Source organism: Lynx rufus, unplaced genomic scaffold (genome assembly GCF_022079265.1).
Source record: "Lynx rufus isolate CCGP_SWC_20201006 ecotype Redwood Valley unplaced genomic scaffold, mLynRuf1.p SCAF_1, whole genome shotgun sequence".
Taxonomy (NCBI): Eukaryota; Metazoa; Chordata; class Mammalia; order Carnivora; family Felidae; genus Lynx; species Lynx rufus.
Genome location: NW_025814823.1, coordinates 197,399,895 through 197,514,536, shown reverse-complemented (window position 1 = coordinate 197,514,536; position 114,642 = coordinate 197,399,895). Strand labels below are relative to the sequence as shown.

At 50.6% G+C, this 114,642-nt stretch overlaps 4 protein-coding genes across 5 annotated transcripts; 3 read left to right on the top strand and 1 right to left on the bottom strand.

Moving 5' to 3' along the window:
- The first annotated feature begins 32,892 nt into the window (after positions 1 to 32,892).
- AFAP1L1 (actin filament associated protein 1 like 1) lies at positions 32,893 to 69,550 on the top strand. The gene is made up of 19 exons (XM_047076901.1): positions 32,893 to 32,902; positions 34,026 to 34,283; positions 35,048 to 35,131; positions 35,921 to 36,018; positions 37,777 to 37,885; positions 41,599 to 41,724; positions 42,394 to 42,605; positions 44,539 to 44,718; positions 46,939 to 47,031; positions 49,393 to 49,486; positions 49,729 to 49,881; positions 51,341 to 51,552; positions 54,193 to 54,338; positions 54,961 to 55,033; positions 56,837 to 56,948; positions 60,299 to 60,475; positions 62,930 to 63,108; positions 65,569 to 65,697; positions 67,727 to 69,550. Exons 1-19 carry the CDS (start codon positions 32,893 to 32,895, stop codon positions 67,748 to 67,750), a joined length of 2,469 nt encoding a protein of 822 aa, XP_046932857.1. The 3' UTR covers positions 67,751 to 69,550.
- Positions 69,551 to 72,212: 2,662 nt separating this feature from the next.
- On the top strand, positions 72,213 to 84,166 carry GRPEL2 (GrpE like 2, mitochondrial). 2 transcript variants are annotated; one of them, XR_006964568.1, is made up of 5 exons: positions 72,213 to 72,299; positions 74,904 to 75,057; positions 76,059 to 76,140; positions 79,932 to 80,365; positions 83,520 to 84,166. XR_006964568.1 is itself a non-coding variant. In XM_047092504.1 (4 exons), exons 1-4 carry the CDS (start codon positions 72,223 to 72,225, stop codon positions 80,294 to 80,296), a joined length of 678 nt encoding a protein of 225 aa, XP_046948460.1. In that variant the 5' UTR covers positions 72,213 to 72,222; the 3' UTR covers positions 80,297 to 83,136. The 2 variants fall into 2 exon arrangements, 1 of the variants encoding a protein (XP_046948460.1); XM_047092504.1 differs by lacking the exon at positions 83,520 to 84,166 and having other exon boundaries at positions 79,932 to 83,136.
- Positions 84,167 to 87,183: 3,017 nt separating this feature from the next.
- On the top strand, positions 87,184 to 98,385 carry PCYOX1L (prenylcysteine oxidase 1 like). The gene is made up of 6 exons (XM_047092490.1): positions 87,184 to 87,271; positions 90,935 to 91,141; positions 92,819 to 92,993; positions 94,584 to 94,795; positions 96,880 to 97,020; positions 97,505 to 98,385. Exons 1-6 carry the CDS (start codon positions 87,184 to 87,186, stop codon positions 98,164 to 98,166), a joined length of 1,485 nt encoding a protein of 494 aa, XP_046948446.1. The 3' UTR covers positions 98,167 to 98,385.
- Positions 98,386 to 102,858: 4,473 nt separating this feature from the next.
- IL17B (interleukin 17B) lies at positions 102,859 to 114,320 on the bottom strand. Its single transcript, XM_047076888.1, has 4 exons — positions 114,305 to 114,320; positions 110,702 to 110,874; positions 104,859 to 105,148; positions 102,859 to 103,090 (listed from the first exon to the last, which is right to left on the bottom strand). Exons 1-4 carry the CDS (start codon positions 114,318 to 114,320, stop codon positions 102,859 to 102,861), a joined length of 711 nt encoding a protein of 236 aa, XP_046932844.1.
- Between the last annotated feature and the right edge of the window lie 322 nt (positions 114,321 to 114,642).

The following is a 114,642-nucleotide window of genomic DNA, read 5'->3' as shown; positions in this document are numbered from 1 at the left end:
GTCCCCCCCAAATTCAGATGTTGAAGCCCTCATCCCCAGTACCTCAGAATGTGTCTGTTTGGGGAAGGAGGGCCTTTAAATGAGGCCATTAAGGTGGGTCCTACTCCAAGTAGACTGGTGTCCTTATACGAAGAGGAGATTGAAACACACAGAGACCCCAGGGATGCAGGGGCCAGAGGAAAGGCCATGTGAAGAGGCAACAGGAGGGTGGCCTCTGAGGAAACCAACTCCGATGGCACCTTGAGCTTGGACTTCAGTGTCCAGAATCGTGAGAAAGTAAATTTCCATCGTTTGAGTCCCCCAGTCTGTGGTATTTTGTGAAGACAGCTTTAGCACACTAATATACCATGTGGAACTGGCTTGTAAAATAGGAATGATGACATTTATTTCACAGGGTGGTAAGGTCAGAATGCCGTACGTCAGGTACAGTAGCTGGCTGCAGGGGAGGTGTGCATTTGACCGCTGGGCATCTCCCTCATTCCTAGATCAGGTGGTTCACCCAGACTACCAGTGCCCCCTCTGGTCCAGTGCTGGAAATGCAGGCAAAGGGCCCTGACGTTCTCAGCCGGAATCTCCATCTATAAAGGCCTGCAGTGCCATGACCTTCTCTGCCACAGACTGGGAGAGACCACCTGTAGATGAAGGTTAAGCAGAGGAAGACCGAGTGTGGAGATGGAGACAAAGTGGTGAATGCACTGTTTGCGTTCCTGGATCTGAGCTGGCCTAAAAGCCAGCCTCACCCCTTCGGCCCCCCAGCCCCGCTCCGAGCGAATAAATTCCTTTTCTGGTTTAGGCTGGTTTGAGTTGCGATTCTGTCACTTGGCCACCAAAGCAGACGTGACCAATACACCGGCTCCTCGAGAAAATGAATATTAACGGCAGCATCTCAAGCCAAGTCTCCAACGCCTTCTTGTGCATAAAGAATTTATTGTCATACAGAAGAAGTGGGATCGCCTATCTCACAGGGTCTTGCCCACCTGGATCAGGAGAAACTGTCCTCAGCGATTTGCCCTTCTGACAAAACAGCAGCACTATTTAATTTTTTTAACCACACATACAAAACGCCACTCCTTAGCAGACCCTTGGGTAACAGGAGCTGAAGTTCTGGAAGGCTCCTACGTTAAGAGTATGAGGCGTTCTTGCAGCGAAGAACCTGCCAGGACTGATCAACATTTGCAGTGGTTTGATTTAGAAAAAACTCCCTGCAGGGGGCAGCCCGGCTGTGTGGCTGCAATTTCGGTATCCCTTAATACTTCCACAAGCACCTGACAGCCTCTTGGGAGGGAACCTGTATTGATTACAATAATAACTCGCACTCCTGACAACGGGTCAGGCACTGAGTTAAGCACCTGACATATCTCATTTAATCCTCTGGGTACTTTTCTTTTAGCCTCATTTTACAGATGAGGAAATTGAGCCCTCGATAAGTCATCCATTGACGATTTCGCAGCTGTACGTAGCAGAGCCTGAACCCGAACTCAGGGATGTGTCACCCTGAAGCCCACGAATTTGGCCATGAACTTGACCGCTGTGCAACAAATACCTCGCTAAACAGCGTGCTGGCTGAACTGGGGGAACCTTCCCCTGTGCCAGGCAAGGCACCAAGCACTCTCCATACACGGTCCCATGTAAGCCTCACAAGCCCCGCGTGAGGGAGCTGTCGTTGGATTTTTAGATGAGCCATGGGGGTTCAGAGAGGCTGAAGATCATGCCTTTGATCTCACTCTTCCCCAGCATGTGCCACAAGTACAAGAGAATGACAGTTATGCGGGCAGGAGTGTGGATCCGGTGATACCAAGTCGGGAGTCGTGGACTCCACTCCTGGCCCTGCCTCTTAGGTCTTGTGTGATTTCAAATAAGGTCGTTTCCCCTCTTTTGGCTACGAAAGAGACCATACTGGCTAATCTCTCAGGTTCCTCTCTGCTCTAAAGTTTTTCTGGTTCCAGGCTTCAGAAATTCCCTTCGGACTGGAACAGCCTGGGGTCAGCCTGCAGCCTAGAGGTGAAGACAGGGCACAGGCAGCCTTTCAGAAGAGAGTCAGCCTATGGGGCAGTGTTAGGGGCTGGGCATCGCCTCGGACCCTCAGGGCGGAGGCACCCAGAGGGACAGACTCTCCAGAAGGCTTCCGGAGGCCATCGTTTCCCTCAAGGTTCCACAAAGGTATCTGTCGGCCAAATTAAGACCATCTCGCAGTGTTTTAAAACACCTGGAATTCACCACCAACATTTTTAAACCAAGAGACTTTCATATTTTTTAAGATTCATTTATTTTTGAGAGAGGAGAGAGACGGGGTTTGAGGGGGGGAGGGGCAGAGAGAGAAGGAGACGCAGAATCTGAAACAGTCTGCAGGCTCCAAGCTGTCCGCACAGAGCCCGACGCGGGGCTCCAACCCGCGAACCGTGGGATCAGGACCAGAGCCGAAGTCAGACGCTCAACCGACCGAGTCGCCCAGGCGCCCCAAATCAAAAGACCCTATACCAAAATCTGGATTTCTGGGTTTTCCTGAAAAGTCTGGAGCGGTGGCCAATCCAGGCCCATGTTCCCGCTGGCCACGCTGGCCCAGGCTGCTGGCTACTGGCCTTTCTGACGGGACAACAGTGCTCTCCTTTGCCACGGACCCCAGCGCTCCCGGGGCTGCTCACACACACCGCTCCCCTGCCTGGCCCTTCAGGAGCTTCAGTCTGTGAGCCTCATTTAAGGAGCCAAGAGTGCTCTCTTCTTGAGAAAGGACCCACAGAGAGGGGACAGGCTTCATGCGGCATCTGGGCATGAAAACAAAAGCTCCTTTTCCCCCAGACACAACCGGGGCACTGGGCTCTGTTGAGCGCTGAAGCTGCCCTGTGGCCTGGCCACAGGTAGGAGCCCCAGGCCCTGGAACCGAAACCTGACGGTGTCATCCGTGAAACTCTTTCTCTTTCTCCCAGCAGCTGCCACCCGGCTCTCCATCTGCTTTCCGGGGCCCAGGGTGGACCAGCAGACATGTGTCATTTCCCTGGGTAGGGGCCATAATGGCGACATTGTGCTGAGTAGAACAAGAGAAGTTTTCATCCAGCCACCAGCCCTGGGCAGACACTCGAGCAAGGGGCTCTGGGGCTCACTCTGCACAAAGAGGCTCGGGCGAGGGGCCCTGAGCCCAGGAGAAGCTCAGTGGACTGGGCCGCACGCCCACGGCCGCATGCAGTGAGGCTGGGAAGCAGAGACGGACGGCTTGCAGAATACCCCACTGCAGTCTCATTTCCCTCTGCAAACACAGGAGTGAACAAGCAGTCCCAGAGGATAAATGGGACCCCCCCCCCCGCCTCCCCAGGACACATGCACTGAAAGAAGTCTCGTGCACCCTCGAGCAATTCTTCACTGACTCACTCCACAGTGCTCACCACCACTTACCGGACGTGGGGCACCGCACTAGGCAGTAGGGATCCAGCAGTAAGACCCAGCACCCACCCTCACAGTGCTTGCAATCTGGGGGGGGGAGGGGGGGCGGGAAGAGGCCAGGAGAGAAGTAACTAGGAGACTATGCATTGATGAACCGACCGAAGAAATGAGATTCCCGCGGCCACAGAGTCCGTTCGAGATCTCAGGTCTGAGCGCCCGATGTGTGGATTTTCTTGCTCTTCCTGGGATCTCCTGAGCTGCTTATCTGTGCTGAGCAAAGGGGCTCAGTGCAGAAGGCACCCCAAATACCATCACAAGGAACTTGGACTCTACACTTGAGGGCAGAGGGGAGCCATCGCTTATTTTTAAGGGGGATAGGAGGGCGATCAAGGAATGTTTACTCTGGTGGCCGTGGTGCAAGCAGGTCTAGAAGCAATGTGACAGGGGAGAAGGCTAGAGTAGGTTTCTTCCACTGGGACAAAGAATCTTCAGCCTCCAAATTCTTCTTTCCCAGGGCTTCCCAGCTCCACCTGATAAGCTAAGAATGAGACTGGGGAGTATCATTTGTTTTCACAAGACCGGGAGAGCACGAGGGAGTTGAAAGCTTTCTTCCTGGTATTGTTCACAGGGATCAAATTTGATATCTTTTTACAGAGCCAGAGCTCGCCACACATAACGCTCGAGACAGCACAGACAAACCCAAGATGGAGCAACAAAAATCCTGTCAGAGGGCCGCACTCACGCAGAGATATGGGAAGGGAAGGGGGAAACGGGGCATTCACAACCTCCATCCCATCCTTCACTGGGCGCTTACCTCCCGACACCCCACCATCGCGCCAAACCAAATGGTTGTGCAGGCGTATCCTGCGTTTTCCCATCTCTGTGGTTCTTCTCTTACTGTTTTCTCTGCCTGTAATGTAATCTCTCCGTTGCAGGTTCATCCAGCACTCTCTCTGTGATCAGCGAGAGACTCTTGCTTTGTCTTGATGAACTGCAAGAACGCTGTGTATCTCTCCTCTGGCACTTTTCACATAATAATTTGCAACGCGTTTATTTGGTACATATTCATCTCCTCTACTAGGTTGCAGATTCCTTGAGAACGGAGCCCAGTCCTACTTAGTGTTAGTTTCCCTACAGGAACTTGCACAGAATGCAACAAATATTCCTCAGTGAACTGATGAAAAGTGGTGATGAAAGACCCCATTAAGTGAAAAGGACAGAAAAAATACATATAGTTACTCCTTGCCCCAAACCCACAAGCAGGGTTTCTCATTCACTTACCCAGACAGCAACCAAGCTGCAGTCAACTGAGTCAACAGTGCCACCCAGTGGGCATTATGAGTAATTATATAAATCATAATCCCTGCACCTTCACGGAGACTTTTTTTTTTTTCAACGTTTATTTATTTTTTTTTTGAGACAGAGAGAGACAGAGCATGAACGGGGGAGGGGCAGAGAGAGAGGGAGACACAGAATCGGGAACAGGCTCCAGGCTCTGAGCCATCAGACCAGAGCCTGACGCGGGGCTCGAACTCACAGACCGCGAGATCGTGACCTGGCTGAAGTCGGACGCTTAACCGACTGCGCCACCCAGGCGCCCCATTCACGGAGACTTCTTAATCCTTAGCCCAACTGTGCCCAGACCGCGTTCTCCCATTTATACATTTTTCCTGGTCCACAGCTCAGTTAATCCCGCTCCATAAACTATTCCACAGATACATGTAAATTCTCCTTAGTCTTTTTAACTTCTCTGTTCCAATTCTCTGATGAACCTCCAAAGTTCTTGAAAGTTTCTGAAATTTCTTTTAAAATTCTACCAAAACCTCCATCGGCCTTTGCAATTGTTATATTTTGTATTTTTTATTCTTTCAAATGAAATATTACACGTTTAAAAGTATTAACGGGCTAGCCTGGGAACCGAACTGCAATTTATAGCCTTGTTTCCAAGTGTTTCGGAGTTCAAACAGTGAACTTTGGGAATTTAATCCACTTGTAAATTGTTGGTTGTCTGCGTTAGGATTTAAAATGTTTTAAATATATTTTATTTATTTTTGACAGACAGAGACAGAGCACAAGTGGGGGAGGGGCAGAGAGAGAAGGAGACACAGAATCAGAAGCAGGCTCCAAGCTGTCAGCACAGAGCTGGACGCGGGGCTCGAACTCACAAACTGTGAGATCATGACCTGAGCCGAAGTCGGACGCTCAACCGACTGAGCCACCCAGGCACCCCTGCTTTAGGATTTAAACTGACCTTTTCAAATTGGAAAAGTAGGCAGGAACAAAGAGGAACTTGGAAAATAACACTGCCTCACATTTTTATAGCTATTTATGGTTTAAAAAGTGGGTTTGTACCATCATTTCGTTTGCTCTCTCAACAGCTCTATGAGGTCAATAAAAGGTCTCCCAAAACACAGATGAGCAAACAAGTCTTGTTCACTTGGTAGAGCAAGACCTCACACACAAGTTTTCAGACTCAAATCCTATCAGTTTTTGTTTTCCAGCACACCACATTTCCTCCGAGTGCTCACGTATACACGCTACAAACAAAAGCCATACAGTTTTTTGAAGACAGCGTTAATTTCAACTTGCCATAAAAGCAATGGAGGAAATAATTCCCAGTCCAGGAAAGTGCAGGATACTCTTTCCCAGCCTGTTCTCGTCTCTCTGCCTTTGTACAAGGTGTTCCCAATGCCAGGATGTTCTAAGTTAAAGGAGTTGCCTAGTCAAAACTGAAAACAGAGACTTGGCCCCTCTTCGGAAGGAGGGGTGTGTAGGAGGAAAACTGGGCTTGGACTTCACTTTATAAAAGGTCTTCACTGTAGACATTTGATATCGTCTGTAAATGAGTTATACCTCTTTCCACAGAGATACACTAAATAGGATGAAAGAAGTTGACATTCTTCATACAACTTTAAACTTAAATCCCATTCCCGGACCACACTGCCCATAGCAGTATTTTCCCTACGTGCTGTAATTATTTTGGAAAGGGCGCACCGACCTTGCACTAAATTTTGTATGCTAAAAGCATTCGTTTCCACAACGTGTATCCCTCCGTGTTGGCATTTCTTCATCTGTTAAGACACAAAGAATCTCAAAAATTGGAAGTATCCCAAGCCTGCCCACCTTTGAATCCTCTCTTGTTTCCCCTTTGCTTCGACGCTCTCCTCTTTGGAGATCTTTATTATTTCACTCTTCTCTCACACCGTTATTGACAGGGCACCAGCGCAGTGCCCTGTCCACTATCTAGAAGGTGCTCAGGAAAGACCTGTCGACTGGAGGAGATAAACCCCCAAGCCAGGAAATGAGTGGCAGCTGCTGGGAGAGGTTTCCATTGCACCGGAGAGGCGGGGGGATGGCGGAGGGGGAGGGGGTGGGAGTGGGGGGCACGTTCTAACAGTCTAAAGATGGCATGGGCTGGGAGGTGCGAGAGCAAGCCCCCATTTCCCCAGCGGAGGGCGAGCAGAGCGGAACACCGCGTGGTCGCGGCTGGGGTGGGACGCGCGGGCACCGGGGCGTGTGAACCCGGCAGCGGGTGCCCCCCCGGGCGCAGCGGGAGGGGCGCGGGGGCGTCGCAAGGCAGGGCGTGGCGCGGGCGTGTGCGGGACCCGGGACACCGGCCGGCCGCCCAGGGGGCGAGGCGTGCTCCGGGTCTATTCCGGGAGCGGCGTGGAGGGGCGGGCGCGCGCGGGCGGGGGCGCCGGGCGGGCATCCTGTCTGGGGGAGGGGACGCGCGGAGGGCGCTCCCGCGGGGCCGGGCTGGAGAGCGCAGCGCTGGCCGCCGCCAGCCCGGCCGGAGCCGCTGCGCCCTGCTCCGCGCGCCCGGGGACGGCCGGCGCCATGGACCGAGCCCGGGGTAAGAGGAGCCGCGGCGCCCGCACTTGCGGCCGCGCGGGGCGGGGAGGGAGAACGGCGATCCGGGAGCCCGCGAGGAAGACGGGGAGGGCGCGGGGTGGGGGCTGACGAGGGGTCGCAGCGGGCGCGCGGCCGTGGGTGGGAGGCCCGAGGCAGGGTGTACAGGTGCCTCCTGCCGCCGGGGCATCCCGGGTGTAGATTAGTCCCTCGCGTCGCGGGGCTGAGTCGCCTCCCGTGTGTTTCATACACTCAGAGTCTTAACTTCATGAAAGAATGCCACCCGCGCCCCCACCCCCCCGGGATTCCTGAGGACAGCGAGCTCCTCGCCCCCCTCCCCCCCCGACCAGGCCCCTCCGGAAGAGTGAAATAGGGTTGGCAGGTTACACTCCCAAACACGGGGCCGCGTGAAGTCCCCACCGTGTGCCCCGCGAGACACCCGGGTGACCTAAGTTTGCAGCTGCCTAGGGCGTGGAGAGAAGGAGGGGCCGGCGTGCGTGTGAGTGTGCGCGTGGGTGTCTCTGACAAGCTGTGTGACCTTAGCCCAATCCCTCTACCTCTCTGGACTAGTGACAAAGTTGGATTGATGATGACGGCGAGGCCCCTTCTTGCTCCCACGCTTTTGCAGGAGTAGAGTGTGTTTGGTAGAAGTTTCAGAGGTTGGTGAGGGCTTGTGTCAGTTGACATAAGTAAGAAAAGAGCAGCACTTGAGGGGGACCCTACTTAAGAAGAGGCCAAAAGGCGCCTGTCTGGAAAGAAGTGGCCTGCTTGGGCATGTGGGCAGGGCCCAGGGCTGGGAATCAGAACACCAGGGTCCTAAATGCTGCCTCTGCCAGTGGGCGAGGTCACAGGTGTGAATGTGCTCGGTAAACTGGCCGGGGCTGTGCCAATTTGAGAAGCGTTGTTATTCTCGTTGCTATTATTATTAATGGAAAATTCCTCTGGCTCCCTGATAATCTCACACCTTTCCTCCATCTGCCGGTTTGCTGTGCTGAAGTCCCCAAGGGGGTCGGGGAGAACAGTGATGAGGGGTGTGGAAGCAGTTAGGGCACCCGAATCAGCGATGAGCGCATGGGCAGGTTTTGTGATAAGCTGCCTGCTCTCCCAGAGAGGGAAAGCCAGGCTCAAGGAATTTCCAGCTTTCTAGGGGATGTGGCTTCCAGTTCAAGATGCTCCGGACAAGCTCTCCACCCACCTGGTCCCAGCACAAAACACTGCATACACCTTCTCTTTTCGGGCTTGGAAGGGCAGGCAGGAAATGGATGGGGCTTCTGTTTGGCTCTTTGGAGACTGAGGTTGTGATTTGTAAAGCAGTTCTCACCTGTTAACTGACTCCTGGACAAGTGTGCAAAGAGCGCCCACACTCACCAGGAAGGAAAAACAGAGAGAAGCACCTCTAATGTCCCTCAGTCCTCGATTCCCACCCCCGCATCATAGATCTAAAGCAAAGAGCACCCCCACCCAGGAAAAGTTGTCAAATATCACCCCGTCTGGTCCCCAGTACAAAAATCCAGATCTAGCCTACCCCGGGTTGTAGGAAATGTCCTGTGTCCTCATCAGACAGACCAAGGGGACGGTAATTCGCTTAGCTTAAAATGCTTAATAACTGACGCCTCCTTTAAGAAGGCTGTCTCCAGAGCCCTCTTCCTAGGGAGCCAGACTTCCTTGGACTCTGGTGGTGCTCAGAATGTTCTAGAGCTCTCTCCCATGCTGCTGGCGTTCCCAGCCCACTTTTCTTCTCCTTCACAGCTCTTGTCTCAATGTGCTGTTAACTCTAAGAGTTAGTGTTTGGACTATATGCTTAGTGTCTACCTTCGCTGCCCAAAGGTAAGCTTCTGGAAGGCTGGGAGTGGATCTGTGTGGTCACTCTGCTGACACAGTGCCTGGCACACAGGAGGAGCTCGCTGAGAGTGGTTCAGTACGTTAACTAGTGATACAAAACGCACTTGGTAGCGTACCCCACACTGATTAACTGTAAGATCGATTTTTTGTTTTGTTTTTTAATTTTTTTTAACGTTTTATTTATTTTTGAGACAGAGAGAGACAGAGCATGAACGGGGGAGGGGCAGAGAGAGAGGGAGACACAGAATCGGAAGCAGGCTCCAGGCTCTGAGCCATCAGCCCAGAGCCTGACGCGGGGCTCGAACTCACGGACCGCGAGATCGTGACCTGAGCTGAAGTTGGACGCTTAACTGACTGAGCCACCCAGGTGCCCCTAAGGTCGATTTTTTTAAAAAGAATACACAAAAGAACAGTTCCTTGTGACTTGCAAAGGCCTTCTCCAACTGTGAGTAAGGTGGTCATGTGGCCGGGGCACAAAAGACCACTAGATCCCAAGTTGTCTACCCTGCTAAGTTATTACGAACATTATATGAATTAAAGCAAACTGTGTATGAACTAGAATGTGAAACCTGTGTGCATTTCCAAATGAAAACATGAGACTTCAAAAATCATTCCTGCAGAACTTTCTTGTTGTGCCCCTGTCCCCAGGTGGGTGTGTGCCCTCACTTCTGTTATCAGGGAAGGTTTAAGAAGCATAGGTCTCATTTCAACCCCACACCTCCCATGCGGGGAGTTGGATGTCATGCCCAAGATACTGGGGAGGAAACTACCCTTCAGTATTGATAACAACAGTAACTGAACTCATCGTCGGAAAGCAGGCTGGGCAGGTGTATTAGTTTGCTAGGGTCGCCATGACAAAATACCATAGACCAGATGGCTTAAACACCAAATGTATTTTCTCACTGTTTGGGAGGTTGGAAGTCCAACATCAAGGTGCCGCTCAGGCCGGTTCCTGTGCGGCCTTTCTCACAGGTTTGTAGATGTCCACCTTCTTGCTGTGTCCTCATGTGGCCTCTTCTCTGTGCACATGTGGAGAGAGAGAGCTCTCTGGTGTCTCTTCCTGTTCTTATAAGGACATCGGCCCTATGAGATTGAAGGCCCAACGCTTATGACCTCATTTAACCTTAAATACCTCCCTAAAGGCCCTGTCTCCGAATACAGTCACACTGGAGGGTTAGGGCTTCAGCCCATGAATTTCAGGGGGGTACAGTCCAGTCCAGAGGAGCAAGATTGGGTCACTGACATTAACTTGCGGTCACTTGCTGCGTGGGGGACGGAGCTGGGTTTGAACCAAAGTCCTGATCTTTTTATTTTTAATTTTTTAAATATTTTATTTATTTTTGAGAGAGAGAGAGAGAGAGTGAGCGCATGAGCAGGGAAGGGGCAGAGAGAGGAAGACACAGAATCCCAAGCAGGCTCCAGGCTCTGAGCCGTCAGCACACAGCCCAATGCAGGGCTCGAACTTGTGAACTACGAGATCATGACCTGAGCCAAAGTCATACGCTTAACTCACTGAGCCACCAGGTGCCCCACTGAACCAAAGTCTTAATCTTAGACTTACTCCTGACTACCTCTGCTGTGGCAGGTGACCTGCCGAAGCCCTAGAGCAAGGCTTGGACGCCATATCTTCCTGCCCCTTCACACCTCAGCTGTGCTGTTCATATCTTCACCAGCAATGACTGCACCAAAGCTCAGCACCAAAGTCAACCAACTCAGGAATGAAAACAAACCTGGGAATTAGGATTTCTCTTCAGACAGGCTGTGTGTCTTCCCATGAGTAAAGCAAGATTTATACGATGCCAGAACAGACCGAAAAACCACTCAGACTATAATGAAATCCCTTTCGGTAGGATTTCCCAATTCATGAGTATCGTACGAAGAGAATAACAGACTAATGGCCGTAAATACCACCTTCTACAAGACAAATTAACTTATCTTCCTATGAGGATTAAAAAATACGGAGACTGATAATACCTATTTCTTGGAGTCATTGTAAATATTAATTGCATGGAAGGTTCTTCAAACAATGCCTCGCATGTGGGACCCACTCAACCAATACTATTGTGATTACTGTCTTTTCTCACCAGACTCCACATAATAAAATCGCTTTATAAAGCTTCACTTGGCCCTCCCCCTAGCTGGTCTGACTCTGATGACAGCTTTTGAGTCCCTGCTCTGTTTTAAGGACTGAGCTAGACAGCTTCGTGTACAACTCCCAGACAGGGTCCGTGTCATAATCTTCTCTGTATTCTGGAGCTCCTTTGTGGAGCGTGTCTCTTGCAAATCCGTCTCTGACCTTCGCTAACCAGACCACTGTCCAACTGACCTCTCTGAGTGGCTGAGAAAATACTGATACGTATGCCAACCTGTCCATTTTCTCTTACTTATCCTATTTACTCATGCCTACTGACTGGTTGTGTCTTCACAGTTTTGCTTCTGCGAACCCTCTAGTCTTCTCAAGCCATCCTCCCCTTAAAGCCTTGGGTCTACATTTTTCCTGATTTTGTAATATGCCTTCTTAATGTCCAAGGTTCTCTCTGATCTGCCCACCTCGTGTGAAGCAACCGATTTCCCCAAGATTACTTTCCTTTCTACTTCACCACTTGGGCTTCTTCAACTAGTTGAATTCAACCCAAGATGGGAGTTTCGTTTGCAGCCTGTATTCCTTGGGAGACCATCTCATCTGCCGGCCAACTCAAGAAATAATCTGAAACTCTGCTTTTCGTTAAATGAGATTGTTGTTGTTCAGGAGACGATAGAGGCACCCATTCTAACTATTGCATGTCTGTTGGACCAGCTTTGAGAGCCATGTGAGGGAAGCCCCATCTTCCCTATCCACAGCTTCCAGGGGCCAAGCAACCTGTAGCTCCTCCTATTGGCTCGTCACACAACCTCCATCACCAAGGCCACGAATTCCCATGCGGACATACCTCTTCCCCAACATCCAAGTTCATTCTTGACTCCTTCTATCCATTACTGCCCTTCTGAAAGAAATACTCAAGCATATTCATATTTTCCATCCAAATATATGTTTGTGGACATCACCCTGGTCAGCCTAGAGACTCAGTAAACCGGAATGGTTCAGAGAATGGATAAATGTGGGTTTGAGTTTTGACTGGAACTTTCTGGCTATATGATCTTGTATGAATTGGATCAATTAATTTCTCTGAACTTCAGTTTTATTTCATTCGCAGCGTCATGGGGAAAGATAATATGGGAAAGCTAGCTCTTAGGAAATCGTCAGTAGTGCTAGCTGTTATATTTATCATATACAACTATTTGGATTTCAGCCACTCTCTGCAACGGCCGTATGTGGCCATGAGATTTGAACTTACTCTCTTCCCCATTGAGGCTTCTTCTGCTGTCCCTGGTCACTGCTTCCACTTTCTTATCCCGCTCAGCCTCCGTGGCTTTTGGCGTCTCCATTTTTGCCGAGGTTTTCTTCTGCCTCTCCCTCAAATATCAGTTTCAAACCCCACTTCTCACGTGGGTGAGAACCCTGCCAAGTAAGTTCCTCCCTCCCCAACCTCTGCCAGAAGCCTATCATTACTCCATTCTGATCTTTGGTTGGGAAAAAACAATCCTGTGTTTGGATACCATCAGGTTCTCATACCTTTCTTACCCTTCTAAAAGAAACACGCAACTGGATAAAAAAGTAAAGCCCCCGCGCACGTTCTCTCTCTCTCTCTCTCTCTCTCTCTCTCCCCCCCCTAAGCATTTTCCTCCTTCCTTTTCTGGCCAGACTTCTCAAGTACACAGTCCGTACGTCAGCCTCCTGCTCCTTCCCCCACACTCCTTCCTGCATTCTCCCTTCCAGTCACACCTTCTGCAGAAAGCCTGTTCTTCGGGGTCACAAATGGTTCCATTTTGTCTCATCCGTCACCTCCCCCAAGCCCCATCTCCTGGATTTCTCTGTACCGCTATGGACCCTCCACTCCTCTAACTGTATTCTGCTACTTGGCGGAGATGGGGAAAGCGTGGATTTGGGGATCAAATAAGTCTAGGTTAAATAACCACTGCCCCATCCCTCCCAGAAGTCTTCCCCTCCTCCCCTCCTGCCCCCCAGTCCCACTGTTATCAGAGCTTCTCCCGCCCCAAGGCAAGTTGCCCAGCTGAGTGTGGTCCCCGCAGTCTGTAAAGCAGGAGGAAGGGCATCCAGACTTGGGAAACTGGACTGTGGTAATATCTGCCCAGTGCCCAGTGCCTGGCCCGTGGTAGGTGCCTACTGATTGTCATTTTCCACCTTCCCCTCTGGATCGCTTGCTTTTTTCTTGTTTCGTGTCTCTTGCCCCTCTCTCCCCACCACCTCAGCCCTCTCCCTACACTCCTTCTGTAGGGAACCAAGCCGCTTTGAGGGGGACTCTCAGTGTCTGTCTTCAGCCATGAGATGGGCTCCATTCCTGCCTTACCTCCCGCCTGTGGCGCATTTCCATTCGGAGGTCAACTCAAACGCCGAGTGACCCAATTCTGAACTCCTCTTATTTGAATCAGATCACCCTTCCTGTTTCTCTTTTTCTGCTAACAACACAGCCACGTGAGGAGCTATTGAAGGAAATGGGGCTGTTTGTGAACGAGACTAAATTTGAAAGGGGGACATGGGATCAGTCCTGTAGAACAGATAATAGACTCTCCAGAAGGCTGTACAAGAGAACTACACAGAGGCTGATTTAGGCTTGATCTAGGAGAAGCATCCAAATGAAAAGAACTATTCAGTACTAGAATTGGAGATGCCCAGGGACATGATGAAGCAGAGGTTGAATGGCCACAGATCAGGGAACCACAGAATGGCTCCTATGGGGACCACCGTAGCATATAGGTTAAGAACAACTGTCACTAAGGGCGCCTGGGTGACTCAGTTGGTTAAGTGTCCGACTTTGGCTCAGTTAGAATGGGTGACTCTATTGTCTCCTGAACATGATCTCACCATTCGTGGGTTCAAGCCCCACATCGGGCTCTGTGCTGACGGCTCAGAGCCTGGAGCCTGCTTCCCATTCTGTGTCTCCCTCTCTCTCTGCCTCTCCCCTGTTCACACTCTGTCTCTGTTTCTCAAAAATAAATGAATGTTAAGACGCACCTGGGTGGCCCAGTCGGTTAAGCATCTGACTTCAGCTCAGGACATGATCTCATGGTTTATGAGCTCGAGCCCCGCATCGGGCTCTGTGGTGACAGCTCAGAGCCTGGAGCCTGCTTCAGATTCTGTTGTCTCCTTCTCTCTCTGCCCCTCCCCCACTTGTGCTCTGTCTCTCTCTATCACAAATAAATAAAATGTAAAAAAAAAAAATTTAACTATAGATTTGAACCTCCACCTGGCTCATCGTGTGCATCCTTTGCAATATGCTCAAATATTACTTCCTCAAGGCAGCCTATCCCAATCCCCCCAAGCCACATCTCCCTTCTGTAGGTGCCCCTGGCACCCTGCACTTCTTTCGCATTCGTTGCTATTCTCACAATTATAATCGGTTGGGGGATTGAATTAGCCGTTAATGTGAGCCCTGTGAGGAGAAGGCCCTCCTTACCTTTGTTCCCACCTCTTTCCCTAGCACCTAGTATAACGCTTGGCATGTAGCATATGCTCAAAAAAACGTCTCTGGAGATGATGAACAAGTGAAAGAAAAAAACACAAAATGCACAGAGTGGAAGTTGGACATGGCCGCCAGCATTCTCCATTTCAGTGACTGTCATTTTCGGGATACAGAAACATAGACTTCATCGTTATCCATTGTTTCCTTTGCTTTCATCCTTCACCCAATAAGACCTTAAATCCTGTTGACTATTATTGAAAAATGTCTCTTGGATGGCTTCTCTCCTCTATCCTATGGGAGCTTCCTCTTTCCGCTCTCACCTTCTCCAGACTGCCCTTAGGACCACTCTCTATTTGCCTGTTTGACTCCAGTTGGACTCACAGTCCTCTCCTCTGGAGCCTCCTGAACATATGCCCCCCAGAGGTCTGATGGGTGGGTCTGGAGTGAGGTTTGGGTGTGTGTGCTTTTTGCAAAGCTCCCAGGTGAGTCTGATGTGCTCACGGTTATCAGCAGTGCACTCCTTTTATCATGACCCTTGACCTTGCTCAAACACCTGCCAGGATTCCCCGTTGCTGTCGGGGGCACTGCCTTTCACGCTTTTCAGCCAAGTGGCACGGCGGGGTCTGGATCTTTGGCCCAAAGTAGTCTTCTGAAATGTCTCGTTTTATCTTTAACAAGCCAAGCAATTTTTCTATCGCAGTCCACAATATATCTGAACACACTGCCCCCTCCCCCCGCCCAAAATCTTGGCACAGCGAACCTCTAAAGATGCCGATGCTTATCTCGGGGCTTCTCCTTCCCTACCGCACCCTGAACCATCCGTCTCTTCTGTGGCTTCTCGCAACTCTGGCAAAAGCCCTGTGAAGTAGACAGCTGAGACATCTCCCCACCGGACAGATGCAAAAACTGAGCTTCGGAGAGATGTCCCTGCTATTACCCCTCCCTGAAAGAGACCAGCTCAGCCTCACCCACCTGTGAAAACATCCCTGCCACATTCTGCCTTCTACCTCCTCTCTGACTTGGGGTTACCCCCACCCTCCTCAGTCTTGGCTTTTAGAAGACTATACTACAATAACTCAAATGCCTCTCCTATGTATATATGAGTCCTGTGGTCCGAGACCGTCTTGTCTTCTCGTTTCCAGTGTCTCACACACAGCAGATGTTCTATAATAACAGCCAACTGAGCACTCACCAGGAGTCAGGCAGTCTCCATTTGTTTCTTTCTTTTTTAAAAAAATTTTTAAAAAAATGTTTATTTATTTTTGAGAGAGAGAGAGTATGAGCAGGGGAGGGGCAGAGAGATTGAGAGGGAGACACAGAATCTGAAGCAGGCTCCAGGCTCTGAGCTGTCAGCACAGAGCCCGATGCGGGGCTCAAACCCTCGAACTGAGAGATCCTGACCTGAGCCATGGTGGGATGTTTAACTGACTGAGCCACCCAGGCCGCCCCGACAGTCTACGTTTTTATGTGAGATCCTTTAATCCTCACACGATCATGACATCCGTGCATTTTAGCCTTCCTGTGCATAAAATATGCCCTTTGTTTTATTGGGGGGGGGGGGAATTCCATCACAAACCGCTGCCTCCAGCTATGAGTGAAGAGCATACAGTGTGTGGCTTTCCTCTTCTAAAATCCCAGCTGGGGCAGGTATATGAATTATAAAACTGTGAATATGCTTTTGTATTAAAAGTTTATGCCAAGATCTAGCTCTGCAGTAGGCCAGTAAGTACATTCCCCGTGAAGGAATGTGGCTCGTGCCAGCGTATGAATGCGTAGATAATTTTTGATGTATTTGTGATGCTTACCTTTTTCGAGCCCCCACCCCCACAAGGGAATTCAGTGGGAATATTTATCGTGACTTTGCCCTCTGTTGCATTTTAAAGTTGTTTCCTGTCATTTACTTGCAGTAGATAACTGAATTTTGTGGTGTATCTATTCCCTTAGTATCCCTGTTTTACAGCTGAAGAAACTGAGGCTAAGAAAGGTCCAATATATTTACACAGCCCCGCCCACCTCCAAACCTGTTGTTTTTTTTTTTTTTTTTTTTTTTCACCAAATGCTGGAGGGTCATCTCCAAGTCAGTTATAGGAAGGACTGGCTAGATAAACCACGAAGACTTACTAGGTAAAGATTTCAAGGCGGAGACAGAGAGGGTGGCGGGAAGCAGGGGAGGGAAAGGGGACACCGTCCGCCAATGAGTGATATGGCCAGGCAGCTGGCATGAGATTTGATTTCGGAGCCTTTACTCTCCTCCCACTGTGGTCCTCAGAGTTCTGGTGTTTAGAATTCGAGAAGCTCTCAGCCCCCCCGGAAAGAACCAAGAGGGCCCAGGCAGGCCTTGTCGTCCATCTAAAATTCCATTTGGGGAATCCCAGCCTCGCCCCAAGTGAGAGTGGAGGTTCAGAGCTGGCCAGGCGTGATTCTTGTCCCTGGTGCAGCTGTCAGGCCGCCAGGCTGCAGCAGGGGCAGAAGGCGGCACCACATTGCGGTCATTCCAGCTGCGGGGAATTTATCGACAGCGTGCCCTGCAGGAGGCAGGCTCAGGGGCTTTTTATAGCCCTCCAAGAACCTGGGGAAAACTGATCTCTTGAGAGAGAGAAGTGGGGCACGTGTCTTTTCCGGGCACCGCGCCCTCAAACGTGTAGCCCCAGATGCCCACAGTTCAAATTAGGCAAAGAGTCGTGGCTAAGTGAGCAGCGTGGATGAGTAGGAGCGCGCCCACTGTCCAGGAGACAGAGATCCCAAGCAAACCCGCCTCCCAGAATCCCCTGCAGGGGCTTCCGTCTCTCCACCTGTCAGGTCGAAGTATTATAATGCGGGGATCTGCCCACCTCCCCTGTGGACCGAACCCAGCCCGCCGCCTCCTTTTGTACATAAAGTTTTATTGGAACACAGACACAGCCATTCCTTATGTATTGTCTATGGCAGCTTTCTCACCACAGGACCAGAGTTGAGTAGTTGTAACAGAGACCATATGTGGCCTGCAAAGTCTAAAATATGAACTCTTTGGTCCTTTATAGAAACAGTTTGCCAACCCTTGGATTAGACTATAGAGTTTGGGAGTATCTCCCTGGAGCACGGTGGTAAGAAGGATTCTAAGGGTGTCCAGACTAAGAAATGAAGCTCTATCCTTTAGACCATACAAGAGTATGTATTTAAGACCAGTGTTGGAAGGGCCCAGAATGCCATTTACTCATGTGTTTCAAACTACTTGTAGTCCCAGAATCCTTTTGCAAACAAGATCTTAAGCAATGTGGCTGATCAGGTTGAGGTAGGAATGAGAACAGAGTTCATTCCATCCCCCGCCCCCGCCAATCCCAAGGAAGCTATGCAGTTCCCGTAACTCCGTGAGGAAAGCACTTGAAAATTACCTATCTAATCCTATGTGTCTTGTTTCACAGCTAGGGAAACCGAGGTTCAAGGGGCAGCATCTTGCCTAAGGGCATACGATGGACCCCCAGGTTGTCTTTCCATGGAGCTACTAACGTGGTTGTGAGGTAGTCACAGAGCACAGACATAATCGCTGCTGGGGAGAAAACATGGCAATTGGCTTTGGGGGCCGCCATTAGTGTGGGGGTGGCCATGACATGCCCTCTCTGACCAGCAGCCCGCAAGGCTAAACAGGGCCATAACGTGGCCAGGATACATTGTTAATACCCACCGTGCTTCACAATGGTTAAGCAAGGCTTGGGAGTTTTTTTCTGAGAACACAAGAGCCAAAAAAACCACAGTGAAATTTGAATGGGATTATATTTTTAAAAAACAACATTTATTGATATGGAAACACATTTTTAAAAAATCAGAACCTATCCTACAGTCGATATATCAATTAGTTACTTTTCTGTTTGTTTCCCGCCCCCCCCCCAAAGCTGTTATTCAACAGATAAAACGTCTTTAAATCAGTGCCCTCTTAGAATGGAGAAATTATGATAATTTATGCTGCAGCTTTCTTTTGAAGATGGAATCAGATTTATTCATTTGTAGAATAAATATTTATTCTTCCTGCCCGTTCTTGTTGAAGGGTTTGCTGAGAGCAGACGCAGCTGATATGAAACCAAGGGGAAGTTTTTTTTTAGCTCCACTTGGATCCAGAAGAAGAATGATCTAGGAGTGTGCCGAGAAGCCAGAGAGACCGATCAGGTTACAGAGGGGGAGCTCAGGGTCCTTGCACCCCAGAGTCTCCTAGCAAAGCAGAGAAAGTAAGACTTGGTCACCAGTGCCCGTGACGTGAGGTCCTATCTGCTCCTTGTCCATCAGAGAATATAGTAAAGGACCAGAGGCCTCGTGGACCACTTTCTAGCCAGGAACCTCAGAAGCATGGAGGGAGGCAATGCCAGAGTGAAAAGAAGAAAGGCGCAGAAGTGTGCTCAGGGTGCAATGGGGTGGGCTTGCCTACAGCCTAGAGGAGCAGGTGGACGTTAAACGGAGCCTCAGTCCTCAGATAGAGTAGGGCTTTTTCCTCCAGGTCCCCAGCGGGGTGTGTCCCAGTCCCCAGTCCCCGAGAGGCTGGTTGCTCAGATTTGTAACTAATAATAGAGGCAGCATAATATGGGAGCTGGGTGAGCCCTGGCTGTGGTGTCAGGTTGCCTGGGCTTTGAATCCTGGCTCTACTCGTCCATTTAATCCCCCGAGTCTCAAGTTTCTTCAACCAAAAATGGAGATAACAATCACCTGTCTCCCCGTAGGGATAATTGGATTCGTGCAAGGAAAGCACTCAGCATATAGGAAGCGTTCAATTAAAAAAAAAAAAAAATTCGAATACTTAAAATACAGGTTTGTAAATGATCGCCTTAATGAATTCGAATGGAATCCAAGTTCCCTCTGTACCGCTTTCCCTCTGGCTCCTGGCTTCTGGCCTGCCCATCCTGGGAAGGGACAGAATGACAGAGGAATTAGGGGTAAGCCACAGGGAGGCATGAAAGCGCGTGAAGGTCTATCATCATCCGTGTCACAAAGGAAACTGGCGTCAGGGCCCCGGGGAGCTATTGACTGGTTGTGAGCAGAAGGGGGATGATGTAAGTGTTGCGGCTGGGGGAAATGAGTAGAGCCAGCAGTGAACTCGTGAGACAGTCAGAAGGGAGAAACTGGAAAGAGGTGACCAGTTAGGACTGGTTTGGGGCTATGCCTAACACCCATCCCCAAGACCTTCTACCGTCATTTTCTTGGAGCCTCGCCCCAGCCCTGGAGGCAGGAATCACCCCAAGGGTCTTCCAGAGCCTGCCCCAGGGTGGCTGGGCTCCCTGTGGACTGGAGTCCTGGGCGCCTGCTCGGTATCCAATCCAGGGCTGGCACTGGGAGGCTTCTGCAGGCAGGGGAAGGGAGGGAGGAGGAGAGGCTGGGCCACAGTCCAGGTGGGCATTGTAGGCCCGACCTTAGCCCCCCATCTAGAATGGGTGGGCTAAGCCCCGGGTGATGTTCGCATCCCGTGATTGCTAACAACACCGGTAGTAATAACCAACCTTTACAGAAGGACTCGGGTGCTGGTATAGTTTCATCCCTCCACATACTACCTCTCTTTGTGCTTACCACCACCTCTGAGGGGAGCACTCTCATCATCTCTGTGTCACAGAGGAGAAGCCTAAGGTGACACCACCTGCCTGGGGTCACTAGGCTAGGGAAGGCAAATCCCAGGTTTGCCCTCAGGTATCTCTCACCCCATTTGCCCAATGCCTCGACTCCCCGACTCCCCACCTCCCCACTGTACTGGCCCTTTCCCTGCCTTCCTGCCACTGGGCTGTCCCGGGGGGCTCAGCCCCTCTTGGAAGGGACGTCGGCCTCTCTTCTTAGTTGAGATTTCCAAAAGTTCTACACAGTGAACCTGATAGTGTTGTCTTGGAGCCCCCACCCACGGGTCCAAGTCTGCCACGCAGTGCCCCCGGTGCCCCAAGGAACAAGTTGGCTCCACTCCCCCACCCCTTGAGTCCTTCTGCTCTTGGAGACAGTTGTCAGAGGCAGGCTTTAAAGCCTTCTCCCTAGTCTTTGGTCCTTCTCTGAATTCTGGGTTGTCACTTCATGTGTACCCAGTGCACCTGCTGCGTACCCGCTGCTGTGCTGGGCACTGGGCAACAGTGACCCCGTCTCTCCCCTCACGGTTCACAGTTTAATGCAGAAGGGTCCTGAACACGTCACCTGCTCTGGAGGGTGTAACAGGATGGCCTCACCTGTCCAGGAAAGCAGGACAGACCCCTTGGAGGAAGGGGCAGCTGCACCAACCCTCAAAAGATGAGTGGGCACCATCTGGAGAGTGGGAGAGATTTTAAAAAACAATAAGTCAACTTGGGATATAGCAGGTGTGGCTGTGAGCCACTGGATGACAATCTACTGGATCTGCACAGCAACCCTGTAAGGGGTGGGTATTATCACGATCGCCATTTCGCAGATGAGGACGCACAGAGAAGTTAAGTAACTTGCCCAAGGTCACACAGTTAGTCTTTGGTAGCAGTTGGAGGAGAACAAGCCAGGCAGAAGAACTGTCGTGAGCAAAGAGCACTGGGGTGGGGCCTCAGATATTGAAAATAGGTAAGAAATAGTAAAAAAAGAACTTTAAAAAAAAAAAAAAACATTGAACAGAACAAAGGTAAATACGTATTGCGTTCCAAATAGTGCAGCCTGAGGCAGCTCCTGGTGATTTTCTGGTTCTTTCCTAGGCGGAGGTTTCTATGGGCTGTCACGTCAGCCTCATCCTTGGCCTTCTGAGTGGGAATGCTGTTCAGTCACATCTCTTGAATCCTGCAGGTTCTCTGTTGTTTGGAAAGAGGGGAAACAAATGGCATAGATGCGATTGATCACAGTCTGCTGATTGACAAAACTTCAGGGCTCTCACTTTTCAAAGACACTGTCAGACTTGAGTCTCACAACAGGCCTGAGAGGTAGGGAAGGGCAGTTGTCATCACTTGAGTTTAATGCTAAGGAAACTGAGGTTCAGAGACATGAGGCCAGTTGTCCAAGGTCACACAGCCGGGAAGTGTGGAGCTGGGGCTTGAACCCTGGGCTTTCGGCTCTACATCCTGAGTTTTCTCCTCTATACCAAAACACGGTGGACAGTGAGAGCCAGAACGATTTCTACCTGGCCCTTGTGACCTCCAGAAAGTTCATTAGCCTCTCTGGGCCTCAGTTTCTTCTCGGTAAAACGGGGATAAGAAGAGCTCCTACCATATAGGGCTGAGGCAAAGATTAGATGAGATAATAGGCACAGAGTGGTGGCCATAGAGAACATTCCCATAACCGAGTATCACACAACACAATGAATGAACGCAACGACAGACAACAATACGGGTCAATCTCGGCAGTATGATAGTAAAGAAAAAGTCACAAAGGATTCCCTATAATGTTATACCCTTTTTAAAAAAAAAATTTTTTTGGGGGGGCGCCTGGGTGGCGCAGTCGGTTAAGCGTCCGACTTCAGCCAGGTCACAATCTCGCGGTCCGTGAGTTCGAGCCCCGCGTCGGGCTCTGGGCTGATGGCTCAGAGCCTGGAGCCTGTTTCCGATTCTGTGTCTCCCTCTCTCTCTGCCCCTCCCCCGTTCATGCTCTGTCTCTCTCTGTCCCAAAAATAAATAAACGTTGAAAAAAAAATTAAAAAAAAAATTTTTTTAACATTTATCTATTTTTGAGAGACAGAGAGAGGCAGAGCGTGAGCAGGGGAGGGGGAGAGAGAGACACACACACAGAATCCGAAGGAGGCTCCAGGCTCCGAGCTGTTTATTAGCACAGAGCCCGACGCGGGGCCCGAACTCACGAACCGCAAGACCATGACCTGAGCCGAAGTCGGACGCTCCACCGACTGAGCCACCCAGGCGCCCCAAATGTTATACCCTTTTAATGAGGTTAAAAACAACCACAGATTTTTTTTTTTTTTTTAATGTGTGGATATACCTGGTTGCAATAGCACTATACAGAAGGGAAAGCGAGAATGTGACAATTACAGCATTCAGGATGGCAGTCAGCCTGGGTAGGGGAGGCAGAAGCAGGAGACGGTAGTTAGATATAAAGATACAGTCGGGACCCCGGCGTTTGCCCTGAGTGGTAGATTTGTGGGTGTTTCCTACATAAGCGAAAGTAACCGATGACATAAGTCAATAACCAAATAAAAGTGCGGCACGTGTGAACCAATGACGACAGTGTCTCCTGAAGCAAGGATTAGGACTAACTCCATTTTTATCCACCTGAAGTTCTATTTATAAAAAGAAGTAGAAGTGTTAGGCACGGCCCCGCTCATGGGATGTATTTCAATAAACGCTCATGGTCATTCTTGGATATCCCTGTTATTATCTGTCTTATCTGCAAACCCCGACCCTGGGGTCCTCAGTGTCCGCCGCGGGCTGTTGGTGAGACGGGTGCTCAAACTCCAACTTCTCCGAAACAGAAAGCCCTGCCCGATGCAGGCCTCAGGCCTGGCACCCGTCCTGTGAATGGACACCAGTAGGGACAGGTCATGAGGTGCTCACTGCAGGTTCCAGCAATGGTAGAGCACCCCTGTTAGAAGGCCAGAACGTATTACAATGCAGCAATTGGAAGCTTAGGTCCTAGAGTTAGGTCTAGGTTTGAATCCTGGTTCTGCTCGCTGTGTGCCTTTAGGCAAATGACCGGGCTTCTCTGAGCCTCACTTGGCTCGAGGGTAAAACAGAGGGTAAACAACGTACCTACCTCACAGAGTCGCATGAGGATTAAGTGAGGTGATCTATGCAAAATGCTTAGCACAACATCTGGAATATCAGTTAAGAGCTTAACAATACTACCTGCTTTTATCTTCGGGTATCCCAGGCCACTCCCAGGCCACTCCCGGGACTGTGTCTGTCCCCCCCAAGCGTCTGGTGAAGGCGGTGGGGCAGATTGCCGTAGGGGGAAACAGCTGCCATCTTGTGTGGGGGGCGAGCATGTGTGTGTCACAGTTTTCCACTTCCTCCTGGAACCATTTCCTTTGTGAGCTAAATAGGGAGGAATCTGCAGACAAAGGAACAATTCTGGGAGAGCCCAGTCCCACAGCCAAGAGCTATATCCTCGGAAGTCAGTGGCTTGGCCCGTCCCCTCCTGTCTGGAAACGGCTTCCCTGGTGGCCCAGGGCTGAGAAACCAGGTGCCCAGAGCAAGGGCTCTGCTGGTAGATGACGAGACCTGAGCAGAGCTGCTGCTGGAAAGGCCATTTGAGATTCAGGGCTTCCTCGAGCCTGTCACCCAGGCCTGACTGACTCTTGGGAAGAGAGTCCCCAGAAAGGCTCCCATGACCCGCTTCCCCACTGACCTGCTACCTCCCTGGCCTCTGGCCTCCCTATCTTCCTGAAATAACAGTTGATCAGAGAAGTGTGCTCCCCAACAATCCCTAATAATAATCCCCACGATTTACAAACCCTCTCCCCACTACCAACACATGGGCAATCCTGAAGCCCTCCTCACTGGAGAGGAAGGGGACACTGAGAGGGGCTAAATGCCTCACCGCAAATTCCACACTGGTAGGCGGGAGGCATAGCCCCAAACCAGTCCTCTCAGACCAAACCCCCCAAATCCTCCCCTCCCTCTTCCCCACCTCCCTCCCTTAGGATTCTGTATTTCTGGCCTCTGGAGTCAAACCTGCACCCTTCTCTTCGGCATGAAGGATATTGGGTTTCCTGCGCCAGCGGTAATGAACACACACAAAAGCCTTCCAAGGTGACCTCCCCCTGCCCTGCCTCGCACAGGGGCTATATTTAACTCCTGGCAAGCGGTCAGCACCGAGGCATTGGCTCTGCAGCTGGCTTTCTCCGCTGCTCCCTTTTCCTTCTTTTCCAGCCCACGTGAACCGCGGTCTTCCCCGAACCCCCGGGGACAACAGGAAGTGTTTGTTTTAGTGACCAACAATGCTGGTCCGACCCGCGCGGACCATCGTGCCCACTGTTTGGCCTTCACTTGGGCTCCGAGAGAAGCGCTTGTGAATTCAGAGGAAGGAAGCGAGACGGCCCCGTGGCCCCCGATGGGGAGATCTGCAGCAGCAGCTCGGAAGAGAAGCCGCAGGGCTGCAGGCCTCGCCTGCAGGTGGGGGCTCCTCTGCGGAGCTGACCCGGAGCTGCCGCGAAGGAGCCCTGGGGCGGGCACCCCTGAAGAGCCCCTCGCTGCTCTTCCCGTCCTGCAACCTGCGACCTGCCCGACGGGCCTAGCCCACCTTGTCATAAGAATTAAAGTGTGTAAATAATACACAGAAGTCTCTTAAAGCAGAGGGGTGCATGGAAGAGTGATGTAAATTGCTACTGTTTATTGAGAACTTACTACGTGCCAGACGCTGGACTAGACGCATTCTCGCCATTCCCACTGATGAAGTACGTGGGCTCATAGGTCACTGGTGATGAACGCGAGGCACGGGGCCGTTGCGCACATGTCCCAGAGGCGCACAGCTAGGCATCGCGGGGGACGGGACTTGAACTCAAGTAGTTAGTTTGGGTTCCTTAATACGTGTTAGTCATTATTATTTCCTAATTTATATGTTGGGGGTTAAAATCCCCCAACTACAAAACGGGCGTCACTAAATCTGTTGGCAGCCATGCTCAGGCGAGGGTTACAAGCTCAACCAAAGAGGGTTTGGAGAGCTTAGCCAAGTAAGAAACTGGACTTCTGCTTCCTTTTGTTCCCCAGGGACTATTGTTACCTAGTTTTTTCTTCTTTTAGGCATCTTTTTACAGTGCTGATCCGCCATGATAGACATGGTTTTTAAATCGTGTTAACTAGCTGCTTGACTACCAACTCTTGTTTATGAGATTTCATTCATCGCTCAAGTACCTTAAGCATGCGCCGTGTCAGGCACCTGCAGAAGCTGGGGCTGTTCCTGCCCTCGTGGAGTTCAGGCTCAAGTGGGGGTCGCTGATGTTAATTGAAGAAATGAGCAGTTAAATGAACATTTCACTATGGTCCACACCACAGGGAGAGTGATGCTATCCTCATGTAAAGTAGGGGGACAGAGGTAGTGGAGAATGGGAAACTTCCCTGAGGCAGTCATGAGGGAGCTGAGAGCTGAAGAGGGAGGGCATTACTGGTTGGCAGGAGAAGGGAGTTCTGACAAGCAGAGGGAACAGCATACGCAGAGGCCCTGGGTTTAGAGGGTGAGGAAAGGAGCAGGAAGGCAGCCTGGAGGGAGGTCTCTCTGGAAGGGCTCACAGGGTTGGAAGGCCACCAGAAAGGTTCCTCTCTGTTCCTTCCCCCCAACCCGAACGCTGAGGTCACACCTGCTAAGTGGACTGCTTTCCTTTCCAGGATGATCTGCCTTTCCGTCCCTACAATGGGTCGTCATACCTCATGAACGCGTTAGCTTGCTAAAGCACGGCATATAGAAAGTCATCTCAAAACACGATCAAAAACTGTGAACGTAGCACCCTGGTTCTTTCTCCAGCTCAGGAGCCTTTATGAGATGGAAATTGGGTTATGTTGCCGTTTGGAAAATAAGAAAGAAAACTTGAAACAAACGGAGCACGTGAGCCCTTTGTAAAAACCCCCGTACTGACAACTTTCCTGTTTTTTCATTTTTAAATCATGTTTGCTGCATGTTCTCTTGACTTTGAAAACAAAGAAGGAGGAGTTATCTTTATCGTAAAGAGGCTTGTCACATAAGGGGGGGGGAGAGAAATTGTATTTCCTCCCACTGCTTTTCATTTACTGAAACGGTAACTTGCAAGCTGTTTCCAAGCATTTTTACAAATTCCAGAGTCTAAAAGGTCCCTAGGAATGAGATCTCACAAGTCAGAACGCCCACTGGGCTGACCATGTAGGTGCTGAAACGGGGTTATTAAACCTGTGGTTTGCAGAAGGTTAATTATTCACTTGTGTCTTGTTATGGAAATTAGACTCTACCTTTGAGATCTCTAAATAAATCCAACCTTCCCTGCGTTAGAACCCATACTGGCTGTGGTAAAGAACTTTTGCTTGAAGGCGTCATTCATGCTGCATCTGGTATGCAGAAAGGAGGCAGTCCTGGGAGCAAGTAACAGTGCTTTTTTGCCTGCTGGCTTATTTTCTGCTCTGTGCCATCTCATTTTGATTTAAATGGGGAGGGTGGGGGAGCAGAGAGAAAATTGATCTTAGTTGGGTATTCACCAGTAACAATAAATACTTAGTGGTCTGATCTTAAATACATTTTAAAATAGATTCCTAATTTTATTTGGCAAACTATTTTGCATCCCAGAGAACAATTATCACCCATCTTGGGTTTCTGAGCCTGTCTGTCCCACTTAGTGAAAGACTGAAGTTTTATAAACAATGATTAAACCATTTCTTCCTGTGTTCTTTTCCTCACTGGAATTCACTGTACCTCCCTAAGGCTCCGCTAAGCCAAACAAGATCAATGAAATGTATTCGTGGTTCTAAATAAACTTTGGACATAAGAGATAATGCTGTCCCAGTGCCCCAGTCTGTCCTCAGAAAGCAGACAGGACCTGGTCCAGGAGGGAACATAGAAGGGGGGGCGGGTTAGGAATTGGTGAACGAGAGCCTTCCTGACTGGAGACAGCAGGGATAGGATTCCCCTGCGGCTGGAAGATGTCCCCCCACCTGGTAAGGGAGAGGGGGTTGTCCTTGGGGGTGTGAGCTCTCTGAGTAAAGGGGCTGCCTACTGCCCCTACCCCCCTACCCCTACTGCCATAGCCACCCTAAGCTCAGTGTCAAGTCCAGCGCCATCAATGGTCAACGTGATGAGGCTCGCAGGGTCCCCCCCGGTGTCCTCTTGTCCCCCGATACCCCCTCCCTTGTCCCCCACACCTGAAACCCCCTGGAGGTCACACACGAATGGTGAGGCACCTGTCCAGTGCACTGAGCCCCATATGCATGGCTTCATTTCATCTTTACAATGACCGTGTGAAGCAGCTACCGTGATTATCTCCACGGTCTGCAGATAAAGAACTGGAAGCTTAGACGGGTTAAGAAATCTCCCCAGAGCCACAGCTGGAAAATGGCCAAGCTGGGAGGGACCAGGCTGGGCACAGCCTGTGTTCCTCGCCACTCTTTGATGACTCAGCCAAGTAGCAGCAAGCTTCGTGTGAGTCTAACGCTAGGGACTTTGATCTTCCATTGGTTGTGTGACCACGGTTAAGTCAAACAACCTCTTGGACGCTCACTTCTCTTTAAATCTTTAAAATGAGAAGACTGCCCTAGCCCATCAAAATGTTCAGCAAATGCTCAGCGGGCAGCCAGTATGATTGAGACACAGCTCCTGTCCTCACGGACCTCTCGTTACACAACTACGGCAGACCTGTCGCCAAATCCTCTCTGACCGGTGCTCTGGAATCTGCGCGGCCTTGGGGAGTATCAGGAAACGGCAACCATGACAATGGTATGGCTGTGATCGAGTGACCGCTGGCTCCAGGCACAGCACCGCAGACAGAGTGCCCCATGAGCATGACTACCGAGTTCGGCCAGCATAGGCGGTGGCCATCCTACCATTGTCACGACCCAGATGAGAAGGCCAGGGCTCAGAGCTCCCTCGCGTGCCACCCCTGTACAGCTGGGAAGTGGTGGCTCAGGAATCTCAGGAATCGCAGTGGAGCACATGTGACCCCGAGGCCCTAATCGCTGTGCTCCTCTAAGCAGGCTTCCTGGCTCCGGCCCTTTATATTCTGTAGGAGCCCTTATTCCCAGCTGGACACTCAGTTATTTCAAAAGTGGTGTCTAACAAGAACGTTTTAGGAAATGAGGAAGGTCTTCCCACGTTCCCTATGTTCACAGACGTGCCTTGTAGTTATGCGTTTTCCGGCCGAGCCTCTTTCAAAGGCTGCATCTTGGGATCACCTGGAGTACTTGTTAAAATGCAACGTGCTGCCGGGGCGCCTGGGTGGCTCAGTTGGATAAGCGTCCGACTTCAGCTCAGGTCATGATCTCACGGTCTGTGGGTTCGAGCCCCCACGTCGGGCTCTGTGCTGACAACTCAGAGCCTGGAACCTGATTCTGTGTGTGTGTGTGTGTATGTGTGTGTGTGTGTGTGTGTGTCTCTCTGTGCTCCTCTCCCACTCATACTCTCTCTCTCTCTCTCTCTCAAAAATAAATAAACACTAAAAAAAAAAAAAAAAAAAATGCAGCTTGCTGGGTCCCAGTAGAGGGCCTACCGAAAGATCAGGAGAGCCGGGCTGGGAATCTGCCTTTCCAACAACCCCCTTGGGAGTCTTATTGTTGCTAAAATGTGAGGCTGCTGTCCTGGCGGTCTGTTTGAGGCCTAGCAGAACCACTGGCCATATGCTTTCTCTCCAAATTAAATTCCGTGATGGTTCCAATCCCTGTGGTTTCGGTTTTCTGGCATTAAAGACGAAGCCGCGACAGAAGGCACATCCGAGTTCACTGCACCTGAAAGCCAGCTGTTTTACGAGGGTTCACAAGGGCTGTTTTACGTGGGTTATGGCACTTAGCTTGCGCCAAAACGTGGCGAGAGAATAGTCGTGTCCCGTGTAATTCCAGAGCTCTGTCCACGAAGGGTGTGTAAGGGAGTGTGAGCAGTCTGGATGGGAGTGTAGGGGGCGTGGGGATCCCAGCAAGGACAGGCTGGGAAGTCAGGTAGGGCCACAGCATGAGAGGGACGGAGGAGGAGGGGGGAAGTTCTGTGCTAAGACGAGATAAGGAGAGAGATGAACGTTCTCGGATACAGGCTATCGACGTGTCTCTGCTCTCGGCACTTTGCACACGCCTTCTCTCGGCGGGGTGGGCAGGGGGGCGGTTCTGTACTGTCTTCGCAGAGCCAAACACTGGCTGAAAGCTCCCCGGTATCCAGGAGGGTGTAAAGGTGTCTCTGGGCTGAGATCCTGGGGTTGAGTCAGGTATATGCTTTGAGGAGCTTGTTTTTCTTCCTGGAGATCTTCACAGTGAGGGCTCTGAAGTTCACCTGCGGGCCCAGTGGAGAGAGTCACTGAGCAAGAATTTCAGCCCCACAGTAAGGGTCTCCACCCAGCCAGTGTGGGGACCCCTGGTCAGGAGGTCTGATGATGTCCTGGCCCAGAGCCCTTTGGCAGGAGGGCTCTGAGGGGCCACTTGCCTCCTTCCTTCCCCAGGCCCGGCCTCCGCTGCCCTGAGCCCATGTTTTCTGCTGGAGGATTCAGGCACAGGTGCACACTTTGAAGTCAGACAGACCTGGGCTCCAGGCCCGGCCTTACCACTTACTGGTTGGGCAGCCTCACTTCTCTGAGCCTCCGCTCCCTCCCTCCGTGGGGCGCAGTTAGCAACGCTACGTCCCTCCTGTGCAGTTTCTGAGGATTAAACGGGAGGGCACGCCCTAACTGCCCTGCACACAGTAACTGCTCGGCCCTCGGGAGACTTCTCACAGGTTCACTGCCCGGAGGCTGAGCTTTTCCCCACTAGCTCATGCTCCCTCCGCCAGCCAGCCGCACTTGAGAAATGCTGTGTGACTCTCCCTGGACCACCCACCACCTGCTGCCTGCTGCTGTGCTCCTCTAAGCAGGCTGCAAAAGCCACCACGGGCACGAGGTGTCTCCTTGCTACCCATCTGCTTCTCCCAGCGTTGTTTGGTTCCCGCCTTCTCCTTTGCTCTGCCTGGACTTTTGTGACCATGCCTCCATTACACAAGAACATTTTTAGAAGTCAGGGTCCCATGTTAGGAATCCCGTTAACAAGCAGGGAAAAACATTCAAAAAGTTGTTAACAAAGCTTGGGTCCTGCAACTCCCGCATTTCAGTGCCGAGAACTCACTCACAACCTGATTGTGCTCGCTTTAGAAACAACTGCAACAAACCTCAAATTGGAAGCCGAAGAGGCTTTCGAAGCAGGAATGCTGCCACAAACAGACACTGGCTGACAGCAGCGAGAAGGAATCTTCTGGGACCTCAGCACAAAATGACAGACCCAAAGGATGGGAGGGAGGAATGGACAAGAGGGGCAGACTTAGCAAATCCGAGGTCATTCATTGAAGGCTGGCAATTCTCAGAAAGGTGTGGTTGGGGGGGGGGGGGGCAATGCCCCAAGATGCTTTCTGGGAGTCCACGCAGTCAAAACTACTTTTATATAGTACTCAGACCCCATATGTCTTTATTTATTTATTTATTTATTTATTTATTTATATGTTTGTTTATTTTTGAGAGAGACAGAGAGAGACAGAGGGCTAGCAGGGGAGGGGCAGATAGAGAGAGAGGGAGACACAGAATCCAAAGCAGTCTCTAAGGCTCTGAGCTGTCAGCACAGAGCCCAATGCGGGGCTCGAACTCATGAACCATGAGCTCATGACCTGAGCCGCAATCAGACATTTAACCAACTGAGCCACCCAGGTGCCCCACTATTATTATTATTATTTTAGAGAGAGAGAGAGTGCGTGTGCTCAGGGGAGGGCCAGAAGGAGGAGAGCGAGCATCTCAAGAAGGCTCCACACCTAGCACAGAGCTGGGTGTGGGCGGGGCTTGATCTCACGACTGTGAGATCATGAGCCGAGGTGAAATCAAGAGTTGGACGCTCAACTGACTGAACCATCCAGGCGCCCTCCCGTATGTGTTTTTTCACTCCCATTCTTTCATGTTTGCAGTGGAGTTTTCCAGAGGTTGTGTCGTATGTGATGACGCGACAGCTCTGAAAGCTAACGGGATGTGTGCCTGTGTATTCTCCTGGTTTAAAACATTCTCAGCCTTAATTTGTAATACAGTCAAGATCGACAGATATAACCCACATAGAACCAAAGTTCTTTGGAGTCCTTGATAATCTTTTCGATTGTGCAAAGGAGTCCCCAGGCCAGAAAGTTGCAGAGCCACTGGTAGAGGGCTAAACAGTCACTGTGCCCCATGGCCTTGGCATTCCCACATGATAGCAGAGCCGTGTCGGGAATTTTCGAATACGAACCATGGCTGCGAGCCACAAGAAAGCTGCCATGGTCCCCTGCGGTGCCTTCCTGGTAACATTTAGCATGGCCTCCCCTGTGTGTAATGACGTGGGTATATGATAAGGTGTGTGTGTGTGTGAGAGAGACAGAGACAGAGACAGAGAGACAGAGACAGAGAGAGACGGAGAGGGAGCATACCCACTGGAACAACGTCTTATTCATTTTCGAATCCCCCGAGTGGCGTGTAATCAGGCTCAGTAAATATTTTAGAACCGAGTTAACTTTCAGTATATCTGATGAAGGTGCCAGAGAGGTCTGTGACTCCGTTTGTAAAGATTTCCTTTGCAACACCTAAAATTTACCTAAAATGATGTTATGGTTTTAAGTGGTTTCCTGCTTCCAGGAGGGAAACCCACCCACCTAGAAGCCTCGCTCAGGCGGCAGTGCAGGGGCTCGGGCCCTGGAGGAAGCAGGGCCTCCAGGTCCCTTGCACTTGGGCTGTGGAGGCGAGCGGCGCCCCCTGCCGTCGTGCGACTCAACAGCTCCAGGAATCACACAAACGTAGAATCAGCCTGGCTTCACCTCTTTCAAGCCGTGCAGCCATCCCACAGCCTTCCTCGGCCTCAGTTCGAGGGCATCCCAGCGTGACCTGCTCACAGATGAGCTGTGCCGTGCTCGCAAAGCCCCTGCCTCAGCGCCCCGCGGCGGAGGGAGCTCAGTGTAGGTGACAGGATCGGCCTTCGGCTCATTTACAACAAATCTGAGGTGACGAGGGAATGCCACAGAGAGACTGCCACGGCCACGCCACGTTTTTCCAACGACTGCCGCTATCTGTATGTAAGATTTCTATTTTTACAAAAAAGGTCCTGATGTGGTCACCTGTGCGTGGAGCCTGGGCACTGAGCAGGCCCCAGACTAGATGCTAAGGAAGCTGAGATTCCTAGCACAGTCTACACCGTCTAGAGCCTCACGGCCTACTGAGGGAGCGGACGCTCCCAGCACAGACCAGCATGGTAAATAAATACTATAATGACAGCAGTCACAGCTGACTTGGGGTGAGCATTTACTCTGCGTGGGGCAAAGCACTTTTCACGCAGGACATGATTAATCGTCACAGCAGCCATTTAAGGCAGGTGCTGTTCTTACCCCCGTGTACAGAGGAGGAAACTGAGTCACAGGCTAAGTAATCTGCAAAGGTCCCACAATGAAGGAATGCTGGAGCCTGAACTTGAACCCGGGAGTCTGGTCCCAGGGCCGGTTCTCTTGTGCACAATGCTACAGCCCCTCTGACACACCCAGCCCCTGTAACTGCAAGCCAGAGTCTGGTTGTTTCCTTAGGGGGCCCAGAGTGGAGAGAAACACGGGGGGCTGGGAGTCCAGAGGCGGTAGCCGAAGGCCTGGCTCTCCTGAGGCGTCTGTGTATTTGCAAGCACGTCACTTCTCTTCTCTGAGCCTTGGTTGCTTCCTCTAAAAAGCACGTGTGATCATGGGACCTATCCCAAAACTTGTTGGCAGGCGTGTATAAAATACTGTAAGGCAGTATAGTGCCATGGTTGAAAGTGAGTGAGGAAACCAGGTCCAGTTGAGGCTCCACCGGCTGTGTGACCCTGGAGGAGTTATTTAACCACTCTGAGCCATAAAATGCTTGATCGTGGAGTCAAATGAGACTATACGTATGACAGGCGTAGCACAGCTCACGATAACTGCTCAACGTGGTTAGCTTTTATTTTTATTTATTTTTTTAATGTTTATTTATTTAGTTTGAGAGGGTGAGCGGGGGAGGGGCAAGGAGAGATCGAGAGAGGGAGAGAGAGAGAAAAGCCTAAGCAGGCTCCGGCTGTCCGCGCAGAGCCTGATGCGGGGCTCGACCCCACGAACTAAAAGATCACGACCCGAGCCGAAATTAAGAGTCGGATGCTTAACCGGCTGAGGCACCCAGGCCTCTCAGCACGGTTAGCTCTTAGTGTTTCTACTACTGTAACGAGGCTGGTCTTTGGTCTCAGGCGCACCAAGTCCCAAGCTACCGTTTGGGACAGGGAGACATCATGACCTCATGGCTGTGGCATGCTCCGGTCTTTAAAGGACTGTGTGCTGTCGAATGTCGCAGCTCTGTGTGCTCTCAAGAAGCAGCGTCAGCAGCAGCTGGGAGCTCCCTGGACATGCAGGGTCTCAGGCCCTGCCCCAGACCTGAGCCAGCCTCCGCGTTTTGACGAGATCCCGGGTCATTCCTAGATACACTCCAGTTTGAAAACCGCTGGTGAACACAGAAGGACTGGTGATAACGGTTTAGGGCCTGGGGTGGGAAGGGTTAATGTTTAGTTTGGCTCCCACCAAGGCACCGGAAACAGAAGGTTCCAGAGATTGAAGTGTATGAACTGATGAGACAGGAAGGCTCCCTTCCTGCCTGTGTGCTGGATGGCCGGGAGCTCCGGCCTGGGACCCGCACTGAGCCTCGAGCTGCAGTGACAAAGGCCCCTCGTGCTGGGGCAAAGACAGGCCCGAGAGCCTCTGCTCAGGGCTCAGCGTTGCCAGGCTGGCCTCGGGAGGGTCAGTCCTCAAGCCAAGGCCATATGGGGTCTGAGGCAGAGTGGGGGCGCCCAGAGGAGCATCAGGGTTCACTGAGGACTCTCCCTCGGGAGGCGACTGGCCAGCGGCTGGGACAGCCGTGGGAGGGCTTCTGAGGTCTCCCTGTGGCGCCCGCCCTGCTCTGTGGCGCCCGCCCTGCTCTCCGGCCCCTGCTTCCCCGGCCTCTAGTGGACGGAGGCGGGGCCCGGATCCTGACCGGGAGCCCTGGCTGTGCTCCCTCCCCAGCGCTGGAGCAGCTGCTCCCCGAGCTCACGGGACTGCTCAGCCTCCTGGACCACGAGGACCTGAGCGACACTGCCCTGGAGAAGAAGATGGCTGTGGCCTCCATCCTGCAGAGCCTGCAGCCCCTCCCAGGTCAGCCTTTGGCACTCTGCCCCCGGCTCCTCAAGAACCTTCAGTAACTCCCCAGGGCCTGCGGCACGAGGAAGGCTAGGGTTCGCCGCGTGGCCCACATCCTCATCCACTCTGTTCCTTCTCCACCCTGGGCGTGTTCTTCGTACGCCTCTGCCCTCGAGCCACTGAAACTCACATACGCAACCCACGCTCCACACACACCACGCAGCACGCACATCGCCCGCCGTGTACTCAGCGGCAGGCGTACTTGTCCGCCCCGCGAGGTGATCACTGCGAAGTCCAGAGCTGAGTCAGCTCCGACGAGCTGTGCCGTGTCCCTCAGTGTTGGAGGGGTCTGAGTGACCGGGGCAGGGGCGGGGGGGGGGGCGGGGGGAGGGGGGGTGTCACCACTGGGTGACTCTCGGAGCCTCACTTCCGGTGACAGAACAGGCCGATGTCATCAGCAGCCCTCACAGCACTGTGGGAGGGGCCACGGCTGGCCCACTGTGCTCGGCCCTGTTTGTCCCCTGGCAGTCCCCAGAGCAGCCCCAGTGCCGGGCCCTGGGCCCCGTTTCACTTGCAGAAGGAGATGCTCAGGTACAATAAAAACAAGAACAAAGTTTGAGAACCCGGGAACTCATGCAGGGTGCGCGCGCACGCGGTCCGTGGTGCCGCGTTCCGGTGGGTTCGAGTCCCAGTAGCAGGAGGGGGAGGCCGGGCCCTCCTCAGAGGCGACAGGTCCCCCTCCATCCTCACTGCCGGCGTACTCACCCCTCTTCTCACAGCCAAAGAAGTCTCCTGCCTGTATGTGAACACAGCGGACCTCCACTCCGGGCCCAGCTTCGTGGAGTCCCTCTTTGAGGAGTTCGGTGAGCAGCCCTCTCCCACCCCTGCACTGGGAGCCGTCCTCCCCCTGCGCGTGTGAATCCCCTGCCTGGCCTCTGGAAGGGCCCTCGGACGCGGTAGGGGCCCGGCTCTGACGTTGCGACGCTGAGTCACTTCGGGCAAGTCGCTTGGCCTCCCTGGGCCCTGCCAGGTATGAAAGCCTAGTCAGAGTCTGTATGGTCGTGGGAATCATCCCCCGGATTGGAGGAGAGGTAGGGATGAACGCGCAGGCCAAAGAAGTTGTGGCGCGTCCCGTGCTCTCTCTCCCCTGCCACTCACGTCCACCGGTACTGGCCGCCTGGCCCCGGGGATGGGCGGTCCCTGCGCCTCCGCAGAAAGCGGAGTGGCACCGTGGGCATGGGAGCAGCCCGGCCGGGCGGCGGGCAGGGCGTGGTGGCCCCTGCTGCTTCCCGAGGGCGGACAGCACTATTCTGCATGGAGAGAGCTGCGGGTCAGGTGGAAGTCTCGGGGACTGAGAGACTGAGGGAAGACACTTTGCCTTCACTGCCCAACTCTTGAAACCCTCCAAAGCACCACACCAGGTAGGGTCTTATTGGACCCTCTTGATAACCCTGGCAGACAGACAAGGCGAGGGATTATTGGGACCGGTTTACAGGTGAGAAGGCCAAACAGGTCTCAGAGTGATGAAGTCACTTGCCCAATGTCACTAACAAAGGAGGGGGTGGAGGCCTCCTGACCCCAAATCCAGCCTTCTTCCCGTTTGACCGTGCTCATCCTTGGCTTCTCTGCCCCAATGGCCTGACCCGCGGTAGACTGTGACCTGAGTGACCTCCGGGACCTGCCAGAGGATGACGGGGAGCCCTGCAAAGGAGCCAGCCCTGAGCCAGCCAAGAGCCCACCTCTGAGACATGTGAGTCACAGCCTGGGTTCCCACATCCTCCAGCCCTCTGTCCCTCTGAAGTGATGAGGGGAGCTTTCCCCCTAACGCCTGGGACCCTCCTGGCTGTGTAGGACTCTGTTCTGAGGGGAGAAATGGGGAGGGGGGTGCTCAGTTGGTTAAACGTCTGACTCTTGATTTTGGCTCAGGTCATGATCTCAGGGTCGTGAGATCAAGCTCTGAGTGGGGCTCTTTGCTGGGTGTGGAGGCTGCTTAGGATTCTCTCCACCCCCCTCTCTCTCAAATGAATAAATAATGAAAGAAAGAAAGAAAGAAAGAAAGAAAGAAAGAAAGAAAGAAGAAGGAAGGAAGGAAGGAAAAGAAAGAAAGAAAGAAAGAAAGAAAGAAAGAAAGAAAGAAAGAAAAAGGAAGGAAGGAAGAGAAAGAAAGAAAGAAAGAAAGAGAAAAAGGAAGGAAGGAAGGAAGGAAGGAAGGAAGGGAAAGAAAGAAAGAGAAAAAGGAAGGAAGGAAGAGAAAGAAAGAAAGAAAGAGAAAAAGGAAGGAAGGAAGGGAAAGAAAGAAAGAAAGAAAGAAAAGAAAAAGAAAAGAAAGAAAGGAAAGAAGGAAAAGGAAGGAAGGAAGGAAGGAAGGAAGGAAGGGAGGGAGGGAGGAAGGGAAAGAAAGAAAGAAAGAAAGAAAGAAAGAAAGAAAGAAAGAAAAAGAAAGAAAAGAAAGAAAAAGAAAAGAAAGAAAGGAAAGAAGGAAAAGGAAGGAAGGAAGGAAGGAAGGGAGGAAGGGAGGGAGAAACAGGCTGTGACAATATTTCACTGGCTCATGATGTGCTTGCTCACTGTGCCCATGCTGAGCAGGGATGATGCAGTGAACTGACCCTTCCCTTTAAGCACATGGGATGCTCCCCACCCCAGCTTCTGATTGCCGTGATAATTAACATGGAGTGTGGGGAATGCTCTGGACCAGGAGTTGGTGGCCCTCTGCCCTCCCCCCCTGCGGCTGTGTGGTCTTGGGCAAATCACCTTTCCTTTCTGAGCCTATCACCTATAAAATAAAGGTTTGGATCATGTCTAGGGTTCCCAGCCTTTGTCCAAGGAATTGAGGGAAGGGGCCCATAATCACATCAAACATTATCTGTCAACTACCTAATTCACTATCATCACCATCCATTGGTACCAATTGCTGACCCCTTATGGTGTCCTTTACACGCTCCCAACAACTGATGGAGGTTGGTGCCATTAATGTCCCCATTTTACAGGTAAAGAAACTGAGGCTTAGAGTAAGTGACATGTCAGTGTCCCACCACTAGTAAGTGATGGAGCCTAATCCCGGTAGAGCAGGGATTCTCTGGCCCCAGAGCCTAAGGCATTATTGCTTCACTAACTCACACGCGTTCCATTTACTTGTCCTGCTGTTCCTCACCTGAATAGAGATGGGGTTCCAGAGTATTGCAGAAGTCACCGTAGCTTTTGATAATTCTGCACGTGCTTAATCAAAAGCACTAACTACGTCTCTGTGGCAGCCCACACAGCTTTTAGATATTACAGAGAAGCCCTGATGCTTCAACAAGTTGGGCAAGGAGGAGAGAACCAAGCAAACTGTCGGCAAACAGCTTCCCACCTCTGCCCTTCTGCCACTGTCACAAGTTATGGCTTCCGTTCAGAAACGGTTCCTAGGGGCTCCGGCCTCCCCCTGCCCCAGCCTCGTCCCGTCCCTCCGCCTGTTCCCTCCGCTCTCCTGGCCGCCTAGGTCTCATCCGCCTCCTTTGTCCCCCTTCAGGCAGCCGACCTGCCTCCACCGCTTCCCAACAGGCCCCCACCTGAGGACTACTATGAAGAGGCCCTTCCCCTGGGACCGGGCAAGTCCCCTGAGTACATCAGCTCCCACAGTAAGTTCTCGTCCCCTACGGGACTGTCCTGCTGTGGGCTGGCATTCCAAGGCCAGCACCGTCCAGCCCCGCCTACGTCCTGAGAACCTGGCCTCTCTAATGGTGGCCTGGGAGGGCGGTCAGTGGGCGTGGCCCCAGGGATCAGGGGCTTAGGTTCCAGTCCCAGTTCTGTGCGGCCTTGGACAACTCCCTTCCCTGCCCTGAAAATAAGAAAGGGGCTGGATCCATGGATATAGGTGTGCCTGGATGGAGGTGCACAAATGACCGCTGCATCCTGGGTCCTAGCACTGAACCTGCTGCTGGCCTAAGTGCTCCTCCTCGGTGGACTGGTGAGACGGTTCGTACTTAGCAGGACCGCATCTTCTAGGTGGGCGAGGTTACAAAGTCAGTGCCTAGGATAAAAAAGCACATGGCTGAAATCAAAAGGTCTCCCATGTAGAGGGTGGTCACCCCAGGGAATTCACAAAACGATGTAGGAAGTTATAGAAGCTTTACTTATATTTAGCTCAACACTTCTTTTAAAAACTTTCCATGTCAATGTTTTAGAGTTATAGTCTTTATAATCTAATAATAGCATAATGCTTGTAAACAGTCTATACATATAAGAGAGAGACATATATGTATATAATTTGCCCATAAATAAATGGAAGTACATTATATGATTACATTTTTACTGATAGGTGGACTCGATAAAATAATTTAGTGGGCACTGGTACAAATTACACTTGAAAAATCTCTTAAATCGGCCACAAAGAGTCTCTGCTGTTGACCGACCTCTTAATGGGTTTCCTCCCGCAGTGAAACAAATGGGTGTTTCTCTGAGGATCAGAGAAGTCACTGGCTTGGATATAGGAACTTCACGTGACACACAAGAGACTCTATCCTGGTCTTTGTGTGCCCCAGCATTCGTAGTTGAACTTGTATGAGATAATGTTTATGCGATGCTATCCTGTCATTCAGTAGCTCAGTGGAATATCTTCCAACCGCCAAAAAATAAATAAAACAGGTCTGTCTGTGCCGATCAGAAATGAATTCCAAGATACAGCCACTGAAAAACATTCAAACACTGCAGAATACTGCATTTAATAGGATTCCATTTGTTCCTTGATGGGGTACACGCATCCCTGCATTCATTTAAATGACTCTCCTGGGATATGCAAGAAACTGTCAACAGCATTCCCCTGTGGGAATTGAATGGAAATCTGGGTGAAGGGAACATACTTTCCCATTCATACTCTTTTGTACTGATTGTGCTTTTTACCCTGGGCATATTTTCTGTATTGTAACAAAATGCACATAACATGAAATGGACCATGTCAACCATTTGACGGGTGTGCAATCAGTGGCATTTAGTACATTCACAGCACTGTGCAGCCAGTTCCCACACCTTTTCATCACTCAAAGAGGAAACGCCATCCCCGTTAAGCAGTCATTCTTGTTCGCCTTCCTCCTGCGCCCCTGGCAACCACCAGTCTGCTTTCCGCCCCTATGGATTTGCCTATTCTGAATATTTCACGTGAATAGCATCATACAATGTGTGTGGCCTTTTGCGTCTGGCTTATTTCCCTTTAGCGTAGTGTTCCCAAGGTTAATCTGCGTCACTGCGTGTACCAGCCCTCATTTGCTCTTTATGGCCAAGTAATATTCCAGTGTAGGGAGAGACCACGTTTTGTTTAGTCTTTCATCAGTTGATGGACGCCTGGGTTCTCTCCACCTCTGGGCTACTGCGGTATATTATTTTCACCACTAATAAACTAGTTAAAGCAGAGTGAGGTGCTGGGGTTGGACCAGGGGATCAGTGGCTGTCTTCAGCCTTGAGATTCTTGGTGTCTGTGGGGCTGCAAGTGGCGGTTTGTACGGGAAGCAGGTGACTTTGTTCTGTTCTCCACTTGAGGACAGGGGAGGAGGGCGGAGACAAAGCGCTGCGGGGCCCTGAATCCCAGGTCAAGCCCCTCAGCTGGGTGAGGCCCCTCCACCTCCCCAGGGAGCTCATGGCTCCCCTCAGATGAGGCAGCAGGGATCCTGGGGCAGGAGGGAAGGGCGGGCCTCAGGAAGGGTCAGGGAGCTTGACCAGGGAGAGGGCGCCAAGCCCATCAGGGAATATCCTTCCTCTGACCCAGTGTCCAGCCCTGCCAGGTGTTCAAGAGCACTGCCCCGGGTGTCCCCTCCCTCTTCCCAATCACACCTCCCCCCACCACCCACCTCACAGGATGTTGCCAGCATCTGAGGCTTCAGAGAGCCTGCTGGGAAGGGCAGGCTGGGGCCATCACTTGGGAGCTAGCACTGGGTATCCCAGTCGCTGGGAATTCGAGTGCTGCTGTTCTCAGGAAACAGATGGATGGTAGGGGCTGGGAGCCCAGAGCAGCACGTTGCAGAACAGTGTGGTTTGACAGCCAGTTGTACTGGGTGAAGAAGGAAGGCTTCCTGGAAGAAGGTATGTGCCCCTATTCCCTGAGCGGGCAACCTCAGTTCTTATCCAGGCTCTGTCACTAGCAAACTGTGTGGAGCCTCAGTTTCCTCATCTGTAAAATGGGGCTGATACCTATGTCCCTGCATTATGGGAATCAAAGGAGGTGAAAATAATAATGACATCTAGCATCCGTCTAGCACATTCTGTGTGCCAGGCACTGTGCTAAGAGCTTATATGCATTTTATCACTCATCCAAGGTGGGCACTGTTCACATCACTTTAGGGTGAAGACCCTGAAATGCAGAGAAACTGTGGGATTTTTCCCCCCAAGGTCACTAAACAAATGGTGGTGACAAATTTGATCTCAAATCTGATCCAACCCAAAGCACGTGCCCTTAACCCGCTGACCTTCAGAGCATGCCCCAGCGACCATCTGGATCAAAATAATCTTAATTGTTGAAAAAAAAATCCGATTTCTTGAACTTCCGTGTAGTTTTTATTTTTCCATGTTTTGTAATGCCCTATTAAATAGGCTTTTAAAAAAAATGCAGATTCCTCAGCTCAGCCCACACCAGTGAATCAGAATCTCTGGGGGTACAGCCCGGGCATCTGCATTTTAAAGAGACCCCGGTAGTTCCGATGCAGAATACAGTTTAAGATAGCCCCCACCCCTGCGCTGTGCTGCCAGCTCAGTGGGAATGTGCTGGGAAAGTTCCATGTAGACAGCTGTTGTGGTCACTGTTGCAAGCAGTACCATTATCTTCTTTAGTCCAGTTCCTCCGTGGTATAGCCACAGAGGTTTAGGAGAATCGCTTTCACCAGAGGGAGCAGGCGTATGCATCAGGAAGGGACTGGAAGGACTGAGGTGACAGAAGACAAGGGGGGCTAAGCCCAGGCAGCTGGAGCACCACTCCTTGCCGTACAGGGATCAGAGCTGTGTCCAAGATACACACACACACACCAATGCTGTGGGATCACTGAGGAGGGGCTGACTATTCTCTGCCCGAGAAGGTCAGAAGAAAGATCTTTGATCTGGGTATTGAAGGATGAGTAGGAGTTCTCTAGCAAAAGCTAAGACAGCACACAGAATAGCATGAACACAGCCTGGAGGTGTGACAGGGCCCAGCAGGGCAGCTCCTGGTCACAGGAGCACAGAGAGCATGTGGGGAGCTAGAGCAGAGAGGAGGCCCCTCACCACGGCCAGGGAGCTGTGGGGAGCTGCACTGTCTCTTCCCCAAGCAGGGCCAGGGTGTCTGGGGTCTTCCCCAGCCACAGCCCCTGCAGTCTGCCTGTCTCTCTCCAAGGTGCTGCTCCCTCTACCAACCCCACAGATGGCTGCAGCCCAGCCCACTCCATCATGGACGGCTACTATGAGGATGCGGACAGCAGCTACCCTGCGACCAGGATGAATGGGGAGCTAAAGAACTCCTGTAAGTATGGGGCAGGTATTCAGAAGGGTTCTGTCCTCAGAGAGCAGGCCTGACCTGATCCTTGGAATACACGTGTGTGCCAGCCCCTCTGGGTCACCACAGAAGCCCCAAGCCCTGGTACTCAGTGACTCCAGGGTTCAGTGGAAGGACCACTGGCATGGGAGTCAGGAGCCCTGGATCTAACCCTCGCCCTGATCCTTGGTGACTGACCTCGAATGAGTCATTTATTCTCTTTGAGCCTCCAGTTGCCTTCTGTATAAATTGGGGGTTTGCGGGTGCTGTGAGAGTCCCTTGAGATTGTGGATGTGAAGCTGTTGGGGTAATGACAGTAGCTGATATTCACTGAGTGCCCGCCGAGTGCCAGGCACTGGGCTGAACGCTCTGCATTCACTGGTGCTCAGAGCCGGATGAGGTAGATACTGTCCTTCATCATGACCATGTTACCGATAAGAAAGCTGGACTCTGAGAAGTGAAGTCACCGAGATCGCAAGGCCAGTGGTAAATCTATACAGCATGGTGCCCATGCAGGGGTTAGCGATCACCACGATCACACCTCACGCCCACCCCCTCCTGGTCCCGGGACCCCAGGGCAAGGACATCTGCACAAGGGTATGGAGGTGCCTCCCAGGCAATGACACAGTAGCGGGTCCTTTCCTGTGGTTCCTGCAGACAACGACTCTGACGCAATGAGCAGCTCCTACGAGTCCTACGACGAGGAGGAGGAGGAAGGGAAAGGGCCACAGCCCACGCACCAGTGGCCCTCGGAGGAGGCCTCCATGCACCTGGTGAGGGACTGCAGGATATGTGCCTTCCTGCTGCGGAAAAAGCGCTTCGGGCAATGGGCCAAGCAGCTGACCGTCATCAAGGAGGACCAGCTCCTGGTGAGTGGCTGCGGATATGTGCCTCTGGGCCTCACGTGGCCTTACTTGTGTGTGTGTGTGTGTGTGTGTGTGTGTGTGCAGGCATGTCTGCCTCAGTTCCTCTGGGCTTGCTTTGTGCACAGAGGCTCTCCCACTAGAGCAGAATGGAAACACACACACACACACACACACACACACACACACACACACATATTCAAAGACCTGATAAAGACGTTGCCAAGTTTTGTTTTGCCAGGAATGAATTTTTTATCACTTAAAATTATTTTATTTTTTTTTAGAGACAGAGGGAAAGTGTACAAGCGGGGGGGGGGGGGAGAGAGAGAGAGAGAGAAAGAGAGAGAAAGAGCATGAGCACAGGAGAGGCAGAGAGAGAAAGAATCCCAAGCAGCCTCCATACTGTCAGCACAGAGCCAGACGTGGGGCTAGAACCTATGAACCGTGAGATCATGACCTGAGCCAAAATCAAGAGTCAGACACTTAACTGACTGAGCCACCCAGGCGCCCCAATCACTTTAAAACAATGTTTGTTGTTTTCATTAGTCAAGTATGTGTGTTCATTTATAAAACTAGAGAAAAACATGATGAAAACCATTTTTCAAAAGCCACCTACAATCCCATTGATCAAGGGCTAACCACTGTTAAGTTTTAATATACATATTTCCACCCTCATTTCCACACATCTGTCTTTTCTAAAACTGAGCCCATGCAGAACTCACAATGGAACTTGCTTTCTTGTTTTTTTTTTTAATTTGCCATCATTTCATAAAAGAAAATGTGCCTTTAATTCCAGAGTAGGAATGCAGACATAATTCAAAAATATTCATAGCTGTTTAACCCCAAGTCTGTTGACAAGCCTTGCCCAACAGATACTCATTTGAAACATGACATTTTTTTCATCCTGGAGCAGTGAGAAGAAGCTCACCCCAGGCCAGAACCAGTCCCAAGGTCATGACCCTTCTTCCCACTCCTTAGGCCATTTTTTTTCTTGACATATTGCATTGGTTAGGATCTCCAACACAATGTAAATGTCGGTGGAAGAGCAGACGCCCTTGTCTCAGTCCAGAGCTCAAAGGGAGAGTTACAAAGTTCACTATTAAGGCTGATATTTGCTGTGACAGGTCTGTAGAAGGTCTTTATTATCACATTAAGGAAGTCCCCCCTCTGTAGGTCTAGTGTGCTCATTTATACTGCAGATGGGTGGGGAATTTTACCAAATGCCTATTCTGTGTCTATTGATAGATGTGGCTTTTCTTTTTTTTCTACTTATATGATGAATTATAGTGTTGGTTTTTAAAGGCTAGTGCACTCTTGCAATCCCAGAATAAATAAAGAATAAATAAAGTCTTGATACAGTATGCTTTTTATATGTGTCAGATTCCATTTGCTAATTTTTTTGTAGGGCTTTTGCAACCAGGTTGAGATGAGCTTATCATTTTTCTTTTTTGGAATGTCATTTTCAGGTCTCAGTATCAAGGTAATGCTGGCTTCATAATAAGAATTGGGAAGTGATAATCATTATTGATAAACTATTGATAAACCAAGCCCAGTCTTCCATCACGCCTAGAATTCTCTCTCCCACATTCCTGCTAGGTAGCCCATTAGGAGCACAGAGCTGGCTTCCTCCCGAGCCGGGCTGTGTCTTCTCTGGTTCTTTAGACTAGAATGGTCTTCCTAGTTTTATGCTAAAATCTGCCTCTTCCTGATGGGTGGTTGTGCCCCTGGGGCCCCGCAGTAGCCCTTGAGATCTGAAGATTGTCCAAAAATGCCCCCTTTCCAGACTACTCTTCTCTGGGATGAATAGCCACAGCCTCTGTCTTCATGCAGTGCCCACAGCTGGGCTTGGTGGGGGAGGTCTCTGTGGGGTAAGTCGAGCTCCCCCAAGTCCTCCTCCGCCCTCCCCTCCAGAAGGGTGACCCCGTCTCTTCCTGCCCAGTGCTACAAAAGCTCCAAGGACCGGCAGCCGCATCTGAGGCTGGCGCTGGATATCTGCAGCGTCATCTACGTGCCCAAGGACAGCCGGCACAAGAGGCATGAGCTGCGCTTCTCCCAGGGGGCTACCGAGGTGCTGGTGCTGGCACTACAGAGCCGGGAGCAAGCCGAGGAGTGGCTCAAGGTACTGTGCCCTCTCTGCCCCACGCCTCCTGCCCCTCCTTCCTCTCTTCCCAGGCCCGGCTCTCAGCACAGTGGGCTCTCATCCCTGGGAGAGCAGGCCTTGCTCAGGGGAGGGGTGGTGATCGGCGACCTGTGCATGGCGAGGGCTTACTCGTGGAAGTGGGCTCAGACATCTCCAGGAGACAGACCCCAGGCTGGAGTCCTGCCTTCCTTCTAGTTACTTGAATCCCCTTTCTGACACCCTTACTGTGGCCTTGTCCAGGCTGCACATGTGTACCTCCTGGAATGGGGAGCTTGATATCTTTTTTTTTTTTAATTTTTTTTTTCAACGTTTATTTATTTTTGGGACAGAGAGAGACAGAGCATGAACGGGGGAGGGGCAGAGAGAGAGGGAGACACAGAATCGGAAACAGGCTCCAGGCTCTGAGCCATCAGCCCAGAGCCCGACGCGGGGCTGGAACTCACGGACCGCGAGATCGTGACCTGGCTGAAGTCGGACGCTTAACCGACTGTGCCACCCAGGCGCCCCAAGGGAGCTTGATATCTTTAAAGAAAGCTAATTTTATCAGTAGATAAAGCTAATCCTTAAAAAAAAAAAACAAAAAACAAAACAAAACAAAACAAAACAAAACAAAAAACAGGAAAACTCCTTCCTGTCTTAGGTGAAATGTGCATGCTTGCAACCTCCACCTGTGGTCCGGCTTCTGCATCTTGCCCCTGACTGCAGAACAATTAGAGTTACCATATGCTGAGCACTTACTTCGTGCCATGTGTTGCGCTAAGAGCTTCACATCCATGACCTCATTTACTGTTTGCAATAGGACTATTATCGTTCCCATTGTACAGATGAGGAAACTGAGACACAGGAATCTGACGTGACTTGCCAAAGGTCACACAACCGAGTGGTTTGAGCCAGGATTAGAAGTTGACAAGGAAATCTCCTCCAAAGGCCATAGGCAAGGTGCCATAGTGATGACAGGGGAGGACTTTGGTGGCGCACGGACTTGAGTTCAAGTCCCAGGCCTAAGTGACACTTACTGGCTATGTGATCTTCTGCAAATGACTTTGCCTATCTGTGCCTCAGTTTGCTCTTCTGTAAAATGGTTCTTGTAAAGATTCTAGAGAGCATTTAATAGGGTGCCCCCTAGGCAGGAAGTACTTAGTAACTGTGGTGGTGGGGTGGTGGTGGGGGTGGTGGTGGGGCCCCTATCCCCAGTCCCTTACCGCCGGCCATGTCCCTGCACCCTGCCCCTCTTTCACTCTGACACCTTTCTGCTTTTTCCTCTGATCTTCCTGCTGAAACAAAGCAACCAAACACCTTCCTCCCTCCCTAGCCTCCCTTCCTTCCTGTGACAACGAGCTCTCCCCTGGGATGTTTAGTGTTGCTCATTATCTTTGTCTCAGGAGGGGAAGGAAGTGAGAGAACCTGCTTTCTCGGGGAGACTCTGCCCTCCAGGGGCCGGGTGGGGCAGCAGAAGGAGCCCTAGACTGGAGATTGAGACTAAAGACTGAGCCTGGACTGGGGACAGTCTTGACATCCTGATGCTGGCAGGTCATTAGTCCAGAAGTTAAGGTCAGGCAACCATGGCTTCATTCTCAGAGCCCCATCATCCTAATCTGTGACATGGGAATCCCACTTGTCCCTGCCCCTCAAGGCTGCTATGGGGATACAGTGGGATAACCCACGTAAAGCCACGGATTGGTGAGCAACCAGTGGTGGCCATTCTGATTTCATGCTCAGGTCATGTGAATGCCATGGAATCTCAGCTCCCACATCTTCAAAATGGAAGAGACGGCCCCGGCCACCCTACAGGCTGATGCGGAGGTTCCGCACGGTCACAGAAGACAGTCCCTCACGCTTGTGCAGGGCGTCCTGGTTCACGTGGCCCTTCACACCCACGATCGCACTGGTCCTCAGGCAACCCAAGGACGTAAGCAGAGGGCCAGTATTCTCCCCATGTTACAGACAGGGAAGGCGAGGCCCAGAGGAGAAAATGGCTTTCGCAAAGCCACACAACTAATTAGCAACGGAGCCAGGTCTAGAAGCCACGCCTCTTGTTTCCCAGCCCTCTGACTTTTCGATTCAAGGGGTAGACACAGGAGAAAGCCGTGTCAAACCCTGATAGGCCCCATACGTGTGGCGGGAGTCCACATCGACCCATTCCTGCTGCCTCCACAGTATCCCTGCCCACCTGCTCACAGCTGTGTGTCCTCTCCACAGGTCATCCGAGAGGTGAGCAGGCCTGCCGGGGGCACAGAGGGGGCAGACATGCCCAGATCCCCAGTCCTCGTGTGCAAGCTGGACCTAGACAAGGTACATCTGTCTCCACGAGGCCTCCTCTGTGCCAGGCAGTGGTGACTCAACAGGGGCTGTGCCCCCGGGGAAATTCACAGGCTGGTGGTGAAGCCAAGCCATAGAGCTGGCACCTCAGCGTATCAATAAACGTCTACTGAATTGATGAACGCACGAATGAACGAATGCCCATGTCCAGGGTGCAGTGTGAGCCAGAGGAGGGAGTAACTAACACCGCCAGGACAGGAGGAAGTCGCGGTTGACCGGAGCCATTTAAAGCAAATTGGGAACTGTCAGAAGAGTGTGGCCCGATGGGACGCAAGCGAGGCTGTCATTTAGCGATTGCTCAGGCAGTCGGAAAGTATGTGCCTAGTGCCTTTGCTTTGCCAGGTGCCGGTGGGTGATGAAGGGACTCAGCCCCAAACCCACACACATGGGGCTCACATGATATAATAAAGGTTAGTATTCACAGAGTATGACCGTGTGGCCGACAGTGTCCCTGATGCTTTACATGAATGGCCTAATTTAATTTCCACAACAACTCTTTGACGAGTCACATTTTCAGAGGAGGAAGCTGAGGCACAGAGAGGTTTGCCCAAAGTCGCAGAGTCAGTAAGAAACAGAGCAAGGATGTATATACCCCCAGACACCTGGCTCTTGATGGTTTCGCCATCCCATCGCTCACGGAGAAGCAGACTGAGCTCTGCTCGGGGAGCAGGCCGGGAGCACCGTGCGGCAGGTGCACAAGAGCCATCCTGACAGAGACACACGCTGCGCTCCCCAGGGCGGGGCAGACGCGAATGCTGGGCTGCGGGAGTGCTGGGAGGGAAGAGTACCAGGTACCCAAGGGCCTGCTCCTGTCTCAGGCGTCGGGGAAGCTTCTCCGAGAGAGCACATTTGTGAGAGTGAACAGCTAGTAAGGAAGGGCGACACTGTATGGGGGCAGAGGTGGGCCAAGGGACAGGGGCTGCTGGGGCACAGTGGAAGCAAAGCTGCAGGGTCAGCATATAGTCCCTAGGAGAGGACAGGTAGGGGGCTCTCATGCCAGGCAGATGCTGGAGAAGTGCAACCCTACCCTCACTTGGCCCTTGCCGTTAGTAGGGCCTGAAGGAAAGCAACATTGACTGCGTAAACGTGTAGACTCATATACGCACCTACAGGTGCGTGCCGTGGTTCGGTCCCGGGCGTGTGCAGAGGAATGTTCCTGGGGCCAAGCGTATAGGGGGAGGGCAGCTCAAATATTTAGGGGGGTGTGTTTGGAGTGGGGACATGGTATCGGTGGCTCTGTCTCTCCATGGAGTCTTGTACGTGAAGTGTCACCGTCATTAAGTCAGTTCCAAAGTGTTCAGAATGTGTTTTGTGTTTGCCTTCTATCTTGATGAAAAACTTAACCACCCGTACACCGTTGCAGAACAAATAGAAACAAATAACTTGTTTCACACTTGTTTCTCTCCCTGTAGGGGAGATCCATTATGCTTTTGACAGATCTGGCCCAATTCTGACCATTGCCATGTTTCCAGCCTTTGGAAATCGGGGGGAGCGCACGGCCTCTCCTATCCCCCCCGCCCCCAAGTTCTGTGTGTATAGCAAAGCATCCCTGAGCCTGGTCTGGGAAGTCGTTGGCAGGAAAGGTGGAGAGGCCTCAGAGCTCTGTAATTCTTTTTAAATGGGTTGGTGCCATTTCAATCCTGTCCCAAGTCTGGCTGGCACAGTTGAGCTTTTTAGAGCAAGAGGGCAGCACTTTGCGGAAGTGTTAGAAGTGATTCGGTCTGTTGTCTGTTGGCCTTGCCATTGCACTTGGGCTGGCTCCCTGGAGAGGGTGTGCCTCAGGTGAGAAAACAGAGCCTTGGGGAGAGGAAAGGATTTTCCCACATTCTCATGACTAACGACCCCTCTCCTGTCACCACTCATATCTCCCGGTCCCTAACTATTCTGAACATGCCAACCCGTCCCTTTCTCTACATCCTGTCATCTTAGCGCCTCCCTTTCCCACGTCTGACCTTGCCCAGGACGACGCTGTCTTATGTGGCTCTTTCCCTTACAGTCTGTCCCCACGATGCCACTGGCGATCACTCCCTAAACCAGTTGCATTACATTAGTATCCCACTTAAATACCTTCCCACTTAAATGCCAAATATGGAAAACCCTGGGAATTTATTACACCTAATTGCCTGGCTCCCCAAACAGGCTGTGAGAGATTCGAAGACACGACCATCCTAAGCCAGCATTGTCTTCCCCATACCTGGCATAGTGTCAGGACGTGAGAGTTGCTGACAAATATTTGTCAGGCAATCATCATGTGCAGAGGTTGGGGGATTGAACCAACAGAGGGGAACCTCTGAGTGTGCCCTCTGACATGGGGCTGTCTGTGTCCCTCCCCAGAGACTGTCTCAAGAGAAGCAGACCTCAGACTCGGACAGCCTGGGCATGGGTGATAACTGTTCCACTCTGGGCCGCCGGGAGGCCTGCGACCATGGTAGGAGCCTCTGAGGGTTCAGGCTGGAGGATGCCAGAGCCGGGAGGGGTCCTGCCTGGGCACACAGCGCGGAGCAGGTCCTGACCACCCTGGAGATCTGGGTAGGGTGACCTGCTCCGTCCGCACCTGCAGCCGCAGCCAGGCCCCGTGTGCGGGCTGAAAGGGCCGCTGGGAAGGCCGGGGTGGGTGGATCTGGGACTTGGGGCTCCCTCCCTTCCCCTAACCCATCTCCATGGCAACAGGCAAAGGGAAGAAGAGCAGTCTGGCAGAGCTGAAGGGTTCAATGAGCAGGGCTGCAGGCCGCAAGATCACCCGCATCATCAGCTTCTCCAAGAAGAAGCCGCTGGCTGATGGCCTACAGACATCCTGCCCCGACCAAGAGGTCCCGTGCTGTGGTGGGTCCTGGGCACCAGGAGGAGGATGTTCAGACCCTGCTGCTGTGGACCCCTGGGCTAAGCCAGAAAACCCTCTGAGCCTCCTCCACCTTGCCCCCAAGGCAGAGGAGAGAATCCTACGTAACCCCCACGGCATCAACATTCCATGCCTTTCCACGACACTCAGCAGAAGGAAAAGCCAACTGACCCCCCTATTTCTGTGTTCCCTGTGACCTTAGCTGCAATCACCACCTGCCTCTGGGCCTCAGTTTCCTACACTGTGATGGAGGGAGAGTATCTTATTTCCTCTTGGCACGTAACATGCTGGGTGTGTAAGTTACGAACCAGTCTTTTTTTTTGAGAGAGAGTGAGAGAGAATGCGAGCAGGGGAGGGGCAGAGAGGGAGACACAGAATCTGAAGCAGGCTCCAGGCTTTGAGCTGCCAGCACAGAGCCGGATATGGGGCTTGAACTCACAAACCGTGAGATCATGACCTGAGCTGAAGTCAGACACAACAGACTGAGCCACCCAGGCGCCCTGACCCAGTCTTATAAGGAAATTTCTTGGATAAAAATCTTGAAGTACTTTTATTATAAGTGCATTCAAATGGCACCTGGGTGGCTCAGTCAGCTGAGCATCCGACTTTAGCTCAGGTCATGAGTTCTGCATTTGCTCTCAGTGCAAAGCCCACTTTGGGTTCTCTGTCCCCCTCCCTCCCTGCCCCTCCCCCTGCTCTCTCTCTCAAAAATAAATAAAACATTTACAAATAAATAAATGCATCCAGTGTGAGTTAGATAGGGTTTGGAAGGGAAGACATATTAGTCTGTTCACGTTAATGCAATGTTCCATGTACTGGAATCCAACAGAAAATTCTGTATTTTGGATATGCAGTAATATTCCATTAAACTTGAAAAAAATATTATAAAAGCACATGGATATAAAGAAATATTTTGTAACCAGTGAATCAGGGCATGTTACTGGGGGAAAATTGATTGAAACCTAAAATGTTAAGAAGGAATTCTTAAACCTGTTGGTCACCAGCCCCTTCTCTTGGCTAGTTTTGTTCCCACATGCTGCCACCAGGTGTCAGCATCACCCATTATTTTCTGTCTCAGTAATAGCTCTGGTATTTTGAGAGGAGGAAAGTTGTGTCTTTTATTCACCCATACAATAGTCCCTGCCCTTTTCACCAAGCTCAGTGTGGTACAAAGGCCGTGTAGCAGTATGGGAACGTGAGTATCAATCCTCATTTCATGTAGGGAAATGAAACTCAGGAGAAGAGGGTACCGGAGGTCACAGGCCCAGAGAAAGTGAGCGGCTCCTGGACCCGTGAGGTTCCTTTTTCCAGCTAGAGAATGAGGATTGTCCAGGCACTTCGTCCACAGGATATAGACCCAGGAACCTGACTCAGAGCCCCCACCTTGGGTTTCCCCAGGACCGGGTTGTCAGGAGGTCATACCCACTGGTCTCCCCCTCCCAGGCTATCTGAACGTGTTGGTGAACCAAGGCTGGAGGGAACGCTGGTGTCGTCTGAAATGCAACACCCTGTACTTCCACAAGGACCACACAGACCTGCGGACCCATGTGAATGCCATTACTCTCCATGGCTGTGAGGTGGCCCCAGGTTTTGGGCCCAGACATCCATTTGCCTTCAGGATTCTGCGCAACCGACAAGAGGTCGCCATCTTGGAGGTGAGAAGAGAGAATCCAGGAGGTTCTTGGTGGTGGCGGCTGAGAGGAGCTCTGGCCTGGGTGTGGGCTTTTGTTGGGGGCGGGGCGGGGGGGGCCTTGCTCCTGACATTACAGGGACTGAGGAAAAAGGAAAAGTAAGCCCAACTGCTGCCAAGTGACCAAGAAGGACTACCAGTTAAAATACAGCACGCCCACTTAAATTGGAATTTCAGATAAACAACAATGGTTTTAATGCAGGTATATCCCATGCAATATTTGGGATATACTTATACTGAAAAAGTATCTGTTGTTTATCTGAAATTCAAATTTGACAGAGCATTCTGCATTTCTATTTGCTATATCTGGCAAATTCTAGTACTAAGGCTTGTTTATTCACCCCTATCTTAAAATCCCAAGCCTAAAAGGCCCCTAGTCTGATTTAACCTGGATCTGATTCTGGAATCCCCTCTAAAACCTTCCCACCAGTGGCCATCCACCTCAGGTAAACCACTGCCCTTCAAGGCAGCCTGCCCCTATCAAGCAGCTATGTATTTTTTATTTTTTTATTTTTTATTTTTATTTTTTTTAATATAGTTTATTGCCAAGTTAGCTAATATACAGTGTATACAGTGTGCTCTTGGCTTCAGGAGTAGATTCCCATGATTCATCGCTTCCTTACAACACCCAGTGCTCATCCTGACAAGCACCCTCCTCAATGTCCATCACCCATTTTCCCCTCCCCCCCTCCCCCACCGCTCCCATCAACCCTCAGTTTGTTCTCTGCATTTAAGAATCTTTTCTCGGGGCACCTGGGTAGCTCAGTCAGTTGAGTGTCCGACTTCGGCTCAGGTCATGATCTCACGGTTCATGAGTTCAAGCCCCGTGTCGGACTTTGCACTGACAACTCAGAGCCTGGAGCCTGTTTCAGATTCTGTCTCCCTCTCACTCTGCCCTGACCCTGCTTGTGCTCTGTCTCTCTGTCTCTAAAATAAATAAACATTTAAAAAAAATTTTTTTAATATTTTTAAAAAGTCTTTTCTCATAAATGTGGAGAACAAACAGAGGGTTACTGGACGGGGTGTGGGGGGGGGATGGGCTAAATGGGTAAGGAACATTAAGGAATCTACTCCTGAAATCATTGTTGCACTATATGCTAACTAATTTGGATGTGAATTAAAAAAAAAATGAAATTAAAAAAAGAGTCTCTTATGGTTTGCCTCCCTCTCTGTTTGTAACTATTTTCTCCCCTTTTCTTCCCCCGTGGTCTTATGGTAAGTGTCTCAAATTCCACATACGAGTGAAAACGTATGATATCTGTCTTTCTCTGACTGACTTATTTCACTTAGCATAATACCTTCCAGTGCCACCCAGGTTGCTGCAAATGGCAGGATTTCATTCATTCTCATTGCCAAGTAGTATTCCATTGTATATAAAAACCACATCTTCTTTATCCATTCATCAGTTGATGGACATTTGAGCTCCTTCCATAATTTGGCTATTGTTGAAAGTGCAAGCAGCTGTATTTTTAGAAAGATGGTCTCCATATTGAGTTGAAATCTTTAAGCTCTGTGAAGACAGGAATCATACCTGCTTCATATACTTTTGTTTTTCCAGGACCCAGCATGATGCCCAGCCCATACTAAGGCCTCTTTTGCTATTTGTTGAACAAATGGCTGAATGAAAATGTGATTTCATCCCACCCACTCACTGTTTTTCCCACCCCCTGGCACTCACCCTCCTCTCTCAGGTCCTGTAGAATGCGTTGAGTCTCTCTCTCTTCTACATATCAGTCCTTTGGCTTTTTAGAATTTAAAATGTTAATGCTGAAGGAAACATTAAAGAACTCCTCCCTCAGAGTACAAACAAGGAAACTGAGGCCTGGGCTGCCAGGTGCTTTATCCAAGGCTCCAAGGGGGTCATTAGCCTCTTGGTCTTATCTTAGAACCAAAACCCAACCTCTGGACCTTGTTTTCTTTGCCCAGTACCCACTGCCTCACCCATTTCTTAAATTTCAAGATATATTGCCTCTGTCACTCAACTTTTACTTTTGAGAGGGTGAGATAGGTCTCTTTTGTCCCTTAAATTATACACAGAGCTTTCTGGCAAGAAGTGTGCCTCCTTTATTCAAGTTTAGCAGTCGTGTGCCAAGTTGATTTCATAATAACGCTCTTTAAATGAGAACTAACAGAGGGGGTTTGGTTACAGCAACTTCTTGGCAATTTTCCTGTATACAGTGCTACAAAAACATTGGCAATTATAAGAAAAAATTTTTTGATTAGGTTATGTGAGAAACAGCCTCCTCTAGCAAAAAGTAAGTATTAAGAAAAAAAAAAACCAGGGAATGCCCAAATGCTGTTTTCACATTGAAATGGCTCTGAAGATAGTGGGGAGTGGGGGGGGGGTGCGGCGGGCAGTGTGTCTTAGAGAGATGGTCAGGGAGGACTTCTCTGAGGAGGTTGCATTAGAGCCAAAACCTGAATAAAGAAAAGGTAAGGAGCCACTCGGGTTTCTGGATGCGTGTTGCAGGCCTGTTCCCCTTGGACCCGGAAGTACTGGGAACACAGCAGGTACTATACAAATATGGGTCCGGCTGAAGTGAGCAGGTAGCCTGAGGCCCTAACGGTACTGAAGTGCAATCAGCCTGTGCCTCCTTTTCCTCAGGCAAACTGCTCAGAGGACATGGGCCGCTGGCTTGGGCTGTTGCTGGCGGAGATGGGCTCCAAAGTCACCCCCGAGGCGCTGCACTATGACTACGTGGACGTGGAGACCTTAACCAGCATCGTCAGCGCAGGGCGCAACTCCTTCCTGTAAGGGCCGGCTCCCCGCAGCCCGCAGCAGCCTCTCAGAGCCTCTGAGCCCAGCCGTGGGCAGTGGGAGGGAAGGGAGGAAGAGCTGAGGAGGACGCCGCTTCCTTGGGAGGTCAGAGGGGGTGTCTTCGCCTTCCAGCAGTCAGGCGTGAGCTGGCTAACGGAGGTGGTCCGGGGTCAGGGGGAGCTGTGGATGGGACGAGCAGAAGAGCAGAGGCCCTTTGGGGTAATGATCTGGGCTCGGCTCTAAGCCACGGAACCATAGGTTCTCACACCCTCGGGCATCAGGCAGGCTCAGGGCTGGTGTATGTAACAGAAGAGCCGGGTTCCAGCCTCAACTCTCGTGAGCAACAGCTTGGGGCGGTTGCTTGCCAGCTTGGACCCTGTTTTCTCGCTTAGAGAATGGAGGTGATGAATTACTTGCCTCTCAGGTGGTTATGAGAATCATGTGGGTCCCTGCCTGCGAGGCCTTAATACAGCAACCGCCCAGTGCTGCCTGCCATGGTTGCTGTTACTAACCTTCCAACATCCATCGCAAGCTGCTGCCAGAATCGAACGAGAGTGGACAGGAAAGCACCGTAAGCTGCAAAGTGCCATCATCATTGCATCCTACCTTTTCTAGGTATGCAAGATCCTGCCAGGATCAGTGGCCTGAACCCCGTGTGTATGATGATGTTCCTTATGAAAAGATACAGGTAGGGTCCCTTGGGAGTGCCTGGGAACGTGGCAAAGGCCACTGATCAGCTCTTCCTCTCTCTCTGTCTCTGTCACTGTGTCTTTTTATCTTTGCCTCACAGATGATTTTCATTTGCCCGGCAGCTGGAAGGGGAGGGAGGACCCTTCTTGCCATAGATCATGGCTCCAGATAAGGACTCCTCGGCCCAGGAGGCTGGGTAGTGCAACAGAAAGCTCCCCAGATCAGGAAGAGGAAAGGACTCTATATAATGCAAAGCACTGTGCCGGTCTGAGCAAGGTGTTGGGCTCTCTAGCTGTTTACTGCTCTCCAGACTGATGGTGCCGACTCAGTGGGGCCTGGAGCGGGGGCACTAACTGGTGGCCACTCCCATAGACCTTCATCTGTGACATCCACAGTCTGGGCTTCAGCTTCCAGAATAGACTCTCCCTGTCTTGCTCACTAAATCAAGGAGAGGCCAGCTCGTTCGTTTACAGCGAGGCCTCTGTAGCCATCACATGAACCACACTGCGTCTGGCAGCATGTCCCGTGTCTTTTCCTTCCACGGGAGAGCCAGACAGCCACATTCTGATCAGACACCGGTGGGCGGGTCAGGCCTCACGGCTAGGGGAGAAAGAGGGGATCCGGCTGCCAAGGAAAGCAGACATATCTGCGCGCCAGGACCCCTGCCCTAGACGGTGCTGGATGACACAGAGCTCTCACCTCTGTGACTCCCTTTTCTAGAAACTTCTCCAGCCATCCTCCTTCCACTTATGGTCTTTCTTCAGTTTCATATGAGCCAGCGGATGCAGCTTGAGATCTTAACTGCAAGAGTTCAGTAGCAAGACAGCTTAGTACCTAGGGGCATGAACTTTGGACTCAGGGCTGAATCCGGGTTACCTTGGGCTTCACTTCTCTGGTCCTCACTTGCTGGCTTCAGATGAATACATAAAAGCTACCTGATTGAATCATTGCAAGAACTAGATGAAATACTGTATGGGCACCATGCCTACACATTGGAAGTTCTTACACCGAGTAAAGAGTACTATTGTTATCAATATCATTATTATATTACATTATTATCGTATTCCATTCATGGTTCCCTGAGCTCTGACAGGGTTCTGAGTGCCCTTAATACTCATCATGCACAAAGGTATAGCCAGTTTATTAACTTATGTTCCTTCCACCATTGGCTGACGTCATCCATGACTTTTTATCTTCCCTGGGAACTCTATATTTAGCCATTTCGGAAAATTTCAGGGACACTTCCAAAGGATGTGAAGAGAGAAATATCTATGATAAATCAAATATGGGGGGCGCCTGGGTGGCTCAGTCGGTTAAACGTCCGACTTCAGCTCAGGTCATGATCTCGCCGTCTGTGAGTTCGAGCCCCGCGTCGGGCTCTGTGCTGACAGCTCAGAGCCTGGAGCCTGTTTCAGATTCTGTGTCTCCCTCTATCTGACCCTCCCCCGTTCATGCTCTGTCTCTCTCTCTGTCTCAAAAATAAATAAACGTTAAAAAAAAAAAAAAGATAAATCAAATATGGTCACCTACAGCCCTCTGAGACTTCCTGATTTCCTCTCAGCAGATATCCCAGTTTAAGGGCGCCTTCTGCTGCCCCCAACAGGAAGGGATGAGGATCAAATGATATATGCTAGTAGAAGTAGTCTATAAACTGTTGAGTGCCGCCCCGGTCTAAAAATGTAAGACCTAGATCTCAGAGGTCCTGCAACGCTCACCCACCACACTTGGACCAGAACACACACCCGCATTGAGGGCCCTGAGCCTACCTGTACTTCAACTCCTTTCTCCACCTCCCATCCAGGACGAGGAGCCCAAGCGTCCCACTGGGGCCCAGGTGAAACGCCATGCCTCCTCCTGCAGTGAGAAGTCCCATCGCGTGGATCCGCAGGTCAAAGTCAAGCGCCATGCCTCCAGTGAGTCCCATGTGGGAGGGAGGAAAGGAAGGAAACAATCCACAGGGTAGGGGGTCTCAAATCGGATTCCTCCGGACGTCAGGCAGGCAAATTAATGAGTGAAGTGAGATATAAGAAAATACCCTACCGTAAGAAAAATGACGGCACAACCCAAGTGCTGAGGGGCAGCTAGCAAGTGGCCTCAGAAGAGAAATGCTAGGGAATGGGGTGGGGGAAGACTGCAGGAAGCCGGAGAACTCAGGCTCCAGCTATAGGGCTGGCCACTACCCAGCCCCAGCCGGTGGCTCCCATACAGCCATGCCATCCCAGGCTTGCAGATTATTCAAGAGACCAGAAATCTAGCCATTATGTGAAATCCACTTATTTCTTAACACTAGCAATTAATTTTCAAAAACGTTAACATTAAATAAGGCCAAATATGTTTTTATGTTCCATTGTCTCTTATATATGTATGCACATATATGCACGTGTAAAATTCATCCTCAGGCTCTGTCTGTTCCAAAGCTAACAATTTATAATTTCTGATCTGGGGTAACAAGTGGAGAAATGAACTCCTCCAAATACCCTTCAGGCAGCTGCCTGGAAGGCACGGCTCACCTCTGTGTCCTAGCCCGGGCTCTGCCTGGCACCCCATAGGAGCTCCATGAATTGCCTGATTGCCACACAGCACAATAAAGGCTAAGTATGGCAGGCTATGGTAAATTCTGTTTGATTTCCAACACTGATCTCTGCTCCTGTGTGATTTATGAGCAGGCCAGCTTCCTGTAGGACAGCACGTTCCAAGAGTCTTTTATTTATTGCTTTATAGTTCTGCCCCCTGCACCTGATCACAGTCAAGTTCTATCCCTTGCTTTTTGAAGATTAATTTTTTAAATACTTTTCTTTAGTAGATCTCCATTTCATGAATATAGACAATCTCTTCTGGGGGTCAGGAGAGCTATATTCCATTCCCCACTTGATCGTTTAATTACTGCGTAACTTTGGAAAAGTCCCTTCCCCTCTCTGGGTCTGAGTTTTCCCACTGAACAATCAGACGGTTGTTGTGTAACATTCCTGACGCTCTACTCTCATTGGCACTGGAAATATGGGCCTTTATGGAATGTCCTTTTTAATTTTTTTTAATGTTTATTTATTTTTGAGAGAGAGAGACAGAGCGCAAGCGGGGGAAGGACACAGAGAGAGGGAGACACAGAATCCAAAGCAGGCTCCAGGCTCTGAGCTGTCAGCACAGAGCCCGACGCGGGGCTCAAACTCACAAACCACGAGATCATAACCTGAGCTGAAACCGGACGCTTAACCGACTGACCCACCAGGCGCCCCTGGACTGCCCATTTTCAAATGGAAAAGTAGGGGCGCCTGGCTGGCTCAGTCAGAGCATGTGACTCTTGATGTCGGAGTCATGAGTTTGAGCCCCACGTTGGGTGTAGAGATTACTTAAATACATAAAACTTAAAAACAAATTTTTAAATAAATGAAAATAAAATGGAAAAGTAAACTGAAATAGGCATGTAAGACTAAAGAAATCACAAAACGTTAAAAAACAACAACAAAGACAACAAAACACAGGTTCTTCAAATCAAATGTTATAGTTAAGTCCAGGTTATCAGGGATATAGAAGGGGAGCTGCTCTGGTTGGAGCTGGGCCACCCACCGGCCCCCGCTTTGCCCCTGCAGCAGCCTGGTAGCCGTCACTGTGAAATCACAGGGCTCCTCAAACTACAGATCTAGTCCGACCATGTGTCTCAGATGAAACAGCTGAAGAACATTAAAGAGAAGGGTCTTGCCCAAGGTCATGCATTAGCTACCGATTACTGGGTGATAAATTACCCAAAATTTACTAGCTCCAAAAGTAAACATGAGTCACGTCACAGTTTCCGTGGGTCAGGAATCCTGGAAGAGCTTCATTAGGCAGTTCTGGCTTGGGGTCTCTTGTGAGGTTGCTCAATCTGTTCAGTGTAAATGACTGTTTTCCTCTGTGTTTGTGTCCTTCCAACTCTGGAGATGTTGAGGTACTATTTGTTTTATAAAATATTGGGAATAACAGATGGTGGTTGGGGACTTTAAGGTCCTTATCTGATACGACACTGACACCATTTTGCTGGTCTACCCATTTATTTTTATTTACCAGTCTATCGAATCCAAAAGTCTGGGAGAAAACTCCCCTGGGATGCCATTGTGTATCTGGCAAGTTGGGGGAAGTATGGGTCCCCTTCTCTGCCCTCCATGCTTTATTTGTGATCAGGGCCATTGTGACAAGAATTGATTTTTGCATGCATCACTGGGGGACCACTGCGATCCCTACAAGAGCTAGAGAGAAAAGACCCCCAATTATTAGTAACCATGGGAATCGCTCCAAACTCCACACCCACCAACTTAAAAGGGCTGTGTGTGACTGTCTGAAGCAAAAAAATAAATAAAAATTCCCCTGAGAGGTTAGACTATGGCATCACTCCAGCTAGAGCAGTAAATGCACGACACGGACCCTGGAGTTCAACCCTTTGGGCTCAAACTGGGCTCTGCCATCATTAACAGTGAGACCTGACATCTCGGTGCCTCAGTTTCCCCAACAACAAAATAAAGCTAATAATAGTAAGTTTTTATGTAGATTAAATGGAAATGCATGTCAATGGCTTAGCATATAGTAAATGCTCGATAAATTTTTGCCATAATTATTTGTTATTGTCCACCATAATGTAGAGCCTCCAACAGACTCCTGGGGCCCCTCGCTCCCCCAACCCATTTTTCAGGAATAAAACGGGCAATGCCTGACTTTAGCCCAACTCCTTGATTTTCTATGGATCTGAGTTATATGTACCTGTCTCCTTGTCTTACATATATCTGAGAATTGACTGTAAAACGCCCTTTTAAAGCTAAAGTGTGTTATACATCACAAAAATTTGTTTCTTATCATCATCTAACATTTACTAGGCACTTCTACCAGATACTGAACTAAGTATTTTTCATGAGCTATCTCATTCAAAACTTAGCACAATGCCAAGAGGCCAATTTGATCAATATCCACATTTACAAATGTGGAAACTAAGGCCCAGGGCATGGCACAAAACACCACTGTTCACTTTTGCCCTAAAGTCACACAACTAGTAAAGGGCAAAAGAGAACACAAACCTCAGTCTGCCTCATTCCAAAGGCCCTGTTACTAGTCTCTGTGCTCTCCTGCCTCCCTTTTGCTCCTATTTCCTTGGAGGATTCACACCAAATTTATCTTTTTAGATCTAAATATTCCCATTTTACAGATGGAGAAGTTGGGGCTGAGAAAGACGCCAAGGTCACCCAGGTACCCTTACCAGAGGTCAGGAATGGGGGCCTTTTCCTGTCTTCTATCTCTGCAGGTGCCAATCAATACAAGTACGGTAAGAACCGAGCTGAGGAAGATGCCCGGAGGTACCTGGTAGAAAAAGAGAGGCTGGAAAAAGAGAAGGAGACAATCCGGACAGAGCTGATGGCACTGAGGCAGGAGAAGAGGGAGCTGAAGGAAGCCATTCGGAACAACCCAGGTACCTACCTGGGTGCGTCCTGGGCATTCAAGGTGGGGGGTGGGGCTGGACCTTGACACCTCCCATGGCAGAGGTCACCTGGTTATCCAGGACAAGTGGGCTTCTCCTCCCATTCTTCCTCCTCCTTATCCTCCTTCCACCTCTTCCTCAACATCATCATCATCATCCTTCCTGATGAAAGTGCCATCAATTTAAGTGCCTACTTAAGGGCCAATTTAAGTGCCATCAGTTTACTGATTTGGGGTAAGGGAATGAAGACGCATCACAAAAATGCGTACACTTAAGGTAGCAAAATTTGGTCTGACTTTAGAAATGTTAACATGTGACAACAGAGTGTGACTTAGAATCAAGGAAATAGGAGATACCGTTTTGAGCCTCACATTAGTTCACTCATTCACGGATGTGCTGAACACCCAGCTGTGTGAGACACTGGCCCTGGTTCTGGGATTGATGGACAGAGACATGTTCCCAGGATCCTCTTCGAAAATCCAGGGCCATAACCCCTGCAGACTCAGGCTGCTCTGGGCTCCCCTGCACCCCACTTTCCGCCGTTTCTTTTGAATTCTCCCTGTAGCTGTAGTTTGGCATAATTTCAGCCTGAGGTTTGCACACACATGCTTGAGAGAACAGAGGGTCTTTGTCCTTTATAAAATATATCCAAGGTCACATAGCCCCATGAGAATCTGATGGGACCTATGGACCCTTTCATAAGGAGGGAACAAAACCCCACAATCCGCAGTGTTACAGACAATTGCAGCAGCCAAGAGCTTATGTGCCCTCAGAGCTCACCCTTAGATTGCCTAAAAATCCATGAACCTAACTGAGAACTTCTGGCTTAAAGGTTAAGACTTCTTCTGTGGAGCCAGGAACCAGAATCTGTGGAAGGAAGCATAGGAAAGCAGTGTGGTCTCAATATACAAAACTTACTTTTTATTTTTTTTAATGTTTATTTATTTTGAGACTGAGACAGAGCTTGAGCGGGGGAGGGGCAGAGAGAGAGAGGCAGACACAGAATCCGAAGCAGGCTCCAGGCTCTGAGCTGTCAGCACAGAGCCCGATGTGGGGCTCGAACTCACGAACCACGAGATCATGACCTGAGCTGAAGTCGGCCACTTAACTGACTGAGCCACCCAGGCGCCCCAATATACAAAACTTTCTAAGAGTCAAAACAAGAGTTTGGAGCAGGCTAACTGTCCTCCTTACTGTGCTCAACTTTTTTTTTTCTGTACCCCATCACTTTGTAATATTAGATTATTTATTCTATTTATTAATTTAATGTATTGTTTATTTTCTCTCATACACACACACACACACACACACACACACACACACACACAAATGTGAACTCCATAAAGGCAAACATTGCCTGTTTTGTTCACTGACATATCCCAAGGGCAAGAACAGTGCCTGGTACATAGTAAGCACTCGCTAAGTGTTTACCGAATAGATGGTTGGATGAATGAATGAATGAATGAATGAATGGAAAGAATTCACCATTACCGGAAAATCCTCCAGGGCAGCCTCCTATTTGTCTCACAGCAAAGAATGAAGGGAGCTAACGTTTAAACCTGGGGCCCACTGCAACTCTTGGCATGAAAAAGATACGAATATAGGGTTGCTAGTTTAGACTGACTAAGCAGCAAAATGGAACCCCCGGTCAATGTAAAGCCCTGTGTTATAATTCAGTTACAGGTAAGAGAAACCAAAGTCAAATTGGCTTAGAAATGAAAAAAAAAAAAAAATCAGCGTGCCTGGCTTGTTCGGTCAATAGAGCATGGGACTCTTGATCTCATGATCATGATTTCAAGCCCCATGTTGGGCATAGAACATACAGAAAAGAAGAAAAGAAAAATGTAATTGGAAAACTGAGCGATCAAGTATAGCAAGGTCCAGATATTTAAATGATGTCACCAGGAAGCATATTTCTCTAATTCTTGCTTCTGCCTTCCTCCATGTTGATTGCATTGTGTGGCCTCATGGTGGCATAATGGCTGCACAGCTCTACCCCTCACCCAATCCTCCCAGCCACCCCAGCAGAGAGGACTTCTCTTCCCGGCGGACCCCACAAAAGTCTCAGGATTCCCTCTGATTAGACGAACTTTGATCTCTAAACCAATCGATGTGACCAGAAAATGGAATTATGATTATGGGCCAGATCTAGGTTATGTGCCAACCCCCTGAACTAAAAGTGAGGTCAGCACCGTCCAAACTATAGGGAATGGGAGGAGAAGGTGGTTTTCCTGTGGAAAATCAGGGTTCTGTATCGAGAAGTTGGGGAAATGGGTACAGGGCAGGTAAAAACCACACAACCCCGCACGGAGCTAGCACCCCAGGCCGGAAGTCCATCTCTTAATGGGGACAAAGGGCTGGGAAAGCCACGGGGCAGACTAGAAGCGGAGGCCCTGCCGAAGCCCCTGATGCTTCAAGCCATGCTCAGCCGTTTCTCACTGATGTCTTTGGACCCAGGAGCGAAGTTGAAGGTCCTGGAGGAGGCCGTGGCCACCCTGGAAGCTGAGTGTCGGGCGAAGGAGGAGCTACGGATTGACCTGGAGCTGCGGCTGGTGGCCGTGAAGGAGCGCTTGCAGCAGTCCCTGGCGGGGGGCCCGGCCCTGGGGCTCTCTGTGAGCGGCAAGACCAAGAGTGGGGTGAGTGTGTGCCCTTCTGTGCCAGGGGCGGCTGCTCCCTAACACCCTCACATGCTATAGATCTTCAGGATCATTCTTTGCGGGTGGGAGTTAGGCTCAATTACAGATGGGAAAATGGAGGCTCAAAGCGGAGGGAAGGTGCCAGAAGACCCGATCCCAGAGAGGAGGTGGCACGGCTAGGGAGGGGGCTCCTGGAGCAAGTTCAGGCCTATCTGCCATTTGACTTTTTATCCTGAGTGTGATCTTAGAAGTAGCCTTTGGGTTATTAATAATTATAGCTATGATACACTGAATAAGAGCAAACTTATGTTGAACAGTAACAGAGGTCAGTATAGCGTTTGAACCTGCGTGACCTCATCATCTTCACAGCAGTCCTGTGACGTAGTGCTATGTGTATTTGTGCCATTGGATGTACAAGGAAACTGAGGTCAGCAATGTCAAATGACTTACTCAAGGTCACTCAGTGAAGTGGGAGACAGGACTCCCAATCCAGGAAGTCTGATGCGGAGCCCTGTATTAGCCACGGTACACGTGCCCTCTCTCCGGGTCCCCAGGGTACGGGGCCGTCCTCAGGGGTTTGCATCCATTATCTCCAGAGCTCCGGGCAACCCTGCAAGGTAGATACTCTGACCCTGAATGAGACTTCCTCAGGGAGAACGTGGCTGCCCTGGGTCTCCATCACTACTGACGTTTAGGGCCAGTAATTCTTTTTATAGGGGACTGCCATATGCATCGTAAGATGTTTAGAAGCATCCCTAGCCTCTGCCCACTAGACGCCAGTAGCTCCACACCCAGTTGACAACCAGAAATGTCTCCAGAAATTGCCAAGTGTCCCCGGGAAGGGCAAAACTGCCCCCATTTAGGAACCGCTGGTCTAAAGTACCAGTGGGCTCATCTGTTATCCTTTCCCATAGCACTTAACCACAATGTGCATATACATATTATATGGATGTGTGTGTGTGTGTGTGTGTGTGTGTGTGTGTGTGTGTCTTGTCTAATGTCTGTCTCCCCCCCACGGGATTGTATTTTTATTAAAAAAAAATTGGACTATGGCTGTTTTGTCCTTATAGCCTTAGCCCTTTAGAGTCTGAAAAACAGTAGGAGGGCCACAAATGTTTGACGAATGAGTAAATGTTACGCCTGGTTTCAGACAAGGAAATTGAGATTCAGAGAGACTTGTCTAAGTCTGAGCTGTCACTGGGAATGGTATTCTCACTGTTGTTGTCTGAAGCCACGCTGTCTGCCCCTGTGCTTCCTCTCCGTGGGACTTTCCAACCTCATTTACAGATGAAGAGCTCAGAGGACAAAGACAAACTCACTGAGGCCCGGTGGGAGAGCTAGAAGTGGTTCACTCATCCCAGCTGCCTCCTCCCACTAGTGTGCCCTGAAATTCACTTCCCAGGGGGCTTTTCCACTACTTTTGAGCCTTTGTTTAAAAAATTTTTTACTTATTGTTTTTTTTGAGAGAGAGAGAGAGAGAGAGAGCAAACAGGGGAGGGGCAGAGGGAGGGAGGGAGGGAGGGAGGGAGGGAGAGAGAGAGAGAGAGAGGAACTTAATCAGGCCGCACACCCAGCACAGAGCCTGACACAGGCCCGACCCCGCAACCATGAGATCATGACCTGAGCCAAAAACAAGAGTTGGACGCTTAACCGACTGAGCCACCCAGTTGCCCCTACTTTTGATCCTTTTGATGGTCTTTGGAGATAAAGAGAAGTCTTCTCTCAATTCCCTGCAGGCTCAGCTGTTAATATGTCACTCTTAAGGAACCATATCGTAGTACGGTACTAAGCAACTATCTGGAAGATTTCAGAGGTGACAGCACTCTAGAAGATGAGAACGAGGGCCACCCGCCTGGGCGGTTCAGTAGGTTGGGCGGCTGACTCTTGATTTCAGCTCAGGTCATGATCTCACAGATTGCAAGATCAAGCCCACACTGGGCTCTGCGCTGAGAGCACAGGACCTGCTTGGGATTCTCTCTCCCTCTCTCTGCCCCTCCCCCACTCTCACACGTGCACCCGCACACACTCTCTCTCAAAATAAACAAACATTAAAACAAACCAACAAAATGAGAAGGAATGCAGGGCAGAGGTTAAGAGAGAGGGCTGTGAGGTCTGAATCCTGGCCCTCCCACTTGCCAGCTATGTGACCTCGGGCAGTGACTCGACCTTGCCATTTCCCTTATCTGTAAAATAGTTTGACCGATACTAGTGTCTACTTCATAGGTTTGGAAAGGCTAAAGGAGCTAATCCACGCAATGCCTGGTACATCGTGAGGGCTCAGTAATTCTAGACGTCATTACCTTTATTCCGAGCGTCTTCCTCCCCTCACCCTGTTTGGTGCTGGCATGTTTGCGCTATTTGCATGTTTGCAAATACTCTATTTGCGTTCTTTAGAGGGCAAGCCAGGTGTGGGTAGCCACCCTAGACCTCACCTATGTAACTACTTCTTGTCACCAACAGGAAACTGCACATAAAGCCCAGAACAGTGCCTCAGAGCAACCTCTCCCTGTCAACTGTATTTCTGAGCTGAGGAAGAGAAGCCCATCCATCGTAACCTCTAACCAAGGAAGGGTGCTACAGAAAGCCAAGGTATAGCAAGCAGTAGCTCAGCTCATTAAAATTCAGACACCGGGCAGCCTTCCGATGGAGCCTCACCGAAAGCCAAAACATCATCTAGTTAGAAAGGCAGAGAAATGCCAGCACATCCACGCAAACTCAGGAAGTTTGCTCCGAGAAGGTCCTCAAATCTCGTTCAGTCCCTATTGACTTGTTCTTAACACACAGTTCTAACAAGCTCAGTTTTCTGGTTTCTGAGCCTCCAGTGGGTTTGGGGACAGGAAAGGCCCTGTTTCATAGGTGAGGAAACCGATGATCAGGAAGTGAAGAGACCTGTCCAAGGTTATGCAGGGCATCATTGCAAGAGCTGGGCGGCAAACCCACCTCTTCCAATTCCAAGTCCAGGGCTCCCTCCATGATCTGGCCCACAGTCTGATCATCTTGGGGCTAGCTGTGTTACAGAACTTTTTGGATTTTAGAAAGGTAATACGGTACACAGACTATGATGAAAAACTCCAACAAATTCTCAGGAGGTCCCCTGTAAGCAAACACGTTAAAAATTTTACAAGGCACATGAATCTTCACCCCCCGTATAATAAATAGATTATAAACAGCCTCATATCAGTTCAGGTCAGGTTTTGCCACCAGTTGAGTTCGTGCCCAAACACTTTAGAAAAATTTTGGTTTCGGGGATTTCTGGATTTCAGAACTGGGCGTAAGAAATTGTGGACTTGAAAATCAAACACCCGAGCATTAGGACATAAGATTAGACAAGTAACCAGCCAGAGGCGAGATCATCTAGACTAGATATCAGCAAACTTTTGCTATAAAGATCAGGATGGTAAATATATGAGAGCCTGTGGACCACAGAGTTTCTTCCAGAATGACTCAGCTCTGCTGTTATAGCAGGAAAGTAGCCACAGACAACATGTAAACAAATGATGGACATGGCCGTGTCCCAGGAAAACTTTATTTATTGACACTGAGGTTTGAATTTCATAAAATTTTCACATGTCAAGAAAAACCGTTATTGTTTTGATTTTTTTTTCCAAACATTTAAAAATGTGAAAACCATTCTTAGTTGATGGGTGCTACAAAAACATGCAGTGGGCCAGACATGGCCTGTGGGCCAGTTCGCTTCCCTTTGACCCTTGTAAGCCATGGAAAGAACTGTGAATTTTGTTTTAACATTCTGAAAGTCATTGGCAAGTTCCGGGCAAAAAATTTTTGGAGACAAATTACGTATTTAAAAGACCGTTCTGGAACAATGGTGAGAACTGATAAGGGGACAAGAGAGACCAGTCAGAAGTAGTCGTCTAGATGAGAGATGAGAAAGGTTTGGTGGGGGTGATTTGAAGTGGATGGCTTTGGAGGTAGAGACGAAGGATTTCCTGGTGAGGATGTGGAGGATGAGGAAAAGAAAGGAATTAAGGTTGATTATTCCTGTCATTGCCCTCGGCAACTGCAGTGTAGATGGTGAACACTGGGGGAAGAGCAGGGTGGGATCGGGGAATCTTCCTAGCAAGAATGTTCGAACCATCCCTGTGAACCCTGGTTCACACCATCACCTCCAGAGCTGGCTGAAAATCCTTTTGCATCATTTAGGGGTAAAAAGCCATTCACTATTGGCCAAGACATCAGTATCCCTCTCAGATGAACCCCTACACAGCTCCAGGGGAAAGAATGGAGCCCTGTGAGCCCCCTGCCCTCACCCTTCCTTACCAAACTGCTTTGGTTTCTCTCTCATCAGCCCCCTCCTCCACACCAAGGTCTGGTGGAACAGCATTAGCGTCAAAAGTTGTCCCCATTCTCCTCTCTACGGGCCTCAGTTTCCTTGTCTGAGAAAGACAAACTTTGTGATATTTGGGCCCCCCTGAAGATGAGCCCCAGTGTGGAGAAATGACTTACCCAAGGCTACAGAGAGAGAGTGAGACTAGGACTGATGGCTCTCTTATCTGGTCCGTGGAGATCTTTATATAATTGGGTGCCGTGGAATGTTTTTATCCTGCAAGTCACATAGAACATTCAGCAAACTGACTCGTCGTGTCTTTCTGTCCTTCAGGAATGGGAAATGAAGAAGACCTAGAGAGAGGGTGAAGATTTCATTCCTAAGGAAATACGAGATTGCATTGGAAACACTTTTTTCACCAGGAGATGCCAAAAGACTCGAAGTAGCCCCCACTCTCCAGGGCACCCAAAACACCAGCGTTTATCGTCTGCATGATTCTAGGGGATATGGGGAGGGAAGAAGTAGAAGGGAAGAGGGACACGGAGAGCGTCCTTATAACTTCACAGAGGGTGGAAAACGGGTGGAGGGAGACAGAAATCCGCACGGTTGCACAGGTTTTGTGAAACGTCTTTGTCCTCTCTTCCGAAGAAGGAACGAAAGCACACGTGAATAAGTCCCATTCTCAGCATCCCATTCCCAGGCCTCGGGGCAAAGGAAGACAGTGCTGAAGCCGGTGGTACAGCACAGAGACAAGACTTGATCAGCTGATCACACTTGGGCCTACTGGATTCATGCTGGGCATTGCCGACAACCACTGGACAACATAAATAGGCCGAACTGTCAATAGAATTTCCCTGCCTACGTAAAGGTGGACGAAAGCTATAGACGACATGCAAATTCTGCAGTCAGCCCTTTTGTGCCTTACAACCAGGCAGATGCAGCTACCAGAACCCCACAGTGGAGTGGTTTTCATATTAGAGATCGGATATGCAGCAGGCAAGGGGAGGTTCAGCAGCTGACTTATTTTGAGCTCTTAGCGAGAGTGATGGGAACATTGGTTTCTAACGTCCCCAGGATGCTGCAGGCATTGTAGGGTGGGGCCATTTGTGGTCAGTCAAGTCCTTTACCTATTTCATGTGACACTCAGGCTCCAGGAGCAATGGTTAGAAATCCAAGTGATGCTCTTTATGTCTTTATCCTTATTTTGCACTTGGAGGCTCTCCCCGGTCTGCCCTTCCTTATCTGTTGATCAAGTAAAATCATCAGGGAGAATCAGAGGACAGTGGCTCACTTCTGCCATAGTGCCTTTTACTTACACTTGATACTTTTACGGGGAAGCAAGGACCTCAAGTCTGGGGCAGTCTCCTTGCTGTGCCACTCGCTACTTTCTCAACACTATAGGCGCTATTGAGGTCTTTACATTTCCTCCCAAAAACAGCTAAGACCAGTTCACTGTTAAGAGCTCCAAGTTTAGCTCAAGGAGAGAGAAGGGAAATCCCAGAACAGCCTTTGGACACTTTGATGGAGTTCTCACACACTTTACCCTACCTAGGGCTTTACAAACGTGTGCCTTATCCAAACTTTACCACCCTTGGAGACAGCCAGGAGCCAGAATAGGGAAAATAACTCTGACCAAAATCATCCAGCTGGCCAGTGGCAAAGCATAAGGCTTAGGGCTTATGAGCCTGGATCTACACAGGGTTGGGTTTGAGCCCTGCCTCTGCCACTGACCAGCTGGTGACTCTGGGAAAGTCACTCACCCTCTCTGATTCTTGTTTTCTTTACCTGTGAAACCCAGTTAATGGTTCTATTTTCCTGCCAAGACTATTGGGGAGATTCAATGAGATAATACATGGGAAGCATTTTGCATACTGTCTGAGAAACAAGAAATCCTCAGTCAATAATGGCTTTCATTATTAGCTAGATAACAAGTGTCTGACTAAAAATCCTGCATTCTTTCTACTGAAGAAATGATGTGTATATGGTTATTACAGCCACCAAAAAGCTAAAAGGCAACTAATCCATAACTGACAGTTTGCATGCAGATTCCACTTAAATATCTTCAACAAGAAAGGAGCTCACATCATCTGGATTGTTAATGTTCTTTTTTTAAATGTGGATCCTGGAATGACACCAAATACTCCAATTACATCCTCAGTGTGTCCTCAGTGTGTTATTTTGGGGTTGAGCATCTCTTCCCACTGATAGATCTTGCGACTCGTTGAGGGGGGGGAACACCACAGAATTAATAATAAGCATTTATCGAGTACTCCATGCATCAGGTACTGTGTCAGCCAAGGCCAGCTTCACGGGCACACAACCGGTGCAGTCACAAAGATTAGTAGAGCCCTGAGTTTGGTTTAAGGCATTGCTGTTGCCCTCCTAATAATTTTTTTTATCTTTATTTTTGAGAGACAGAGACAGAGACAGAGCGTGAGCGGGGGAGGAACAGAGAGGAGGGAGACACAGAATCCAAAGCAGGCTCCAGGCTCTGTGCAATCAGCAGAGAGCCCAATGCGGGTCTCAAACAAATGGACCGTGAGATCATGACCTGAGCTGAAGACCGACGCTTAGCTGACTGAGCCACCCGGGTGCCCCTTTTGCCCTTTAAATTATGTAGCCAGTCCTGGCGCTACCTGATCACTTTTCCAGGCATTATCCCTTTAGTTTGCACTAAAACTCTGTGCGACAGTTTCTGGTATCCCAGTTTTCACAGGTGGGGAAAGTGAAGCACAGAGGGGTTATGTCACTTGCAGGAGTGCAAGGCTGGGAGGTGCTGGAGCCAGCAACCCTTCCTCTGAGTTCCAAGGTTCTATTTCCTTCATGTCTTACCCCCCCCACCCCCCACCCCCCGAACTGCAGCATTCAGAAGCACACTAGCGCTTAATACCTAGATGAATGAATGGATGTACGTATGCAGCGTTGATGTTAAGTCAATCAGCTAAGAGAGTGCAAACAAAATGGCTAAAGCACAGAGGCCAGTCCTTGTGTGTGAAAATGCCTCGTTTGGTTTTTTTCAAGGTATAGGCTCACGGCTCTAGGGTGGAGCTGAAGCTCCATCCTTCCCGACCCTGCCCCAAGTGTGGTCGCTATCAGATTTCTGATGTCCCTGGATCAGTCGGGGACCCTGAGCAGGTGTACCAACCTCTCGGAGCCTCAGTTTTCTCAAATGTAAAGGGGATCATAATCCCTTCTGCACCCATGCTGCTCTTCTCCTGAGACGAAAAGGAGACATAAGGTATTGGTTACAACACATTTGAGTTGGGCCTTGGATAGAATACAAAGATGCAAAAGTCTCCAGCTCTGTCCTCAAGGAACTTGCAGACCAGGAGAGAGAAAATCTGACCCAAATAGCTGCAGTACAAGTAAACCATGTTATGGTGAAGATTTAGAATAATGAGGACACACCTCCCATTCCTTAAATAATGTTGTTGTTGTTGTTGTTTTTACCTTGGGGACTGTGCAGTAACTAGTCTAGCAACTCCAAATGCCCTCAACCCCAATCACCAGTCTATATTGTCAGTTTTCCATACTAAATCTCTCTAAAATTCTTCCACTTCTTCCTATCTCCACTGACACCAACAATTCATTCATTCAACAAACATCTGGTATGAACCTACCATGTACACCTACTGTACTAGACAGATGTCAGAAATCACAGCTGTGGACCACACAGTCACCCTCATGGAGCTCAAACTCTAGTTGGGAGAACAGAAAGAAAAGAAAACAAATGAAATACTAATATGGAAACAAAAACGTGCCCAACACACGTAAAAGAGTAGCTACTTCAGATAGGGTGGTTACAAAGGTCTATTAAGGAGCCCCAGGACAAAATACAGCCCTCCCTTGAATGGACTAGTCCAACAGCTTGTCTCCCTACTTCTCTGCTTAGATCCAGCAATCTGTCATAGGGGAGTCAAGGCCACCCGTTACACATGTAAAGGTTTTGTTACATGTTCCCACTGCAGTCAGAGTAAGACTCAAGTTCACATTCAACAAAAAAATTTTGAACTACACCAGGACACTGTCCCACCGTTCACTGGAAATAGACAAGATAATCTCTGCCCTAACGGAGCTCACATTCTAGCGAAGGGAAATGAGAAAACGCATTTTAAAAACATAATAAAGTCAGAAAACAAGGGAATTGGAAGGGGAGAAAGCAGTAAGAGTGATGCGGGAGTCGGGCTCCAATTTTTTAAATCCCTCGCGTGATCTGTTCCGCTAATTGTGTTGTGTTGCCCCTCTTCCCTCCAATATTTCAGCGCGTTACTCGCAATGTACTCTCCCTATTGACTGGGTCTTTGCAAAAGCTGTTTACCTCTACCTGAACCACCTTCCTCCTCTTTGCACCTACGCATCCTTCAGCTTTCAATTCAACTATTTTTCCCTCTGGGGGCAATTGCCCACACTCGGCCACATCATGTTCCGGGCTTCCGTGACACCACGCCCCTCACCTTTAAACACCAGTCATATTTTGACTTAATGCGTTTGCCTTCGTTTATTGTTTACAACTTTACGTAAGCCCCTTGAGGGTACAGCTGAGATCCCCCGTGTTCCCGGCGGATTTCTCGACGAACACGGAGCCTGAGTCCTACAACAGGAACCCACCCTACGCGCCCCACGCGCGGGGGACCGGAAGTGTCGCGTTCCGTCGGGGACACCGGATGGACACGAGCACGGCGCGCAAAGACAGCCGGAAGTGTGGCGTTCGCGACCCGGACCCTGGGCCGGGAGAGCCCGCGAAGCCTGCCGGGAAGAGTGGCATCTAGCGCATCTCGTCATTTGGAGCAAGTGCGCTTGCGCTGCCTCCGTCAGCCGGGTTCGGGAATATGGCCGCGCGGTCAGTGTGGGCGGTCCGGCGGCTGGTGCAGCGCCTCCTGGCCTCGAGTGCCGCGTCCGAAGGCAGGTAAGCGAAGCAGGCCGCGAGTGGAGGGTTGAGGGTAGTGCGAGACGAGCGAGCTGCAAGGATGGTTGTGGGCTGGAAGGACGCGAGCTGATCCACCAAGCTTCTCGGCTGCTCCGATCGGGCGCTCACGGCCCCATTCTACAGAGAAGGAAACTGAGGCACACAGTCGCGCCTTCTTGCCAGGCCAAAGAAGGTGGGAAGAGCGGAGGTCACGTTCCTCGGAGGTGGGAACTCTTCAGCCCCAAGCGTCGATTGAATTGGGGATGTACCTTTCCCGGCCTTTACTCCCAACCTCCCCAGCCAGAGTGTCCGCTGTTAAATTGGAATTCTCCCCGTTGACTCCCTGTGTGCCTCTGGGCCAGTCCCTTCCCTGTTATCCCGGCTACACTTTACCTGTCGGTAAAAGGAGGGCGTTGGACTTGGCCTCTCCAAACGGCCCTTCCACCTGCTCCCCAGAGTCTATGAAGTTCCATTTGCTGCTGCTTTTCACCATCGGCTGCGGCACCTTTTATCGATCACTTGTCATGCTGATTGTAGAACTGTATGGGTAGTTCTTTTTATTCTCCCATTCAATCGAGAAAACTGAGGTTTAGAAAAGTTGAGTAACTTATCCAAACTCAAACACTCCATAATTGTGGAACCCAGCCCCAGATTCAGGGCTCTAGAATCTGCTCTTTTAATTAGTGAGCAGCGATAATTCTCAGGAACGATTCCGTGTTTAACTGTTTCTTCCTGAGAAAGAATAAAAAAGAGTGAATTGGGGGATGGGTAAGGTTGGACTTCCTGAAGTGTAAATTAAGCCGCGGGGTCTCCGGGAATTTCACATAACTATTTGTCACCTTTTTATCTTAACACACCTGACCTAGCTAGCACCCTGCCCTAGCACCCGGGTGTGAGGTTGAATTCAAGGTTTCCGGCATTTTTTTTTTTTTTAAGTCTTTTTGGCAGTTTGTGATGTAGGTACTGGCCAGAAGAAGAAAGTTTCCTTCTGATAAAATTTCCCCTCCATTTCTGAAGCAGGAGGAATTGAGGGGATCAGCCTCAACTCTCCTCTTCAGACTTGGGCTTTGGCCATATTCTCTCTCTCTCTCTCTCTCTCTCTTTTTTTTTTTTTTTTTTTTTTGGCCATTTTCTCTTTAAACTGGCCCTGGGAGTATTTTGACCTAATTTCAATTGGATAAATGTAGGTTTGTTAGGGGTTTAGGACAAAGGAGGTATTTCACCCTGTGTGATTTGCCCCAGATCTATGGTGATCATATTTTCTGAACCAAAAATGGAGAAACCATATATAATCTGACACCAGATTGTAATAGCAGAGCCCAGTCCTGGCCTGGAAGGAAAGTCTGGAACATAAAAGTCATCTTGCCCATAGCTTTATACTGAATGTTCCCTCTCCCTTTCTTGACGCAAACTCCTTTTCCCCCTTTAAATCTTTGCGTGGATGTCACCCCAGTGACTGCCCTTCATTATATGCCAGTTTATATACGTAAACTGTTTGTTTTAAAGACCTCTGTGCTCATGGGTTGATTTTTATTGATGATTTTACTTCAAGTCAAATTATGAGCATCCAGGAGGTGTAATGGAAACTTCCTTGAAGGAGGAGTCAGAACTGCTACAATCCAAGATTTATAAAGTAGCCCCTGCTCTAAATGTCTTTCTTTGTAAACAACCGTATGTCAGACATTTGAGCTGTACCAAATTCCAGATTACAAACATGATTGAATACAAAGATCTGTTTTATTCACCTGTTTTTAGTGCACCCGCTGGAATGTATAGTGTTTTATAAGTATTTAATTGACGTGATTTTACAGAGAAGTGGGTTCCCAACTCAGAATTTCCCCTAACACAGGTTTTCTTCCATAAAAGCCTTACTTAAGCACTTGTGGTCAAGAAAGCTTTAGAATTCTAGGCCTAACTCCAGTTTGACACAGTCCCTTTACTAGGCTTAATTTTCCCCATTTGTGAAATGAAGGATTGAATCAGAAATGTATGGCTTTGTGTTTTGAATTCCTGCTTCTGATATTGCCCTGCTGGTTCTGGGTATTAGAACTTGGTTTTCTCTTGCTGAGTTTTGTGTCCCCACTTCTGGCTATTTCTGGTGCCTTGTGTTCAGTACCGTGGTTCAGCTGAATACTAGCTGTGTGATCTTAAGCAAGTCATAAGCCTCTCTGAGCCTCAGTTTTCTCATTTATACAGTTGAGGTGATAATACTATTTCTCTCACACTCTGTGAGATGAAAATAAAACCCGACTTAGTAAGCCCTTTATTTATTTATTTTAATGTTTCTTTATTTTTGAGAGAGAGACCGAGTGGCCGGGGGCGGGGGGGGGGGGGGGGAAGGGGCAGAGAGGCAGAGAGAGAGGGAGACACAGAATCCAAAGCAGGCTCCAGGCTCCAAGCTGTCAGCACAGAGCCTGATGCAGGGCTCGAACCCACAAACCATGAGATCATGACCTGAGCCAAAGTCAGATGCTTAACCAACTGAGCCACCCAGGCGCCCCTTAGTTAGCCCTTTATAAGCGATCGCAGAGGGACTGACTGAGGGCACTTTGGCTTTTTGTGATAGCATTTTTTTCATCATGTGCCGCCTCCCTCCCCCTTTAGGGGATGGCTGCATCCTTTCAGCACCGCCACCCAGAGAACTGCTGGAGAGGACTGCAGTTCTGAGGACCCTCCCGATGACCTTGGGCCCTCTCTTGCAGAACGAGACTTAAAGCTTAAAGCTGTGAAACTGGAGAAAGAAGTCCAGGACTTAACAGTGAGTAGATTTTATCTGTTCTTCACATCCTCTCTCTGGTTTAATATCTGCATAAAGTTTTCATGTCAGTTTTTTCAATTAAATTTCCTCTGATTGGCTCTTTACCCCTCACCCCACCTCCACCCTCTTGCTAGGTATGTTAGGCAACATAGTCTATAGTCATTTAAAAACCTGTTGTGTCACAGTACTTAGATACCTAATGTTGTGGTAGCTTCAGAGGAGGTACAGTGCCTGGCGTGTAGTAAAACTCAATAGATACTTGTTGAATGAATGACGTCGCTTATCATTTTACTCTGCCGATCAGACTGCATCTGGTATACTCTCCCGGTACTGGGTTGACAAACACACTTTGAGGGTGATAATTAGAGTAGTTCCAAAGCAAGACCACCCAGAAAAGTGAGGAGGTAGGAAAGCATGTCTTAGGAGAGCAATTAAAGGAATCAAAGATTGTAAGAATGAAAGAGGAAGAGATTAAAGGAGCCAAACATACCGTTGTCCTAGAGTTCAGTTCAATGAATGAAAGAGGGTGGCAGTATTGGCTGAGTGTGAAAAAGGAAGCTTTCTCTCAAGATAATGAGCTTGAAAAGCAAGTGTTCAGAGTAGGAGGCTAAATGACAGTCTGTCAGGGCTGCTATAAAGAGTAGGTTCCTGGGGCGCCTGGTTGCCTCAGTTGGTTGAGTGTCTGACTTATTTTGGCTCGGGTCATGATCTCACGGTTCGTGGGATTGAGCCCCGAGTCAGGCTCTACACTGATAGCACGGAGCCTGCTTAGGATTCTGTCTCTCTGTCTCTCTCTCAAAATAAAGAAATAAACACAAACACAAGAGAGTAGCTTTCTGCCTTGGCCGGGGATTTGGAGTAGTTGATCTAAGATTCCTACAGTTCTTCATTTTTTTAATAAAAATCAGTCACAAGGGTGAAGGTTGTAAAGGTAGCAAAAACACTCTTTTCCACCAGCAAGCATGTTTTCTGATCATTTTCACTTTGCTTTTGGTGTTCAGATGAGATACCAGAGAGCTGTAGCTGATGGTGAAAACATAAGGCGGCGAACCCAGAGATGTGTAGAAGATGCCAAGATATTTGGTGAGAGATTTATTCACGATAAAAATTCAAATGCCTTTTAGTTTAAGGATGCTTACTAGCAGTTTTGCAAACTGAACATAGTAAACAACACAGCTGCGTCCTAAACCAGTCCCTACCCTGCTCTTGCACCCTCTATGCTTTCTGAAATGTTTATTGGGAATGTTGCCATATGAACCATTTGCTACAATAACGCTTGCTTTCGTTTTGACCAAAACCTTTGTTATTTTATTTCTCAAGCACGGACACGTAACATCCCGGGCCTTCTACATTCAATTCTGTTTGACTCGTTAATGAAGAAGTGAATCATTAAGATGTTCAGAGGAGAATCCAAAGAGCAAGATGCATGAGTAATCAGGCATATTAAAATTTTCTTGGTAGAAGCAAAATTACTCTAGATCCAGAGAGCAGTAATCAACTGTATCTCCACCAATTTTCACTACTATGGGCAATAACCATTTGCCTTACCATTAGTATTTACAACTTACTAAGTTATAAAATAGCTCAAAGACGTATGGAAGCAGATTAACTCTGGAAGTTATGCTAGATTACATCTGTTTTTTCATTGATGACTGAAAAAGGTTTTTTGGTCCAATTTAAAGTCTTTCTTGGGGCTCCTGGGTGGCTCAGTCAGTTAAGCATCCGACTTCAGCTCAGGTCATGATCTCAGGTCATGATCTCACTGTTTGTAGGTTCGAGCCTCACATCGGGCTCTGTGCTGACAGCTCAGAGCCTGGAGCCTGCTTCGGATTCTGTGTCTCCTTCTGTCTCTGCCCCTCCCCCACTCCTGCTCTGTCTGTCTCTCAAAAATAAACAAACATTAAAAAAAATTTTTTTTTTTCTTAAGTCAGAGGCACCTGGCTGGCTCAGTCAGTGTAGCATGCAGCTTTTAATTTTGGGGTTGTAAGTTCGAGCCCCACATTGGGTACAGAGATTATTTAAAAATAAAATCTTAAAAATATATCCATATGAAGGCTGCACATTTAAAAAATATAAAAAATAAAGTCTTTCAGAAGTATTTCTCTGAACACACAACATCTTGTTCCAGATATGTTCATGAAAGTGTTAGTAGAGGGCAAATCTGTGATTACTTGACATGCTTACAATTTCATACAGACCATTGTACTTTCACTGCAATAGAATAAAGGTGCTTGAGGGGCCCTTGGGTTCTTTCTAGTACAATCTTCTCTTATAGGTGAGCTGAAAAAAATTGGTGACAGATAGAGGCATGAGTCCATTGTCTCCTGACCGCCAGTCTATTATTCATTCCCCTGTATCACATTACCTCCTGTTCTCTTCATTTATCTGCTGTTTGTGCATAGGATTCGCTTCATTCCTGTCCTGTCCATTCATTCCCCTAGTGCTTTGGCATAGCCTTCTGCTTCTCATTCAGTGCTATGGACATCATGTTTCAAGGCTTTGAGTATTAGCTAAGGACTGACCCCCAGATTGTATCACTGATAATTTCATCCATGTTTCAGTGTCTTATTTCCAACTGTCAGGACAGGGCTTAGCAAACTACAGCCTATAGGCCAAGCCTGCGACCTGTTAGTCAATAAATATAGTTCTGAATTTCATTGTTAAAAATTGGGGGAATTTATTGTCTCTTGTTAAATGATCACCTACATAAGATCCTTGGGTTTTTTCCGTCTTGTCCCACAAAGCCTAAAATATTTATATATGGCCCTTAATAGGAAAAGTTTGCTGACTTTGAGCTACAAGGAATTTCTGTAGCAAATAAACCAACTGTGGTACCTGGGGAAGACTTCTAGCCTGCTTGAGGGGTGCAGGGTAAGTTGTCTTACCAGAAGTCAGGCTGTGATGAGTTTGGAATGGACTTCCATCAGTTTCCTCAAGACTTGATAAGGTTCCTAGGAACAAGCAAATATTTAGCTAAACCATAAAATAGTTTGGTAATCTATTAATTTATGCGCAAAATGTGTCTAGCAATATGCCTGCCACATAAGTCATTTGCCTGGATCATTTCCTCCTAATGGCCAGGAATATTAGAAAAATTGAAGATTGCTCAGGAAGTCTGGAGGTAGAAACACACTAGAAAGCTTTTAGTATGGAACACAGCATGATGACTCCTTCCAGGGATTGCTTTGTCTCAATAACTCACCTTCTCTTAAACAGATCATAAAGATTCTCCCCCACCCGCAAGAAATGATGTAGACACCAACTTCCTTTTGAAGTAACAATAATGAGAATAGAATCGGAGTGTGGACCCCACACTATATAAACAAGAGAACCTAGGCTTCTATTTTCCCAAATGCTTACAACTTGATTGAACAGAAGCCGGGGTTCTTTGTACCATGTTAATGTACAGTCAGCCCAGAAGCTTAGAGCTTTCAAAATTCTATTAGAGTGTATGTCTTCTTTTAATAGTCAGGGCATGCTTTGGATACCCCTGGTTGATCTTTATGAGACATTCTTTTCTCATTGGTGTTCTGGTCTAATCGGCATACTTTTCAAGCCTTCGGCTAATCTCTTCTACCTTTTCAACTGATTTCATTAATAGCCATTAATATTTACGGCTGCCATCCCTGATGGAGGTGAGGGAGGTATCTTGTGGAACTCTGATCACACCAAGTCTGGTTCCCTGGAAATGCCTCCTGGTTTTACCCTTTTCCTCTCCTTCACCTCCTCCTACTCCAGACCGGGTCACACCAGCTGATTCCTTCACGTGGCTCTCCTATTTCTTGTATCTTCTCTTCCTGCCCATCTGTCATGCCCCCAGCACCCCAGATCCATTTTGTATGTTATTATTAGACTAATTTGAATCATTTTATACTTGTTTTGCTCAAGATACTATAGTGAATCTCTGTCACCCAGAAGTTAAAGATAGAATCCTTACCTCTGTCAGTTATTCTTCTAGAATCTAGGCAGTAAGTCTGGGGAATCTCTTCTCTGTCATCTCTTTTATTGCTTCCCTGTGGCTGAGCTTCCTTTTTATCTCTGAGTACAGTTAAACTGGCTATCTGTTATGACACATGGCCTTAAAACTGCCCCTGGATTAAAACCAGAACGGAGTCTTTCACCCTTACCATTGCTTTGCTGTTATGATAGATACCTGTAATGATGACATTCCTTATCATTTCTGTAAGAAAAATCAAGATGCGGCATTGGGAGCGATGAGATTTCTCAACAACTGAATTTAGTTTCAGAACAGTTTTTGTGACTGAAAAGGTTAAGCAAGTTTCATGGCCCATCTCCAGCAAGTATACGTAACTTCGTAGCAGGCAGTTGAAGACTCACCTCACCTACGGAGTATCTTACTTTCCTGCTCCTATTTAGCCGATTCTCAATAACCATTCTTGAATCTCCCTTAGCATGGTCTTATCAAATAATTTTTGTATTATTGCCCCCTGCCCCATGACATACTCATGTCTTATCCCTATTGAGAATGCATGCCTTAGCAAAATTGAGATGTGAGAATTTTCAAAATGTACATAACTCAATATTAAAGGTGAATAGCAACAAAAATACAAGAAGCATTGACCAGGTTTTTAAAAGACAGGTTTCTGATCTTCCCGTGTGTAGTCTTACTTAGGTCTTAGATTCTAACCATCTTCCCCATTTCCTGGTAGGCTTCCCGGTCATATGCCTTCCCAGAGAAACACTGGTTTGTCAGTTGGGTTCAGGTGGTAATTGTTGATCCCTGAGTCCTGTGTGGCAATCTTCCTACTTCTGGGGTGCCCAGTAGGCTAGCCCTTATGTGGGCCTTCCCCATACCCCACCCCCAAAAGCAAAGTGATTTCCTCACAAACAATAAAAGTGTGTGGTTTCTCTAGGAATTCAGAGTTTCTGTAAGGACTTGGTAGAGGTGGCAGACATTTTGGAGAAGACTACAGAGTACATTTCTGAAGAAACAGAGCCTGGGGACCAGAAGCTCACTCTGGAGAAGATCTTCCGAGGGTTATCACTTTTAGAAGCAAAGCTGAAAAGTGTGTTTGCCAAACATGGCCTAGAGAAGATGACACCCATCGGTGACAAATACGACCCTCATGAGCATGAACTCATCTGTCACGTGCCCGCTGGCGTTGGGGTACAGCCCGGCACCGTGGCATTAGTAAGGCAAGATGGCTACAAGCTTCATGGCCGCACCATTAGACTTGCCCAGGTGGAAGTGGCCGTGGAGTCTCAGAGAAGACTATGAAAGGACCGTGAGGAACTGGATGTTCTCCCAGAGTACAGTCACCTGTGTTTCCTTTATTTATTAAACTAGGTTTGTATTGTACATGAGGTACTTCATGTGATCTGTTTTGGATTTAGTCATATTGGCTTTATTTCTAAAATACTCTATGGATTTAAAGTGACCTATGTGGTCTCATCAGAAGTCTTGCCATTGGGCATTTGAACAATGTGACCAGTGATCCTGTGGCCTTTGTCCAAATCTGTTTAAGAAAATTATTTTAAAATTGGTACTCTGATGACTATCAATTGAAAATCTTTTTAAAAGATGGAAACGAGGATATGTTTATGTATTTTCAGCTAAATGTTTAATGGTCTCTGTAACAGGAATTATATAGGATCTGTTATTTCGTGGGAAAAGGAGATGGTAGGGATTGATTCAACGTCTGGGTACTTAGATGCTAAAGCTTTATAGAGTTACATGAATTTAGATCGTTTGGGTTGATTTTTATACACATAGATTTTTTTTTTTAGGACTTCCCCTTGTTATTTTTCCTTTAGCCACCTTTTGTCCTTGTAGTCCCCACCAGGTGGGCCATATTCACACTCATTGTCCCTTTCCAGTTCCCGTTTACAAGGGCTAATTAAGGCCAAGGCAAGACTTGGAAGGCAAGGAGTATCAAGAAATTCAAGATACGAGGTCCCTTTCAAGCAAGTATGACCAAGAGACGTTGTGCTGTCTTTGCTGAGTTACCTTCAGATTTTCAGCCTCCCTGGGTATATAATCATTTCAGGGTAACTGAAGCAGCACCCATAGCCAATGATCCAAGTTGGTCTGTATAAGTAATTTACCTACAGCTTTTCTCTCCACTAGCCCTTAAATCTTCCACTTCATCAAATTTGCTTTATCATCCTTTATTAGATTATGCAGGGAGGTGGTCAGAACAAAAATAGGTTCTTACAATTTCTCATTTCATTTGGTTATACTGATTTTTTTTTTTTTTTTTTTTGGTACTCACAAATCACTACCTCTCTCACACTGATAAACTTTGTTTTCTAGTTTTTGTTTGTCTTATGTCACATGTATTAATATCTAGCTGGAGTTAGTAAGACTGTGTGGTTTTGTTTGTTTGTTTTTTCTAGTCTTACTTATACCTGGTGCTCTGTAACAGATTTGGTCAGTAAGTAAGTGAATGAATGACCTATGAATCAGACTTTAGAAAGGAGGTCACTTAATGGATTTGTAACGTTCGAAGAGGCCTTAATGATGATCTCATCTCACCCTTTCAGCTTCTTAAGAATGAAGACCTCTTTTAAGAACTGGACTCAAAAATGTCTAAAACCTGTAAACTGAATTTCTGTGAGGACTTGAATAAGGAATAACTAGATACTAACTTTAATCATTTAAGCTTCAACAGTTCTGTAATGAACGTGCAAGTGTGTCCCCAGCAAACAAATGTCGTTGGAGGTCCAGATTGCATGGGTTCAGGTTTTTACGTCAGTTACCCATAAAGTAAATCCATTTCTAGAACTTTATGACCCCATTCCGTGGAGTGGTAAAAGTTATCCTCTTAGACATCATAGATGGTTCTAGCACACTCCGCACATATCAATAAAACCATCCCCCAATGGGCCCTGCCATCTCCACCAGAATTAGACACTTAAAAAAAAAAAAAAAAAAAAAAAAAAGCAAGTACATGCTTTTAAGAAGCAAACAAAAGACTGGTGTAAGATTTTTAAAACCAGAACCGCTTTCTGCTTTCCACTAAGTACGTACTATAAACTTAATGAGCATCAGAGTTCACAGTAAGAGCTGGATTTTTTTGCCTTCATTCCTTTGAGATTGACCGATGGTGACAAGAAAAGGAGCCGATGACAATTACCTAGGCTTCCATGAGTTACGAGCTGTCATTTATCAGTGATTTAGAACCACCATAATTTTAGGTATGGCATGTTCCAAGTACTTCAAGAGTTTTCTAATATTCCTTGCAACCTCCCGTTTTAGCAAGTAGATTGAGGAGAATTTTAGATTTTTTTCTTATTCAGTAGTTACGCAGACTTAAAAGTGTAAATTTAGAAGATGGGGCTATAACAGTAAGAATCTCAAAAAGTTGGGCTTTTGGGAGCCAGAGCAGCATAAGAGAGCAGGGGCTCTGTAGGCACTGACTTGAATGTAAATCCCAGCCCAGTCTGTGTCACCTTGGGCCCCAGTCATCTCACCCTCCAGAGCCTGCTTCCTCGTTTGTACAATGATTACAATTCTCTCGCAGTACTGTGAGGATTGGATGAAATGTGTGAACTGTCTACTACAGTAGGCCCTCAAATATTTATTTTTATTACTTTTTATTATATATGTGGTTTTGCCTCTGTTTTTATAGCTGCCCTTAAGTCTAAGGAAAAGGGAAGGCTGGTTAAGTGATGCTTTTCTATAAAAAATTGTAGTTTAATCAATCACAGTGACTTATTTTCCTGCCAGCTTCATTTTTTTCTGTTGTTGTTGTTTTTTTTTTTTAACATAAATCCACACTTTCAGACCGAAGGAGCAAGAAAATTGTGTCAGTGCTCTTATTATTTTCATCTTGACGGGAAAGCGAAAAGACATTGTAGGCCTGCAGTTGTGTAAGGAAGCTTTGGCTCACTTGAAGAGGGGATCTTGCTGTTTTAGTACGTACAGTCTAACAGTCTACAAATCTTTTACAGATTTTCTTCACGGCCATAAAGGAATCAGTTTGATACTGATAGATTAATTGGTGCTCCTTCATGGCAAAGGATTTGATAAGTGAAGAAAGGGTCTTGAACACTAAAGCAAATTAAATAGGGATATTCAGAAGCAACTTCAATAAAACCTGAGTTGATGTAACCGCAGATCATGTGTTTAGTGTGTTTGTCTAAATGTTGACATTATGGCCACCGCATTGATTGTAGACCCATCTTGGTGATGCACCGTTGAGGTTCCTTGAGATCTCACAGCAGCCCAGCTATGTGTATGCAGTGAGATGTAGGCATCACACACCCTGCCTTGGGGTTGAAGTCTTACCTGTTTTCCTGCCTCCTTGCCTTGCTTCATTCTGATTTCTCCGTATTTCTTAGATCTGGACTCCTGCTTCTGCCTTCCTCTCTGTCATTGCCTTATTTTCTTATGCGTGTTTCTTGGTTCTAATTGTATCATCTGCTTCGGCCGCTTCACTTGCTAGGCTTCTGATCCTCCCAACCAGATTACTAACATGTGGCCTCATTCTGACTTTCAGCTTCCACGAGTTCTTGCCAAGCTCTACCTGGCTTTGTCCATACATCTGCTCAGCTGGTTTCCACATACCTGGCCTGATTGAGTGGCCCTTCACTCTTAGAGCTCAGCCATCAACTTAAGAGCAAACTGAAGGGCTTGTGAAGTGGAACGGGCCCTAGCTGAGCTTTCAGCTGATAGCCAACACCGTCTTGCCAGGCCTCTTGGGGAGCCATTTGGAAAGTGGATCCTCCAGCCCCTAGTGGAGCAGCTCCATCTGATACCACATGGAACAGAGATGAGCTGATCGGAGTCCTGCCCAAAATGCAGATTTATGGCCAAAGTAAGTGATTGTTACTTTTAGCCACTAAGTTTTGGGGCAGTTTGTTATGCAGTAATAGGTAATTGATAGAGTCTCCCAGCTTCACTTCCAGCCTCACTAGTTTTGCACCTCGGCCACCAGAATTCTCCCTCCTTGCTTTTACAGCTCTTTTGAACTTGTCCCACAACTTCGGTGTGCTCACCCATTATCAATGGGTTTGTTGTAGGATGGAAAGAACTTCCGAATAGGAGAAAACACAGCTAAAGTTTCTAGAGTTCACAAAGACCTTAAAATTAAAAGCAAAGTCGAGGGGCGCCTGGGTGGCGCAGTCGGTTAAGTGTCCGACTTCAGTCAGGTCACGATCTCGCGGTCCGTGAGTTCGAGCCCCGCGTCGGGCTCTGGGCTGATGGCTCAGAGCCTGGAGCCTGTTTCCGATTCTGTGTCTCCCTCTCTCTCTGCCCCTCCCCTGTTCATGCTCTGTCTCTCTCTGTCCCAAAAATAAATAAACGTTAAAAAAAAAAAAATTAAAAAAAAATAAATAAAAAAAAATAAAAGCAAAGTCGAGTCAAGAAGTTGAATTTTCGCGGTACCTGGGTGGCTCGGTTACGGATCCCACTTAAGCTCAGGTCATGTTCTCATGGCTTGTGGGTTCCAGCCCCATGTCAGGCTCTGTGCTGACAGCTGGGAGCCTGGAGCCTGCTTCGGATTCTGTGTCTCTGGCTCTCTACCCCTCCTCCACTCCTACTCTGTCTCTCAAAAACAAGTAAACAGTAAGAAAAAAAAAAATTTTTAAAGTGTTGAATTTTAGCTCCTCTCTCCTTTTGTCCACCGTCGAAGTGTGTGTGCGATTGACTGTTCTCACCATGTCTTCTCACGAGACTTTCAGTATCAAGTGATTCCTGGCCAAGGAACAACAGCAGAATCGTCCCATTCTCTAGTGGATTTGGATGAAAACTGGTAATAAAATACACAACTCCAAGAGGAGACATTAAAGAACCACACTGGGTCTCTAAAAAAATCCCATGTTAGATGCCATACATATTTATGCTGCATGAACGTCATTTGCTCATATCCTATCACTGTAAACTTCTCTACTACCTGAACAATAGATATGTTTTATTTGGAAAATGATTTTTCTCTGTTCCTATGCTTCTGCACCAATAGATTGGTTCAGTAATAAATATGTGAGAACTTTTTTTGGAAAAAAAAAAGTTGAAATTTAAAGTTATTAAAATTTACCCTACTGTGAGAAATAAGCCCGCTGCCCCAATCAAAGCGGGACACGGAGCCTTGGAGCACAGTGAAGCGAGGCTTTAATGAACATTCCTTTAAGAGCGGGTTTCTGACGAAGAGGCACACTCCTGGCGGTTACAGCAGGCAATTTATCTCCTAGCGTGCAAGTCCCTCCCCTGATTCCTCATTGGCTGAGCACTACAGAGGTTACACAGCCTTACTGGAAATGGCCTATGCCCATGTAAGGCAAAAAGTAGTCTGACTGGAACAAATGTACATTCTTTGAGGTGATGAAAAGATTTCAGTTCTTCTGCACATGCTCATGGCAAAGCCTGTGAAAATAACCCCACAAAAAAGAGGGGAAGAAGAACCAGGAAGTGAAGTGTCTAAGGGTTTGTTGGTTGGGGGGCGAGGCGGGGGGGGGGGGGTCATGCATATTTACGATAGGTTGTAAACCTATTGTTAACTAGACAGCACAGCTTTTATTTGGTATTTCTGAAAATGAATCATCTCACTTCTCACACCTATCAAAAACTACAAGAATCAGATTAAGTCAGCACATAACGAGAACTTAGTCACAAAGTGATTGATGAATGCTGTCTAACAAAAAATTTAAGGGAATATCTTGAGTCACTGGGAATGAACTTAAAAAGTTTGGCATTGGGCAGGGGGGGCACCTGGGGGGCACCTGGGTGGCTCAGTAGGTTAAGCATCCAACTTGGTTTCAGCTCAGGTCATGATCTCACGGTTCCGTGAATTCAAGCACTGCATCGCTGCTTGGGATTCTCTGTCTCCCTCTGCACCTCCCTCGATCACGCTCGCTCTCTCTCTCAGAAATCAATAAACTTAAAAAAAAGTTTTCCTTTCTGAAGTAGCATTGCCAAAAAGATTTTTTTTTAAGATTATAAGAAGCGCATGCTTGTTCATCTACCACTTGACTAGTAATCCAGTTTGGCCTTGTTGAGACTCACAAAGCCGACTTAGAATCCCAGCCATATGCTCTTTTACTATTCTCTGAATCCTTTCAGTTTCTTCTTTTAGCCATAATCTGACTGGATAAATATGGGTTTTCCTTATTTATCATGAAACTCATTCCCAACTTTATTTTCTGCTAGAGGAATCTGCCCTTCACGGTGAAAAGTACTAACCACGCTGCGCTGCTCTTGTTTTCTTAGAGGGTGAAAATGGGAGCTTATCCTTCCTTACTACCTTTCCTCCCCCTGAGAAGAGACTAGATGAAATCTTTCCCCTTTTTTTTTTTTTTAATTTTTTAAAATATTTCTTTTTTGAGAGAGAGACAGAGACAGAGCATTAACAGGGGAGGGGCAGAGAGAGGAGTCACAGAATCTAAAGCAGATTCCAGGCTCTGAGCTGTCCGCACTGGGCCCAACAGGGGTCTTGAACTCAGGAGCCGGGAGATCATGACTTGAGCTGAAGTCGGTCGCTCAACCGAAAGAGCCACCCAGGCAGGCGCCCCCCGCGCCTTTGTTTAAGTAGAAGGCAGAGATGCAAACTGTATGTAGAAACTGCAAATACACGTCGGTAACAGCAGTCTCGAAAGCATCTGGCTCGTTTCCACGCATGCAGCGGGTAGCGCCTGGCCACCATGGCTGCACGCCTGGTCAGCAATTTGCTGCACTTGCAGACACTGCCGAGCGGTATCACGTCCCTGATCTCACGTGATTGTCACAACCACTTAGAAAGGCAGAGCAGGGAAACCGAATGAGACACAGAGAAGGCACGTTAGAGAGCTAGTAACTCGCAGCGGCTGGGCTTGAACCGAGGCGGTCAGAGATTCGGGTCTCCCTCCCGTCGGGGTCCCCCGCAGTGGGGCCCTGGTCCTGATGCTGTTCGGTCGAAGCGCGCACACCTGCGCGTGGGCAGGACGAGCCAGCCAATGAGGAAGCCGCATCGAGGAGGTGGGACGGGGAAGCTGCTAATGACAGAGCCTGCCCGAGAGGGATGCAGCTAATGAGGGCCTCTTGCTGGAGAAAGACGGCCGCTCGCCCAATGAGAGGCTGTGACCGGCGGGCTGAAGGCGGAACAGCCAGTGGGGCGCCGGGGCGGGGCGGCGAGCCCAGCGCCAACCCGCGAGCGACCGAACCCCGGCGTGCAGCCCGGATCGCCGCCCGCCATGGCCCGCGCTGCCCGGCTCCTCGCCGCGCTGGCCGCGCTCCTGGCCGCCGCCGCCACAGGCGGAGATGCCCGGCCCAGCAAAATCGGTGCGGGAAGGACAGGGTGGGGGGCTGCGCGGGGGAGGGCTGCGAGGGAAAAGGGATCGCAGCAGGGAGCTGCCGGGTGGGGGAAGGGGAGGGAAACTGGGCGAGGGAGGGGTCTTCCGGAGAGGAGCTGGCTGGGGAAGAGGCGAGGGACTGAGAGTGAGCGAGGAAGGGGACCGGCAGCGGGCAAGGTGCTGATCCCGGGTGGCGTGGGCATGTGGCGACGCCTGCCTGGGGTTGGAAAAGAGGCTCGGGGCAGGACTGGTCACAGATCTCACCAGAAGGTCCACGGACATTAAGCATCTACGGTGGACCTGGCTCTTTGCCAGGTGCCCCGATGGATGACAGAGAGGACTGGGTGTGGGTGATGTCATTCATGAATGAAGGCTTATTGAGGGCCGTCAGTGTAGCAGGCACAGTGCTCCGTAGCTCCTGTCTGGAGGAGAGACGGTGCAATACAGGGGAGTCGGTGGTAAGGCCGAGAAGGTACCCTGATAGGGAGAGCATTTCCACCCACCCCTTCAGGCCTCTGGGAGGCCTCTGGAGGCTTCCTAGGAGTAACATCTAAGCCAAAACCTCAGGGAGAATAGGAGACCGAGCCCGTGGTAGGTCTAGTGGAGATAGATTTGTTGGACGACAGGGAAGAACTTTTAACAGCAGTCATCTTGGTTTTTATTACAATGTTTCATTTTGAAAAATTTCGAACATGGGCAAAGTTGAAAGAACTGGATATACAGTGATCATCTATGTACTCTCCACCAAGATTCTGCCAGTAGCAAACTGCTACTGTACTTGCATTATTACCTAATTATCACCCACCCGTTAACTTGATGCATTTCAAAATAAATCGCGGACATCGGGGCACCATGCTAAATACTCCATCGTGCATATCACTGGCTCGAGTTCCCTATTTGCAGTTTATTTCTCATCACAGTTGTCACTTTAACTCTACATGACTCCCAAAGATGTTCAAGCTCCCTCACATATAAAATTCCCACGGGCAGAGATGCTAGGCTTCTGGTGGGGGGGGGGCGGGACAGAGCCCTACTCCACGAAGCTGCCCTCTCTGTACCCTTGTTGGCAGGGAAGCATGTCCCACGGGAGCACCACGGACTTACTGGGCTAGGACAGGGCTAAGGCTCCTTTGGATTACAAAACCACAGCTCAGGCCATGAAGAGGTAAGACAGACAAGCCTGCCAGGACTGAGAGTTTAGGGCTTTCCGGGGAGAGAGAAATCCTGAGAGCTAGAGGGGTTAGAGAAGGTGGATTTTGAGCCAGGCTTCGAAAGATGGGGAAGTCAGGCAGGCCGTGTCTGGAGGTGCGGGGCCCTCCCCCATCTCTCAAAAGTGGGCAGCAGAGTTCGCTGAGTCTTTCCAGCTGGCCCTGCCCACCTGGCCCCAGGGGTCACCCAGGGCAGGACGCTGGGCAATGCCAAGATGCCCCGTAGCTTTTTTGACTGTCCTTAGCTGTCTGACAAAAGCTTGACTTCGCCCTTGGTGATTTGGACTCTACACACAAGAATGAGGAAACTTCCTGTGAGGAGGGCTTCACCCTCGGACTGCTGGGGGGTCAAATCTGAATACCTCAGTGTGGCTTTGGACCCTTTAAACGCCTCACCCCCGACCCCCCCTCCCAGTTCCACATGCCCATGTCACTGTGGAGAGTGTTTCTGCTGCCTGGCAAAGCCGACTGTCCAAACGTTATTTCCCCTGTGGAGCGTGGTCCGCATATCCTCAGGCAGAATTCACTGCTTCCTCTTCAGGATTCCCTGGAACCCTGTTGCTTCACTTGGTCACACGTTGGCCTAGCTCATTGTCCATGAGTCTGTCTGCCCACTCCCTGCATGAGCTCAGGAGGACAAAAGCCTTGCTTGATTCGCTTGTGCCCCAGCACATCTTATCATGGACTAGAGAGTGGGCGTCAGGTTGTGGGGGTCGGATGAGCTGGTTCTCGATGGGGTGAGCTCTTCCGCTTCCCTATAGCCCTGTGGGCGGCTTCCAGGCCTCGTGAGAGTAGTTCCTCTGAAAAATGGGTAATTTGGGACTCCGCCGCAAATGGAGGGAAAGGGAGCACACCGCTTTGTAAAGGTTAAGGGCGTTCTTGAAAATGGCTTTGTCAACACTGGAAAGGAGGAAGTGGTTTGTTTTTTTCAAGATGCAGCAAATCCTTAGCTTTACCGCCTGCCAGGATCTGGGGGCATAGTGAGCCGCGCCCGGTCCTTAAACGAGGAGAGTGGAGGATAGTGTGCAAGGGCGAGCCCCGGGGTAGGAACGTGTGCTGCAGGGATATGTGGGAGTGACACCTGACTTGTCTGCGGTGAGCCCGGCAAGCCAAGCTACAATTACAGGCGGGGGCCACAGAAGCAGCGAGGTGAAAGGTGACAGCATTCCTGAGCAGCGCAGGCAAAGGCACAAGTGTGAGACAAGCAAGTCAAGGCAGACAAGAAGGTGGAGTGTTGGGCGGTGGGGCGGGGAGTAAGGCCGTGGAGGCCAGATCATAAAGAACCCTGTAGTTTTGCCTTCTTGACAGGAGCTGGTGGTCCGTCATGGGTCCAACATGGGTCTAGTGAGGACAGATCACACCAGATTTGTCTCACTTTCTTTTTGGACCGAGTTCCACAACTGTCAGATGAGAGGGAACCTGTGTCTCAGATACGTGGTGGGCAAACAGTGTGGGTGGTGTGGGTATCCAGTTCCATAGCCTCACAGCTGCTCTGCTGGCTTTGCACCGTGCTATTCAGCATTAGCATCGAGATTAGGATCTGCCTGGACCGTGGTTCCTAGGATCACCTCAGAGCCCACGTTGCCAGTGAAACGTTTTTATCAGCAACTTGGATGAGAACACTCACGGCATATGAACCAAGTTTAGAAATAGCAGGAAGGCAGGAGGCATAGGAAAGACAGTGGATGATAAGATCCAGAAAGACCCCAGAGCCGAAACTTTGGAGCAAGACTCCAGACCGGTATAGAGCGCCCGGCATGGTAGTGAGCAACCCGTCACAGGGTGTATTCCAGTCTAGGCAAACACAGATGTAAGAGATTTAAGTGCCAGGTGGTAGGTTGCATTAGACCAGTCGTTGGCTGACGTCTTCAGGAAAGGGCCAGAGAATACATAGTTTAGGCCTGCCACCATAGCATGAAAGCAGCCATAGACCCGCTACAGAGAGTGTGGCTGTGTTCTGATAAAACTTTATTTGCAAAAACAGGCGTGGGCCTGGATTTGGCCCATGGGCTGTAGTTTGCCGACCCCTGGGTTGAGTTTCCAAACACTGTTTTAACCTAACAGTACCTGTCAATGACCAAGTTTTCACCAATTCATAGTGAAATAAAAACGGGGACAATATAACGAGTTTGTGTAAGATTAAATGTATTCTCTTTAAATGATCCTCCAGAATTTTGAGATTTCTTTCCTGCTCTTTGTGCTGCCAAGGTGTCCCTTTCATGACAAAAGGAGGGTTACTAGGTGACGGTTTTCAGGTTGTCCTTTGCTCTTTTTTGATAGCTTTACTAAACACTAGCCTGCAGATTTCCTTTTTGAGATGGCATAAGCCGATGAAACGCAAGGGCCTGGGAGTCACCACCCAGGAGGCCGCGAGGGTGGCACCTGTATCCTCACGGCCTTGCTCTCTGTCTCTCCCCTCGTCTGCCTCCCGGGCCTGCTGACAGCCGTGGTGGGGGCCGGGATCGGGGGCTCTGCCGTGGCCCATTTCCTCCAGCAGCACTTCGGCCCCCGGGTGCAGATCGACGTGTTCGAGAAGGGGACCGTGGGCGGCCGCCTGGCCACCATCTCAGTCAACAAGCAGCACTATGAGAGCGGGGCCGCCTCCTTCCACTCCCTGAGCCTGCACATGCAGGACTTCGTCAAGCAGCTGGGTGAGTGCACCGTCCCGGGGCTCCAGCACACAGCGCCCGAGGCTGGCGGCAGCCTTTGGGCCCTTTCCAGATTGCCCCGAAGGTCAAGGCCGGAAGGTCACGTAGCCCAGCCTCCTCATTTTACAGATGGAGCAGCTGAGACCAGGGAGGGCAAGGCACTTGCCTGAGGTTACCCAGTGAGTTAGTTGCAGAGCCCGGATTAGAGCACAGGTTAGACTCCCGGCCAGTTTCCTTCCCTTTCAATTTGCTGCCTCTCAATAGCCATAATCTTATGGCTTCCACATGCTGTGTGCTTGCCAGGTACCCAGCATCCTTCTAGGCGGTGTGTAGGCATTACCTCACCTCCAGTCCTCCCTCCTGCAAGACAGGGGTTGTATCTCCTGAGGAAACGGAGGCTCAGAGGGTGTCTACACCTTGGCTGGGGCCCCGCAGCTAATGAGTAAGAGAGCTGGATTCAACCCCAGCAGCATGTAGCAAAGCCACAAAGACATACACTGTTTGACGCACAAACTCGGCTTCTCAGAAGGGATCCCGCAGGTATACTTGAAGATGTGCTAAGTGGCATGCACACAGGGTTATTCATTACAGTGTTGTTTGTAGTAGCAAAAGGTTGAAAATATCCCATGTGCCCACCCACTGGGGTCTGAGAGTAAATATTAAATAGCCAGCAGACAGTTCAGCAGGCAGATTGAGGAAGTCCTTTATGCCCTAGTATAGAACAATCTACAAGACACAGTACGTCAGGATGGTGCAGGGCAGTGTGTGGAGGGTGGGGGTGGGAGGAGGAAGAACCCCCTAGATATATACACGTATGAGTGTTTGCAGAAAATATCTCTGGAAGGATGCTGAAGGAATGTTGCCCTTGGGATGGGGGAACTTAGTGGCTCAGGGACAGGAGTAGGAGGGAAATGTACAAAAACCTGTGGCTTGGGGCAGGTCTATAACCTCTAAGCCTCGGTTTCTGCATCTTTAACTGGGATGCTGTCACCTGTTCTGCCTCTTCCCAGGCTGAGAAAGGATAAAATGAGATGCTTAAGTCTCAGGGCTCTGTGAGCTGTAGCATGTGGAAGCTTGCAAAGAGCCGTGAGTCCTTCCGGGCGGTCTTGGTGTCCAAGGCCACCGTCCGAGAGCAAGCCCTGCAGCTGTCAGCCCCTGGACATTCCGGGATGACATCTGAATTTCCCTCCCTCATGACTGAGTGGATCCCTGTGGAAAAAAAAAAAAAAAAAAACTGAACTGGCATATTATTTACATTGTCACGTCTTCATTGACTAGCCAGCCCAGTGCATTCATTTACTGTTTTATTTATTTATTTTTTAGTGTTTATTTATTTTTGAGACAGAGAGAGACAGAGCACAAACGGGGGAGGGGCAGAGAGAGAGGGAGACACAGAATCCGAAGCGGGCTCCAGGCTCTGAGCTGTCAGCACTCAGACGGGGGCTCGAACTCACGGACCACGAGATCGTGACCTGAGCCGAAGTCGGATGCTTAACCGACTGAGCCACCCAGGCGCCCCTCGTTCACTGTTTTAAACAAGCAGCAAAGATGAACAAACTGTAGCGTTCATATTCCCGTTTGCATCCTTCAGGAGGACCCTGTGTTTTGCTTCAGGCACCGCTAGATCTCCTTGGGGGCCCCGTGAGAGGGACCTGAGGGGCTCCTCCCTGTCTCCCTCAGGGCTGAGGCACCGGCGAGAGGTGGTGGGCAGGAGCGCCATCTTCAGCGGGGAGCACTTCGTGCTGGAAGAGACGGACTGGTACCTGCTGAACCTCTTCCGCCTCTGGTGGCACTACGGCATCAGCTTCCTGAGGCTGCAGATGTGGGTGGAGGAGGTCATGGAGAAGTTCATGAGGTACGGCGGGGCAGGCCGCAGGCAAGGCCTTCTGGAGGGAGGGAGGAAGAGAGACGGGGAGGGACCCAGCTGGACTGTAAATGGTCAAGAAGGAAAAGGGACTTCCTTGCTCGCGTGTGAGAGCCCCGCACGGTGCGGGGATGGGTCTCTGGTGTTGCCGCACTAGCCTTCCTTCCCTCCGCTGAACTGATGATGAATTAAGAGCCTGGGTTGCAAATACAGCCACCTGCAGGGGGCGCACCGGGGATGTGAATGAGTGCAATAGAGAGGGGGCAGAGAAGAGGAGGGAGCAGGTGCCCTGAGGAGCAAGGCCCCACCCAAGGGGGCAGCCAGCTGTGGCCGCGTGGCAATGCTGACCTCATGCGGCGAGATCTTCCGGTTTTTTGGAAGAAGCTAGAAACCCAGAGTTATGTGTGAAATCTGGTTTTTCAATACATGCAACCAATTCATCTTATAAGTAAGCGAAATGAAGCATGTATAGGCCTCACGCAGCCTGTGGGCCACCCGCTTACAAGCCCTGTTGTCCCCCAGTTTCCCCATCTAGAACAAGCTCCTTTTTTCACCACTTCCCTCCTCCCTGGGTCCCGGTCTCTTCCCCGACCCCTTCAGATAATGAGCACAAGTGGTCCAGTGTCACTCTGTCCACTTCCCACAGTTCACCCACTCACCGGTTGGCACCCCAGCTCTCCGCTGTATGTCCTCCCCGCTTCCTGGCCCAGAGGCGGTCACTCAAGGTGGCCCCCTGGCCTCCTCCACTTTCCCCACCTCCTCAGCTACGCCTTTCATGGCACTTCTTATATTTTCCAGGTGTCCCCCAAAGGTTATGTCCTTACCCCTCTTGTTTCTTCTGTTTCTCACCCCTGTCAATTTTATCCAAACCGACAACGCTGAGTTTTTTCTTTCGCGGGAGAGGAGCTCTGTCTGGACGTCCCATTGACGATCAGAGTCAACACGGTTACAAAGCAGCCCAGGCAGAGGCAGCGTTTCAAGGACCAGTACCCCTGGAAATCTACCAGCAGATGAGTCCCAGCAACCGCTAGTCCCTGAGATCGGGAGAGGGGGAGATGTGGAGGGACGAGACGGGAGCTCGGGAGCTCGGGGCTGCGTGAGAGCCTGTTGGATGGAGCCGGACAGGAGGCCAGTCTGGGCTAGCACAGAGCATGACGACGTTGGCGTAGGACAGGCGCCATCGGGTCCAGTATGGCCCCAGAAGCCAGCGCAGAGCCAAAGCCGCTGCAGACGGGGCAGTGTCTGGTGGGGGCGGGCTGTGGCCCACACTGCCCAGCAGTTGCCCCCCCAAGTGAGAAGTGGGCTGTGCCCTCACAGGGGTGCCAGAGTCGCATTTCACAGAGCCGTGATGTGAAGCCAGGTCTAGTGCGATTCCAGGGTGTCCGCCCCACCCTCTGCACTGTCGCTGTGGCTGGGAAAGGACCGTCAGAGTCAGCAAACGGGCCGAGTAATCAGCCTTCTCTCCCCCCTACACGGAGAGGAGGGGCAGGTCCCTGCTGGGGCTCTCGGGTGCGGTGAGCCAGCAGTGGGCGGTCAGCCAGAAGGCCTTTCGGCACAAGGGCTCCTCTGCGTGTCTTCCAGGATCTATAAGTACCAGGCCCATGGTTACGCCTTCTCAGGCGTGGAGGAGCTGCTCTACTCGCTGGGCGAGTCTGCCTTCGTCAACATGACCCAGCGCTCCGTGGCCGAGTCCCTGCTCCAGGTGGGCGTCACTCAGCGCTTCATCGACGACGTCGTCTCTGCAGTCCTGCGGGCCAGCTACGGCCAGTCCGCGGCGATGCCCGCCTTTGCCGGTGAGCCTCTGGCCCTCGGCCTGCCTCCTGCCCTTCCCCTGGCCCACAGCGCCCGGAAGGGGCTGGGCTCCCCATAATAACCTCACTTTTACCAGGCCTGGTTGCCTAAGCACCTTATTGCCTCAACCCTATTTGATTCTGGCCATCAGTCCTCCAGGCTGGCAGGAGATAGTGTTCGCCCCACTTCTCAGATGGCGAAAGGAAAGCTGAGATCTTAGGTCCAGTGTGTTTCCACCACTGAGTTTCAGGAACTGCCCCACTGGGGCCTTGGAGCCCCCGGGTACTCCTCTGTCAGCGCGTCTCCTCTCCCCAGCTCGTTACTGGGGCCAGGGGGCATGTGCACGACCTGCACAGGCTGGGTCCATCCCTCCTCCTAGGCTGCTGACGTGGAAGGTTCAGGTTCATGGTCCTCTTCTCGACCACTCACGCTTCCACCCGCTGGCTCCCGAGCATGACCTCCAGGACTGCACATTCAGCAGGTGCCTCCACTGGGAGGCCTGGCGGGCACTCAGCGTGGCCAGACCTGAACACCTGACCCTTCCCCTCAAGCCCGCCTCCCCTGCGGTCTTGCCAGCTTAGTTGGTAGTAGCTCCTCTGTGTGGCTCCAGCCAAAACCTTGACTCGTTCTTTCTCTCATATCCACCACATGGTATGTCAAGAAATCTCATCTGCTTTGCCTTCCGCATATATCCAGGGTCTGGCTGCTTCCCACTGCCATTTCCTCCCTGACCTGGATTACTCCAGGTCTCCCCCCAGGCCCCTCTCCCCGCCCTCCTGCCCCCTTCCCCCTGCGGGCTCAGCTGCAGGATCCTTTTAAAACAAAAGACACATCATGTCAGGCCTATGTGTAAAACTCTGCTAAGGGCTCCCGCTTGCCTTCAAGTCAAACCCAGAGCCCTTCCAGTGGCCTTCAAGGCACCGCCTGGCCTGGGCCCCACCACCTACCTGCTCATTCATCCCCGCTCCAACCACTCCGGCCTCCTTTTCATGCCTCCAGCGTTCCAGACACACCCCTATCTTGGGGCTTTTGGGTGGCCCTCCCTCCACCTGGAACATTCTTCTCTGGTAAACTCTTGCTCCCCACCATGTCTTTGTGCAGACGTTCCTTTTCATGGAAGCTACCCTGCCACCCCACTCCTGCCCGCAGCAGGGCAAGTCCCCCTACCCTGTGGCCATCAGCTTCTAGCTGTCTATTTAATCTACTCCTTTCATCTCTTCCCACTTGGAGGTAGGCTTCCCAGGGGCGGGAAGCTCTGTCTCCTTTGTTTACTGGGTATCCCAAACACTTAGAAAAGGGCCTGGACCATTGGAGGCACTCAGCCCATTTTTGTTGGCTAAATGAATGAAAAGGTTTGTATTTAGCAAGTACCTCCCACGGCCGGGCTGCTGTTCCTCTGGCTGTTGGCATGGTTACCTCCCTCCCAGCCTTCAGGTCCTGCCAAGTGTCCCCTCAACGAGGCTGTCCTGCTCCCTCTTCCAGTACTTGTGTGTATCCTTCAAGATACAATTCATATACCACACAATTCGCCCCTTTATTTTTTTTAAGGTTTTATTTTTAAGTAATCGCTATACCCCACGTGGGGCTTGAACTCACAACCCCGAGATCAAGAGTTCAGTCACCGACTGAACCCAGCCGGGTGCCCCCAATCCACCTATTTAAAGTGAACAATTCAGTGGTTTTGAGTGGTGTAGCCATCATCCCAGTCAATTTTGGAATACTCTCCTGGCCTCCAGAGAATCCCATAACCGTGGCCATCACTTCCCCAGTAACCCCCTGCCGTCTAACCCTGGGCAACCACAAATCCACTCTGCGTTTCTATGGATTTGCCCCTTCTGGGCGATCTGTGTAAACAGAATCTTACAATCTGTGGTCTTTTATAGCTGGCTCTTGCCCTGAGCATATTTTGACTTCATAGCATTGTAGAGTTTGTTGTATTTGTGGGTGTGTGTTGTCTCTCATTGTCCGTGTTGGGGAAGTCGGGCCTGAGAGGGAGGGCTCAGCGGGCACGATGGTGCTGGACTCTCCAGCCACACAGCCCAGTGGTTCTGAGAACCCACTGGCCGCTCTCCCCCGCTTTGCCTAGGAGCCATGTCGCTCGCTGGGGCCCAGGGCAGCCTGTGGTCTGTGGAGGGAGGCAACAAGCTGGTTTGTTCCGGTCTGCTGAAGCTCACCAAGGCCAATGTGATCCATGCCACAGTGACCACTGTGACCCTGCAACAGACAGGTGAGTGAGCAGAGCACGGGGTGTGGCCACTCCATTCCTAGACCCGTGCTCACCTCCACCACTCTGCCCCTAAGCCCTGGTCTTTGATCTGCGGGGGAGCGGTTCCAACAAACCCGTGGAAAGCCCCGGCACTGCCGAGTGACGCCAGAGGGCACTGTCGTCCTGAGTCAGATGTCAGAGCCAGAAAGCTGAGACTTGCCTTCATCTAGCCCAGTTCGTTTGACTACGGAGGACTTCGAGCCACAGCCTTGCCCAAGTTCCTCCAGCTAGTCCACAGCAGAGCTAGAGCCAAAGCTCAGGTCTCCTGACTCCCAGTCCAGTGCTCACCCTGCAGCCACACCGGCATGGAAAGCCCAGGACCCACCATCTGGACAGCCCAGGTGCACGGGAGTCTCATCCCCTCAGCACTAGGCCCCAGGGGGAGATCAGTGGGTAGAAACCGAGAAATAAATCGATTTTTGTGCTCTATTCTCTCTCCTTCCAGAAGGGAAACCCTTGTACTATGTAGAGTATGAGAACGAGGTGGGCAATGGCTCTGACTTCTATGACATAGTGGTCATCGCCACCCCCCTGCACCTGGACAACAGCAGCAGCACCATCAGCTTCGAAGGCTTCGACCCGCCCATTGATGCCGTCCAGGGCCCTTTCCAGCCCACCGTCGTCTCCTTGGTCCATGGCTACCTCAACTCTTCCTACTTTGGTTTCCCCGACCCTAAGCTTTTCCCCTTTGCCAGCATCCTCACCACGGATTTCCCCAACTTCTTCTGTGCCCTGGACAACATCTGTCCCGTCAACATCTCGGCCAACTTCCGGCGGAAGCAGCCTCAGGAGGCAGCCGTTTGGCGAGTGCAGTCCCCCAAACCCCTCCTCCGGTCCCAGCTGAAGACCCTCTTCCGCTCCTATTACTCAGTGCAGACGGCCGAGTGGCAGGCCCACCCCCTGTACGGCTCCCACACCGGCCTCCCGCGCTTCGCCCTCCACGACCAGCTCTTCCACCTCAATGCCCTGGAGTGGGCAGCCAGCTCCGTGGAGGTGATGGCCGTGGCTGCCAAGAACGTGGCCCTGCTGGCCTACAACCGCTGGTACCAGGACCTAGACAAGATTGACCAGAAGGATCTGATGCACAAGGTGAAGACTGAGCTGTGAGGGCTCTGGGGAGATCCCGGAAGGTCCATCCCCGCTGACGATAGATCACCCCCGCTAGCGGCCACGGTCGGGCAGGCTGCGCTCCCCCGCCAGGCCTCGCTCCGGCCCCTCGTGTGTCAAGCTGCTTCTCCTTCCGGCGTGGGTCCAGGTGGCCCGCTCTCTGCCTCTCTATCTTAAGGACTCTCACAGTGTTTGCTTCTTTTTAAGGGGGAGAATGAGAGAAGGGAAGGAAATTCCAGCCCGTGTATTCATTTTATTTATTTTTTTTAAGAAGAAATAAAAATCCACCCTCTCCAGCTGCTTCTGATTGGGTTTTCTAACTAGAATACGGGGATCATTGGGAGGAAATACGGGGAAAGAACTATGAACCAGATTTCTTTATTGTTTTTCATCGCCTACTCCCAAAATGTGTGTGAGGCAATACCTACAATGAAATACAGGTACCAGACGGTTACAAATAAAGTAGAAGGGAAGATCAGAAAACATCAGACATGATCAAAGCTTCCTCTGTACTGTGCGCTTGCTAGATGTGAGGTGCTTAGCTGAGAACTTACTAGACACCAGCCAAGCCTCTCAACAACACTGCATGTCGGGAGACATGACTGTGGTAGGACCTAAGGAAGAGATGGTGACCTCAGTGGAGCTCTTGGGATAGCTCTGAGCTTCCTGACATCCAGTGGGAAAAGGGAAATATACCAGGCCATAGGAAGAGAAAAGCTTTTCCTCAGCACCTGGAAGAGTTGGCCATTGTGTCCATTATGCAAGGGTCGAAGAGTGATACAGTGGACCTTTCTTGCAAGAATACCGGTTCCTAGGTGGTGGAGGGTGGTCCAAAAATATCCTTCAAGCAGATGGAGGCCCAAATTGGCTTTGAAGTTGTTTTTGCTGTGCTGAGGTGATGGTTGTGTCAGTGAAGAAGACGGTGCCTTTAAAGTGCACGTAGCGCGTAACTGTCGGTTATAGGAATTATGAAGCTGGCACATCGGTAAGAATGTTCTACCTCTGGTTGAAGTAGTAGAAAACCAATCTTAAAGTGGCTTCAGCAATAAAAAGAGGTTTTATTGGTTATGAGAGTCCGGGCACAGGGCAGGCATCAGCTCTGTGCTGTGCCAGCGCCATTTTTTCTCTCCTGGTCAAGGATGGCTGCCAAGAGCGCCCAGGGGCAGCGGTCTCGCACGACTGTGAACACAGTCGGCTCTGGGCCAGCTGGGCAGTGGGCCCCTGCTGAACCAATTCTCTGTGACCGAGCAAATGCCGCGTGCTAATTGGTTTAAGACTCAGCTGCTAGACCAGTAATAGGGACACAGGGGATGAGACGAAGCTGATTGGCTTAGAAGAGTCAGGTCCCTCCCCTGGAGCAGACTTATCCAGACTACAAGTTAGGAGAAGCAGAAAGGGGGTTAGAGAGAGGCACTCTGTCAACCACGTGCAGGGTGGGGCTGTGCCCTCCCCCTCTTCTCAGGGCCAGTGGAATCAATATGTAATGACATCCTTTCATGGTCTGTGTTTGGAATGAAGATGCCACGGGCTGTCCTATTCTAACTGATGATCATTGGTATTGGACCAAGGACAGTTTCAACCTTGTCCCTGGTAACCATCCCTCCCTTGCATCCCTAAGGAGGTGCGCACAGAAGAGGCAAACGAGGACAATTACATCGGATCCCCAGTCCTCAGCTGGGACTTTGGCTGGTTCTTCAGAAACTTCCTTTATCTGGGTAGACAGGCCTGAACAGCTCAGAACCAAAGCAGGCCAAAGTGCCCATGCTGACAGCTGGCCTGCTTCCCCGAGTCCAAACCTGAGAACTGGATCTCACCACCTCTCCGCCTGCAAGGAAAAGCCAGAGATTCCTGAAGATAGGAGACGGGATCATAAGTTCCAGCAGGAAGCCTTGGCCCCAGGGCCCACCCCAGCCTTCTCAGACCAGGACAGAAGCCCCCAAGGGCCCACAGCCCTCTGGGAGAAGAGAGAGCATTTGCAGAGACAGCCCTATAATTGGCCAAACAGAGCAGGAAGGAGGCCACACTCATACTCAGTGGTCCTGGGGCAGTGTGGTGGACATTTAAAACTCTTTGCAGGGTCTCCATCCCTACAGCGGGTGACCTAAGCAAAACTTGAACACTTGGGGGTATAGGAGGTGGTGGAGGATAGAGCTGGGGGTGGCTAAAGAATGGGAGGGGCGAGAGGAATGCCTTGCTCCCGATGCACCATTTTTTTAAATTTTTTTTAACATTTATTTATTTTTGAGACAGAGACAGAGCATGAACGGGGGAGGGTGAGAGAGAGAGGGGGACACAGAATCCAAAACAGGCTCCAGGCTCTCTGAGTGGTGGGCACACAGCCCGATGTAGGGCTTGAACTCAGGGACTGTGAGATCATGACCCGAGCGAAGGTGGGAGGTTTAACCGACTGAGCCACCCAGGCACCCCCCTACCCCGCTTGACACACCTTTGAAGGAGCAACAGGAGCTGGGGCAAACCTTGGGCTCCCCCTAGAGGCCTCTGTGCATGCGTGCATGCATGCATTCAGCATGCATTCATGCATCCAGCCCTGCACTCCTTTGCACTGGACCCCGTGCTGAGTGCTGGAGATGCAGATAAGGCCCCTATGCTCATGGAGTGGGGGGTTCTCACCAGTGTAAAATATGAGTCACACACAGACTCAAACCAAAGGAGGTTCCTGGGCACAGTGTAGACCCAGCTCTCTCCTTGGACCTCCAAAGGTCCTGAGCTCCCTGCTGCTGCCTTTAAACCAGGGGACTAGAAAGGGCCAGCTGCCAGCCCAGGCTCCCAAGGCCCAGTTCCTAGGCTCCAGAATGGTAACACTGGGAAAGACCCTGAAGATCCGAAATCCCATCTGCTTGTTTCACAGACGAGAATACTGAAGCCCAGAAAGTTAGGAAAAAGCAACATCCATATAAAACTAACCGGCACTTACTGAGGATCTCTGTGTGTCTGATGCTCCAGTAGGAGAACAGCCTGTCCCACCCGGATGAGGAGTCTCCCCGCCCAATCCCTATGCCCCAGGGAACCCGAGTCTCCCACTAGAGCAACCATCCTGCAGCTCAGTTCTTCCCACGCCTGCACCCCAACCACAAGGCCTTGACGCCGTGGGTCCCTCGTGTGCTGCTGAAGTCTTACTAAGGCCTGGAGAGCGGACTGTGGGGCCTCACAGGCGAACAACCCCTGGGGAGGAGGGCCGGCTGCTGGAGGCATCAGCTTGGGCTGGCACATGAAGTCTATTTTCCATGTGTCTGGAACCAGTCCAAAGCTTCCTGGGGTAATTTTAACCAGTATCCGCTCTAGAACAATACCAAAAAAGGTAAGTTGCTTACCACCCCAGACAGGCTCATACCTAATCATTGCCCTTTCATGAATTGGACTCTTAAAACCTTCAGAGCTAAAACTGCTTTAGGCACTGAAGGAAGAGTCGCTAAGCAAAGTGGCCCTCTGTTGGCTGTTGGCCCTCCTGTTGAAATTAACCCTGAAGTGCCAGCTGTTCTTAACCTCACAAAATAGCCTGAGCCCCTCAGCTGTCTTGGGGGGAGGGAGGGTATTTTTAGACCCTGGAACAACTGGTTTAGGACTAGCTGCGGGGGGCTAGGAGGTCAGGGGGAGGATTGAATTGCAAGGAGGTAGTGGGGGGAGCAGGGACTTATCCAAAGGGCAGGAACCAGCAGGGGTTTAACGACAAGGCAGTCCACACTGCCTTTCTGATCAGCAAAGTATCTTGATATAAGCCAGCGGTTCTCCAAGTTCTCCAAGTGTGGCCCCCGGACAAGCAGTTATCACCCGGGAACCACTGCATTGGAAATGCGAGGTCTCAGCTCCCACCTGGAACCCCTGCACGTGGGGCCCCCGCGATCTGTGTTTTAACGAGTATTCCAGGTGATTCTGGCGCTAGCTAAAGTTTGGGAACCGCCGATATCATGAAACCATCTATCCAGATCCCCTTACACATAAGGCTGGAGGAAAGAATGATCGACACGGGTGCTTCCCAACTCTTGAGTGTTTGTTCAAAGCAAGGGATCCCAGCCTGGAAAAATCCATACCCGCGTGAAAGTTTCAGGGGCTGGCTGGCCCAGATTAAAAACCCCCCACTCTCTGGCAACCTGAAGGCTCTTCTGTGGGTCTAGGGCTGACCTGCAGAGAATCTCAGAGCTGAAAGAGCCCTTCTAGGTCACTTACTCTAACCAAAGCAGGATCTGCTCCACAGTATCCATAGAGCTTCAGCATTAGCTGGGCTTTTCCAGAAACCGGAAGCTCCCCGCTTCCCTAAGAGCTTGCTCGCAACCGTCCTTGACTTATCTGGGGGAGAGATGGTGTTTGTTCACTCCTATATAGGTTTATATCAACGAAGCTCCAATAACATGGTTGAAGTAGGCTTACAAACCCAAATTAAAGGAAGTATGTGACTGCCCTAAATGGTAGAGTGAATGCGGTATTTTTAAAATAACCTATGTCAGTGTTGGAGACCGCTGAGCGATGGAATATCCCTTTTTATTGATCTGAAATCTACATCCCAACAGCCTCCCATCCCCCACCCTGGTTTCGGCTTCTGAGCCCCAAAGGAGCGAACCCAAAGTCGCGCTTTACAAAAGACAGCGTTTACTTTTCATTGGCCTGGCTTGGCGCGGGGGCGCAGGGAGGGTGGTCTCCGCGCCCTGCCCCCCCCCCCCCCACGCAGGCTCTGATTCAGAAGATGCAGGTGCAGCCCACCGCAATGGTCTCCATGACCGCACGCTGGCGGCAGGGCCCCGTGCGTGGTGGCAGCGGGCAGAGGCGGCGGCGCACGGGCACCTGGCTGAACACAGGCACGCTCACCATGCTGCGGTCCTCCTGCATGGTGAAGGGGTTCACGCAGCCCAGACACAGGCACCGCGCCTCCGGTAGGTCCGCGGGGATGCGGCTGGGGTCGTGGTTGATGCTGCAAGAAGGCAGGAGAAAGCACTGAGTGGAAGGCAGTGGCGGGAGGGTGGGGGAGGGGAGAGCAAATCAGTCCCCAGGTCCCACACCCCTACCTTTTCTCGCTGGGGCTTTCATTCCCACAGCAAGACTGCGCGGTGGTGGAGGATGGACAGTAATTAACTCCGTGTGCCAGGGGAGAAAACCGAAGATCTCGGGAGGCAAGCCAGCCCCCAGGTTGTCCAGGCTCAAGGTCACCCAGGTCCCTTCTTTCATCCACCAGTTGCCCATCCCAGTACTAGATTCTGCTCTGGGATTGCAAAGAAGCTAAGGCCTTCTCCGTCTACCCGCCCACCCCCACCATGTTCATATCCCTGGGAAACTTCTTCCGTGGGAAACGATAGATGAGCACATTGATGCCTAATCCTCACAAGAAGAGGAAGCCTGGGTTCTATTCTGACTTCGTTTCTATTTGTTCAGCACATATTTTTCAGACACCCACTATGTGAGTCTGTCCTGGACATTAGGTGTTCACTGATGGGCAACACAGACAAGTTCCCTCCCAGACCTGAGAGTACAGGGACTTGTTTTATGACCTTGCCTTCTCTGTGCCTCAGTTTCCTCATCTGCTAATTGGGAGGGAGGGAGTTTGACTGCGGACCTACAGCATCAGCATCACCAAGAGCTGGTTAGAAAAGCAGAATCTCATCCCTGCCCCAGACCTCCTGGATCCAAACCTGCATTTTTTAAGACCTCCCCTCCCCCTCCCCCCACCCCCCCCCCCCCGATTCAAGGGCACAGTAAGTTTTGAAGTCCAGCTTTGAGCAGGATCTTTATGGAGCCCTCCAATTGCCACATTCCAGATACGGTAGGCACTAAGCCACATGTGGCTATTTAAATTGAACTTAATCAGAATTAGTCAACTATCCCTCAGTTAAGATAAATAAATTTAAGACAAATAAAATAATCAAAATTAGCTCCTCAGCTACACTAGTTACTTTCCAAGCGCTCAACAGCTCAGTGCCTACCGTGTTAGACTTTCCATCATCCCAGAAAGCTACACACTTCTAGGATCTCAGGACCCAAGTTGCGCCCCTAAAAAATCTTTGGCCTGACTTGTGAGTGAGGACCCTTCAAGGTTACTTCCAGCATGCAGGCATTTGGCCCCTTGTGCATGCCAGGCTCTGTGCTTAGAAGTAGAGCTTTGACCGAGGTAAGGCACCGACCCTGTAGTCTGAGAACAGCGGGTTTTGGTTCCCGATCACGTGGAGGTGTGTGACATATCACTCTCTGGGCCTCTTCCTGCAGATTTTGACGGAGTGGGGCACGAGAGTCCTTAGATGACTCTGATGCGGGCACTGGGGAGGTGCCAGTCGTGAGAGGCAGATGTAGACACAGAACTCAATACCGCCCTGCAGGCGCTGTGACTGGGAGGGTGTACAAGGCACGCCGAGGCAGAGGAAGTGAGAGCCTTGCAGGCACTCCAGCGGGGATGTGGGGAACACGAATGCCAGGGCTCTGCACAGACAGCTCATTTAATCACAAGCCTATAAAACCGGCGAAGTTTGAACTACCGTCACCCCCACTGACACGCAAGAAACTGAGGCTCGGAGACGCTGAGGCTGCCCAAAGCCACGCAGCGAGTAGGGGGCAGAGCCGAGATTCAAACCCAGGCACTCGGGCCTCCCGATCCGAGGTGTAACTATTACGATGGTGGGGACAGTGGGCACGGTGCCCCCCCCTCCCGCCCCCCACACGCAGCTTGCCCGTGGCTGCCCAGCCCAGCCTACCTGTAGCCCCAGGGCGACAGACTCCTCTTGTTGGACAGCCACAGCTGCAGGTTGACCTCACACTTCCTCCTGGCCGGCTCAGAGCTGTTCCTCAGCTGGGCTACCATCTCCCCGAGGTTCCTCTCGTATTCCTCCATGCGGGCGTACGGCTTCGCCTGTGACACCAGGTCCAGCGGCACCTGGTGAGGCCCAGAAGCCAGCGTTCCAGGCCGCCCTGGCCCCTTCCTCTTGCCTTTGGGGTTCCTGGGCTGGCCCAGCCCCAGGAAGATGGAGACGGTCAGAAGGAACAGCTGGGAAAGAAGGCCACACGTCAAAGATAGGAGAGCCGGGTGTCCCTCTGGGCCAAGACTCCAGGCTCAGGGAAGAGAGAGGGAAGAGGGCCTTTACGGGGACCGCCCCACCTGCCAGGCCACCACAGGTATAGACATGTGGACAGGACTAAGTCCCGCCTGTATCACCTCTTCAGAATCTCCCCACCTTTCCATTTATCCATCTGCACCACCCTCCCTCAACAGCCTCCCACCTGGTCTCCCCACATCTCCCCGGTCTCCTTCAACCCGTTCTCCGCACCATGGCCAAGGACAGCTGCTTGAAATGCCGATCTGATGTTAACCTCCAGCTTGACCGTTCACCCTTAGGTTAAAGACACCCCTACTCTGCCACATGGTCTGACCTCTGCTGAACCCTGCCTCCTCCAATCTTACCCCTGACTTCTTCTCACACCTGCGCTCCAGCCTCTGGCCTTCTCTCGAGCCCTTCCTCCCAAAATGCTCCTTCCTGCCACAGGGACTTTGCACAGGCTGCCACCCGCAGAGTCCTGCCTCCCTCATTCATCTAAATGCCTCTTACCCCTCAACCCCTCATGTCTCAGCCCAGTGTCACGTCCTTCGGGATGCCTCAGTGGACCTTTTGGGGCTCTCAACACCACACGCCCCTCGCATGCCTGCAGACTTAGAGTTCACGTGTGTGGTTCTGTTACGCATCCCTCCCCTACTAAGCACGGACTCCATGTAGGCAGGCATTGCAGCAGCTTCCGTATACTGTCTCCTCCCCTGTGACCGAGTCAGTCAACGGCTGTCACCATCCCTGCCCCTTCTGTAGCTTACAGTCTGGGTGGGGGAACAGACGGTGAACAACAAGCACCTAAATCTCTAGCGACGAATGTGATGATGACGCGGGCTGCCTGTGGCTAGAGATCAGGGCCAACCGCTTAGCGGCAGCCGAGTGGTCCCGCAAGGCCTTTCTGGGGACCCGGCATGTAGGTGAAATTTGAAGGATAAGAGGGAGGCAGATGTGGGCAGAGGGAGTCTAAATATCTCACGGGGGTGGGGGTCGGGGAGGGGTGGCAGCGTGAGAAAAGGTTTGCGTCGGTGAAGAGCTTTGCCGGGGAAACCGCGAGGCTGAAATAGAGTGTGCAGAGGAGGGGGCGTGAGATGAAGTTGGGGACATGGGCAGGTCGTGGCTGAGGATCCCTGTTGGACTCCATGACACCTGTGCCGCCCTCGTCTATGCCCGGCCCTCTCCCTGCCCCCCACCCCATCCACGCCTCACCCGTATCCAACCTCGCCAACCTCCGTCCACTTCTTCCCATGGAACCCAGAGCGTCAGGAAAGTCTCTGGCTCGCTCAGGAGAAGCCCCGGGAGCCTGGCAGGACCCGACTCTCCCGCAAGGCAGGGAGAGAAGGGCCAGGACTGGGGTGGGGCCCAGGGCTCGCCAGAAGGGAAGAATCTTCGTGGGGGCGGGGGGCGGGGGGGGGGGTTCATCTTGTCCCTGCATCTAACCAGGCTCCCACCTGCCCCGAACCACTCACCTCAGCACCTGCACAGCCCAGGCCTGACCGATCCAGGCTACCCAACAAACCTTGACCCTTGAACACAAGTTCCAGCACAGCCCCTCCTGGCAACACCACTGCCTGGCACAAAATCCACCAAAGAGATTCAAGTCGCTAAATTCTTCCCTTTTGGTCCCGGATTCCGGTGCAGGAAAAAAGACCTCCTTCACAATTGGCTTTCTCCTCTGGGCTGCTCACCCTGGTGCCCTTGAACTTGGGCCCTCCACTCAGAGAAACCCAGAACAGGATCCAAGTCCCCCCACCTCCCCTGGGAAACAGAAACACAAGGACTTGCCCAAGGTCACACGGCCTGGCTCTCAGGACCCAGGGACTTCTCTGGAAGAACCCCGATAACGGAGTTTGCCAGGCTCCCCCGCCCCGGACGGCTTGGGCCTGAAAGGGCTTCGCTGTGGACGGGCTGAGCCCAGTTCAGGAGCCCGAGCTGTCGGCCATGGCCGCAGGCTCTGAGACCGGTCTCTGTTTCTTCCTCGCCCTGGGGGAGAGACGGCAGAGGGAGAACTCACCTCTGCAGATTCCAAGCCAAACAGAGGCAGCCATGAATCAATAGGAGAGAAGTAACGAAACACTCAGGCCCTAAAATGGGGTGGGGGTGGGGAAGAGCCACGTACCAGGTTGTGCGGCCAGTCCATCCCGCGAGCCAGGCGGTTGGCCAGCAGCTGCCGCCCGCCTGGAACCCCAGATGCCTCCGCCAAGAGAATGGCAGCAACAGGAAGGAGCGAAGCAATTATAGCTCGTCAGGGGGCTGCTGGGGGGTGGCTGGGTGGGCTCGTCATCAGCTGGGAGCCTCGGGCCCCCAGCTGGCTGGGCCTGGCGGCGAGGGGCGTGGGGGCAGGCCAGGAGCCGGGCCGAGGTGCCCGGGGGCTGTTGACTGAGGGACAATGCCCTGTGTGTCCGGCGGGGCCCTGGCGGGTGGGACCTCCGCCTGTGGCCTGCGGCTAGCCACCCGGCCGGCACCCACAGGGCCGGCTAAGACAATCAGCTTCGTTTGCTTTGGGGATGGCAAGGGGGTGAGGGCGGAGGCGGGACGGGCTGTCCGTTGGTCAGGAGAGCAAATGTTCTCGAGTGTGCCAGCCAGGAGCGGGACGCGGGCCCCGTCTCCCGGGGAAACAGCCTCAGGCCCTCCGGCCTCAGCCAGCCTCAGGTGAGTTCAACGGCCCTGGGTGGGGGAGCCCCACCCGCCTAGTCAGTTCACAGGAAGGGAAACTGAGGCCAGAGCAAGGAAGGGACTTGTCAAGGATTACACAGTGGGTAAGAGACGACAGAGCCGGGATTCATACCTGGTCCCTGTGCAGGCCTCTATCCCCCACCCCATGCTGTTTGTCTTGGGATATTTTCTGCACAATTCTGGCCTGCTGTGAGCATGTTTCTGAATCTGTGCTCCTGCGCCGGCCAAGTCGCAGTTCAGGAGGACTTCGTGGCTGGCTGTTCTGCCCTTCCCGATGCAGCGCCCACCCCCCCCCCCATTCCATGTAGAGGGTCTTCCGTCCAGGGGCCTGCTCCTGTGTAGCTGTCTGTGACTTTGACTCTCGCTCAGCCTCAGTCTCCTTCTCTGTAAAATGGGAGTCATGCCCAGGAATCGACAGTCGCCTGGCCCCTTTCTTTCTGAAATCGTTCTGAGCCTCACTTCCCACCTCTCTAGGATGGGGGGAATCACGGCGGCCGCTACTTGGGGCTGTTAAAAGGAGTAAAGGAAATAAACCGTGTTTAACAGCTGGCACAGTACCTGACATGTAGTAAGTGCTCAATAAACACTTAGCTGTTTATGACGAAAATGATCATTATGAAATAATCATATAGTTGTTATTATAAACATTAGCCGTTCTCATTAGCATTAGAGCCTGCGTGGTTCTCATCGCTCAGCCAACTCTCCTTCCTACCCCCCGGGGCCCTGAGAGAGCTCTGGGCTTCACAGGCTCCGGCCGCAATGTGGTGAGCTCGGGTGACCCCAGGATCCCACGCTGAACTGAGCAGCCCCGCGGGGGCCTAGGTCTCTCACCTCAGGTGAACAGCCCGGCCAGGCCCCGATGTGAGGGAGCCAGTCCCCCCAGGGAGGCGGAGGAGGGCTGGGAGGGAGCGTGCAGAGGACAGGGAGTGTCTGTGAGCAAACACTGGGGACTGCAGCGTCTTGCGGAGGGCCACTCCTGGCCATTTACAGGAATCGGCTGAGGGAGAGAACGCCGAGTGCGACGCGCTCCTGAATGTCACAAGATTAATCTGTCCGGGGCAGGTTTCCACAGCATAACTGAGAAACTGGCTGAGGCGGGAGCCCGTGGAGAGATACCACCATATTTGGTCAAATACGAGACAGGACTCTATTCTATCACTGGAAACTCCAGAGGGAGGGGGGACTCCGAAAATACCTCCTCAGGCAGCGAGGGCCCCCACTCCGACTCCAGGCTGCCTCAGCCCCACCGCCACTGTCCTCGGGGCAAGCGTGAGGGGTTGAGGGCTGGGGGGCAGTCTCCTCGCTACCCCTCTGCTGCGGCCGGCAGAGGGACCGACCAGCATGCAGCTGGGGTGGCCCCACCCGCAGCCTGGCATCCACAGAGAGGGAAGTCTCAAAGACACGACTTAGCTTCCTTAGCTTCCAGCTTCAGTGCGCGTCAATATGGATTCCAGGGTCCTGGCCTCAGAGCTCTGACAAAGCAGGCCCAGGAATCTGCACCTGACAAGGAGCCAGTCTGGGAGCTACAGGAATCCTTACCCGTCATCTTCTCCTTCCCCCACCCAACCTCCACTTGAGCACGGGAGATGGAGGCCAGGGAGGGGTGGGCCTCACCCTAGCTGACATGATGTGTTGGTGTCAGAGCCCCATGAGGCTGGTTAGAGCATGCCTCAGTCTCCTAATTCTTACTGCTCTTCCCCCAAAGTTTACACCTACCGCCCTGGGCCCGGCTGGGGCTCCGGACTCCTCCCAGTCGGGACGGGGATCTGTGAGGTCCCCAGGGAAGGTGCTTCAGGGAGTCAAGGATGGGCCCAGTGACCATTACTGGGTTTCCCATGCCTGGGCCAGCTCGGGCCTGGAAGGAGGTCCCTTCCTCCAGCCTAGGTTTCTAGAAACCACTGAAGGGTCATCTGCCCTCAGAGATGTCCTAAGTGTGAATGAACCCTCCTGGCAGACCACCATGGGACCCAACCCAGGCCTGAGAGGGAGGCCTAAGAACTTGGGGTTCTTGGGTTCACAGCAAAGTTGGAGTCGTTAGGATTTTTTCACGGAAGGTGGTTGGCACTCGTAAATGAGAGAAGGGACGGATGTGCTGGAGAGGAAGGGGCAGGGGGTGGTCTTGCTCAGTCTCCAGACAGCCCTCTGGCTGCAGAGCCTGCCATGAACTGTGCTGTGCTCACCACCAGGTGGCGCCACCAGAAAGCCAGACGACCCTGAAGAGGGGCCGCAAGCCCTGAGGGAACCTCACACCAACCAAGTCTGAATGGGCCCTAGCGTTGCAAATGAGGGGACCAAGTGATGGGGTATGGGTCCTGGGCCTGCCCCTGGCAGCCCAAGTGACCCACTGTTAGGGTCAAGCGCTGAGACACCTCCCAGTCACTGCAGGAAGGGCACAGCCACCGAGAGTGAAGGGGCAGGGATGGGGTGGAGGCCTCCGTCTGCCTTGTGAGTGATTCCCTTCACTTGGAGCATCTAGTATGTTCTAGCATTTGTCACCAGGACATCATAATTTTCAGAAAATAACAATCAGTAATAGTAATAGCTACTGCTTAATATCTACTGACTGACTTCCAGGCCCTGTGCTAAGTCCTTCGTGTGCAATTGTTTCATTACATCTTCCCAGCCACCCTGTGGCGAGGTCCTAATTTTATCCCTTATCTACAGAGGGGGAAACTGAGGCTCAGGGAGCCCAAAGACACAAGTTTGTCTGATTCCTGTACATGCTGTTCCCTGCAGTGGGGGAAAGAAAGGAGAGTTGCAGCCAGGAGAGGAGAGGGGATGGCCAGCTGGTCATTGAGGAGGGGCTATGCTTGCCTCAGCCTTACCTGGACATCCTCAACAAACAGGTCCGTGAATGCTGGGGAGGTCACTGAGCCCAAGCCTAAACCAGAGTCCTCAAGGGGACCTGAGAGCTCCCAGGGGGTGAGCGAGACGCCCAGCAGTGTTCCCAGCACGTAGTAGGCATTCGCGAAATCTTTGATGCGTTGACTCAAAGCAGCTATATGTAATATGGAGTGTTAATGCTGGAGTGGAGAACGGGAGGCCAGAGCATCAGGGACCTGTAGGAAGAGGTATAGCCCAGGGGTAAGGGCTCAGATTCTAGAGATGGACAGACCTGAGTTTTACTCCTGCCTCTATCAGTTCACAGCTATGTGTCCTCGGGACAGTCCCTTGACTTCTCTGAGCCTTAGTTTCTTCTGCACAGTGGAGATAATAATAACCTGGCTTGGATAGAATCTCGTGAGGATCAAATGAGATAACGCATGTTGAAATACTTAGCCGAGCGCCTGACAAAAGTAAATGCTCAATTAAAGGTGGATGCAATTGTCACTGCTATTATTAAAACAAGTTCTGATTTGGGCCTTCAAGGATGCTTCTGGAGTGTGCTTGGGTGGGAAGGGCATTGTGAGGTGGGAACAAGGATAGAACGTGCAGAAGAATGCACAGGCCTCGTTTCCAGGAGACTCACCCTGGAGTAAGGAGGGCCTGTGGGATTCAGTCTAAAGACGTGCCCAAGTGAGCCCAGTACGGTCTGGGGGGGCAGGAGACTAACAGGCGCCTCTCTTGCAAGATGGAGGGGGGCTGTGGCCAGGAGGGCGCATCCTCCACAGGAGGTCTTGGCTCTCCTGACATGCTGCCCACCCCGCCCGCCACCCTCCTGGGTAGGACTCTTTCTCCCAGGCCCATATTTGCACAAATGCCTGCCTCACTGCTCACTCGAGAGCCCCAGCCAAGAGGCACTATTTTAAGCTCCCTGGACGGGAACACTGTTGGTGGGAACAGACCCAGCCAGCAAACTCCCAGTTCTCAAAAAAGGGAAAGGCCTGGGTGAATGGGAGGCCCCTGGGGTGTCCACATGACCCTGTGCCCAGGCCAGGTGCCGAGGCCTTCTCCCCCATTGGGGGGGGGGGGCAGTCAAGGAAATGGGAGTAGGGGTAGGACTCTAGGAGGTGGACTTGTACTCGGGGCCTGGATGGCTAGGGCCTCCCTTCTGCCCAGCAGCCAGCCTTGAAAACACCAAGCGTGTGTTTCTGAATTACTGATCAACTTCGCCCGGCACCTCGTCTCTTGTTAGCACTCACCACCCATACAACCTCAGACCCGGGGGATGTCCCGTGCGGCCCCTCCCAGCACAGGATCCCCTTTTTAAGCATCTCGGTTGGACACCTTCATTATAAGGGAGAGCTCATTTCTCCCTGAGGATGCACATCCTACTTTTCCTAACCTCAGTGAGCCTCAGGTTCCTCTTGGGGTTGTTTAAATGGATTTATCATGAAAATTATGATTTGCCTGGCACACAACTGGTACTAAATATTTGGCACATTTTAGCTGTTTTTATTGTGACTTGATTGGCTTTGTGTGTGCCTGTGTTAGTTGGATGGTGTTTTACTTTATTTATATTTTTTAATTTTTTTTAAGCTTTATTTATTTTTGAGAGAGAGAGAGAGAGACAGAGCGTGAGTGGGGGAGGAGCAGAGAGAGGGAGACAGAATCTGAAGCAGGCTCCAGGCTCCGAGCTGTCAGCACAGAGCCTGACGCGGGGCTCGAACTCACGAACTGCGAGATCGTGACCTGAGCTGAAGTCGGATGCCCAACCGACTGAACCACCCAGGCGTCCCAGTTGGATGGTGTTTTAGTGCGTGTATGCTATTTTTGCTTTTTGATTGTGGAAAAACAGTACAGGCTAATATTTAAAGCATGGACTCTGCACCAGAGTGACCTGAACCCCAGCCTCTGCACACGACAGCTGGGTTAGCTTGGGCAAATGACCTAACCTCTCTGATCCTGTGTGTGTCCTCCTGGAAAGGAGGGCAGATTTAATGAGATGATGCATGCAAAGCTTCTGGCTCAGCATGTCGCTCAACGAATGCCCTGCTATTATTTTGTTGTACCCATTGTTCTTTACTCTTGCTCAGTCAGGTCACCCAGAACAATTCTAGTCAGCCCTCTTCTAGAACTTTTTAAGTGCCAGAGGCCCAGTCATAGAATAGACTGCCCTGGGAAAGAGCGAGCTCCCCATCAGCCGGGTTGTTTTAGCAGCAGTTGGGAGTGGTATGAGGGAGGTTCAAGAAGAGGAAATGGGGGGGTGCCTGGCTGTCCCAGTCAGCACGGCACACAACTCTTGATCTCAGTCATGAATTCAAACCCTCCACTGGGCATGAAACCTACTTAAGAAATAAAACCAAATAAAAACGAAGGAAAGGGCCGGGCTTGTTGAGTTTTGACAGTTCCCCTTCCAGCCCTGACAGGTCTGAGTCCCAGGTCCGAGGCCTCAGGCCCGCTGATGGGCCTCCACTTGTCCAGACCGGGAACAGGAAGGAGCCCAAAGAGGCCCATGAGGGATATGGACTAAACAGCCTGTCCCCAGAGCAGACAGAGGCGCCGGGCCCCCTGCCCACCGGCATATCTTCCCCTCAGTCCCGGGGGATGTTTATTCTTCGGTCAGAGTTTATAGGACGTCCGGACTTACAAGATCCAGAGTTCTGACTTTTCCCTGAAAGCTGTCAGCCCCTCCTCCTGCTGGGTGGGTCTGCATCTATTTTGGGTGGGAGGCCCCATCGTCCAGGAGGAGGGTACAGCCGTGAGAAGGGTTCTCTTCAGCCCCCCAGAGCCCAGACCTGGTGGAGAATAAAGCTTGGGCTTGGGGAGGGGGGGAGAGAGGATGGAAGGAGAAAGAGCTTGCTGTCACCTGGCTGTTTGTAGGAGAGGAGTCCTCCAGGGGAGGGGAGGGGTGGGGAGAGGGGAATTCCTTGGCAGCTTGGGTTCAAAGGCCTGCTCCCCCAACATAGCTGAAAGGCATAGTACTTATCAGAGTCTGCCTTACGTATTGGCTTCTGTTACTGGCTCACACAGCGATGTTTTCACTGTGTCTGTTTTGGTGTCTGTGGGAGCGTGTATTTGTGGATGGGGTCTCACGGGTGCGTGTTTTGGAGGCCTCGGGTGAGAGCCTCTTGCGGATTGGGAACACGGCTTATTCACACACGTGCTTCTCGGCGTCTGACTCAGGAGCCAGCTGTGACCAGGGCAGGCCTTGCTGAGCCACCGGAGAAGCCCTAAGAGCTACCCGATACCCGCCACTTGGGGGACAGGCAGCGACCCCAGGACAGGTCCCACTGCCCTTCTTCAGCAAGGAGCCTTGACGGCCGTAGCCAAGGCATCTGTCCCCGGTCTGCCTCCCCACCTGGAAACCAGTCTCAAAACTGTACAGGCTCTTAGGGCTACAGGGAGTCCCAACCTGGGCCTCCCTGCAGAAGGAGGTCAGAACCTCCTGAACTTTCCTATGAACCCGTTAGCTGATGATACTGAGAAGGCGCCCCAGGTGGTCGTTTAAATATCTTGCCTAGGGCCTTCTGTAAGTTTCTATGAGCTGTGACTTTACTATATGGGCAATGAAAAGCCTCGAGAGTCCTTGAAGAGGGCTCACTCACCTCTTGACAAAGACATAATGTGTCAGGCCCTGTGCTTAGCCCCGGGTCATACCGCAGTGAACAGCTAACAGTTCCGGAGCTCATCATCTCAAAGAGGACGGCAGATACAACAATATTGATATTTTAGGACCAGGCTGAGGGCCTGTGACCTCCGCTCTCAGGGCCTGTGGAAGAAGATACAATGTCTCCTGTACGTGACATCTTGCCAAATTTCTACTGAAAGGACGGTTCTCATAAATACTGTATTTGTGAGGGAAGAGGAAGAAATGGCTGGCCGGTGGGGAAGCTGACCATTTCCAAAGTCTGGTTCCCAGGAATGAAGCCTCCATAATTGTTCT

What these genes read in the sequence shown, in the direction of transcription:
- AFAP1L1 (XM_047076901.1), top strand. An exon ending in TGAGTACATCAGCTCCCACA is followed by an intron (nt 37,886 to 41,598) that starts GTAAGTTCTCGT and finishes TCTCTCTCCAAG; the next exon opens with GTGCTGCTCCCTCTACCAAC. An exon ending in CCAAGAGGTCCCGTGCTGTG is followed by an intron (nt 49,882 to 51,340) that starts GTGGGTCCTGGG and finishes TCCCCCTCCCAG; the next exon opens with GCTATCTGAACGTGTTGGTG.
- GRPEL2 (XM_047092504.1), top strand. Translation starts at nt 72,223, where the DNA reads ATGGCCGCGCGGTCAGTGTGGGCGGTCCGGCGGCTGGTGCAGCGCCTC. An exon ending in AGTGCCGCGTCCGAAGGCAG is followed by an intron (nt 72,300 to 74,903) that starts GTAAGCGAAGCA and finishes CTCCCCCTTTAG; the next exon opens with GGGATGGCTGCATCCTTTCA. An exon ending in AGAAGATGCCAAGATATTTG is followed by an intron (nt 76,141 to 79,931) that starts GTGAGAGATTTA and finishes TGGTTTCTCTAG; the next exon opens with GAATTCAGAGTTTCTGTAAG.
- PCYOX1L (XM_047092490.1), top strand. Translation starts at nt 87,184, where the DNA reads ATGGCCCGCGCTGCCCGGCTCCTCGCCGCGCTGGCCGCGCTCCTGGCC. An exon ending in TGCCCGGCCCAGCAAAATCG is followed by an intron (nt 87,272 to 90,934) that starts GTGCGGGAAGGA and finishes GCCTGCTGACAG; the next exon opens with CCGTGGTGGGGGCCGGGATC. An exon ending in GTCATGGAGAAGTTCATGAG is followed by an intron (nt 92,994 to 94,583) that starts GTACGGCGGGGC and finishes CGTGTCTTCCAG; the next exon opens with GATCTATAAGTACCAGGCCC.
- IL17B (XM_047076888.1), bottom strand. An exon ending in TGTTTGTTGAGGATGTCCAG is followed by an intron (nt 105,149 to 110,701) that starts GTAAGGCTGAGG and finishes CTTCTTTCCCAG; the next exon opens with CTGTTCCTTCTGACCGTCTC. An exon ending in CTGTCGCCCTGGGGCTACAG is followed by an intron (nt 103,091 to 104,858) that starts GTAGGCTGGGCT and finishes GCCTTCTTGCAG; the next exon opens with CATCAACCACGACCCCAGCC.